Below are 144,179 nucleotides of genomic sequence, written 5' to 3' on the forward strand. Positions count from 1 at the left end.
GATCTTTTCTTATATGAATTATAATTTGGACGCGGCGAAACTTCAAAAATCGATTTTTTCGTTTTAATCGCTAGAACTATTGATATAACTGATAGAGAACTGTAGAACTATTGTAAAGCAAGCTAGAACTCCGAAAAAATTTGTGATTTTCGTGATTTCGTGCGCTGCGTGAACTTAGCGCACGATTTTTTAAAATTTGTTTTTTTTTAATTTAAACATCGGAACTATTTAAAATGATTATAAAGAACTCTAGAACTATTCAAAAGGATGTCAGAACTCTAAAAAAAAAAGTCGATTTTTGAATATCGTGTGCCAAGTTCACAGGACCCACTAGTCAATGTGTTAATTACCCAGCAGTCAACAATAGTACAGATCCTTTGCAGTCATTAAGAATAAAAATACCAATAAATTTCCTTGTGATCTTTCCGTAAGTAATAGTTACAATTTCCTAAATTGTAACTATTAGTTCATGTTAAAAATTGTTATCATTTCATTATGTAGTGTCGTATTTAAAATAAACTTCCAAAAAAATCTTCAATGAGTTTGATTTAAACACAAGATTTAAATAATTAAAATTATAATAGTAGATAGATAGATATAGACACTACATTATTGTATAAATCATTCCGCTGTAGCCATAAGATGCTTATGTACACATTCTTCCTTATTGATAAGATGCGTGGTTTTATTCACAAGTTGCATTAACGTGTTCAAATTGTTTGACCACTCATTAAGACGATCTGATGCATCCATATTAAGGCTGGAACAAAATGAATAATTTTTAATGTCATTTATCAAATTACTTCAAAAATATGTATGTATCAACTTCAATTTACATATATTTATCAGATCACATTGGCAGAACTGGTAAACACAGATAGGAAATGAACGACTCATTCATTAGCTGTTTCAATATCCCCGATACAAGCCCCCAAGTATAAAAACAATAACTGTTTGTATAACTACTTTAATATTGGTGTAGTTATTTTGGGAATTAAATATTTATATATGAAATATATATCAACTGTATATTTACCTAAAGTGAACAACTCCTGCAGGGCGGTCGATCTTCGCGCGCACCACACTGCTAACTACGAGTTGACTCAGAGCCTCTTCTGTCTCCAGTTCACTGAGTCCGAGCAATTCACTCATACGTTTGAGCGTAATGCGGGTGTAGTACATCGACATGATGCGAATATTCTATGACAATGATAAATTATTATAGAATTATAGAATAAATATTTTATTAATACTAACCTAAATTATTTTATAGAGTTCGACTTATTTTTACTATATCTGAATTAAAAATGGTCTGTGTGCCACAGATATATTTTCTAACATTAGGTATATAAAACGACAAATTATTCTCGGCACTAAACACGTCACATGCAATTCTGTGCATGACCATGCAGCAATGCATATGCAAATAGAACACGCGAACGCAGCAGACCAGTACTTAACATCCACGTCGTGATAATATTATATCATATGACTTGTTTGTATTTATTATTAAAAGGCTACGCGCAACATTGCAGTACGTGACACGGGTGATGAGTGAATTAATGGAATTTAAATCGCGTAAAATATTAAACTCATTTCTAGATTTAGAAAATATTTCTCTAATTTAAATTCGACACAAACTCATTGTTAAGAATTAATAAATAATAATTATTATAACATGTTGTCTGGCCAGCAAAAATGTAAAATTATGTTTATACGCATTTGGCTCTTTGTTTATGTACAGGCCAGATAGTAAAGTCTTCATAATCACAATCAGCCAATTCACCCATTTACGTATTATACCTTTGATGTATTAGGAGATTTACGCGTTGAAAAGCCATATTTTTTACTAATGACAAAAGTTTATTAAGATAACTAAAATATAACTGTATTTGAAATTTATTTTTTTACTTACATGTTCAACAACCCTGTTTTTCAAATCATTCCAACGCTCTTGGCCTTTCTCATCATTTGAATCAAAGTATGGAGTTAATCGTAACAACTTTTCGTATGTAGAACACAATGTGTTCCATCTTATGATTTCTGGGTTGATAAACAAACCCAACAGCTGTCTAGAAAAAAACAAAAACATAAATTTTAGTACACAAACATTATCAATAAATTATTATTACTGGAAGTTTATGTTTCTACTTACTTATATTCAGGCAGCTTGTCTAAATCCTTATCCTCGTTTAGCCTGTGTGTGAGATCTGCCTGCTCGTTATCATATGGAGCCAAAATGAGGAACACAACACTGCCAATGAGAGAATCAGAACCACCAGCTTGGCCTAGAGCCCGGAAGTGTCTGCACACGGCAAGATATTGTCCATTATGTTGATCAACAGCAATCATTAAACGATAGAATTTTTCTTTCAGCTCCTGAAATAAATCAATAATAACCAAAAGTATATGAATATACTATCTAATTAAGTGTTGCTTTGAATAACAGCATGGATATCATGGAAATTAAGGTGTACTAGGGTATTCATATTACTATTTAATTTGATTATTTTTTTGTAATTTCTTTAATTGTATGAGAATTTAAATATATTCTATTACTTTCACATGTTTCTTGTCATAAATCACAACTCTAGAATAGTATAATTAGGCAAAGTATTTGAAAATTTGTGTATGTATTACTATAAAATCATAACTCAAATAACAATATTAATAATTTTACACAAATAATATTTAGAGCATTTGCATTGTGGTTGAAGTTTGTTTCTTGATATCAGCCAAGGATGATTTGAAATAATTATATAAGAAATTATTTTAGAACATTTGCAGTAATCAGACCAGTCAGTTTTAGTCATAACTTAAATAACAAAATCATTGTACTGTTTTGAATATTCACCCACCAACTATAAGACCTTCCATAATTAAACTATTGTATAGAAATATGGAGTTAGTGATGCAGGACAACAGTGTGAGATTGATGATAATAATACTCCAGCGAAAACTATTTTGATAAGTACCTTGCATTGCATGTATACTTATATGTTGTTTCCATAACCATGCCAGTTAAATATGCTATGGATACTCTTATTTTGGTGCATATGCCATTTAATAATACAAATAACATCAGCAATGATTTGTAAATAAACAAACCTGAGTACTATCTTCTTCAAAAAACTTGGTGTTTATCTTTTTAGATATTATTTGTGTGCGAATGTAATCTTTGATGGCCAAACACAATCTCATTTGTTCCAGAATAAGCTCGACTTTTTCACGTTTGTCCATCGAGCCATATGTTTCTACTTGTAATTCTTGTATAATCTTCGCAGCCTCGGTAATGTTGCCTTCTTCTTCACGTATCTTTGCTAATATGTGTGTCAGTCTAGCACGCTCAACTTCAACATAAATCTTGCCTTCTGTTATGGATCTTAATGTTTCAATAAGTTTTATTTTAGTCTCTTTATCTGGAGTTTTATCAACATAGGTATAGCATTCTTGTACCATTTTAACAACAGCCTGTTTTAGTTGTGATCTGAAATTAATTAATTTAGTCATCAACCAATTGGAAAATATGTCATTGTTTAAATCAATTTTCTTATTTATGTAATTTACTTCTTCTACAAGATTAGTGCAGATGAAACTTACAATTACAATATATCACACATAATGAAATTCTTGTCTCGAATAGAAATATAGATATTTTCCATTCAACGCTGGTCCAGTTCCGGAGACAATTAAATTTCCACCGTGAAGAGACAAATTATATTTAACATTGTACCAATTTTCTTTTCTTTAATATAAATAAAATTCTGTTAACATGATAATTCATTGCATTATGTAGTTATATATAATTTTCTATTTAGTATACTTTTTACTATATAACCTTATCTAGCGTATATTGAATGCGTCTATATAATTTAGCTCTTAGGCATACATAGTGTTGGATTACAATCCAGTTCTGTACCGAACTACACGCTCCTAATTATATTATTATATTGACTGTAATCTGTTTTGTATGCTAATAAATAAATAAATAATTTTAAAAATAATGTATTAAGATGTTTTTGATAATTTCTTATTAATTACAAAACCAGTAAAGTTTAACTTTACTTTTAGGAATTGTTCTTAGACATTATCAAGCCAAACTATTAAAAGAATAATAACTAATTTATTACAATGTATACAATTTAATATTATTCACTAACCTTCTTTTAGAGAGAAGAGCAATATGATCATTCAGTGCAGACCAATTCTTGGCTTCAAAGCAAATCTGCACTATTGTTACGAGGATTCTTGCAGTGGAAGCCATGTCAGCACCCTAAAAATTATAATATTATACATACATTTGTATTACACATACATATGGTATTATACATACGAACAAACCAATTACCATGACATATAGGAGGTTTTATTGTTTGTCACCTATGTTTCAAATTAATAATTGGACAGAAAAAGAGAGAAAAATAGAAAAAAAATATTGCTAAATAAATTTTACTTTATAAGTGTATAGGAATAGTTAGTGTGGCTACCATCTATTTTGAATAAGCATAAAAAAAAAATTTAACAATTACGGTTCTTGTTTGTTTCTCCAGTGCCAGCAATTGATCTATTGCATCCTGAACTTTTCCTTTAGAAGCCCATGACTTCCAAATTGGAATCTTTTCATCGCATGTCGCACTATAGTCCACCTAAAAAGATGAAGTAGATTAAAATACATCAATTATTAGAAAATAGGTCTAGGAACAGTTTTTCAACCTAACCTACGTTTGAGATTATTTGTTAGAAATTTACACTTACTTCCATTTTTACAATTTTGCCACTGGCATCGAGACCGCCGATATCACCGTTAGTAGTCATTTTTAAGAAAAATTAAGTAAAACGGACTCTTCAAACCTGGAAAATTATTTTAAATATTTTAGTTGAATACGAAATTATTTTCAAATATCCAAAGGTGCATATATCACAAAGACATTAAATAACACAAAATTATATTTTGTAAATAAAACAGATACATACAAATAAATTTTATTTAATAATTTTAGAAGACAATGCACAATTTCAATTTGCTTCTTAAAAAGTAAATGCAAACTCATTTGAAATGACAGTGACAGCACAAACTATAGAGATGCTACCATATTGGCAGTCACAGGATCACAGAATACCAATATCCTAGATACTGGGCAGACAAACAGCCAAGCTCAGTGAGCATGCCAAAAGATACTAGTGTTGTCGAGGTACCTCCACCATACTATGTAATGAAATTCAATCAACTTTCTATTTAACAATAACATAACAATATATATTTTTATATTTAATATATACGAATATTAACTGTATATACCTAATTGCAATTAGATATATAAAAAAATCAATAATCGACAATAACTTTCGTACATACATAATAGAATCTGTATTTTCCATAGAGCTTATGATATTTAATTGTTGTTGTTGTTGTTATTGAAGTGCTTATGTACAAAAGTACTCTGTGGTCCTATGATAGATAAAACGTTAGTATCTGTGGTTTCATTGGTTTGCTTGAAATGTTCGTGGTTCGAGTCGAGTAGATTTGTAATTCAGAAATGGCGTAGAAAGTGTCTGATTCATTTTCTTTTACATTTTGTATATAATTGTTTTAATTTTGATGCAGATCTGTTACGATTGAAGTTGTTTGTGTATGACGTCGGTTTTACACTTCGTGTGTGTTTAATGTACTTTGGATATCAAGTGATACATTTCCCTTTGTTTTTTTTTTTAACATATGCTGTAACGTATTATATATTTTCACCTAATTTTATTTATGAATTAAAATGAGTCTATCAAGGAACCTTGAAGATTCTGGAACAACAAATATTAAGGGAACTAGAAGCCATTCGGCTCAAGGTCTCCCAAGCACTAATAGCCCAGCTATGAAAATACCATTTCCTCCCCGTTTATGGATAACAGGTAAATAGTAATTACAGTGGTAATTTGTATTTACCCGATTTATAAATGATTTCATTTTATAATTTATCTTAAAATTACATTAAATTCATTTCTTATCCTAAATGATTCTTGTATCTACCTATACTTTAATTGGACTATGCAACGTCAAGGTTTCTTTTAATATTTTACATGTGCATTTTAGATGTAGAAGATGAATCTTCAGATGATATGAGTGGGAGTGTTAGGGAGGAAGGTGTTTTAAGTGCTGAGCGTCCTCGTGTCAGGTCCAGATTTCGTCATCATAAACAGAGATCTCTTAGTGTACCTATTGGTATATTTTGGGATATAGAAAACTGTCAGGTGATTATTTTTTTTTACAACTTGTACTTCATTATAAATGATTGCTACGATGGTATGGTTAATTAAGTGAAAATTCTTTTCTGAGTCTAATTCTAATTATAATATAATAGGAAGAATAAACTTACATTCCTCTAATATTTTTTTATAATTTTCTACAATAGGTTCCACGAGGGTGTTCAGCGATAGATGTTGTGGCAGCTATTAGAAATAAATTCTTGCCCGGTAGACGGGAAGCAGACTTTGTGGTGGTATGTGATGTGAGGAAAGAAGCTCCAAGTAGGTTACAAGAACTTAATGATGCCCAGGTGAGTTACTTTTTATTATCAATGGTTGTTACAATTACAATTACAATTTAATTAATGAAATCAATGTAATATGAAGATGAAACTTAATAATATTGAAACTATGAAAGTGTTTTTATTTGTTCATCACATATTAATGTCTGAATTACTTTAACACACAACATAAAAAATGATGGTCTGAAGTCTATCTAATTTAATATATTTAGTCTACAAATATTGCAAGGAATATAATAAATATGTAGTCAGAATTGAAGAATAGAAGAGGAATCATATAATTTAAAATTGTATATTTATACTATTACTATGATTATTTTCTTTTTTCATTTATAAATTTCATTCTGTACTATGAACAATTACTCTCTCCATTATCCATGGTTGATGGGTTGAAAATGCCACATGATGTTATTTTCCTCAAATGTACTACTTTTGTATTGTGTACATAAAGTTAAATAAATAATTACTGTTATGTAACATCATATAGCACATCAATCTTTTTGATTTTGCAAAATATATTAACTAGGCAAAGTTACTTTTAGAGGAATGGGAATTTGTATTGTATGATTTAAATATTATTACTAATTACTAATAGGTGAGCCTAATCCATGTGTGTGGCACACAAAAAAATGCAGCTGACGAGAAGTTAAGACAGTGTATGCGAAGGTTTGGAGAGCTGCATTCAGCACCAGCAGCACTATTACTCATATCTGGGGACATAAATTTTGCTGCAGATTTGAGTGACTTCAGACATAGGTGTGTTTATTTTACTTACTACAAATTTTGTCTCACCAAAAACTATATATAAATTGGTACATATACTTGATATCTGAAATGTTGTCTGTATTGTTCTGTAAATAACAATGCTTAAAGAAGTCCTTTTTAAAAATATTTACATTATTCTAAATATTGAGTAGGTACTATTTTAATATACATATATATATATCTTATAAAAAAGTGTATGTAATATAGACACAGTGCTTTCTTTATCCAGAATAATATGATCACATTTCCATATAATATTACATTATTTCATATACCAAAATATTTATTTTTATTTATATGTAAGTTTATAATAATTATATAGGTAATATTATGTATTATTATTTACCTACAATAATTAAAAATTTATACATTTAATTAACATATGAAAATTTTATATCAGGAAAAATATGGAAGTTATATTGGTGCATAAACAGAATACATCGTCTGCCTTAATTACATGTGCCTCTTCTCATTATTGTTACAATGATCTGACTGCACTTCTACCACGGAATCCAAAGGTATATAATTATATTAATTTAATGATCAAAAAGAAAACTTCTTAAGAGAATTATTGAACATTTTGTATTCTTTTAGTATTTTTCTTGTATTTAAGTAAACATAAATAGTTAATTTTAATTTACTTCCTTTTAATGCAAATCAGATTAGTCAAACAGAAGAAGACGAAGAGCCGCCCACCTGTGAGATGGAAGTTACTAATTTACCTGTAGACCATCCTCCTGAAAGAGTGTCTCGAAGACTAAGGAGGTTGGCAGATAATTGTGGTGGAAAAGTATTGAGGGTCACTGCGAATACTGCTGTCCTGAGGTTTCCAACGCCAGACCATGCTTCCAGGTATGTTTGCTAATCTCTCTCCGCCATTTAATCTATCTTCCTCATTGGTGTTTTAATTTCAATATTTAAGTGATGGACACACTTCATGTTGAAATACTGTTGTGATAAGATAATAAAGTGAACTATATGTAATAGTAGACTGAAATTAACTGGAACCGTTTAGTCTCTCTTTAAAACTCTTTAAAATCATCCTGAGAATATTGAAGTTTTAAAATGATACCTTCTATTAATAGATTTGTGCTTATATGCTATAACTGGCCACTGGTCTGACTCTAATCTTTATTGATACTGCTATTATTTGATTTAAACTGTCCCTCGGTCGAGGAACCTAGACAGGAAGACTACAAAGAAGAAGTGTAGAAGAAGTGTTACAATTTCACAGGGTGAAATTGTAACACAGTATTGTGCTAATAGACACCTGAAGATTATTGATTTTATTATTATTTAGTAGAATTATAGTTTAAACTTTATTTAAAAAAATAGACTATAATATTTTATGACAAATAGAATTTGAGAGTAACAAAAGTTATGATGTGAGCTATCGTTCCGATTCATATATTTTTGTATGCAATTCGAATGGCAAACAAGCTCAAGGCCCACCTGATTGTAAATGGTAACCGTCGTCTATATTCTCATTCTTTATCGTCTACTTCTTGGGAACGATTCTTGAATAGGTAATTATATGGTACGACTTTTCGCAGTCTAGGAAAAACAAAATGTAACACAAAGCGAATATGAAGTCACAATGCTAGTGAGCGAATGCATTGCGATATTTCTTTATCTTAAGCAGTAGGTGAAATCATGTTGTAAGGCTAGTTAGCACTCAATCTTCAGATTATAGTATTGTGTATCATCGTTACATGGACTATATTTACCTATTAGTATATCATTGAATGGTTTGTATGCGTAGCAGTAACAGATAAGCATGCATTGACATTGAGGAAAAATATTGCGTACTTGTATAACTAGTCTCTATAAAATGTATATAGCCAAGATTATAATTTTCCATATTTAGGTTTTTCCATATTTTATTGCTAAAATTCTATAATTTCACTAATGAATACACATATTTCCTCAGGTATCCTCAGGGTACACGTATTTGACAGAGTTAGCCGTAAGGACTAGCCAAGCGAAAAACCAGATATATAGAATGGCTTTCAGCAAAAAGAAAAATTTTATACAAATAAATAAAATTTAAGTGTCTTTATCTAGTATATAGAGATTGGTATCATCATATAAACAGCTTATCACTAAAAACAAAAAAAAAATGTCTGTTTGTTTGATCTTGCTAATCTCTGCATTTCAGAGATTAGCAAGATCAAACAAATTTGGACCTATTTTGACGGGACTTTCACTTCCAGATAGCCAATGTCATGAGGAAGTTATGTTGGGCTACTTTATTAGATATATATTTATATGGGGTTAGTGGTAACGGGTTATATAGTAAACTTGGGTGAAACCACAGTGATCAATTTAACATTTTTTTTTATTATAAAATTGAATGATACACATTTTATAATTTTGCGTCACATCAAAAATTTTATTTATTGTGACTCATTTAGTATGGACAGGCTTTATACCTATCGATTAAAAATGATATGTTTAACGAGACTAAATGTTTAAAATTGGTGAAAATATGACGTAACTCACTGTAGCATTATCAATACAGAGCATTTTATATTTGAAAGTCGGAAAATTATGGTTGAAATATATCAAGTTTTAAAATTTACTCTTATTAAAAAAACCTAAAAAATTTTGGTATGTACTTATACGAAGTCAGATTTTTTTTCTTTATTACGAGTATACTGTAATAATGTTATATTTTCATAAAATTGACAATGTTACATTGTGTCATAAGTTAGAATATATAATTCTATTATATGTTATTTGTTTGACCTTTATAGTAATTTCCGAACGTAATAAAAAAAAAGTGGGTACATTTGATTATTTGTTCTATTCCGTTATTTAATTGTTAATAAATTACCCTATAAAAGTGCGATATCCTAAAAGATTATCAGTTACATTTTAAATGTTCATTGCACCAACGGGCAGGCAGGCAGACAGTAATTTTCAACAAATTGTCTATTATAGTTTAAATATTAGCAATATTAAGTGTAATTTTAAAGATTTAATGATAAACGTTGTGGCTTTAAGTATATTACAATGTTGCTTTCTGGGTAAGTATTTTGTTTTCGTTCAAGTTAATATTCCGTATATAATTATTTCTTACAATAAATTACAAACGATGAAATATTTATCAAATCAAAAAAAATACTGTAAAATACCGGTTATCTGTTGTAATTTTACCATATTAACATACATTGACTATTAATATTTGATATCAAATTTACTACGTCATTGTCGTCCGTTATTTCAATCGCTCTACCTAATGACCTAGTTTCGTAGAAATATTATAAACTCTTATTAAACTCCATAAAGTATTGCTAAAAATTAACTATATAGGTCAGTAATATTCGTTCGTTTTGTAGTCTTGAAGTGATATAAGCGATTATTGCTTTTATAGTATAATATAACTTTAAATAAATAAAATTTAAGATAAATTGCATATCTGAGTAATAGGAATTCTATATCTAAATACCATTAATTTGCCGAGTTATTAGGAATGAACTAAAAACCGTTAATTGATACTCCCTTCTTTAAAATATAAAAAATTAAATATGTAAGAAATATAATTATACTACTATATGTATAAGTGGGAATATATTTGAAACTGTATTTATAAAGTTAATAGTAGTTCTGATTTCGTTGAGAATATACGAATTCGACGTGGCAAAAAACCGGTGTACTATCGTATGATAACGGTGTTTACTATCGACGGTTGGTAATTTAAATTATAACAATGGTGTCATATCAGTCTGATTCAAAACATGAATTCCATGTTCGCTTTAAGCCGGAATATTACAAACATTTTCAACAACCATTTTCGATCTGTAATTTAAAATGTTCATTAAATATTTTTATTATAGATCTATTACCATTGTCTTAGATAACGATAACAGTTTAAATTAAAATACGCACATAAAAGTATAAATATATACTTTTATGTGCGTATTTTAATTTTAAAATTATTATCTATATGCATGTTTTGCCTTTTTTATTTGCTTATAGTTACAGTTAGATATCTAAGTATATGAATTACAAAACTTTTATGATAGTACTGTCATTAGTATAAATTAAATATAAAACATTTATCTGTAGTGTATTAGAGTGCCCACTGAACGGTTATGGCATTTTAAAAATAATGTGGGTAATATTATTTTTCAAATGTTATATTACCGTTAATAGTTACTATTTCGTTTCTAATATATATTCGGTAATATAAATTCAAATCATATTCCTAAATTACAATGGAAGTGATATATTTGATGTTCTGTAAACATGAATGAATCATTATAATAAGAATTTCGTATAGTTACAATTTCGTTTCGTATATTTTTTCTTTAATATAAATTCAAATCATATTATGTACTTAATATACAGGGTACGATATGTATTTGATGTTTTTAAACATGAATGAATAATTATAATATGAATTTCGTGTAGTGAAATTTAAACTTAGTATCTAATAACATGCTACAAAGGACAATTAATTGCTGCCTACTTTTATCAATGCATGATAACGATGGTACTGACTGACTTTTTTTTATTAATTTATGATGGAAAGAATAACATATTATTCCAAACAGGCATACTGATGCCTGCCGATATATTTATCACAGTTTTGTGAACTGATTTTATTGATTCATTTAAAATTATGTATCAGTTTCATTTTGCCATACAGTTATGGCACACACTTTTGTGAACTGATTTTATTGATTCATTTAAAATTAGCCTTTTATCAGTTTCATTTTGCCATACAGTTATGGCAAAATGAAACTGATTATAGGTTATATAGGTTATATATTAATAAAATACTGTTGTTTATTGTAGATTTGCATTAACAATTGGTTGAGAAATCTATACATTATTAGAAATACGAAAGTGTGTTTGTTTGTCCATTTATTTATTACGTTTTCATAACAAAAGAGTTGAATCGATCTTAATGAAAGCCATAAACATATGTTGTACCACAACGAACATAGGATATCTTGCATTTATCGAAAAAGCTGTAGTTGCGGGTAATTAATAATGTTTTATATGATTTCTGTGTTGTTTGAAACCCGGGATTGTTACAATTATTTTTATTATCTTTAAATTATGACGCCTATACACCCAGTTATCCTATATAACTGAAACACGAAAAGAAATATCAGCTTTCTATGATTAAGTCTATCTTTACATATTATGAACTAAGTTTCCCGTCGCATCTTCCAGTATGGTCTTGATATCTTAATATCTCAAAAACTACTAATCGGATATTAGTGCGGTTTTCATCCATAAGGATTGATTTCAGTGGAAGCTTGTGTGTATAATTAATTATTTTTCTGTGAATTGGTTTATATTTACTGGAATTTCGACATGTTTACAAAAAAGTCGCCAAGCAATTGGTGTTACTGATACATCCAAACCTGCCGTCACGACTGTATACCAGGTGGGATAGTCAGAGGGATTGATAACTGTCGATGTTGTGTTGAACGCAAAACTTCGTGCAACATTTCCCTTAGTATATTTCAATCTAACGTCGCAGGAGCCGTGCCCACCGTTATATAAATTAACTCGATATTTTTTTTTATTTTGTAGAGCACTAAAGCGCATGGATGGTGAAGATGTATTTGGTCGGAAAATAACTACCCGTTACGCACGAAGTGTGTTCCAGTCTGCGTATTCCAGTGATGAGGGATACGGTACTGCTCCCCCTACCCAGCCACCGCACAGAGCTGCATTCATGCCTCCAATTAATCAGGTTTGAAAAATAATTTAATATTAAATACCCATGTGACTCAAATCGACTTAGAATATTGGTAGCTGTAATGTTTTTTTATAATACATAGTATTATTATAAATGTGGAAATTTATGAAGCTGATTTTTTTTACTTTTACTACCACTAATAACCCCAGTTAGCCTCTTTTTCCTACTAGTTCTTTTATGTCAAATACGTAATAGCCTATCTTAAATCGTCAAATTATATTTGACGATTTAAGATAGGCTTATCCTAGGATGTTAGTATATTTTTTATTATTCATTCTATAAAAAAATTTATTTAGTCTACTACTTCACTTTTTATGTACCTAGTTTATTAGAAATAGAAATAATCTTATTCAAATAAACTTAACATAAGCACTTTTGAATAGCCACATTTTTTTTATTCTACCGCTCATTCGGAATGCAAACTCATCATGAGAATAATGAGCAAGAAACTTGTGTGTTGCTCTTTTAAATAAATTATGTTCTAATTAGATTTACGTTAACAAGGACTAGGCATGCGACAATCAACATAGAATTGACAAACAAACTGATGGCTTAACTTTAGGCATTCTAGACTACGTCATATTTTATTTATAATGTAGCTGGTAATTTTCTTTACATTAGCAATGTTATTCACCACGTGAGAAGCTTCCAAGCGTAAATTCCGTGGCCAACGATTGGGCATTGGCCTTACAACAACTGCCTGCGCCGACACCTCCGCCTCTCGACTTCTGCCCACCGCCTGCCCCCAAGCCCCGCAAAATCAGAGGCACCCATGGTTAGTCATTATTCAATCAGTTCCAAGATAGAAATTAGACCCATTTCATTCAACTGTATTTTACTTTATGTTATTACTAATTTCAATTAATCCTTCTGCAATATTTTATCGTTTTTTTTATTGCCTTATATAAATTTTGATATTTTAGTGAAAAATAGATTGCAAAATATTGCCATCGTTATTCCATAAACTCTATTAGTGTGTTACAACATTTTCTCAAATTAAGAAAGTTACTCGGACATTAAAGAACAGTACAATGAATAGATAGCAGTCACTGGAAAGCATATTATCGTAACGACACTAAAATGTGCTACCATATTAGTGCTTATCAAATTTTACACTTAAACTTACTTAATAAATAAATTGTTAATATCTCGTTCATATAACGTGTTAGAATTATATACGCAGTTTCAGTTGTAGGTATGTAAATTTTGATAAACTGTATTTCAATAACCCTCATTACCTATGTAACATTTTTTTTTAATTAAATTATGTCATAATTTATTTTACCTAAATCTCTGAAAGTGCTCCATTCGAGCAAATATAACACTTTGAGTGTGGTTAGATAATATTAATTTGTATTGCGCGCAGGTTCAACTAATTTAGACCGCTCAGGTTGCTCATCCAGTAATAGCTGTGATGAGAGTCGTCGTGACAACAGCCAGAGCCGAGCGATGTCGCCGTGGAACTCGTCTGCGAGTTTCAGTGAGCAGAGTGAGGGTGATAGTGACAATGCTGAGCTCACCGTCTCCAACCTGCCCCCATTCGACCCTACTGTTTTACAGGTTATTATATTTCTCTTATTATGATTGCAACTTTTACTTTAAAACAAAATATGAAAAATCTAACTAACCCAACACACAAATCGAATTTATACTTTTAAAAAATCGCAATTTTGTTGTATTTCTTATGTCTCGCTATATATTTCATTATAATTGAACTGGTATTAAGAATTCTTACTAAACTGAATAGAGGTTACTGTTGAACAACATAATTATTTTAAGACAAGTAGGATAAAAGATATAATTAAAATATATATACAAGGTTCGTATCATTTTAAAATGTAGATTTCTATTTTATTGCAGGAAATGTTGACAATTCTCTTCGACCAATATGTGCCTGTTGTCCGGGTGTCGATCTGGGCGGCCGGGGAAGGTCCACTGGCGACAGTGGTACTCCGGTCAGAGTGGGATGCTCGATTGGCAATCGCCCGCATCCATAAGCGACGTCTCGACAACCAATGGACAGGTCGTAGGCTCGAACTGTCCTTAGGAAGGCCATCTCCTGCACCAAATCTAGATGTATTGCGTGCTAGGTTGCGCGCCATTTTACTAGATCAAAAGAATTATACTCTACCTCTATTACGTTTACGTGATGCTTATGCAAGCCGACACTGCTGCGCTCTAACAACCTCTGATATAGCAAAGGTGAAAGACACGGTCATAATACATGAAGGTTTTGGGAGAATGGTTCAGTTAATAGATCTAAATCCAGTGTCTAGCTCGGAGATGGAAGCAGCGCCCTGGAAGTGTCACATTCACACATCGATGAACACTGGACATGAGGATGGAAGTCGTATATTGCAACCTGTGTACATAGAGGTTGCCGCCTTAGCAAAGAATGTGCAATTGTTGTTAGAAAACCATGGAGGCGTTTTACCACTTCTAACGTGAGTAATTTTATTTATATATTGTTTTTAATCTATCTAAGCTCTTATAATGTCAATATATTTTATACATGTCTATATTGATTTAACCGAGCATCGAACTTGATATTTATTTACACATCACATACTATTTTTTACATGATTGATATCTGTTTTTATTTGAAACCTCTTGTGATATCTTTTTTTATCTAGTTTGGATACTTAGGTCACGTGGAGCTCAAACTAACTTAAAACATTGCTAGTAATTGCACTAATTGTCTATTAATAGCAATTCACCCCCGCCCCCTCCCCCCAATATCTTTTATTAAAAAAAATTTATTGTACATTATGTATCATGTTGTACATATTCATGCTGTTTTCTCGTGTAACAAGTTTGATGACTTGTTTGCGTAGTTTCGTGGAGTGTTACGAGGCGACGTTTATGCCACTAATGGTGGACGTACAGCGCGGTGTGGCTCTGGAACTGCTTCTTCGCAGTGTTCCCGGCGTGGAGGTCAAAGACAGCCCCTCGCGGCATCTCACATGGCGCACCGATGGGACTGACACGCCCCCTTCACACAGTAAACGCTTTTTCTAAATTTACTTTCTTCTATACACACACATAGATTACTTTGTTACCTAGTAAAAATTTTTGTAATTCTAGTCTTAAGTTCAAACTATACGTGTTCTGGTATCTCATCATTTGACTTTATTGTGATCCTATTATGTATTATCTTTTTAGCAGTACTTACCACCGTTACCAGACATTCACATTGCTTCTCCAGTACTAGTTTTAGGATTAAAATATCATTGTAACTGCAACTTATTTAAAATTATAACGTATTATTTACACAGGCGAGAGTTCCCGGTCTAGCGAACGAGAGCGCGGCCGGACAGCACCTGCTTTAGAACCAATACTCGCGTTGTTCGAGCGTGAACTCATCGATCTACTGCGAACTGCACCGAGGTGCACCATTGCCTTTAGCAAGTATGTGTGACCACCACATTATACAAATTTTACCGTTTTTATTGTAAACATAAATCTCAGAGAACCTGCAGAAGATTATATGGAAGAAAGGTAGTAAAGTCTTTACAAAACTGGCCACATGCAATATTGCCCAAAAACTTTTACATTGTGCTTTCATTGATAGTATATTATTTTGCAACTATAAATCCTAATGTAATGGAGATCTATCAAAAAAAAGAAGATAAATCATAGTGTATGTTTTATCTTCTTTTTTTTGTCTCTCGTTCTCTCTCGTTTGCAAATATTTTTGTGTGACAAATTTACAACGAAGTCGGTATATCCAACATATATAGTTTTGTTTTTAGTAAAATTAACTTTACTTTTATAAATATATTTAATGACTGTTAAATTGTCCACAGACTAATCCCAGCATTCCATCACCACTTCGGTCGTCAATGCCGAGTGGCTGATTATGGATTCACAAAACTCCCAGATTTACTCGCGGCTCTAAGCAATACAATTGTTGTAAGTATTTTGAATTATTTTACTCAGCGCTACATTGTACGTAATTTTAAAGTTTTTGCTGTTTCTATACTAGAAACGTTTCCTTTAGTAATTTCGAAGTGTTAACGTTAAGATCCTCTTTAAAGGTACTCGGTTCGGGTTCGTCTCGAGTTATAACAATCTCGGCAGCGGCTCAGAGCCGTCGATGGACATCCGATCTGGTGAAGCTGTTGAAAGCTCAACCTGGCCGCGTTATACTGCCCATGGAGATCCCAGAGCTATATCAGTCGACATTTGGACGGCTATTTTCGCCGGTTGACTATGGCCTGTGTACGCTGAAGGAGTTGATGCAACGCGTTGCACCGCAAGCAGTTATTGTTGATATTGACGGCACGCTCTCGTTGCCACGCCGGACTCCAACGCCTGAAGAACGCGCGCGAACTGTACAATTTGCTGTGGAAGTGAGTATATATTTTCAATAAATATCCTATTTTTTTAAGGTGAAAAAAATTAAACATAACCTTTCTGTTCTTCTTGCGACTTCTTCCATTTCTTTATAGGAATGTTACACTATATGTATAATGCTAATAATATGAAATTGACCCAATGTTATTGAAAATAAAAAAAATATAGGAGTGCCAGAATGGAGACTATATTATTGTGTAGTATTCGACTGGAAGTGTTAAAAATGCCAGCATCCTCTCTTATTTCCAAAGATTTTTTCCGAAAAATCGGATATAATTTTACTTGATTTATAATTATTTGACATATATAAAGATTGTGATTTCTAATTTAAAAAAATTACAATAATAATATTTATTATCAATGCAGGCCGTCGAACTCCTCTGCTATACACCTAATCTACGTATGGAATTCTCGCGGTTTGTACCCGCTTACCATGCTCACTTCGGGCGGCAACTACGCGTCGCCCACTACGGATGCGTGAAGCTTGTGGAGCTACTGGAACTGATACCGGAAGCGGTGGTCATATGTAAGATAACATAAGTTATTTACGTCTTTGTAATAAGTTATTGATATATACAACAAACTATAAGAAAATTTCGAAATTTGTAGTATACAATATTTCAGATCTACTTGCTGTCATTCATGTCTATGTCAGCCATTTGATATATCATTAATGGATTAATTTTTTTTATGTGCATGAGAACGCACTATTTTAACCCGTGTTATATACACAGACATATCGTTTATAAACTCTGGATCAGTTTTGATATATTTTTTAAACCCAAAGTATTTTACTTTTTTTTATACATCTCTGCCTATGTTTTACTGACATATGTATAAGTCACTTTTGACTTCATATGATATTAACCTTGATTTAAACGATAAATTACATAAAAATATGGATAAAATAGTCAATTGGATGAACCTACATAATCTAGGTATTAACTTTTCAAAAACTAAAATCATCAGCTTTCATCCATATCAAAAACAACCCCTAAATATAAACTTTAAATTTAACAACGTCACAATAGAAACAGCTAATGAATTTACACTTCTAGGTTTAGTAATAGATACCCATATAAATTGGAAAGCACACATACAAAAGATAAAAACAAAAATGTCTAGTTTCGTTTATGTTCTTCGGGAAGTGAAAAGCACTACAGACGTCTCTACTGCCCTTTCCACCTATTATGCGTTTGCACATGCATGACTCAGTTATGGGGTGGTTATGTGGGGGAACAGCGTGGACGCATCTGTTCTTTTCACTCTCCAGAAGAAATTAATACGAATAATATTTAACATAAGAAGCCGAGATAGCTGTAAACCTTATTTTATAATAAATAAAATACTCACCCTGCCTTGCATCTATATTTTGGAAGTGTGTAAATTTGTAAAAAAATATCCGCAACGGACGTAGACCATACTTTTACGCGTTGCGTAATAATAAAAAAATACAATTACCCACCTCTCGTCTCAAATTACATTCTAGTGGCCCCTTGGTATCGTCTGTTAAAATATTTAACCAACTCCCAACTTCTATAAGAACTTTAAATAAGAATAGCCTATTTATAAAATACTTAAAGGATTTACTATGTAAAAAACAATATTATAATGTAAGTGATTATTTGAATGATGTATTTTAGTTTTTATGTAACATTTAATTAAGTTATATATTTAATTTACATCCAGTATTTAATTAAGTTACATCCAGTTATATATTATAGTATATAACTGGATGAATAATAATAAATTATATGTTATAACTAGTTATGATAATAGTAATAATAATGTTATGTTTGCGTGCCCTAACAGGGTCCATAATGATCGAAAACGAATTATAAACATCTTTCATTGTAATATTGTAGAATGCAATAAATATTGAGTATTGAACAAATACATATTTTTAGCTGAATTTTTAATGAGGTTTTGAATTAAACTGCATTTACTGTGTGTGTTAAATGATAACTTATATTTACATTGATTTTGGTAGGTCTTTTTTGTAATTGATGGTTTTAACTCCCAAAGTCTAGTCTTCAATAGATATAACTTGATTGTCAAATAGATTTCTAGGTTGTATAATTGTATACATTTTATTCCAGGTGTGGAGCCGAATGGCGACCGTACTGTAAGGCTGGGTGCTCGCGCTGCGCGAGCGGCGATGGCTCAACGACTCCGCGCCATCACACCGATTCCTCTTAGTGAACTTTCTACCCAGTATGCCGCCCAGTTTGGAGCTCTACCATTGGTAATTAACTATTTTTTAATAATGATTAATTATTTATACTACTTATATTCAATAGGTCATCTAAGGCATTTGCCTTAGTTGTCCGTACCGCTGATGCATTTGCATCAGCGATATAACTTGTATCCTCTATTTAAATTTTTTCAATAGCATATTTTGGAATTATATATGTATTTCGTAGGTTTTCATTTCATTTTCTATTGGGAGATATTGGAATTGCATAATCATTTAGGGACGGCATAATATGCCTGTGTCTATCATTTATCTCTCTTCGCAGTCATCTCATTATTCACTCACTTTCTTACCATATCATGCTTAACTATATATTTTTAGGTATTTCGTTGCCCTTGCAATATAAGGGCTAACAACTAATAATACTACTACCACACTAATATCCATATCTTGCAAACATAATAACAATTATTAAATTTTACTAAATCCTCATCACGAAAAATTTACAATAGTATATTTTATTTCAGCTCGATATGCTAGATGTTACGTCACTGGAATTGCTCGTCTACGCCGCTGGTGGATGCTTGCAGAATGGCATAGTAGTCGGTCCGGGAGCGGCACCATCTTGGGCAACAGCTATGCTCGCTGCTTGCGCCGTCCTCAGCGCTGATCGTAGCGTGGCACGAGGCTCCACCGACGAGTACTTTGCTTCCGCATTCCGTCGCATGCGCATCCCGGAGCCAGACGTCCGGCACTTGGCTGCAGCGGGCGTCGTGGAAACCTCCGACCGCCGCATTCGCCTCACGCCGACCTGGAGGACGGTATGGCGGCTCGCACAACTGTTGGCCGATTGCAACTCACCGACTACTGTCAACGACATTCTAGCGCAGTATATGCACCGTTATGAATCAGTTTTCCCCTGTGCAGATTTAGGTGAGTTTAAAAAATTTGCACTTAAAAATTTTAGTAATCCCCATTTTTTCGCTTTTATGTAACTGGCGTCCTGAATGATGAAAGTTGTAATCATAACAATACATTTAGATAGCGCTAGGTTATGTATTATGTTGTGATACACTCTCATTTGTTGTCTTTTCTGAGATGTATTATGTCACCATAGGCAATAATTTCATTTTTCACATCCTTGTTCTTCGGAACCCAACTTGCTTATGAAAGTTCATTAAAAATATACCCTTGTAAGAGCTCCATAGATTAATTAATACAGCAATGTATCTACAACAGGTGTATGGAGCTTAGAAGAATTTCTACGACAATACCAGGAAGTGTTCACGGAGACTAGCGGAATGGGGCGTTGGTCGCTGTGCGAGGGCGTGACAGTCTCCCGCTACAGAGATCTGGGGTCAGCGCCAACCCACGAGGATTACACACTGCACGATACGCCCCCCGGACAGAAGGTAAGCGCTTACAATTGTGCACGCATACTAGGTTTACATTAATAATTTATTGAACTCATTTTGTTCCACACAATTTACTACACTAGCTATAGACCCAGGACTCAATAAAATTGTGTATGTTTAAGAGAACAACCTGTAATTTGGATGTCTTATGAGCGCAGTCTATAATTTTGCCTGGAGGAACAATATAAGCTTGTTATCAAAGCTAATTCATATAATCTTAGGTTTGATTATGTTAATCTATTTCAAAATAAATTTGATAGTAACAGCGTTGTATAAATAAGCACCTGGAAATACGAATGGAGTGTGTAAATAATTTATTCAAATTTTATAGGGATCGCGTGTGTTCGAGTCTCCGAAAGTAAACATTTGGTGCTCTCCGCCGGCTAGTGCATTGCCAGCCCCGACTGCTTTACTCACTCAGGAAAAACGTAAGTTTATATTAGAATTCTTAACTTTATTAATTAGTTTTTTCAGAGACTAATTTTAAAATAATACAGAAAATGTATGTTCTAATTTTATACAAACATTTTATTATTTGAATGCATAAATTAATTAGTGATTTATTTTATTATCACAGTAGTTCACGTGGGTCTAATTTTATTGGCAAAAATGTTACTACGTCACTACGTTTTTTTTATGTATCTACTTGGAGACTCATTATGTAACAAGCGTCATATCTATAAGTCTCATATCTATCTTATAATTTCACTGCCTAATCTGCACCCCTTAACCCGAAATACAGCTTACAAAGGAAATTGTTTGGCGGTTGAAATAGGCGAATTTCATGAGCTCACTGAGACAACTTTACCCTTTTTTAGTGTACCTGAAAATACACATAAAGTATGATCTGTTGTATCTTTTGTAGGTCGCACGCGTCTGGCAGCTCACTTCGACGTGTCCTAATTACCATTCCTAATAGTATTGAAATCGCATTCCTTCCTTTCCAAAACCTCTTGTGTGTGAAGATTGCATGAGTTGAAATTGTGGCGATAGTGAACCAAAGCTGTCACGGTTCGTACCCAGGGTCGCAACGAATTTTATGAACTAGATTAATACAAGTGTCCTAATTAATGTGATGTCTATAACAATAATGTTTTAGATGGCGTATATTTTCGTGTGTTTATTTAGATTAAGAACAAAATTCATTCGGAAAATGTTACAACAAAGATTGCGCTTGTCTAACGTTCAGAATGCTGGACATTCACTTATCCAGACTATTTATATTTGTTTGTTTACCATGACAACAATATTATTATAGATTTGATAATTTTGTTCTCTATTTCTTCTTAATTCTTATTTATGTCTTAGTCTTTCCATGTTTTTATTTTTAGTTGGGTTGATTAGAATTTAAGAATAATGTTTCATAAAATTTAATCGACCTTTGATTTATTTTATTCATTGACATTATATTCCCTTAGGTAAGATATAGACGGACTGAAACATAACTTGGTAATATTTTTTATTCCAGAAATGATAGAATATAACGTTGATTTTAATTTATAATATTCATTTTTGGAGAAATAACATTAATTGTACATATCATTTTAAGATTTGAGGCTCAAGTTATGTTAGGAATAGACATAGTACATTAGGTTACTAAGTAACGAAAGCGTAACAAGCTTCAGTAACATTTTTCGAATGCATACTAGAGTACAATAAATCATACAATGTTGATTTTATCAAACGAATTTTATCCCTTTATAATGTGATCTCGATTGAATAATAAAATTGCATGTAATATGGCTTATGTATTTTAGTTTAAGAAATCTTAACTATTGATTGTTATTGTTGCACAAGAGTATTACGATTAGTCGAACATTAAATTTCGGCTTTATGTACTTTTGGACAAAATATACATTTTTTCAATTATAAATGGTTATGTATAATATTGTTAATCCAATTTTTTGCAAGCTGACTTCTATGACAACATAAATCAGAAATTTGAGTCAATTATAGACGTTCAAATCTTTTTAAATAGATCTGTAGTAATAGAAAATATTATTTGATTATTATATACGCTTCCGTCTTGTGCAATGACTTTATAGTTTTATGCCCTTGATAATGGTCTAAAATATCATTGTTCCACATTGGTAAAAATATGATATATATATAGGGACATATCGATTGATTAAAATCTGTACTGAAATCTCGATTTATTCTATTTTATTATATAAAAATCACTCGTTATTTATACTCTATTTACGTATTATAGAATATGCAAAATTAGTTGTTCGAATACATTAATTACATTGTATTCGAAGTTTATGATTATCATAAATTGCGATTGAATGCTATTTGGGCCAAAACTAAATACGCCATTACTTGTTTGGATCATGTAAATTTAATATTTATAGTTACATCAACACACAGATAAAAATAAAATTACCAGTCTAACATTTGTTGAAAAAGACTGCTAATTTATTGTGAACATAGTTATGTTTAGTTAGATGAGTATGTATATTTTATGACACAATAATAAGAAACTAAATTAAAATGCATAAAATATTATTACCAGTTTTTATACAAAAAAAAATATACTTTGTATTAAATTTATTTTTATTTGTAAAATAAGATATAGAAGAATATTTTTTAATTTTATTGATATAGTGATATAATTAATTAAAATTTGTAAAAAGGCATTTTCACTGTGATACTATGTAACAATTAATGCCAGTTATGTTTAGGGTGTAATATTAAAATAAGCACAGTTCATTATTCTAAGTAAACCTAATGCATTTATGTATATAGTGTACATAATTATTGTCTAATGATTAAGGGATTAGTACAAAAATGCTATTAGTGCATAAAAAAAATAAAATACATTCAATTTGATTTTTATGGATTTATAATAATGTGGAACTTCGATATTTTATCATTATACGATTATATTCTTTGTTACCTATTGTTCACTGTGTTGATGGTAACTGATCCTCAATATTTATTATTTGTATCAATATATTTTTTCTTACTAATCTACCAGTCCGCATTTTAAATAAACATAAGTTTGAATGGTCAAAACCATTACAAATATTAATATTGTAATGCAAAGTAAAAATAAATAAAGTGCAAATTTTTAAAGTAATCTATATTATGAGGCAGTAATGATGTTGTGTCAAGTGCCAATATTAATAATTGATTAAACAATATAAATTTGATATTTATAATAAATGTTCAATGTTAAAGATCAAAATTGAGTATAAAAATGTTGAAACTTGATATTAATTAACATGACCAGTTCTAATTAGATATAAATGTTTTCTGTATGTATGTTTATTATAAATTACTAATGTGTCCATTGTTTCAATTAGTATATGGTGATACTTAAGCTTATAAATGGATTCCTTAAGACTGTAGTGGATATATATGTATATATAAGAACTTTCTAATCTAAATCTGTTTTTATGTTTATGTGACCAATAACAATGTTTTAAAATTTTAACTTTTAGCTGTAAGTAGTTCAAGTACAGTAAGAGAGAAGATGATAGTATTATTTTATTCTACATCTTCATGATTCTGTGATCTTTAATTTTTTGTTGTAGTTCCAACTAGATAGTAATATATGTGTATTGGAGTAGTCTTGTCAGTATTTGCATGAAGAAAAAAATTAATGTTGGAATAAATGTTATTTTTTGAAAACTGTGTTTATATTTAAATGAAAGTACTATGAATAATTTATTTATTTATTGCATCAACAAATACACCTAATTATATTATGAAAGTATATAACCAGTTGGAAACTAATTTATTACTTGGTTAGGTCAGATAGATTGCCGTGGCGTCGTTCCCAAATCATGCGATGCTTTTGTTTCATATATGCTTTTCTAGCATCAGCATAAGCTCCAAGGTCACCATCTGTACATATAAAGAATTGGTCCATGTTTTACTATATCCTCTGGGTACTCCGGATACTTTGTTGGTGATGACTAACTACTAAAATATAAATTTGACTTGAGTGTAGAAACACTTGGTACTAACTGACAACATTTAGGTTCCCATTTGTTCCAATGTGCTAAAAAATAAGTATTTGTACAGAGTAATCATACCTTACTTTAAATACCTACCAACATTAAGTCACCATATTGAGTACTAATTAATTATCTGAATGAAATACAGCAAAAATACTTTATCCCAAAATCATATTAATGTATGTAATTTATTTATTTTTATTTATTCATTTATTTCAGGCAACTAGGCCCATATTATAAATACCTTATAGACTAACATACATATAATATAATATTTAAAAACTAATACAATAATATTGTCTGTGTGATCACGGCACTGAAGACGGCAATCTGCCACGGTAGCGCCGATACACCACACCTTTCGGCCCGTAGTCCTCTTTCATGAAGGTGGGCAGCAAGTCGGTGGGGACCAGTGGGCTAATTATGTAACACGATATGAAATTGTTTCTGTTGAAGTTGTGATGCAATATGAAATCATTTCAATTTAAAAAATGCGATCAAGTAAGGTCGAATACATTTTAATTTATTGGGTTGTTACACTAGTTGGTTGATTTGAAACAATTTTTATTGCGTTCAAAAATTACAAAATATACTGCAGCGTTCACTTGTTCTTTTATTTTAATTTTATTAATAGACATTTAATAAAATAAAATAAAGAAAGTCTATTCTATTCTAATGAAAAAATAAGGTCAATAATTTTGAATATTTTGCATATTTTATACAAACTATTTATAATCATTAATAATATTAATCTAACCTACAAATTAAATTTTCTTTTCTGCTATGGATACCTAGGTAAGTACGTAGGTATCCATATAAATTTAAAATGATATGGGCACATCTTTTTAAATTTGTACATAATTGTAAAAACTTTAAACAAATAAATTTATTTACTTTAAACAAATCACAGAGCATCATAAACGTTGTATTCCGTTCACAGAGCACCGTATTCATTGAAATAGTTTTTTAATTATATTAATATCATAATCAACCCTAATTTTATATTAAACATTTACTCTAGTTAATACAACATTCTATGTGATTTGGGACGAAAATAAAATGTCGAATTGGCAACACTGATGTCGTGTTGTGAGTCGTGACAATTTTCCCATTTTAATAAATTTAAAACCTTTTCACGACTTTCTACGTAATATTTAATATAATAAAAATATATGTAATACTGAAAATTACCAAAACAAGATAAATAATGCTGCTAATGCTGATATTTTAAAGATTGTAACCAAAAGAAACACCTTCTAAATTGTTTCTCATAATGTAAAAACCGTTTCAATTCCACGCTGTCATTTCGGCAAAATAGCGATTACGTGACGTTGCAACGAGGTTACTAAATCGACATTCGATAGAAATAATTTTTATCGATATGTAAAGTTGCGTTTACGTTGCAATGCTATTTGACAGCGTCAAATGGCGTCTATATGATCGCATTATTGACAGATGACGTCATTTTCACTACGTTACATACGAAAATCGTTGCGAACGAAGTTACGCCCACAGGGCCACAAACGCTTTGAAACTCGCGTTGTGACTCGACTTCAGCTGCGTCACCCTCAATGTCAGGTTACTCTTGGTACGAATAATATCGACAATGTCCTGCTCCTTAGTAGCGTAATGTAGACGGGACAGGTACATTGTCGTGGTCGGTGTAGCAGCACGCAGCAGAAAGTTGGGCCCAGTGAGTGCAGTGCCACAATGATTCCTATTGACCTTGTTTGTGCGCCTCTTCTTTTGTACCACGACGAAGCCATCATCGTCGCGGTTGCCAGTGGCAGCACACGTAGGGTCAATGTTCAGTGCCGTTTTTGGCACACGCCGCTGTACTGAAGCAGCCGGTTTGCTAGCGACGACGGCGGTAAAATCTCGACGCTGTGGTTGCACCGATGATTTTGTTAGCGCTGCTTCCACATGCAGCGGTAACGGCGCTCGCGAGCTGCGGGCGGGGAGCACGGGGGGCGCGGCGGCCGGCGGTGACACCACATCTGGTGACGTCAGTGTCCACGCCGAAACCGCTGACTCCGCCGTGAACGCATCGCGGCATGCCCCACGGCGCGTGTTGATGTTCGTACGTCAAGTGACCTAGTTTCTTTTCGCGAGTCGCGCAAACTGTCCACTTCCTTGCGCAACTCACTAATTATGTGCTCTGACGCATTGAAACGTAGCGTCACATCTGCCAAACTCTTTTTTAAGGACACGATATCCTCGAGTAGGCTGGTGACATCGACGTGATCGAATGTGACTGGAGGAAGTTTGTTTAAATCCTTCGCCACAAAAGTCGGCACGTCGTCTGGATCGGTCTCCTTCAGCAGTGTTATAATGTCCTGTACGCTTTTTTGTGTCCCGTCACGTCTACGAGACACCATCTGATCAGTCTTATTTAGGGACTCGAAGAGCAGAGCCTTCGCTCTCGCGATGTCGTCCTGGCTGAAGTTGGACACACAGATCTGGACTGCACTTACTTCGTCCATTACGTCCAGCTTCTGCTGCAGGAACGCAAGGAGTTCGTTGGCCACAAGTTTGTCACACATGGCTGGAACTTCGACTAGCACGGCTTATGCCGCGCTGAGCAATTACGATATTAAATAAAATAATTATAATACGTGCACATCGGATCGCGCTTACACTGAGACTGAAAACTGTGTACATAAAATATACAGTCATGTCTATGAAGCAAGGCCTGTAGCAAAAATATCTATTTATTGGCATAACAAAACTTTTGTCCAAACATATATTGTGTCTTGCTTTATTAATTCTGTGATATTACAATATTAACCTAAAGTGGGGGACGCAAGATCAGCTTGACATTGTACATTGCTAGTAATTTTTTTTTTGTGGATGTTAATGAAATAGTCTGCGCAAAATAAATCTCTGCAGTCTGCTAATCCGCCTGCGCAAACGGTATACGCTAGCGCCTGTAGGATGTCACTAGGAATTTATCACAATGGTTTCCAGGAGGAACCACATTGAGGTAGACCTAACATGGTACATTCCTAGCAATGGGGATTACTAACAATCCCCTTTGTGGGGTACGCCTGGTGTTTAGGCACAATACACTTATTTATTAATTAACAGAAGGAGGTCAACTATATGGAAAAATAAAAATTCCAGACTAATATGGTTTAAACACGGGCGCGTAAATAGAGAACAAGGAGTTCATTATCGATAGATGTGAGCTTCACGTAACCTCATTTGAAATCGAGTCGAGTTTCAAGTAACTGGCGAGCAGCACCGTGTGTATATTTACACGAACCATTTGGAGCCACTTTTGACCCCTCATAACTCAAAAACTCTTTCACATAAACCTGTCAAATTTGGTTCATATATTGAGACTTGCGAGATAAATATGTGTTCCAAAACATATCTCAAACGGTTATTTAGATATTAACGTCCAAATATCGTCATTTTTATCACTGATCAACAAGAGGGCCATTCGCTCCATTTATTGCATGGGTTCCAGGGAGTATTTGCGAGAGTGCTTTAAGGAATCAAATATCCTCACCGTTGCTTCTCAATATATTTATGAAAATATCATGTATGCCAGGAAGAATATAGACAGTTTCAAAAGAGTTAGTGATTGCACTAATAAAAGCTTACGTAACAATAACAAACTGATTTTACCTAAATGTCGTTTGGATAGTAATTCGTTTTATGGCAATTGCGTAAGGTTTTACAATAAAATACCAGAGTCTGTTATAAATCTGCCAGAAAAAAGATTTAAATGTCAAATAAAACACTTCCTTTGCAAAAAGGCTTACTATAAAATTGAAGAATTCGTTAACGATAATAATGTTTTTGTAGAAAAATTTTAAATACATAGCACTGACAATATTATCTGATTACACTAATAATGAGTGCGTAGCGATTTCTATGTTGATTGTCGCATGCCTCTTACTTGTTACACTGTAATTATTTATATAAAAAAAAAAAACATCTATTGAAAAGAGCAACACACAAGTTTCTTGCTCATTCTTCTTGTGATGAATCTGCATTCCGAATGAGTGGTAGAATCAAAATATGACTATTCAAAAGTGCTTGTAATGAGTTTATTTGAATAAAGATTATTTCTATTTCTATTTCTATTTCTATAGATCAAAATTATAACCCACTTCCAGATGACCTAGGAAGTTCAAATTTGGCATGCAGATAGGTAATTAGGTGTATATAAAGGAAAAAATTGTTGAAAAAACTGAAACTGGTAAATTGTTATCATTTTATTATAATTTTTCACTTTAATTGATTCTATTTCAACTTATATTGGACGAATACTAAAATTCTATGAAAACGTCGATAGCCACCAATGAACATTGATCCCTGGCAAAAATAGCTCATCTTGTACTGGACGGACAGCAATATTGTATGAAAACGTCGATCTTTACCAATTTACGTTAACCCCTTCACATCAGTGTGGATAACTAGCAAACTTCAAATATTGCATTGAGCGGTAAACACAAGTTGCTATAATTTAGATTCTGTATAAAATATACTCGTACTTATAACTAGGAGTATAGTCGAAATATCATATACCCCGAAAACATACGAAAATACAGTAGTTTATCAAAAATAATATGGTATTAATTTAGTTATAAATAAGTACCTCGTATAATTTGTGTACAAAAAGTAATGATATCCCATCAAAAACACAAATGTGAAATGATAGCCGAGTTTAATATTATGATATATGCCTTGATTGTTGACTTCTACGACAAAAGAGGTGAGATCTAAATGGGTGCGAAGTTCAATGGTATGTCCTGAAATGTATTTATAACAATATATAATATCATTTCTTCTTATAACTTAGGATAATATACTGTAGCCTAAGGTCTAACTTGGCTAGTTTTCATATACGAAATATACTGTAGCCTTCGCAAGTTCTAAACATTTACAACAGTTACTTGTCGGTTCCTATTTTATTATTAGTAGTAACTAGCAATCGAAAGTAATAATTGGTATATGAGAACTGGCCAAGTTAGACCTTAGGCTACAGTATATTATCCTAAGTTAGAAGAAGAAATGATATTATATATTGTTATAAATACATTTCAGGACATACCATTGAACTTGGCACCCATTTAGATCTCACCTCTTTTGTCGTAGAAGTCAACAATCAAGGTATATATCATAATATTAAACTCGGCTATCATTTCACATTTATGTTTTTGATGGGATTTGTATTGTTTACATTATTCTGCCTCAGGCGGCGGGACTCCAGCGCATTGCGCGCTAGAAAGCTATGCTATAAAATATATATATGTATGTATGTTATGGCAAACCTTAAAAATCAAGGAATAGAGAATAAATACATACGACTTATAAGGAACGTATATAAGAACAGCACAGCACGCGTCAAACTTGAATCACTAGGGGAAGTCTTTCCAATTAGCAGGGGCGTTCCTGGGTGATCCTTTATCTCCCAAGTAATTCACATGCGTTCTTGAAGAGGTCTTCAGAACTTTTGATTGGGATAATACAGGTATTGAAATAGATGGGAAAAAGCTCAATCATTTGCGATTCGCTGACGACTTGGTACTCATGACAGATAGCCCAGAAACTCTACAAAATGATGCTTGAAGAACTTATAAAAGCGAGTAAAGAAGTTGACTTAACAATAAATAAGACAAAAACTAAAATAATGACCAACAAAAATGAAGTACCAATCAAATTAGAAAAAGAACATATAGATTAGACCTTGGACAACTCATCTGAATAAAAGACCAAATGAAACAGGAAATAGAAAGATGAGTTACAAATTCATGGAAAAGATACTGGTCATTGAAAAGTATAATGAAAAGCAAACAATACCCCATTTACTTAAAAAAGAAATTTTTTAATACCTGTATCTTACCAATACTAACATAGGGATGTCAAACATGGGCAATGACCAAGAAAATATGCAAAAACTTGTAACATGCTAAAGGAGTATGGAGAGAAGCATGTTGGGTTATAACAGGGGGGATAAAAAGAGAGCAGCGGACATAAGAGCTATCACAGGTTGGGATGAAGTTACAACTAAAATAAAAAGATTGAAGTATAAGTGGACAGGTCACATGCTAAGGGGAAATATGAGATGGACAAAAACTGTAACTGAGTGGATTCCCCATTATAAAATGAAATGAAAATGAGGAAGACAGTACAAGAGATGGTCTGATGACCTTAGAAAAATTGCCGGCCCACTGTGGCTCTGATGAGCAAAAGATAGGAACACATAAAAACACTGGTGGAGGTCTTTGTGTATAAAGGACACATAGACTCAGAGACTGATGTGCAGAATTAGAAGTAACAAAACATATATATAACTAAAATTTTTTTTATTTTTTAAACTTTTAATTAAATATTATGTTAGATTGTATAATTTTGTGTCAATTACTAAAGGCTTTGAATTTGAATTTGAATATAACACCTAATTCCATTATTTGTGATAGTCCTGGCTTAGTGGTTTAATACTCTGAATTTAGGCCCAAGAGATTATGTTGTGTCAATTTATATTTGTAACTAATTCACTAGGGAAGAATCACTCATATACATTAAACCTTAATCTGAGAGTGAGTGATAGGCTTGCCATTGTCTCATTGTACTCAAAATGTAGTCTGTGTTACATTCACCATATATTGACAGTTGATAATTAATCTGTTATCCTATCCAGTCCTTCACAATTGAATCTATTAATACAAAAACCTTGACATTTCATAAGCAACTGAATGTCCTACATTAATAAATTATTTTTGATTTCATGTTTGTTTTGTTTTGTTTGTTTAACAGCTTTTTACTATCAGGTAATAACAATTCTAATACATTTCTAATCCATACTTACACTTAATAAACCAAGCTTCTTCACTATCCTTGTATCTGTCCCAAAGAGGTTTGCAGGTCAAATAATCAGGTGCCTCATACATCATGCAGTCTTCATATCGTTGACGCAGTATAGTAAGAATTTCAGTGTCAACGGCTCTGAAATATTTTATTTAAGTCTTATCAATGTTAAATATGGTACATATCATCTTAAATACTCAATATGGATGTTAACAAAAATTTTAATTGTATTATTAAAAAAGAAAACAATTTCTTTGCACAAAACAGAGAAAATTCATAAATGCGTAGTAGAAAAACTTTTCATAACATAAAGATTTCTTTACATATTTATGACACTAAAGACAAATGTTACTGAAAGTTTTACAATATTTTCCATTAGTGGTCATAATGAAATGACTTTCTTGTTGCACATATATTGTATTACGAACATGTGGTCAGTGGTGTGCCAGGGGAACATGATCAGATGGTGGTCAAGTCAGGTCAATTAGCACAGATGAAACTAACCTATCACGTTTGAATTGTACATTGGCTTCAAAATCGCAAACAGCATCGTCTTCATAGCATTGATCGATTGTAGGTACACGACGGAATTGCTGGTGATACCAAGGATACTTCTTCTGGTTTGGTTCTACAACTCTTTCTAAAATAATAGCAGAAAAATTAGTAATACGCACTTATATAACAACAAGTGCAGATCAAAATAAATATACCTCTGAACCAAGTCACCGGACTATCGATAGTGTTGTAAACAGCATTTATGAAAGCTCTAAATAAATTATCATCTGGTGGACCGCTTTGTACCATTATTATTTATATTTTTGTATTAATATATAGAAACAGAAGTGAAATTGGGAAGTGACTATAATACAAAATATGTGAACACAGACTACCTTACTATTTAGAGCATTAGAGAACCAGACAGTGTTGCCAGACGACCAACTAGCTTTAGTCCAAATGTTGCTCCGATTCCCACCCAAATTCCTAATTTTCAGGATAAATCCTACCCATAATGCTTGTATTGGTGTCTACTAGCATACCACAACATGACCATTACCCAGAATATTAATTATGTTTTATTTTGCAACTTCTCTATTACTTTTTGTTGTAGATAAAATTTTTGATTAGCCAAAACGTCGCCATAGAACGTTTTGTCGATATCGTCGGTGGCCTACAAATAACCTAATAAGCCAGAAATCTGATTGAAAATAATAAGAAATTCTGTAGTACTACACACTGACACTAATAGGTTGACAAAATTGACATAGACAGTATTGGAATTGATTAATATTGTAGTGGTGTTTGTAATATAATAGATTACTTCAGATTGCTTCAGATGATACAGATTTAGATAGATGTACCCAAAGAGCCGGAACAGATAAATCTGATCAATTTTCTCCAGGTTGAAAAATTCTATAATGGTTAACGCCTTATATTAACCAGTAGATAAGCTGTCTTGACCCCTATCAATTTGGGAATAATTGTATTGTGGACTAATGATCCCGTTGCCTGCAATGTACCATGTCAGATCGACCTCCACGCGGTTCCCTGTGAATTTGTCACGCTGGGCTAACTGATCTGACTTCATGTTCATCCTATCATCTTCCACTGATGCCCCACCAGCGTAAACCGTTAGCGCTGGCGGGAGCACCATTCCATTATCATCCTCTAAAAAAAACCTTTATTGATGTACGATACATCTGGTAAATAAAATTTTAAAGTTCTTGTGCTTAAGGTCTATTTTTATCAAAAAAAGTGTTATTTAAAGAGGACTCTCTTGGTCTCTTTGAGGTTTGTCAATCCACCCTTGGAACCGGAGCTGACTTTCACAATAGGCTTCATGTTTATATAAGAGAGTCCAGTATTTTCCGGGGAAGCACCGTGACCTCACGCGATTTTGGGAATAGATCTCTCGCTGCCGAATGAAGTTCGAATTATGGTGAGTAGCGAAAGATCGTGGCTGACGGTAAGCTCCTCAGAAGGAGGAAATTATATCGCGGAAGGAGGCGAAGGAGTCTGTTTGCCTAACTAATTGACCCCGGAGGCATATGCTATAATAGAGCAGGACGAAGTAGGTTGCCCTAACAACGAGATTGGGCCTGCTCTACACCTACATGTCGGACTAACGACTCCGGAGTCATGGTAGAATGCTTACGTGACTTCACGATTTCGGCAATGGCGCTTATGTGTACCTACACTGATTAGTTTTTAGTGGGTAAGAATCCCACGGACCGCCTCGTAGTATCTCTCTGACGGGAGGATGGTGCTTTGAAGATTTTTCACACTATGAAGAAAATGCTTCATAATACAACTATAAGAATTTCCGGGCGAGAATAAATGATTGACGAAATTATGGCTCATGGACTATAAGGAACCTAGCGATATCTAGGAGCTTGAAATGTGTTACGAGGTAGGATCGCTCAAAATATTAGCATTTAATTTTGGTGTGAGTTGCTCATATCGAGCCTTGTTAATATTATGTATTAGTTTCTGTACCTACACTCTTAGGTAATATAACTATGTAATATTATTATATCTGTGATGTAAAGCAACTATTCGCAATTTCGCTTTTTATGTATTATTATGATATGAGTATGATGCACCAGTTTTAGCGGATAATATTTACTAGTAGAGCACCGTTGTAGGATTATAGGATGAACTTGAATTCAAATTAGTTAGCTCATTGTGACGATTTCACTATGAATAAAGTGTATCGCAGGGGAACTGTCTGGAGGTCAACCTGATAGTTAATACAAATAATCAACCTGATAATATAGGGATGGATTTACCATTACGTAGTGTAGGCAAACGCCTGGGGGCCCAGTACAAATAATGTTATTACAAATGCTTCATATAGTGATAATTCCATTAAAAACTGATATAGTTTTTACGACGCAAATATAAAATGAGAGCCGAGAATTTTATTCGCTAGGGGTACCGCAACGGTCCTTATAAAGGAGGACGTTCTCCCTTTTTTGTTTGTATTTTTCAAAGTAGTACTGTACTACATTTGATAGCTCTTTCTGCAATTGTTAGAACTTACATCAATTAATTAACATTCGGTTACAAATGAAACTAATTTTTACAAATATGTTTTGCTTTTTGGCAATTAACTAGTGGATTATATATAACAACGAATCTTCATGCATAGCAGTTTCGAAGCCGATGGACCGATAAGGAGCTTTTTTATACAGTAGCAGAATATAAAGTAGTGAAATTCATAACTAATTTAAAATTTGTAGCGCGCACGTCCGCATATCTGTCTGTCCGAAGATATTCCAGTATCATACATTATAAAAAACTTCCTTCTTTTTAAAGTGCTTCAAAAATTAACAGGTCTTTTTTATATATTCTTTTTCCAAAATCAAATATAAAAATTTTAATATGGCAGAATTCGTACTATCAGTACTATAAAGAGGCACCAGAATTCTAAATAGAATTCGATTATTCTCTCTCCAATCTATCCTATATTAGTTAGGTACATATCTTTAAGTATAATTGAAACTTAATCAACATTTTCCCTTATACAGAGCTACATGCAATATAAATAGTAGCTACCTACAATTGCGCTTTATAATTAAAATAATATCATTTCTCATTAAGAGAGGCAAAACACCATTTAAGTCATTGAACGTAGGGCGGGCGGCGCGCATGCGTCCCATGTTAATAGGGTTGCTAGTTATTTTAAATACTACCGATTGGTAATATAATTTTATCACACACTGGACAGTATCAGACAGACAGAATCAGAATGCATAAGAAATCTTGTCGAAACTGGAATATATTTTATATTTCAGTTTGGACAAGATTTCTTATTAAAGAACTGATAAGCATTATAGATATAGATAGAAGCACACATATATATATATATATATACATATATGTGCTTCTTCTTTACTGTATGTTGCAAATGTCTAGATCTATCTACATAATTTTATTACTTTGTACCAAAAAACTGAATTAAATTATTTTTTTATATTAGCTTCCTAATATTCCCAGTTGTCACGCAATAGAATTACTGAAGTTCTACTGCTGTTATATTTGTTATAAAAAAGAATTATTATGGAACTACATGTGTTTATAAAAGTATCATCTGTGTTTTGGGTAGATAACATTCGCCTTCAACTTGTAACCCAGTGTGCGGTCTTGTCAATTGTTCATTGTGTTGTACGTCACGTTTGAGTGGAAAGGTGTCCCCTGGTGGGGCTGCGGAGCGCGAGGCAGTATGGCGCCGCGGCCCTGATGATTCGTATTAGTTTTGTGGCGCGCGTGTTAGCGGCAACTGTTTCTCGTGCTCATGCGAGTGCATAGTCGGTACGATGAGGTGGCGCGGCCGCGCGGCTCCGTACCGCGCCAAGGAGCGCGCCAACATCAGTTTCTTCATCTTTATTATGTTCTTTGCGGTGTTCGGTGTGATAATACTAACACAGCTTTTGTTACTGGAACGGCCCAATACCACCGGCTCCTCGAGATCTCGTTATGAAGACCTCCAGGTGAGTTATTAACCAGTTACTCGCTGACAATGTTTACAATCTGACATTCCAATATTTCCTTTGTTTGTATTTTATTTGTAAAGAGATCAATGAAATTAAAATTATTGTTAAAACATACCATTGATTTGAATGAAAAATTCGTGTTTCTCTAAACATAGTTTTATTAAAGCTTTTTGTATTAAGGTTCATTTTTAAATAACAATATTAAGTAGCTTGTACTTATTGAAAGTGATAATAAATAGTATACACGCGAATTTTACACTAAATGTGTACCTATATTGATCATCTTGATCAGATCAACAGTCTAAGGTCAATAACCACCCACATGCCTATATTGCTATTGGCCGGAGCTTCTTAGTGAATGAATCCGTACTTACAGACGGATGTGCGACTGCTGACTACTGAATGGATTATTTTATTTACTAGTTTTATAAGATTACGTGCCTAAAACAGGCACGACGTTACGAAACCACTAATATTGTAACTTTAAAATACAAATACATATGTGCGTAGTTTTATTTTAGACAATAAGAAAAGATTTTAATAGTTCCAGTTCTTCAGAATGTGAATTTGTAGTGTCAATGAATAAAGATTTTTTTTTCTGATAATAGATATCACAATTATGACAGAGGTTTATATGTACGAGTAGGTAGATTCTAAGACATTTTAGAATCTACCTACTCGTACATCATATGTCTCTTAAGAGATTTTTTTTTTTTTCTAGTGACGGAAAATGTAAACAAAAACATACCTGCTCCCTTCATATCGTTTGTAAAGAAACATCAGAAATATTTATATATTCAAATACTTATAGGTATCATCCGATTTTATTTTATATGCACATTTAATTTAATTCAACCAATTCAATATCAACAATATGCCCATTTAGGACTGTTGTTTAATGGCAATGTGCTTTCAGGTGGTCTGGGACCTTGACAACTATTGTGGTTAATTCCTGGTGAATTAGCCACGATTAACTATTAGAATTACCATTAGAATACTGCGCTACAAACACAGTAAAAAAGCGAGAGAAATATTCCATCGTAATGTATTTCAAAAATAAACTCAAGAATATCGTATTTAGATTAGTGTCGAGCGTCCATGTCCGTACCATCATTTCAAAAAAGAACGTTTGTCGTATATCGTCTCGTACCTTACTAGTTTTTTTAACTGTGTACGTGTTCCATGATTTTAGTAGTAGCGCCATACTCTGGTCGGCCAATCATACATTGGTCAGCTTCTCAAGATACGATAACCCCGTATTTTAATAAACCCATCTATTAACATTATCTACGGGCTCAATAGCGAAAATACAGTCTCGAACCAATTTATAAATGTCTTTTCCTACATTATCCTACATTGGAATAATATTTTGATATAATTCTTTATCATTTATGTGTTGAATTGTATTGTATACATGTATTGAAGCCAGGAATCCAGATATTTTGATTTACGCACTTAAAAAAAGGCATTATTTGCAAACCATAATATTTTCAAAAATACCAAAATAGAGTATCAACAAGTTGATTTTTGAATTCAATTATTTCGATACTGGGCCTTAAAAATAACGGCGATTAGTTCGAACTAATAAAAAATATATAGAAGTACTGATTTCTCAAGCAACTAAAGTATTAAATAAAAATTAATATACTGCTATAAATTTAGTGCTGTCGTTTCCAAAAAGTTGTCTAGGCTATTATTGAAATGTTCATATTTACTATTACCAAAATAGTTATGAATCAAACGTTACTCATATGTTATAATAATAGGTACAGTTAATAGATTAGGTACCTATAGTAACGTACTCCTCTTTATATTGTAAAAAGTTGTATTATCAAGTGTATATGAATTATTTAAGAGAATAAAGTGTCTTTTAAAATGTTACAAAGCAGCAATTTATGGAATAAGTCGGATAGAATAGGACCAAAGTAGTTCCCCTTAAAACTTGTGTTTTACGAGCAGCGTCAAAGACGCTCTTCGTAATAAAATTGATGGTAGACTGAAGACCACTAACTGCAGATAGTACCAGAATTTGTTGGAATATTCCACGATCTTTTGATATGTCCCATTAATTAAACACTGTTCAAATATATCTAATATTTGACGTTAGATACATAAATAAGTTCAATAATACGAGTAGGATATATTCATTGGCCACAATTGTTCCTAACTTGAGACTGCAATCCTGTCATATGTTTTCTAGAAACTAAATTGACAATAATAATTTTATTAAAATCACAGACATTAGTAATGACGCTTTAGAGGCGCTTGATATGTAGGACAGTACTGTCCCATTTGTTTTTAATAAATAATTGGGACGTTGAGCGAAACTGCACAACAAAGCCGAGAAAAATAGAGAAGGCTCGTGAACTAGGGTCGCTTAGTATGTAGTAATATGGTTGGGGCCGACATGGATGAATGGACAGGGAATAGGGATAAAGGGACAGAGAGTTTATAGAAATAAACACCAATACTGCTTGGTAGGTATTTAGTGAAATATAAAGAATCTTTATTTAAATAAACTTAATGGACTTTTGAATAGTATTTTTTTTATAAGCTACCCATTGGTATGCCTGCTGTTTCAGAAATGAAAAGGACGAAAGAAACATGTCTGTTGCTCTTTTAATGCAATTTTAACAAATAAAAAATACCCAATGGTACGAATTTATTATAATGAAAATGTTTAGTAATAAAATATATCATCATAGTGCATCAACGAGGGCATAATTCACCGATCACAAACAAAATAAAATCTGTCCGACTTTTTTATATAGTAGTTTTAACAAATAATATTTTGTATGATAATCATTGAACTATGTATTATTACTACAAAAATGGATGTGTGGTTGTATTTACTTAGTTTAAACCGAATATCGTTTATCAAGATTGATAAGAAGAAGACGTGCAGACTCGGGAACAAGTTACACCAGATTTTATAGTACAAAAAATATTGCAAACATATCGGGTGTCTATAGCACACTGACCGTAATATCAGACTTATAATATCAGACGTTTTGTGTGTTGTTTACCATCTTAGTGGTATAGAACTTATTCTCACATCACATTTAGTAGGCATATAATATTAGCATTTATATATTTGTTTGTATAGTTGTACAGTAATGCAAATTATCTTTGGACTATGGATGGATGCACATTATTTTAGATGGATTAAGTCACCTATTAAGAGAGAGAGGGTTTCAATAAAGTATGACATAGAGTGACAAGAGGTGAAAGAAAAAGAAATTTCGTGACATCTAATATCTATTTAAATTTAAACATTAATTTTAAACTCCTAACGAAAAGATTAAAAATTGTCCCCTATTCAGTAAAATTACAAACTTATAACGATTTTTGACTTCATAACCAGAACCATATTTATGGTTGTGATGCTGAAGGTATAGACTAGTTAATCTTTCCATTTGAAAATTCATCTATTTTATTTTCTCTAAGAGCTTGTTTATGAGCGATATGTTTTAGGAAAAAAAACTTTCTTTTCTAAAACACTTTTTAGCAAAATAGAAAAATTCTTCCAGTGCATAGAATTTTCAATGAACAAGAGTCCAATTATTATCTCCTCTATAGTATCATTATTTATTTCACAGTGATAGGTAAACACTCCGTAGTATAATCGCAGAGTCGAACTAATGCAGTTTAGTGCAGTTTTTTTTTTATTAAATCAAGAGTGAACCTAATCTATTAGAATGTAGCTCACTCAATGACCACAATATATGTATTGAATTAAAACGTTGTTAGCGTACAAACCGAAAAGATGCTATACGGTTTATTCCAATGTCAATCGATTACAATTGGTTGTAAAAGAACATCGGCTGCATCTGATACAAGCCTTCTGATACTTCGTATTGCTATAACTTTAAGCTTTATAAACTGATTGGAATGAAACAAACTATATTTGTTATTTTTTAAGCGAAGTTTGCCACAATACATTAGTGAAAATCACACTCATATGGGTTAAACCGTTTCTGATACTAGTAGTAACACAAACACACACAAAAATTGTAACAATTAAGTAAGTACAGTTTGAGTTTTATTTCGTTGTTAAGATTCTCAATAATAGTGTTTCTCATATACAATGCGACAGCGTTTAATTAATATTATTTATATATGTATATATTTATTAGGAACACATTTTGGCTACTAATGTCATATTATATCATTTACAATTTATTACCGCACGATATGTGAACGTGTTTATCATAAATTCGTTTCAATAAAATGCAGATATGATCATGAGATCATCTCTGCATGAAGTTACGTACGTATTTAGCTCTACATTTGCGTGAACGTTTAATTTTAATTAAATTGATTAGGTTGCTTTATTTTTATATACAAATGTACTAATTACTGTTTATAAATATTTTTATAGTTTACATCGGTATAATTAAACCGAGTGCCAAATATGATTGTTGCTTTCACACTAAAGTAATATCGCTCAAATTCAATTTCAAATAAAATTTCTATATTAAATCAGACAGTCAGAAAAATACATTGACACAAAGTTTAATTTTGGTGTCGACGAAATTTAACTCACGACCTCATTTTATAAGTCGGGGTTAATAAATCGCTAGGCCATGTAGCTCTTTGTTTATTATTATTGTTACATAATAGAAAATAATTTAATAAAATTTATTTCCATTTTTCTTTGGAACTTCAAGATAAATGGAATATAATAATGCACTTAGGTAAATTAAAACATTAATATTGCTGTTAAAAATAGGGATTGATAGTAGAAGGGTAAAAATTTAGTGGTTGTATGTGTTTTTAAGCCCGTTTCTTAATAAAATGACATTAATAAAATTGGACCGTAAAATAAAAAAAAACTATTACGGTGGACCACACCTTCACTTGAAGTATAAAAAATCCTATTCTCATACCTACATAAAATATATATATATTTTATTTTATTTGATTTTTGTTACGAACTCTGTGAGTCGACAAATTTATATATAATTACTACAGTTTTCAGTTGTTGGTTGCGATCCATATCATATTATCCGTTTATCTTAATCTTATCTATTTCCTTTTGACAAAATTGCATATGCTGGTGGTTACTTTATTCTACCAAATATTAATTTTAAAATGGATTTGTATTTTTGTATGCATGTGCAAACTCATGTGAAAAGAATAAGCTGAAGTTCTTGTGAATTCTTGTTAGCTCGAAAGCACTTCGAACTGATGGTAGATTTGACATATCATTGGAGTAATAAACCTACATAAATAAACACATTTTGATTTTTTATTTGGACTTATAGACCTAAGTGTAAGTAAGTAAATGTATACTATTCTGTAATATAGAAATCTAGGCAATTGTAAGCTTGCAGAAGCCTACATGTCATATTTTTCTACACATTTTTTCTACGACAAATTACAAGAGCAGAAAATAATTAAATAATATTTATTATTTTATTACGGTCTTTCTGAATGGTGAGATTTAACAGCAATGGAGATAAAACTAATCAAGCACCAACATCTGTTTTTAGATAATATTTAACAATAGGTTTAAAATACTGGGAAGTAAGTAACTACTACTTTTGTATGTTTGTACAGTTATTGTATATCGTAAAAGAAATTTTAATAATTGTTGTCATTCGTCTATGTTTTTTTATTATTTTATATTACTACATTACCATGTAAATCTAATTAAAACCAGTATTAATAGATAAACAGTTAGATGTTTAATGGCTGGTAAACGGCTATTACAATATATTAGTTGTATTTTTAAATACATACACATATTATAAAAAAAAAGTTAAAGCAATATAAACTAATGTTAAAATAAGGAATACCGTTCCGTTCCGTCAAAATATTTACGGTAGATAAAAAGAATATATAACAGGGAATTCGCGTAAGCTGGCAAAAGCGAGATAAAATTCAAGCGCATTTACAGTAAGCCGGCCATTCTAACAGCTGTGTGAAAAATCGTTGGGATCCCAAAGTCATGCTCAATAAGCCCCTCCCGCGAATAAAAATTCTAACCGCTGTGCCTTTCTATCAAAAGGGATGAACTACTCTACTAAATCTATTAACGTTGCGCTTGGAGCTAGTCATGTCTCTGCAATAACTTAAGAAATTTGCTTCGTGAAGTTTGATATAATGTTAGTAGCATCACAAGCAGTGAACCATTGATATAATATCTATATACTAAAAACATACGTATATAAAATGAAAATGTAACTGATCTGTCTCTACATGAAATATATTAGAGAAAAAATATTAATTTAGAATTTTATCGACGTAATAGAATCCAAAATAATTATTTTGTCTGTTTGTCTGTGTGTTTGTGCACGCTGATCTCAGAAACGATTTAAAGAGTTGTGTGCGGTTTTCACAAATGTGCTATGGTTAGTTTTAGTTAAAATTTCGTTTTATTTTAATTCAATTGGTTTTCAATAAAAAAAAGTTATACGGGTACGAAGTTGCTGGCTATTGAAAAACAAGCTAATAGTATGTAATTTTACCTTATTTGTGCTAATAGTAATTAATAGGTTTTTTATTGCAATGTTTGTATATGGAATGCCACTGGAGCCTGATAGAATGAGGAGCGAGTGATGGCAGGCAGAGCATGGTGGTGAAATCACTAGAAATTAACCACGGTCGTTTCAAGTATAGGTTTGATAATTCTAGAAATGGAACCACCCTGTTTATTACCAACAATTCCCTTCCCTAAATTCATATCTTATTAAAAATGTTTTTGCTTTATATTGAATTCTAACACACAGTCATAATAAATGGTAAAAATTTCCATAATGTAAATGGAATCTGCAATGAATTTTATTTCTTTCTTGTCCTTTTGTCTTTTCGTACGTGTATATGTTATTGTTACCGGAATATTATATCGCGACGCTCTGTGAGAGATTATTGTAAAGCTGAATAAAAAAATAATCCTTTTGTTTATACTCATTAATAAACTATTAGGTATTGGACTATTGCATTGACGTGTTTCATTTGTGCTATATTAGTATATATATAATATAATAGGTGTAAGATACCTTACACTTATTATATTATATATATACTCAACCTAATACATACGTATTAGGTTGCGATTGCTAGCAATTAGCCACTAGCCCCCAATACTAAATAATATTTCTACTCGTCATACACGCTATTATACGAGTATATTGTCATAAATACACTATGGTTTCAAATTATCAATAATATCACTACAGCAATTTGCTACAGCGCTTACATTCAGTGCTTGTGTATATCATGAATTATGTACTATTAATAATGTAATATAAATTATAAAGAGTGCCCCTAATTTATCAACTCTAGCAAACAAGCTGACAGCTTACCTAACAGTAAGTGTAACCGCCGCCTATATACAAGCTTTGGACGGATATACGCTCGTAGTATCATTCGTACGTTGCCATTTGTTGGTATTATGACTGCATATTCTGTAATTTTCTGCTGCTTATCTCACGGAATACGGCCTACAAAGCCAGATGCTGGCGATAGCGGTATCCAAGCAGACATTTATCCTAATTCTGGTAGATCTTATACATGTACTTATGATGACTATATATATTCTATAAATCCACCGTTTATTCTGAATGTAGTTCAAGCCGACAAGAACTACCTGAAACTTAGTTAACTCTTTTCAAATCAGATAACGTACATAATAATTGATCCATGTATCTTTCTACAATATTTAATTTTATGTAATTAGGATGGCAGAAAAGCTGTCAGCCAACCTGATGGTAAGCGGTAACGGTCGCCAATATACATGAACAGCACTATGGGCATCACGATATCATATGGCACCCGTGATGCCACTTAAACATTGCCATTCAAGAAGACTAAGAGGTCATGCCTCTTATGTTGTAATTTCAATACCTAATCTCAAGCTATAGCCGAAACACAGCTAACAATGCAAGCTGCTTTGTGAAATAGGTGAGAGTGAGGTACCATGCAGAAGACTTTTCACAGTCTATGCCTACATTTATGTTATTTTTTTTCTAGGGTTGGGAAGGCAGGACGGAGACAGGGAATGGGGATACGGGTGAACCGCCTCCACCTGCGCATGCGCCGCTCGACGCTGTTTGGCAGCCTGTGGCTGGTACTAAGTAAGTACCATTATTTTATACACTATAAATATATATAGATAGTCATCTTATTATAATGCATAAAAGAGTTAAAATATCTAACATACGAATGTTAAATTGTCTAGTATAATAAATGCCATTTAATTTAGATTTTAAATATTTTTAATGCTCAGAGCTTAATTATTTACTTAAATAACTCTATAAATTGTTTATTTGCGTGTGTGCAAGTCCTTTTATGAATTCCATATCAGTTTCTCTAATCTGAATATGATTATTTGAAAATTTCGTTGACAATGCATTACTATCATGATAATGAACTGGTTTGATGAGCTTGGTAGTCAGAAAGTAGTCATAGGAGCTATTACACTGGAACTCCATTAAATTTGTCTCATTTGCCCATGATTACATAGTTAACGAATGTTACTCGGTGCGGGATCGTGGAAACTATCATATAAAATTTGTTTCTAAAGAGTTTAAATGTATACTTTGTAATTATCTTATCTGTGTTTATACTAATATTATTAAGAAGAAAGATTACATTGTTTATGTTTGATTGTAACGGATAAACTCAGAATATTCTATTTAAAAAAAATAGACCAATGTGTGAATATATGAAATATTATGTTAGTCCATTAATATAATATTTCATATGTTTCACAAAGTTCAAAATTAAGGGAATCAATAGTCGGGGGTCTCTAGTTCTTCTATAATTATTTTATTCACTATTGCTAGCATAATATCTCAAAGTTAATGTTATAAAACTTTAGCAACTTCCTGGTGATTCGCTAATGTCCCTTAGTTTTTGTTCATAATATAATCAGAGACAATTGACCTTTTCTACTAATGATATATGATTATTTTTATGAATTTGTACATACAACTAAAATCGGACCAGCGATATCATATATCTCTAATAATTGGGTATTGTTGCCAAATATATTTTGTATTATTTATGAAACTGTATATATTCTTTAAAACAAATGTACTAGGTATTTCAAAAATATATTGTACTACACGGAATTTATCCGTGTACTATATCCGGATAAATTCCATACAGCTCGAAAGGGATAAAATTTAATTCAATACATTCTTCCTTTTATCGGGATATATTGAACCAATAAACTCTCTGAATGATTGGTATGGGTCTTATGTAATTTATGAGCCGAAATAGAATTTATTTTAACTATTCATATGGTCGTTGGCAAATCAAATTATTCTATGTTGTTTACTTATTAGATAATATTTATTTTGTCACATTTTAAATTTCATTACTAGAAGTCATCAAGTTGTAATAATATATTCACAATAGCAGTTGCCTTTGTTTGTATGGTATAATTAAATTTAAAGTTAAAAAATCCATTCATAGCGGATGCTTACATAATTTAATATAAACTTAATAGAAGTTATTTTTCTAATTCTTAATATAAACTATTATTCCAAATATTCCAAATTTGAGCTTTCTAGACTCAGTAGTTTTATCTGTGCGTTGATAGTCAATCATCAAAGGATTTTATAGGTAGGCATAGATACATAATTTAGGAAATACTATGAAATACTTACATTTATGTGTACGAATTCCTAAGAACATTAGAGTAAAAAAAAATATTTTATGCTTATTATATACTATTAGGTGGCGAAATTATTAGGTAGCGTGTATCCATAATATGCACGGTGTGAGTGGGTTATAAAAAATCGATCGTGCTCAAGCGACAAAATTATAGTATAACACTATACATAAATATAAAAAATGTTAATAATAACATTTTAGCATGTTGTATTGTAACAGATGCATGTTCATGTAATATATTTAGTCACATTACTTGCCTTTTTATGCGAATGTGGATTCGCATGTAGAGAAAGAAAAGGAGAAAGAGTGACCGCAGTTACAGACTGTTTATCTTTCTTGCATCTAGCTTGCATAAAGTCTCTCCATTACACACACGCTTTATATTATACGATCATTCTTGCAATGATATACGCGTCTGAAGTAACGAGACTTATACGCTGTTGGGGCACCAGGATACCAACCGAACTAGATTTTTAATCAACGATACGATATCTTTTCGTTCTTGTACATGCTCGTTGTCTGAAATTTTGACCTGCAGAACTCGCTCAAAATATGATGGTTTACGAGACTAGAAACCCAAATAGAGCCGATATACAAGATTATACTTTTTATAACATTATTAAATATATATTTTAAAATTGGTTAACCTCCATTACACGACCCGTTTTCCTCGTTAAATCAAAATACACGAACAATCGTGCAAAAGGAGTAAACACATAAAATATAGATAAAAACAATCACTCACATCACGATAGAGCCCGCACGCTTTCTCGCGTATCACGTCGAAGAACATATCGTGTATAGACAGTTATTCAAAATAAATGTGAAGACCACTAAACCACAGTGGTTTAGTGGTTCCATACTGCCTTACCATCCGACGGTTGCGGGTTTGGTTGTACGAGTACAGAAATTAACCACAATAGCTTTCAGGGGGCATGTGTGGACGTCTATTTAACAAGGTAAATTGCAAGCAATAGAGGAGAATTTTGTTCTCCGACAATACTCTTATAAACGTTTGAACTCTTTAATGTATTTCTTTATGTTAGAGCCTCTTTGTATGATATATAAAAAATATTTAATAGGTTATTAGTTGTCTTTAGTGTAAACTTTACATATTTTGTGAGATAACTACGGTAATTTGTTTAAATTATCATAATTGACAGTTTCCTCTAAAAATAGGTTTTATGGAATACTGTGAGCTTTTATATACTATTCGCGTTTTGGTGTTTTTGTATGTAGGTATTTTACACTATTATACGTATGTATGATAGAAATTAAAAAATAGTTTATACTGTGTTTTTTTGTGAAATACTGTATTCTCATAAAGAACCCTGAACATTTATTATCATGACACGACAGTCTATAGCCTGATATGACAGCAATTCAATAAATAATTTAAGCGCGTTGACTTTTATGACTAAAGTAGTAAACTTAGTTTACTGGTAGATATACTTTATTTTCGCATTAATACTAGTTTTAGAGTTTATGATTCGTTATCGCTTACTTGACACATTAAGTCCTATGAAGAAGTCGTATGTAAACCATCACAAATTTTCTCAGTCTATGCTAAAATATAAAGGTGTTAATTAGAAAATGTAACAGTTTAAGTTGAAGTGTTAAAATTCAATAAATGGGAATCAGGCAGTTATACACACTTATCAAAATATGTTTCGTGTGTAACAAGTTATGGTCTTTATTTCTTGTATTATTTATTTTTGACACATATACCTAATATGGTTCTCTAGCAATTAACCGTTGCAGTGCAGAGAGTATAAGACAATGAAATTTATATATTATTATAGCTTATGGTCTTACTTTCGCTGTAAAATTCACACAAATTATTATACAAAGTGGCCGTACAAATAATAATAACCCAGGATAAAACAGAATCATTTAGATCTTAGCTATACAGAGCAGAAATTCTTTTTTGTAAATATATTCATAATATACATAGAAAATATACAGACAGTACAAACAACCACTAGGTACAATAACTGGAATAAATCGCTCATACCTATATGAGCGATTTATTCCAGTTATTAAATTAAGAAAAAATTTAATACAATGGAGGACTTATCCTAATAAGTCCTCCATTGTATTAAATTTTTTCTTAAGATTGATTTACATTTTTTTATAATTAGTAATGTACAATAAAGAGAAAGTAATCATACTTATAAATATATATATTTATTTTGTGCAATAGTTGAATTCGCGACCATACCTATTGAATAAAAGCGGTCTACTAAACCGGTTTACCACCGAAACTATTAAATTCCAGAAAGAGAGAGAGAAAATAGTAAACACAATTATATTATTGTACATAGTTTTTTATAACATAAAAAAATCTGTTTGTACACGTATGTAAATAAGTTTGTTTCGATTCCAATAAAAAAAAACGCAGTTCCCAAATCAAAAAGGAAAGCCTATTTTAATTTCAAGAATTTATTCCTAGCGATAACGCATTTCAGTGTACCGGTCATAAATTATGTTGTTGAGCATGCTTATGAACTGAATAATAAACAGTTATTAATTAAAAAATGTTTATATGGGTATAAAAGCTGGTAAAGTGGGCATACGGTAAAGACTTTGAGAGTTCTGTTTTGCAACAAATTTGCGCCGTTTTAGAGACTCCTTGTTGAATCACTCTAGTAGCGCAAATCACGTTTAATATTCGTCACATGTATATATACTACAGAAGATCCTAGTGCTTCTAATTTTGATATATATCGCTTGTAATTTATGGAGGCATGCATAAATTACAAGTGATATATATCAAAATTAGAAGCACTATGCATTGTATTAAACGTACATATATAACATAGTATATTTTATAAAATGATCTCTAAAACACAAATTGACGTCGGCGATCTCAAGGGGAACATTGTGTGTGTTGATCTATATTAGTAGTCAATTAGATGTAATTGGATAAATATATGCTATAATAAATAAATTTTAACATTGAGAGTTAGGTATTTACCGAGTTTGGTTTTGGTTTTGCTAAAAGTTCTCTGTCTCACCAATTTTTGCAATCCAGCTGCTTGTTTTGTGAGTTGTGCTTCTATTGAAGGCTGAGATATGGCAGTGAAATTACAGGGTCACATGATAATGCTGTGCACTGTACTGTTTATATCTATAGGTGACGGTCACAGACTGTATGCTAGGTTTATTAGTAACCCCCTTACATAAAAAATCGCTTTCTGTGTCCCATGATTTTGTTGCCAAGCAATCGGCCTAATGGGCTAAAAAATAAATCATTATTATCCCTCACGGTCAATTTTATTTTCCTTGACCGTAGAATATAATACTGTTACTTTACAAACAGTATATATAAGCTACTGAAGCTATCAAGGACTTTACAAATTGTCTTGTATAACGTAATTATATGGTCTCACAGGCTATTATGTGTCTAAGTATATCAATTAGTTGACATAGTAGAGACGTTATAAATAAGTATAGTTATCTGGTATAATACGCGGCTTCTTACTCTTATTACAGATATTATGATTATTAACAAACACTATTATTTTCTTAATATACTTTTGCACCATTGTACTCTCTATGAGTAATTCTATGCCAAAATTTATTGTCGCCATAGCTCTAATTTCGGAATTTGAATTAACAAGTACGCATATCGTAAGTAAGGTCGGAAGTTCGAATTTCATGTAGTTGACTGTACAATCTATGATGTGTATAATAATATGCTATTCTTGTTATAGCCCGTATGTTTTGTGATTATCGCTAATTTTATAATGTACTAACCTATTTTTTACATATTTTTCATAGAGAGTGAATGAGGTCAGAATTAAGTACCCATTAAATATTTTTTCATGTGGTTGAGACGGATACGATTGCTCTCCACAAGTGAAGAGTCTACGATGAGTGTCATCTTGCCTTACAAAGAGTTCTCGATGAAGTATAAGACCCTATAAGACCCTTATCTTTGAACTGTAACATGCTTGATTGTGACGTGGAAACTTTCTTTATTATAACGTCTTGGTTTCCTCTAATATACGATGCATAATTGATTTTTATAAGAATTGCTAATATTAGTGACATGTCGAATAGTTATGAAAATAAAGGGACCAATAATTAAGAGATATAAGTGTTTGTTTCAATCTTAATCGAATTGATTCGTACAATTCGATTTTCTAAACAGTAATCAATTAATCAAACATCATGCAGATAGTATGAAATGAAAGCATTGAAAAAAATAAATAATATAATAATAATAATATACTTTTATTTTAAGCTAGGTAATGTTTAATATTCTAAGACATTATAATAAAAAAATATTGTGTTTCTTAAAAATATATTTTTTAAACTTTATTCATTATCAAGTCACAATGATACAAAGTTATACCATCGTCCTAGTTACTCCAACATCTCAGACCTCTTAATAAATCTGGAAGTCTGGGGGATTGTATCAAATAGTGAAGACTGCTAAAGAACTATTCGTAATTAACACGTCTACATAGTCTTTTTTTCTACGGTTTCTTTGATCACGCTATTCTGCTATGATTCAATAGTGTCACTAACATTCTATACTATTTTTGTTGTAGACACAAACTTTTATTGTTCGCTATAGGACTATTATCTTTTAAAACAGTATAGACCTACATCTTCATAGCTTACAACGATTTGTTATTGTTTAAATTTGAAGTCGTTATTTCTTTCCACTGTTTATGTCTTTTAATTACATATATATGTATTAACATACATTGGTAAAACGCGTGTCAGAAATTTCTCACATAATCACCGTGACTATAAAAACTTTTCCCATTTACTGACTTTATTTATAGGCATTAGAATTAGACTTAACAATACTAATAAACATTAGAACTACAATTACAACTTGGTATCTAAATCTAAATCAATATGGACTTACTGTTTCATTTATTTACATAAATAATTCCGTTATCATAGTTAATCTGATGTAGCTACCTAGGGAAATTTACATGCAATATTAGGTGTATATATGTTTACGTATTGATGTACCTCCGAAGAGTGAAAAATTAAAAAAAAAACTACTTTTATTTCAATATAACATTATAAAAATTTGAAAATATAGTTAAATAGTAGTAGGAATCGTTAACTCAGTGAAGCTTTAACAATTAATATCAATTCAGTGGATGATATAGGACTTCTAGGAATTAGGTTTAATTTTGTTACATACCTACATACTGTGACAGTGTAGTCATGTTTTATAATAAAATCGAATTACTTTGAGTAATTTAATTCATAATAAATTAATCATAATACCACCATACTCCGCTACCTCGGTCGAATATTATGGTTATTTTAGATAACAATATGTTTAATCATAAGGTGTATTATAAAATAAAATAATACAATCCAATTGTTGTTAAGAATTATCAACAACTAAAAAAAATATATCAAAGTACTAGATTCATTAACGCTATTGAATTGTAAAGCTGAAAGGAATTCAATTTGTATAAATTTTAGAACATTTTGAAGCGTTACAACGCTGAATGAATGAATTCGTGTACATATGGAATATATGTAATTGTATGCTGAATGAACAAATAATTAGCGACGCCGCATCACAGACGTTGTGACGATATAGGTATCGTATATCTCTTTTATCAATTACGGTTTTACAAAATCGCATTTCGAGATCGTAACACACAAATTATGTTATTGTATGTGTACAAGTATGAAGGTTCAGTTGATATCAGCTGTGTCTATCGATGGAGATATCTAAATTATCTATAAATATCAGTCTATCGTTTAATAAATTTGATTTTAGTATGAAATCAAAGTAATTTGCACATCAAAAGAGGGATTTATGTTTTATGAGAACACTAATTTCGTGTTTATAATATATTGAAAAAATACTTCAAAGCTAATAAAAAATTAATTTATCTTAATCTTTAAATATCTCAATTATTGCAAAAATTACAGACTTTTACCATAATTGCTTTATTTGCTTGTAAATTTTTTTATACAATTTATACACCTATTTTTGAGGAAGATTAAAGTACGATTTCGGGCACAAAAATTAGAATGATCTTAAGCGGAAAGAAGTGATAGTCGGAGTTAGGAATGCGTTGCGTCCGCCGTTAAATTATTTATTAACGTAACAGTTATTAACTAACTTAAAAAAAGTGGTTATCATTTTTACCGTATATTTATCTGTGTTACGCGAGATCTTTATCAAAATTATATTGTTTGTTTCAAACATATCTATGTAGATTATATGTTTGTAAGGTTTCATATGTTTTATAAGCAAGTGTTAAATTTACAGATATCTATACATATAAATAAAATTTGAGTGTCTATTTGTAATATTGAAATAACCGTTGTTTACTACATGCATATGAATTTAAGTACCGTACATACACCAAAATAACGTTTGTTCCCGCTAATCTCTAAAATGGCTGGACCGATTTTGACGGGACATTTTTTAGCAGGTAGCTGATGTAATAAGGATCCCATCAAAAACATAAATGTGAAATGATAGCCGAGTTTAATATTATGATATATGCTTTGATTGTTGACTTCTACGACAAAAGAGATGAGATCTAAATGGGTGCCAAGTTCAATGGTCTATCCTGAAATGTATTTATAACAATATAAAATATCATTTCTTCTTATAACTTAGGATAATATACTGTAGCCTAAGCTGTAACTTGGCCAGTTCTCATATACCAATTATTACTTTCGATTGCTAGTTACTACTAATATTAAAATAGGAACCGACAAGTAACATGTTTAGAACTTGCGAAGGCTACAGTATATTTCGTATATGAAAACTAGCCAAGTTAGACCTTAGGCTACAGTATATTATACGGACCAACCTACGGGTACACCTAGTATAATATATACCATGAAACATGTAAACAACCAGAAAATGGGATGGTTATTTTTAGGATCCTTTAACTTAATATATTTATTATAAGCTTTGTAATAGTCATTCTCAATTGATGCGTATTCTTCCTCCTTTAGTTGAAACAACTGTATATACAATAAAAATAAAATTTAATATTTTTTTTATTCGAAATACATGTTTATTATGTATATTTTAGTGGTCGAGTTTCCTTTATAGATATGTTTAAAGATTTCTCTTCGTGTATTAACCAAGTAACAAAGTTTTCAATGCGATTTTTGTGTAAATTTTTTAACATGGGATTGCTTCCAGACGATAACGATTGAAATTTCGTAGCAAAATTTACCGGATGGAGCTCTATATTTTTAAAGCTTTTAAGTCTGTTAACGAAACTTTGATTCATAAAATACAGTAAAACATGTAAATAAATGCTATGCTTTTATTTAGTAATGATACTATTAAATATATTATGGTTTGTTTTATTACAATTGTGAACTAACAACCTTCCTTCGGAACGGGGGGTAGGTTTGCAGGGTTTATTATTTTTATTTTGATTTTTTTTAATTATCACACCGCTTAAATCAATAGCTGATGAAGTTTTACATAGGCGATAGAATTTTGAAAGCGGTTATGTATTTTAGAGTCTTGTATTAGAAACTAGAAATCAGGTATTTTCTTTTTATAATAAGGGTCTAGATAATATTTTACATATATATTTTATAAAGTTTATACTTAAGAATAAAATTTGTGTTTCAAAGAAAATAGTATGATCTAGTAGTAAATGGAGAACTTCTAGGAAAATGAAGTATAATCGGAGATTTTGACTTCTTTTATCTGTAAAACCACTATAAATGAGAAAATACATTAGCGCACCGATATGGTTTCGCATGCATATTTAAGTTACTTTAAACAAAACTGTAAGAAAATACACATGTACATCACCTTTCTCAGAAATCACTCTTTTGACGTATGGAAAAGCATGAAAAAGAAGACAGACGCGGAGGGAGACTGCTTTATAATTTAGATGATTGTAATTTATTATTTATATTACAGTATATATTGCATGTACTTACTGTACATGTGATAATTTTCTTTAGTAGAGTATACATATTTGTCAAACAAAATTATTTTAGTTACGCACTCTATACAAACAGAGTGGTATAAAAAGAAAATTAATACGGAGTTTGAAAATCGAATATTGTAGAAAATTTGTTAGTTGTTTACAACTCAGTATGAAACAATAAATATTTGATTTATGGGTTTAAGTATAAATGAGCGACCTTTGTATTATTTAATTGATTTTATTGTAAGTTACACAAATTTTCAAAATTTAAAAAATTTATAGTGTTCAACAATGATATACATCAACTTTTTATGATGCTATATTATTAATTATTGTAAATGTGGAAGCTATAATATATACCTACTTAGCGTTGGTATGTATAGGGAATTATTGTTATATATCTAAATATATTCATCTGAAGACTGTAACTATACATATAAGTACTATTACAAGAACTCACAACAACAGTGTGTTATAATTGTTGATACCTGTAGTCATTTGTTAAAACAAGCAAAAGTACATACCTTGCCTTTTGAATCACGTTTGATTATTACACAAATCTATTAGAAGTAACTATAATAGTGTCTGTAAATCATTAGTAGTAGGTACCTAGTAACTGGACAAATTGTATTAAACGCCGCAATTAACTGTAAATCTTTAATTCTATAACTTAATAGAAAGCTAGTGACTCTGTTAATACTTTACAAATTAATGGTGAAGATTCAACCGCATCTGAAATACTGAGATTGAAAAGATTTCTGAGCACGTTGCTAAAATTTAATTAGTCTAGGAATGCGAAATAAACTCCTTGATGGAGGTAGCCTTACGTTAGGCGTTGGCGAGAAATTGCGTCTCTCGTTGTGCGCCTCTGAATTAATGTGGGCGCGCAAACTTTCTTGCTCCGTGCCATTACATTTTGTAAATTCATCACGTCACGTTCACGGATTGATGGTCGCGTCATACGGTTAGCGACATACGGTTTTATTAAAAATGGTGGTATAACTTTAAGGGTAATATTGATTTCACCAAGTAAACAAGGTTATCTGTGTTTGCTTGCTGAAATCAATATCACATACTAAAATACTACCTAAAAACTAAGTTATCTTTCAGACTTTCCGACATTAAATAGATTTCGCAACTGCATTTACTTTTGGCCTAACTACGAAAGCACTTCACAGAATTCTGACTAAGAGTTTGAGTGTGAAATTTATGTCCAACAAAAACGGTATTAAAAGTGAGAATTTGTGCAAAGATAATATTTCGGTCTTTTCGAAAAAACATAGTGTTAAAATGGGGTTGCAGTTTTTATAAAACTATACTCGTAATATATATAATCAATAAATTATATCATATTCTACTATATGATATAATTTTTTGATAGTTATCACCAATTGTTTTAAGGAAATTATATCATATAGGTAGTAAATTAAATTAAAAACTAGGTATAAATTTCAAGTTCTAAATAAAATCTTTCTATTAAAGCGAAAATATTTACTTTTTTACAATATATAGGTACCAACAATACTATACAGGGTTTTAATTCTGTACCTACCGTCATAAAATTTTCATCTTGGAATTGTCAAGTATTGTATCTGCGAATATTATTACCGCTTGAAGTCGTAGTCGTAAAATCATTGTAATGAAAAATTTTATGGTGTTTTATGTACGTTTAGTAAATGATCTGACAATGATATTTGAAATTTCGTAGATAAAACAATATATTCAAATATTTAATATTGAATAAATATTTTAATAAGGTTCCTTAGGAATGTATTTCTACTAGCAGCGAGTTCTGAAGAATTCCTAAACTTTAGTGATTGAGGTTTTTGGATTGTTACGGCTTTGTAATAAATTGATACATATAATTATAAATAAATAAACACAGTAATAACTAAATATATGTATACAACAAAAATAAAATGAAATGGATAAATATTATAACATGCCAGGGAGGTTGAGACGTTATAGGATGAATACGCAACAACCCCTTGCGACACCGCCTCGTGACGGAGTGCTATAATACATATTCTATAGTGACGAAGCTCATGAATAAGGACCCATATCGAGTCCGAATCTACTCAGGCAACCCTGAAGATGAAAACGTGAGTATATAGGTATAAATTCCAATTTCCATTACTGTCATGACTCACATGATAGTTCAATATTCAAAAGCACCTATGAGGACCTTGATAAAACAATAACTAACGTAATCTCTTACACATTTGTTACCTTTATGTCATTTATTATGCAATGATACAGTCTGTTCATAATTCTATAGTTACGAATACTATAGTACATATGTTAACAAATAATTTTTAAATGACTTAATTACAATGAATTGTTTCCAAGGAATTTCTTATTAATATATCTTCACAATATGTATTCGATACGTATAGTCAAAATTCAGCTGGCACTACCACAAAACAATATCTAAAGTGCTTTGGTTACTGTTCTTGAACAGAAATATTTTTAAAATTCTACTTAATGACTTTGACAGACATATCCTCTCACAGAACGTATAACAATTTGAGAAATGGTTGTAACAAACTTATTGATAGAATTAATAAAATTTAAATATACAATCTTGTGTGGACTGAGGCGTTTAAAATAATATGTTATACTAATGACTAATAATTGTGTATCAAGGATATTGTAACATGAAACTTGACATGAATGTAGTTAACTTCAGTACACTGAACTAAATTCCAGACACTATCATATAATTAATTGCTATTTTAATATTAATACTGCTATCTCTCCAATCTCCATTTTTTGACACATAATAACATATATAACACACATAAGTGCGAGCAGATTTCACATAAATTTAATCAGTTCATATACGAAAGCCTAATAGCGTAAATGTTTCACGTAAAATATTTTTCACATGCAGCTAAAACATAACAAAGTAACATCTTTATTCGCTCTTGTCATGCTCTTACCCACCCATTATGCATTATTATGGTACCTTAGAATACGTTTGCTACACAATATGAATAATATAACATAATGCTTTAGTAACCCCTTATACGCCATAATGGCAACGAAATTTTATCATCCGTGTTTGAAGCCTATCAGCCTTCCCAAGAGGAGCCCTACGGCAGTCTCCTTCGGCAATAACACGTCTTTGTACTTAGTAACAAGGCTGGTAGTCGACTTGGGTACGTTAGCCTGTGACCTACCTTGGAAACGATGGCAATATCATTACGATTATGAAAACGACATCTGGAGAGCTTATCCTAATAGATTTTGTACCTATCATATGAACAGACCAGTTACTACTTGAAATAGATAGGTTTATATTTTGTAATGTTTTTACGATTTAGTGTATTTTAGAGGTAAACTTTATGAAGGTTCACTTTATGAAGGGATTAGAAGCATTTGCTTGAGTGTTTTGTTGTTGATTACATGTAGTATATATATTTCTGTATCACAAGTTACATTGAAAATAATCTATATATTAACATATATCCAGAACATGAACTATTCGTGTTTTATTTAAAATCGTTTAGGCGTAATTGAGTAATAAATATCGAAATATCCAAACATCGTTAAAAATACTCACATTTATAATATTAGAAGGCTAAATATTAATCTCAATGCCATTATGAATGGGGAACATTCTGACGACCGACTAAATGAATTATAGTAACCGTCATCTATAAAAAGGAACAGCGTTACAGACGCCACAAATTGTATTATGACGAGTGTGTATGTATACATTTTTGTGCCACGTGTAGCAGTATGGACGACCTCAGGTTCAACTCTTGTATTAATTTGATTTGTTATTAGTTTTCTATTTAGCAGGCGAGATAATACACAAATAAATTGTCATAATTTTTTGGTGTATGTCTTATGTATGTAGATTTAATTTCAACTAAACTTTAGTGAAGCATAACAAAATGGTGAAAACTGCGTTGAAATCTTACTGATTCATTCATTTCAGTCATTTCTGTGAGTAGCACGACGCACAAGCGAATAAACAAATAAACATACAAATATGCTAAAATTTATTGATTTGGATTCTTATACATTGATAAAATACCTCAATCATAATAGTTTTCTTATATATCTTCTATGTATAGACACAATTCACTGATATATGTATAGAATAACTGCATGTATTCTGTACTATTATAACAGACATCGCGCTCGCGAAATCTGTTTTGCGATATGAACCTATCATATGTCGTAGTATTTTCATACTTATTAATAGACATTTCAAACCAATGTCTACCAGTGGCAATAATATTCCGATCGGATGTCGATTGGTTTCCAATTTATCCGCGGTCTCATCAGATGAATGAAATCGGGATCTCTATTGTTGTGTTTGTGTTAGCGTTTGTAGTTTCACTTAACAAAAGGGATTAAATTCAACAGTGATATATTCTTGAGTGCATGTTACACGGTGACATCAAAAATTTTGAAACAATTTCATTTTGATGTATCGGGAATAAAGATTATTGTCTATGTATTGGTGGGTGGTCACCGTAGTCTATAGACGTAGTTTTAAACAGTGAATCAATGTCTTATTCTAAAACAGCATTTTTAAAAACTAATATTATTTCCAAGTAATAACTTGGTCCAATTTCAACACACAACTTATTGTCTACACAAATATTATGACATAAAAAGCACCAAGGACATCCACATCACAAAATAAATTTGATATTCTTACGTACTCAAATGTGACCATTCCTAATATTGTTATTCCTTCGAACTCTCGGTGATCTAGCGGTTTACTTCCGATGTTCGCGGGTTCGATTCTTCGCACTGTATAAACATTTGTATTCGAAAATGATTGTTTGTATTGTTCTGGGTGTTTTCTATGTATGTATTCATAAAAATATGTAAACATTTATATCTGTTATCGAGTACCCATAACACCATCTCTGCTTACCTTGGGACTTACATGGCGTTGTGTGAATTGGCCAGGGGTATTATTATTATTACTCTGTAATTTAGCTATTATATTTTTTTATGTAATTGGAAAGTCAAACTGAGATGACCCTCCTGATGGTAAGCGGTTAGGGTCGCCTATTTACATGAATAAAATACACACGTTCAAACACGGACATCGCGTTGTCATTTGACACCTATATAGTATCAGACTATTCATATGTTGCAATTTTAGAGCAGCTAGATGTCATGCCTCTTATTCTGTAATTTCTTATCTCATCCATCTCTGAATTAGAACACAGCTATAGAAGCAAAAACTTAATTAAAAAGCTTCTTAGTCTTCATTCGTTTTGAAATGGGGTCGTGGAGATATGATCGAGAACGATATATGCAGCGATATTGCGAGTGGGTAAATATAATAGCATTAAGCTGTTTACCGCAGCTTTAACATCGTGGTACTTCTTATCACACTTTCCTGCGAAAATTTCAGCAAATCCTCTTACATTGGATGACTTCGTAACATAAATAAGTTAGTTAAATTCTTATTCTATAAGTCTTTACTTTTAACCATTTAAACAATGCCTTTATAGATTAGTCTGAGTTAATACAAGTTTTTTTCTTTATAAATATACAATTAGTTGGAGGCTAGACAGAATAGTTACGAAATTAAATGACTGGTAGAAATTTTAAATGAATAAACCTTCATACAAACTGTTCCGTTACGTGATCAATTTAGTGTAAATGTAATTTTCATTTTCATATTTCTACTTAGTTTCGTAGTTCTCATGACAAATCCTATTTTATAATTATTTACTGTAAATATGTGAGTGTTAAAGTGTTTAAACAGACGTTTAAATGTATACATAGACAAACAAAACCGGTGTGAGTATAATTGCGAAACAGCTAACAAAATGTATCAACATGTTAATAATTAATGAACCACAACGATTAGGCAAATTGATTAAGGGATGAATTCACTTGTGAACCCCATTTCATTTTGTGTAAGAATTATTCACTCGTGTACGATCGAGAGGTCTCTATTGGATTAACAGTAAACATTTACTCGGCTGTGAAATTCCAAGTATGAGACCAGAGCGAAGGGTATTAAATGGTCCAATACAATATCAGTAAAAGTGTAATATTTTCTATAGGATCTGTGTGTGTATCTAGAAACATAACAATATCACATTACATTAAATGAATGTTATTACGGCATTCATCTCATAGATATACTGTATTCAGATTTTTGTGGTGTATGATAATGAAATAGTAAACCCACTTGTGTAAAACCACCTATGTTTTCAATAGGTATGACGTATCTAATCTAATACTACTCGTATTATATAGATACAACAATGTCCTAAAAACAGTACATATTGGATGGATATCACCCAATATGTACTGTTTTTATATTATACTGTTTTTATATTCTCAATTCGAAAAAAGAAGACAAATACGAGAAATATTAAAGTATTTTGTACAGATATTTCATCATCATGCTATGATGATGAAATATTATTTTTATCTACCAGCTGTCATTTGTGTAATTAGGATTACCCCAACTACAGAAAGGACCACCGTAACGTGAACGGTAATATTATAAAAATATACTAATATTCCTTCTCGATATCACGTTTGTTGTATATTTTTTTTACTTTTAGCCTTCATAACTTCGATTGACCATTGATCTTCTAAATAATAAGATTTTTCCATAAATGATTAAATCAACGGTTACATGTCTCCTTTTATATTAAAACAAATCTTTTGTTCTCGTATATATTTTTATATAAATATAATTTTAATATATATACTTCTAAATCTTAAATAGTGTTTGTGTTAAAAGTATTAAATATGTTAATTTTAGGTATGATTCATATCTTAGGTATACCAAATATTAATAGAATTAGTCCAGTATTTTTGGTGAAAGAGCATTGGTAGGACTTATATCAGTTTTAATGTACATGTAATTAAAAAGAGATAATTATCACTACTCGCTTACAAAACCATATTATTACTATTTACAGTCGTGTTTGCGTGCGTGTTGTAAATGAAACATGGACTTTCCTACATTTTGTAGAGTACGTTGAAATCCAACAGGGAGAAGGCGAACTCACCGTAGTTTTGCTAATTAATTTTGTGTTCTTGTACTAAATTAACTACATAGATTGTAGTAATTATAATTCACCCATTTCAGTGTTGTGCATACACACCCTTCACTGATTTACAAATAGTCAATTTTCATTGACTATTACTCACACTGTGGAATAATGACGTAAATACCTAAGGATTGATGGGTGACTGGTCAGTTATAATATGGAATGTTCGGCACCATATGTAGATTAGACACTAACAGTTGTCATGATTTGTTATCGATATTTTTGTTTACGGTTCCATTTGAGTATTTTTATCCATTTCAAAATATATTTCTATCGGTGGCTGACTTCAAGCAACTCTTAAACAAAAACTGTAAGGTAAGAAAACCTGCTTTTACTCCAAAAGTAGAAAACGGGTGGAAACAACATGTTGATAAACATTTAATACTATATTTTGTTATAAATTGTTTTTTATTATTGTTAACTTTCATAAAAGTTCATAATAGTTTCATGTCAGTAGAGAGGGCAGCCTTAAAATTTTACGTGACAATCAGTCGAGTGTGTCGGAATTAGGTCAACTGGTTATATTTTGTGTGGGTTACCTGGCACCAAGGTGTATTTGAGATTGTGGGTACCTACCTACTTAAATATATATTTCAAATTACGAGCGATAGAGACCGATCGATCAGTAGGCAACAATGACAACACCTGTACATATGTGTATTGGTATAGAACTTATAATTCATCAATGTTAGACTTTAGGTACATTCTATTGCCAATTACGATTGTTATTTGTAGAAATCATAGTTTAACACAATTGATACGAATTTTTGAGTTGCATATTATAGTAGCTTTTCATGGATTCACCGTGCGGGAGCCGGGTTCATCGTGTGGTGAAGAGGGAAACTCCAAGCACGGTATTCTAGTTATGGGGTCCCTAACTTGTGACCCGGGTTTAGGTTTAAGAAACCCATTGACCTCTCACCTTCACCTCTCGTGGTTTTCTCCCTACCTAGCCAAAGTTGGTAGTGTAGCTTTAGATACACGTTATAGTATAGAACTGCAGTCCTAGACAGGACAAGAAATTTTACAAGATTGTAGACAGATTTCTGTAGTATAGTTCTCGCACCCACTTTGACTGCATATAAATTAAGCACATAATCATTTTTAGCTAAAACGTTTACTAGCTTATTCGTAATATTTACTTGCTTTTATTGCATGATCTATGCCTTGTACACATTACAATTGAACTTCCGAAAGTATTTACATATAGTGAGAATGTTTAGTTTTTTAGTTAGTGAATAGATCTTTGAAAAAGATATATAGCTATATAATCTATAGGTACGTACAATAAAAAGGTAATTAAACGCTGTATCTACGTGGAAAATATACGAGGAAAAGTATTACCAATTGAATAGATCCCAAACAAAAAAACTTTTATCTGTGCTTTTGTGTTCTATAATGTCAGAAACGGCTTAACTGATCTGAGTGCGGTTTTTACTAATGCATTGTGGTAAGTTTGTTATATTTCATTTGGTTAATAAATAAAAAAGTTATATGTGTACGATGTCGCAGGATCCACTAGTATTTTGATGTAGAAAAAAAATTAGACAACCGATACTAAATGAGTTTCAATCTTGTAAACTTCTTAAACAAGTTCCTAAAAAGGTACCAATTGACGAATACGAAGCATAAACTAGCCAACATTCCGATCAGCCATATATTAGGGTGCCCAATAAATAGCCTGGCCCACATCGCCGCCACCTGTTTGGACATTCTAGGACGCACGACTAGCCACTCGCTGACGTCATAAATGACGAATATTACTTTAAATTACTTAATACCATTTAGTTATAATCATAGTTACTATTAACATATATGCCTTATGGTTGTAATCGATAAACTATAAAATAAAGCCTAAAAATAAAGATAAACTATAAAATGAATTCGCACTTATATTTTGTCGATATAAAATATTTTCATTTTTTTTATTGTGACTAAAAAATACTTTTTTGCCTTATACTTATACCATTATACCCTTATACGTTTAAAGGCTCTGTTGGCTAGCGTAATTTATACGTATTTATTATTATTATTACAATTCGTATACTGGCAGTATATTAAAAAACATACACCTTTTAATTAAGTAAGTGTAATATCTCGTAAAAATATCCAGGCATGTGAGCTTTTTATTGTTATACATAATTCTATAACGAGTAACATACAGTAAGTCTAATTACTCGGTCCGTTAGTTTTCACTAATTTAGTTAGTTAAACTAATGTCTATTTGCCATTCGATGGTATTGTTAGATAATTTCTCGATAATTATGACATGGATATACGTTTATGGTTAATAATTTGTCGGTTCTGTTCACCGGAACTACACTAAATTAGATCGTAATAACGTATGATAATTTCTATTTATCGCGTTATGGGAACAATACTCAATTGTATGTAATTACAGTAATAAATTTTGTTGAAAATTTTACTCTGTATAAATAATTGGTGACTTTTGTCTATTTTTAATATTTTATGTCTTTTGTACAATTTCATATTTTCTATTAAATTCCATCTGACTTACGGTAAGAAATATGTAAAACATGCAAGCATATTTATGTTAGCCACGTTAATTTTTATGAAAATGAACTAAATATTCAATTCAAATTCTATTTTTATTTTAATGCTTTCCAAAATCTGTTAGAATTGGTATAATATAAATGTATATTTTAAGATTATGGTACATTCTTAAAAACACGGAATGTTTTAAATATACATTGTAATATTAATAGTTATATTAGCAATTAATTATAATATATAATATTACAATACAATCCACATGTTCGAAAACATTGAAAAAATAGTAAAAGATAATCTGTCTTACTTATTCCCATGGTGATGGATCAGCACAATGTGTCAACATTCATTTTTTAACCCTAGGAGGTAATAAAGAGCAGATCATAAATTTCAGACATGGAGAACGTAAAATCAAATATTATATTAAGCTAGAATCATGCTCAGAAATAGCACGATAATCGTTTGTTATGATTACATCTGTTTAGTATGTGTATTTAAAATTCGGTATATCGCATTAGTTGGACAGAATGTGGTCACGTGAATAATTGATTTGTCGTAATGAGACACACTTATTTTTGCATTCAGAACACGTTCTCGCAAAGTTGTCGGTTGAAATTCATTTACCATCCGCAACTCAATGATGAACTGGCGACTAATTTGGGAGGTTAGGTTATATAATTAGCTATTTTGGTACTAGGTCAGTGACACCGGTGCTTACATTTTATTTAGATTGTGTGAATAAATAAAAGCATATACTGTACCGTTGTTTAGACATATTACAAAATACGTTTTTTTTTTCAAAAATGTTGGGAAGCCATTTTTTTTCTTTTTATACAAATGTTTTAATGAGAGATAATTTCTTGGGTGTTTGCATATTTGGAGAGCAACTTTTCGCTTAATTCAATATAAATTTTATAGAATGAAATACCGTCTAGCGTCATCTTGAATGCGAGAGTCCGATAGAGTTACAGATGTGACAGATGTGATGCGACAGTGTAAAATAAACATGCCAACCACCGTATAAATAATAATTTTTTTTATAATATTTTTTTATCACATGAAATTTCTTAGATAACATATATTTATAAGACGAGAGTTATAATACTTCTATGTACAGAATACGATGTGATGATTTATTTCTCGTCATAATGGGTAACATATTGAGCAATTTCCTCGAGATATATGTACCTCAAACTCGTTGCGAATGAAGTGTTTTTCCATTTCCTGCTTTACTTCTAGCAAAGCGTTCTCATATCCGTACGTGTTTTCGTTACATGACGTAGGTAGGCCTACTTATTTCTGAATGCTGATAGCCTTGTCGTACGTATTCTCATGGGTTTATTAAAGACCTAAAACGTACTCAATTACTCTGGGGAAATTGCCAATCGTCTATAAAAAAAGGAATGTTTGTAAGAACGTATCACAAAGGTATACCAACGTTAGTAGCCATTGATTGTAAGTATTTATTGACCAAGTTTGACCAATCTAATATCATGATTTATGTGTGTTAAGCGACTTCGTATCCGTATAATTTTTTTATTTGTAAATCCACAGGAATAAAAAAATCACAAGTGAAAATCAAACACAATTTGGCTACGCGTTTGTGTATGTACACAAACGCGTAGCCAAATGTATATATTTTATTTTATAATATATAAGTACTTTTGATGCGTCTGTTCGTCGTCTTGTTTTTTAAGGTAACAGAAAATCTAGGCCTGTCCTCGGGATACAATCATCTATTCACGAATTTTTATTAGTATCCGTTCAGTCGTTAGTCATGATAAGGTAACACACACAAAGACACGTGCTCGCTTTTAAAATGGAATGATATACAGGAATGCCACGTCATTTTATTATAGTGAATTTCTATACCAATCCTTAAGCTATTATAAATTCAGCGACACTCTAGGTCGTTGGCAAATATTTGCATTTGCTTTCAGCTATGCGGGTCGGGATATACTCGGTTATTGCCTTCAGAATATTACATGCCTTTATGTTGTAAATTCACGCTGATTCCCAGCTACGTTCTATATTAAATTCAAAATGAGGCGCCTGTTGAGATTTTCTAAATATGTACGTGTTTATATAATTTGCTAATTTGTGTATTTTCTTGACGTACATAATAAAATCACGTATTTCATCCGTCGAGCAGTTTGAATTGTAACCCGTATTTCGGTTTGAAGGGTGTGATGTGATATGGTAGTGAAATATCACCCACCTTAGTACTATAATATTATCTTATCTGTGTTACTATGCAATAGATGTTATTCCATGAGAGGTACCACGAATATCCATGGTTCTCTCTTAAAGAAATATTTCGTATATATTCACATTAAATTTAAGTCTAAAGATTAGGTAACAGGGATGGATAAAAATATCTTCGGACTATATTAAAAAAAAAACTTACTAGACGATTGATAGAAATACTTAAGTACTGTTTTTGTAAATACACACGTATAAATAGAGCCCAAATCGTACCAGCTATTATTGAAAGTCATCCTTGTAGATGATTATACCTGTATGTATGTTGATCTCACGTGAGTTTAAACACAAAAAGCCTACAAAACATCCGACTGTGAACCGGAAAATGCAATGTCAGCGTCATCCATTGTTAATTATAAAAACCAGTCCTTTAGGCCCATATTTATAGCTAGGTACGCGACACTTTTTATGAATGATAATAGAATGGTACACTCGCCCGTGTTAACGGTGGTATACCTACGCTACTGGAGCATCAATGAAAGATTAACAAGTGAATCCACACATAAATTTACCGGGAAGTTTCTAGACTAGACTAGTTTCTAGACTTTCTAGGTCGACTTGAAGTACATTAACTAAAATTACATTACATATATGTATACATACATTACATTACACATTACATACTTCTTGCTCCTTCGGAATGGCAATGCGTAACGAGAGGTACAACGGGCGTCATATGATGACGTGATGTCCGTAGTACTGTTCATGTATATAGGCTACGGTTGCCACTTATTTTTAAGTGGACTGTCAGATTTGCCATTAAAGTTGCATATAACAAGCAAGCAAGGGATCCGCTGGACGTCGATTGTAACAATCCTCTTCTCGCCTTACACGATATTGCTTCCATTGTATGTACCATCTGTTATCTACGAGTACCTACGTGTTATTAGTTTATTTTTGCGACATTACGAGAATGTTTAGATAACCTTTAAATATTCTCGTAATGTCGCAAAAATAAACTAATAACACGTAGGTTTGTAATAAAAGGTATCGTTATTTTATGCAAAACCGAGAAGAGTGTTCGTTACAATGTTAGCTGAGAGTTTATATTTGTACCGTATGCGTAGTAACGCCTTGTTTCTGATTTGAATACATTCAATACTTGGCGTTTCCTTTTTGTTTTTTGTAATATATTTTGTGTTCAATAAATTTAAAAATAAATTTATTTTTAATGGTTTTTATTTGAAATATGTTATTCTGAAATATATGTAGTAGTTATAGTGTGAATTTTCATACGTCATATTGTTATCACTATCACTGTACAATTTATATAATTGTAAATCGTAATGTAGACTTCATTTGTATGTCCCGCATCTATTCAATAATATACATAACTATAAATCTTGTGATAACAGAAATCAACACTTAATGTACCTAACTGAGATTTATAAATCCTTACTTAGTAAAAAATGTAGATTTATAATAAAAAATTACATAACTATATCTTAGCTATCTATGTATGTATCTTTGCAACGTCCCATTAGGAGTCTGCTTTCCTTATCATAAGGTGCCAATGTCATCACTAATATTACAGACGTGCAAATTACTATTTTTTGGCCTCTTGTCGCTTTCAGTTAATTATGATGAAACTTGTATACTCGTAGTTTTGTCATACGAACGAAGTTATGGATGGTATATCACTAAGAAATATGGGTACATAATATACCCATCTATTTTAGCACCGGCTAATGGTTTTTATTTATCAAAAAAGATTGTTAAAATATATATTTATATATATATTGTCTCTTGTTACAGGTTTAAATTTTACGTGTACTCAGCGTTTGTGGAACGGCGGACGGTTGCAGCGGTGCGTATAATCGCCGCCACAAAAACTCGGAACGCAGATGCCGTCATATGCAGAATCTGGCTGCCAGACAACCGCACACTCACACTTAAAGCTAGAGTCAAGGTATTAAAATTATAATATTAACTACATCCGTTGCAATGCGTGCAGTGCAATAAAGGAGATATGAATATCTTTTCGTTGCATTTTTTAACAAAAGCAATTCCTAGCGTAATATTTGGTAAATTTTTTCATCTTTATCCTAGTCTTTTTGCGATACGCAGCATCGACTTTGCTGATCTTGAGGTGCATTGCATTTCGGGGGTAAGCATCGTCCTTTGACAGGTCCAAGCTTCATACCCCTATGGATACTAGTCAGCCATACAGTAGTAGTCATGGAAAAGACGACATGGTTTTCGGATCTTTGCAAAACAATATTAGGTACATTCGAGTAATAAAATATTAGTGTAAAAATTAATATTGTATACCTATAGATAATGCCGGCAGGGCACTAGTGGAAGATGATAGTGGAGTATGAGGTCAGATCAGTTAGCTTCGTGGCAAATTCACCAGAAAATTAACGTGATGTTTAAGTGGGCATCGCTTGGACATCAACCTGAAATGGGATTGGGGTTATTAATTCGCATTATTACCAATCCCTTTTCCCCCAATAATATTGTATTTGACAACAACACAATAATAAGTGTGTATAGCAGACAGACCAACATTTACACAATTTTTAAACAATTTATAACATTACAGTTGATTTTAGTTGAATGAACGAGGTCATGATAATTATAATCGGGAGAACAGTCATACTCCCTAGGTATGCATTATTATTCATACATTACTTAATACATGAATGATACAGTCATGTTCTACAAATGCGAACAGAATCCATTAATAAATTCTACTTTAATAAATATAGTATAGTAATAAATATATGCGGTAATGTTACTGTATCGCATATTAGATAATTTACGGTTTGTGTTTGCACTAATTTCTATATCAACTATGTTGGAACTATGTTTATTATCTGTATATATGTTGTAAAGAATGTTTTAAATAACAACTGATACCCATATCCATACATATCTATACTAATATTTTAAGTGTGAAACGATATCTATCTGTCTGTCTGTTTGGTACCTCTATCGACTAAACGGCTGAAAGTATCCTAATGGAATGTGACATAAATATTATAGATTGTATATATCATTTCTTGAGACGAAAGCACAAACTAAACACTAAAGCCGTGCGTCACATCTATACATATTTGTATATATATTTATGTCAGGTTCCCCACGTAACTCAATCTAGATAACTCGTCATTCAAAAGTTGGAGTAGTACTGATCATGGTATTGGTTTTTATTTATTTTGAATTTATTATCAACAATAATAGGCCTATAATAGGTAGTAACATCACTTATCAATCAGAACGGTTGCATGCCAGGTTGACAGACGAATTTTGTTGGTGGTCTTTTTAATTAAAAATATTATTTTTATTATCTTATACAAATCATATGGTACCGTATAATCGTTTGTCTGTATATGTACATTCAAAACCATGTTGTGTATGTCGTTTTGTTTGTTACTTTTTCACGATTAAGGACCTGACCGAATCTTAAAGAAAAATACCAAGAAGGTACATATATTTATATAAAAAAATATTTGGAAATTATCTGAAATAAGGTGAAATTTTGTGCATACAAAGTCACATAACAGCTAGTATACTATACATTTGGCTGATTAAGGTATACTTTGTTTTTCAGGCCATACGAGAGAATTGGAATTTAAAGTACAGTGCGACATACGTACTATGTTTGCTACGTGACTCGGGAGTAAAACCTCAGGAAACAGTTGGAGCGTCCATATCAGTTGTATCCAGCAGTTGGGCTGGTAGACCGCCCACTAATCTGCTTACAGTCCTGGACACCGAACCTAAGAGTGGTATTGAGGTAGGTTCAAAACTAGAATTGTAGAATATATACTTATTTTGTATTGATCTCGGATAGATAGGTTTAATACACTACCAATGCTTGCATGTCGAAATCTGGCAAAATACAAACTGCGCATTGGTGGGTGTGTATATACTTATATTACTTATTACAAAAGTTTGTCTGTCAGTTATTTAATATAATAGTACAAGTTCTGCTTAACGCTAAGCAGAACTTGTACTAAATAATTGACAGACAAACTTTTTGAAAAACATACAGTACCATTTAGTTCCACGCAGGACTAGATAGGTCTGTCTGTATGAATTGTTAAAGTTTATTTACTTTTTCTTATAGCTGTTTGAACTAATACCCAATTTGTTAATCTGACGCTACAACTGTATACAGATACCTCAGTGTCACCTACTACATGATTTGTAATATGGTTTCTGATAGATATAATTCTTGCTTGTAATTCATTCAATTTTAATGCTCCGTCTAGGTAGAACAGTAGGACTATATTACAGTATATCCCCGCTAACACTAGATTTTATCACGGTTATTTGTTACTTTTCTAAAATAAATTATCATCTTATGTAGTACAATTATGATGCAGAAACAGTCTTGCGTGTTAGCGTGGTACACTAAGTGTACTAATGAATGACGTCCCTAACGATAAAACGCCCTAAATTTTCCAAATGAGAAATTCGGGCGCCTGTTTTTACGACCTCTGTAAGGGAGTAACGGTTGCAATGGTTTGCACAAATGGACATTTATGATGAACATCAACCTACTCATTAAACGAGTACGCATGTTTATTCATTGAATTTACATTACGTACATAATGGTAACTGTAAGTGGTTAAGTTATGGTATGTGTGATAATATGTATGAATATATTCAAATGAGGGTTTTGTATACTATGACCAAAAATATACTTGGTATTTTATAATAATACTACAACAGATCGTGTTGTAAAATAGATACTACAGATATTTTTGAATTATTTAAAATTTTATTCATCATAAAGCTGATTTGCCCGTTCTGAACCCTTTTAGTTTCTTTTCTCATCGTAATTTCAGATATGTTTTGCCTGTCATCATAATCAATAATTTAATATACTTACAGTCTCTAGCTTCTAGCCTTAGGTGTTTAGTCTTTACCTATATTATTAATTTTTCTTTTACTTTGGTAGATAAATATTCCTCACATTGTTTAGTATGTACCTATATTATTTTAATCTATAAAATTAAATGGACAGATATTCCTTACGTTGACTATGAAAATTGATGCTGAATATTTTCTTTTAGGAAAATCTCCACATATGTGTTAAGCCGTTCCATTACTCATACGCCCGTGACGACTGGCTACTAGAATGGTTTGAACTAAACAGGCTACTGGGTGCGAGTCATTTCTACATGTACAACGAGTCACTGAGTGCGCCTGTAGGCTGCCTCATTGACCACTACAGGAAGCAAGGTCTAGTCACACTGCTGCCGTGGAAACTGCCTATAATATCTAAAGTTGAGATAAGGTGAGCTCGCTGTTTTCCATAATTAACTATTATAATGATAGCGGTGACCTCGATGGTTTTGCGGTTTAGCACACCACCATACTATCGATTGTCTCTTCCTCGCACGATACAAATTTTTGTATACATGTGTATGTATTATATTTATTATCCTTATTGTATTATTATTTCATTGTTTAATTGTTATTATTAGCCTTGGTATTTTCTATGTGTTTTAGAAAACAAAAATGTATTTAAGTAGATAGTTCAATTTTAGAAGTATTTAAGTGGAGATGAGGTGGTATAAGTTTGATGTGTAACTAGTGTAGTATTTGTTCGTTGCTTCGTAGGTCCTAAACGTATGGAGCGATTATAAAAGATTTTTTGTTTGAAAGCTGACTTGTCTAGATGATTTTTAGATACACTCTATGAAGAACTATTGAGGCGCTTCACAGACATTAGCTATATTTGTACGCTGCGGTGGAGATACTATACACATATTGCCTTTAGAGTTTTTTTTTGTGTCGGCGGAGACTTTTATATTTTGTATTATTTATTATGTATAGAACTGAGGGACAATTCGCTGCGTTCAATGATTGCCTATATCGGTCGATGTCAACGGCCGGTTGGTTGCTGGTAATCGATGTGGACGAACTGGTTATCCCGCGCCGCGAGAGGACGCTGCCCGCGTTGCTCACAGCACTGCGGGCCTCCTACAATCCACCATCGAAGTCACCAGCCGCCTTTCTGTTTAGAAACGCATTCTTTTATCTTCGATGGGAGGTATGTTGAGATAATAATATTCCTTTTATTATATTTTACTGTACATAAACTGATATTGATTAGGTTAGCTTAGAGTCTGTATTTTTCAGAGCTATTATGCACCGATATATTTACAAAAAAATGTAGTATTAAATATTTCAATCAGTGCAAACTCTGTCTTATTGTACCAGACTATTTATTGCTTCTATTAGAGGCAAAAAACGTGCTGATAATGGTAGCTGAATTAAACAAAATAATAAACATAAATTAAGTAATGAAATGGATTTTGTAAAAATTTCTACAAAATAAATCACAACTGTGACTATGCCTTATAATAAATAATTAAATTTCGTGTTTACAATATTTCGTATTTTTGTGTGAATTACTGTAGTCGCATCCTGCGGGCATACAAAAACCACAGATAACATAATATTACATACAAAAACCAAATGATTTTAACATACTACATTTTTAGTTACTCAAAATCAAAATCAAAATCAAAATATCTTTATTCATGTAGGTCTATTACAGACTCTTATGATATGTCAAATCTACCGTCAGTTCGGAATGATTTCGAGATGAGAAGAACTGACAAGAAACTCAGCTCGTATATATTTTTTTTAATGTTGTACATATTTATAATAATACTATTTCATTTAAATTCAAATTTGGGAGAATAGAGTGACCACCAGCATATGCTATATAAAAAAAAAATAAAAAAAATAAAAAAATCTAATCAGTATTCGCAACCTGAACAGACCAGTCCCCACAAGCAGCACCCGTTCACGAGTATGACGGATGACCCAGCCATCATTGTACTCAACCATATTAGAGGGAGCACATCGACCCGGCCCACCACGCCGCCATAAGTTTGAACTTTATAGCGAGCATGACTGTTTCAAGTTACTCCACTACGTCATTTATATTATTTACAACATAAACTGTACCAATCACAGTTTTCACCCATTACAATATTTAAATTACAATATGTCATTACTAAATTTAGAATAAGTTTCTTTAGTGTTTATTACATTATCTATGTCAATGGGAAAGTTATATACTTCATAACAAAAGTTAACATTATAATTAAGTCCACGCATTGTAGTCATTCAAGTAGTCGTTTATTTTATAATAAGCTTTAGCGCAAAGTGTATTTTTTACATGTATCTTAAATTTCCCTTCATTTAAATTCAAAACATTATCGGGCAATTTATTATAAAAACGTATACAATGTCCCATGAAAGATGTACTTACTTTTTTGAGACGATAACTAGGCATATTTAATTTATTTTTATTCCTTGTATTAAAACCGTGTAAGTGACTATTCTTTGTAAATAAATTTAAGTTTTTACGTACGTACATTATATTTTCATATATATATTGAGAGGGAACAGTAAGGATACCTGTTTCTTTAAAGCGTTCTCTAAGAGATTCGCGACACGGTAAATTATATATTGAAGAACTGCTCTTTTTGTAATATAAAAATTGATTCTACGTCAGCCTCCCTGCCCCACAATATAATACCATACGACATTATACTATGGAAGTAACTAAAATACACTAGCTTCGCTGTTGCAGTATCAGTTAATTGTCTAATTTTTCTGATAGCAAAAGCAGCCGAGCTAAGTCTTTTGGCCAGTGTGAATATATGTGGTCCCCACTGCAATTTATTGTCTATTACAATACCAAGAAAAGAAGTCTCATCAACAAAGTCCAAAACATGATCATTCAAACTAACATTTGTCATTACTTGTTTTACATTTGGTAAAGAGAATTTAACACACTTTGTTTTCATTGAATTAAGCGCTAGATTATTTGATGTAAACCAGTTAAGAATATCTTCAAGAGCATTATTTATATTACTAAAATCCTTATTATTTCTTTTCACTTTGAAAATAAGTGATGTGTCATCAGCAAACAATACAATGTCAAGGATGTTTTGAAACTGGTATGGTAAGTCGTTTATGTAAACAAGAAAAAGAAATGGGTCGAGGACAGAACCCTGGGGTACACCCATTTTTATATATGACCCCTTAGATTTGCTTCCTTTAATGTCTACTACTTGAATTCTATCGCACAGATATGATCCAATGAGTTCTAAGGACTTTTCTCTAATTCCGTAATGTTCTAGTTTAAGCAATAAAGTCCTATGGTCGACGCAATCAAACGCTTTTGAGAGATCACAGAAGACACCAATGGCATCCTGTGAATCTTCCCAGGCACCGAAAATACTTTGTACTAAGTTAATGCTTGCATCAGTGGTAGACCGTCCTCTCGTAAATCCAAATTGCTGTTTATGAAGTAAATCATGTGTATTAAAATGAGCTAACATTTGTGTAAGTAATATCTTTTCAAAAATCTTACTAAATACTGGCAAAATTGAAATAGGTCTAAAAATTTATATATTGTCTTTGTCACCAGATTTAAATAGCGGTATTATTTTACTCACTTTCATTAGATCTGGAAAGATACCTTGATCAATGCTCATATTAAATATTTCAGTTAAATGTGAAGCAACTTCGTTTATTACTGTTTTCATTACTGTAACTGACATACCCCAGATATCCTCAGTGCCCTTTAGATTGAGAGCGTTGAATGTTTTTATTATACAGGAGCAGCTGATATGGTGAAAATGAAAGTCATAAACGCATGGACTTACAGTATTTTTTAATAATGTTTCTGCTAGACTAGGTGACGAGTTTAACCTTTCTGTAGCTTTGAGAGGTATTGTGGAAAAGAAATTATCAAAAGTTTGAGCAACAAGTTCATTTTTATCAATAATGACACCATTTTCTGCTTTTACCTCATATTCTAACTGTCGCGACTTAGTGTTACCTGTTTCCGTATTTATTATATTTCAGGTAGTTTTTATTTTATTTTTAGAAGACTTTATTTTATTTTTCAAATTAAGTGCCTTTGCGGCCTTACATACTTTTTTGAATATCTTTAAATAGTTTTTAACATATTCGTCGAATATAGGATCACGCAAATAGGACCTAATATCATATAGTTGATACATATTTTTCCTACTTATATAAGTACCTTAGTACTTATTAAGTATTCAGCATACTTAGAATTATGGACTTTAAATTTCTTTACTGTAAATTTTTTATCAAAATGCGTTTTTATTATATTGAGAAAACGACTATATGATATATTTGGATCAATATTGTCAAATTTTAAAAACTGTAAACTTTCATTTAATTTGATTTTAAATTTCTGTAATTTAAATGCTGTTGTTGGTCTGTAGAACTTATATATAATCTCGTTTTTTTCATTACATGCGAATGGTGCTATTTGTCCGCAATGGTCTGACGGCAATGTATTTATTATAGATTTATTTAAAATACTAAAATTACAATATATATTATCAATACATGTTGCTGTAGTGGTCGTAATCCTTGTAGGTTTAGGTTTTAGAAGAAAATATGATCAAGATCAAAACTTTTAAAAAGGTTTCTAATTTTATTACTTATAGGACTATCAACAAGAAGATCTATATTGAAATCCCCACATACCAAAGTAAATTTGTTACTTTTGAATGGTAACTTCAGTACATCTTCCATGGTAGACTCAAATTTTTCATAGTCTGAGTTAGGAGGCAATTACTAACCAATTATAACCAAAAAACTAGTCATCGTTTTATGTTAGAACGAATGTGACCCTAGTCAGCGTATAGATTTAATATGAAAATAAAAATTTTCCAATTAATGTGCCCAACTACTGTATTGAAATTGTGAGATGGCGGTCTTCTTCATTTCTGTAGTTAGTAGCGCCTGTAAATTCTGCTCTTCAGCACTTTTGGATAAGGTTCTGCGTTGCATATGTAACATATCTGTAATTTGTGTTTGTACCTATGTATTAACATTGATTTATTAGGAATGAAGATAATATTTTAAGCAAGGTGATAATAATGAATATATATAAAGGCAGAGGAAGGTCGAAAAAGAGATGGATGGACTGTGTGAAAGATATAAATAGTAAATAACGAGATGACAGCGAACAACGATGGAAGAGAAAAACATATTACGCCAACCCCAAATAAATGGGATAAGAAAGAAGTAGATGATGCTTGATTAACATTAAATAAGACTATTTTTTGTTTTACTAACAAAATGGGCAGAAACCATGAAAATAAATAAATAATTATTCTAATTTAATTTCCAGGATGACGCAGAAGCGACGGCGTCATTGGTGACGGCTCGCAAAACACGGCGGTGGGCGACTCCCCACGCGCTCAAGAACCGCAGTAAGTACGCGCTGCGGCCGCGCGACACCGTCGAGCTCGGGAACCACTTTGTTTGGGAGCACGCGCCCGGCGCCAGTTCTGCTGGGGTACCCACCGATCGAGCTCTTCTACATCACTATCGGGTATATATTTTTGATGTAACTATAATTACTATAACTAGTGGTCGAAATTCGACCATAATTAATTTAAATTATTTATTTATTTAATTAAGACAATATAAACTTACAGCTAATTGCCAACACTTTATGGTTATGTTTCACATTCAGTAAGACTATAGATATACAATACACATAATATTGAAGACAAACAATATTTATCTATTATTATTTTGACATATGCTTGTGTAGCGTGTATGGCATACAGTAATAAATAGTGTGTGTAATATTTTTATTATTGAGTTAATGTATTTTTTTAAGCATAATTAAAAAAAAAACTTGGTTTACTGCACTTCTTCTCTTTTAGTGCTTTTCCTTCGAGTTTCGACCCACTATAATAATTGGTAAAGATACAAAAATACAGTTAAGAAAATCTTTAAGTAAATACGTCTCATGCTTTTTTCTGTGATATAAATGTGAATTTATATATAAATGTTAATAATAATCTATATTCAAACAACGCATTTCCAGGCTGCTTGTGAGTACGGTGGTATGAATTGCTTGACAGTCCCGTCAACAGTAGACCGCATGGCACACAGATGGACCGAGGAATTACAAAAGAAAGTTGCTGACGAGAACCAGATACTCGCCAGGGTTTGCCCGAAGTAAGCAGATCCCGTATTATTTCCGATATATATGATTAAATGGTAATGATTTGTTGATTAATGGTTGACTTTAATAAAACTATTGTGGTTGTAAATAAACAGAAAAAATCGCGTCCTTATCTCGCGCAATCTGTTATTGTACATATCTCAGTTCATATACAAGGGGATAGTTTACAAATGATATGTTTAAAATACACAAATTAATTTGCTCAAACCCACACGGATGTTTTTGCTAAAAGAATATCAAACATTTTTAAGCTTTTGATTTCATTGAATAGGAACATTTGATTTGCAGCTCAATGTCGACTTGAAAAAAATATTTTTTTTAAACATGTTGTTTATGAACCCCATAATTTAAATATGTTAATTTATATTGATACTAAAAAATAATTATAATAGATATGTGATTATTATTGTTTCGTTACCTATAACTTAATATCATTAGGTTAGAAATTAAAAAATGGCAACAAATTTTTTTATGCAATTGATTTTTAATTTAAGATTATAATTATGTATAAATGCCCCAAATATGCATAATATAACCATAATAAAGAGGACCATTATAGGGCTGACGATTCTCTCTCAAATTGTGAATTTGTATAGAGCAAGAAAACCAATGACAGTTTGTATGTTAAGGCCCAAAATTTTGTTCTGTGTTCAGATCAGTATGTAACTTATTGTAATGTAGCTAATGTAATGAATATATTTCGAGGTATGGATTAAGAGTCAGTAGATATATGTTGAGTATCTACATTTAATGTCACAGTTTTTGAATAAATTATTCAGAATGTTCATCTCATTTTCATGAAATTTCATACAAACATGTTTTTTTTTATTAGCAAAAGATCTCTGTTCTTTCGTTTAATTATTTGTCGATACCAATATATTTTTTATGAAATTAGTACATATATTTGTATATTTATTTACAGCTAATGTGAAGAAATTTCGCTTATCAGCTTATGTGAAATATGTATGTAAAAAATGTGCCATTTCGTGTTGTGTTATTGTATAACGTACCAATAGTTTGCTCAATAAATCAATTATACTATCAGTATTACTGTAACATTCGAAATTAACGATGTTAAATTTTAGAAGGTACTTGATATTTTATGTCAATGAACGTGTACGTGTATAAATGAATATTGGAACGGACTTTTCTAGAACATTCCGGAACGTGTACCTAATATCATGGTAGAAGGTAGATTCATTGTACTAGTACGTGCATCGATAACGAGTTGATAACCGCTATCGATGGGCATGAACGTATATTTTTAATAAAGAGAGCAGAACCACATATGACTAAAATAATTGTCGTTAGTTGAACTATTGTTATATCTGGTCAAAAAGGTATTTTATAATTATTTATTTTCTTGTAAGACTTAAATTAAATGGATTGTATCTTGTTTTATTAAATATGTATGTTTTTTATTTTTTTTAAAAAAGGAAAGTATTTTCTACGTATATTTTTATACGTACCGTTTCTGTTAGTGTATTACATATTTGAAAATCACATCTGATCTAAATAAATCTTCATAATTTCTAAATAATAAGTATCCATTTATTGGACATCATAAAAGTCATTGCAATAGTTACATAGTTATATTATTAATATATTTCTAATGAAAAAATGTCTAAGAGGCCAATGTCAGCTCATCGGTTAATTTGTAAATTTAATAATAAAAATGTACATACATATATAACAAATAATATATTTGTCTTGTAAATATTACATGTAAATACGTGCACACATTCATGATATAGGTACATACTTAAAGCTATGAAATGTTGTTTAGCGTCGTACCATTTGCCATTCTTGTCATAGTTGTTTTAATCTATTTCACTGTTTAATAACACAGAATTTTAATATTCGTGGTATGAATATTATATAATATAATTAATTATTTATATAAGGATCATACATAATATCCGTACTATAAAGTTCACAATTACAACACCATAACTCATAAGATTAAGTGGGCGTTTTATTATTAAATGGTCAAGACAAACGCAAACCCACACATTCAGACCAGGAAGAATCTGAACCCAAATGACAATCGTCTATATATAATCTAGAGCAAATCGCCTGATATGTCGAATTTACATAACTGTCTATAACTGGCATTCCATTGTGTTTAGGTCTGAATTTCAGGTCAGGTCATATCAGGTTCTGTACGTACGTATGATAGTCAGAAGAAGTATTGTACTTTTATTTAACAAACCTTCTAATTTAAATATACAAGCCGGTATCAAAAATGAAAACAGAAAATGTTGTTTAGCTAGTAATAATCTTGCGGTTGCTTAGTTGTCTTTGTTAAAAACTTTATTTGCCTTCTTATGTGGATAAAATCATCATCCATGATCTTCAATATGACACATACATAATTTAGATTGAAATATTGCATCGAATATAATATACAAATGAGACATGAAATGTTGTTTAAATCCGATAAGTAGTCAAAATACACAAATAGAGGTTTAAAACAGTTCGAGAACAAGAAATTTGTCATATATCTAGACACTCGCATCTCACGTACCTCATGAAATTTTAATCGTCATCATTTACTTTTGTAATATGCATACAATATCTTGAATCACATAAAGATGTTTAAGGCATTCCTATAGTTGTTAAATCTGTACGTATATTTAAATTAATATCAAAATTATAATAATATTGATCAACATTTACTGTCTTTGTCCTTTTCTGATAATTATATTCAGAAAAAAGACAGGGCTAGCAATATTATAGGTACCAAATAATTTATTACATTAGGAAATCTACTTTCCAAAAGTGTGTAAGGTAATCCTATATGTAATAAAATAATCTTTGTTCATGTTGTAACTACTTTTATACTATTATTTATGAATTTATATCATAATGACAGTTAACAGCAAAATTACGAGTAGAATCGAAATATGCTATTTATCAAATATTCAAATACAGACATAGTTCCCGGGTTAAATAAATACTTTATATACTCTACATACATATGTATGTATAGATACAGATATATATATATATATAACATTTTTCTATTTTTAATCTATCTATATATTCGCAAATAGGTATACATTAGTTATATAGACAAGCAGCCTCATATGGTTGCCATCCCTGACACGAAATTTTATTTTGTCATAACGTTATCTATAAATTATTCATACCGTTTTACTATTAGTACTTAATATTAAATTGCATAATATAGGATCTTAAATTTAAATTGTTAGATACTTTAAATTTGTACAGTACATATTGTTTAATGTGGTATGTACACAAATATAATGCATGAAAATATATCGTATTTACAATTATATAATTATGTGACAATTCGATATTGTACCATAGTACTTTTCTATAAAATATTGGTAGTTAGTTTTCCGTAAGTGCTTATAGATAAGTTATAGAACAAAAAACTCTGATACTACACAACATATCAGTAACTCACCAATTCAATAACGGTCCACAATTTATTAAATACAAAATGGACGAAAACATACAACACAGAGCAACAACTATTCAATTTTAGCTTGTACATGTACATAGTGACCAAAATAAAACTTATATTCTGTTTTTCTTTAGGTGATATATAGAGATGGTAAATAATTGTAGCATGTCATTTATACATAATCCAGACCTTAAAAAATACCTTACGTGACTATTTTTTTAAATTAATTGTTCACTTTATTTGTCTTTGTTATATAAGTAGACATGGTCAAATAATTTATTAATTATACTATGTATTTAAAGGAAAACAGAATAAAGAACATTACACAAATAGCATGACGTTTTAATTTTATTGCTTAGGCCTACGAAATAATTTTGTTCTCTATTTTTTTAAGAATATTTTTAAAATGAAATGACAATGTTAATTGTACAATATTGATATGATGCCTATATCTGTGTAATTTGTGAAAATAAAATAAATGTTAGTTTCTTTTCTGTTTATAGATATTTTTATAATTATGAATGTATCAATGTTTTGGTTAGTATAAAAATGACTTAAATGCTATTAGTATGCCATTCTTTATATTTGATATAATAATATAGATATTGTAATTCTTGTGTTAAATTAAATTATATATTGAAAAATATTTTCTCCTATTGAATATTTGTACCAAATTCATTTAAAGCAACTTATTGTGTTAGAATAGAATGCTAATGTATGTGTTCGTTTAGAATATTTCTATTGGTGCCATTGTGTTTTGATTATTTATATTCCATTGACTTTGGCTGAACTTATAGACTGCAAATTGTATTCGCCTAGGGTAGATGGGTTTTGTATCATTTAATATCATACAAAGCTAAACAGCGTTTGATAGGCGACCCGTAAAAAGTTTAGTGGCAAAATATATTTTGTGTCTATATTTTATCTGTGATGTCTATTTTAGAAGTGAAGGGTTGTATTGATTGAAGAGTTAAGGCGAACTGTTAGACGAATGTTGAAAAGGTCTTTTTTAAAATAAAACGATATTGACTTCATCTTTGTTTTATTGATTTATATAGATATTATGCCTATGTCCAGCAGTGGACGTCTTCCGGACTGCGATGAGGATGATGATGATGATATAGATATTATAGACAGAACAACTACCCTGGCAACATTGCCGCAGTGATGCACTAATGTTGTATTTTATTAATTTATAGGTACAACTGTACCTATATTTGTGGAAGAATTTATTAATAGTGTCACTCAATTATTAATGAATGGGAAAAACTTCAGAAGAAGAAAAGAAGGTGAAACCGGGAACTGCAGAAGGTAAATAATTTTTCTTTCGCCGAATATGCAGTCTATTTAATTATTTATGACGGCCTCGGTGGTCTAGCGGTCTAGCACATCGCTTTAGGACCTACTGACCTACTTACGATGGTCGCGGGTTCGATTTCTCACACAGCACAAACATTAGTATTCAAGAGTATGATTGTATCGGTCTGGGCGTTTTCTATGTATAATATGTATGTATTTACAAAAATATATATATCTATGTATATGTATCAGCTAGCTAGTACCCATAACATAAGCTTTAGCTAACTTAACTTGGGTCTAGATGGCGCTGTGTGAATTGTCCTGAGATTATTATTATTTCACCTTCTGACTGCATATTTAGTGATCTCCAATATGGGCGACACCTACCAAATTGTGAAAAGATATCTATACGACTGCAGCGCGCTCTACATCTCTGGTATAATGTTATAAGTTAACTTACCTTTACCTCTCCATTGTTGCGCCATCTTGTGTTGTAACAGTAAACTACGAAATGTGAGCTGGAAAGTAAGTTCACTCACATCAGATGGCAATACATGTACAAATTTTCTGAAAACAAGCCTTTAGTAATATAAAGTAAGTACTAACAAAATCGAATGAAAAACCGTACATAAAAAGTTCTTACTTAGAAAGATACTATTTTGATTAAGAAAAGAAAATCTAGTCGATTTGAAAAAATATATGAAAGCAGTATTTATGGCGAAAAATTTATATTATTAATTGATAAAGTTATCTTTATTCCTTACTAGCTGTGCTCGTTCGCCCCTTCGTCCGCGTATTAGTGACCTTGACCAAATAAAAAAAATAATCTAACCCAACAGAGGCAAATAAAATGTGTCATCTACTTTCAAAAATGATAATTTTCATTAAAAAAACATTCAGCCCCTATTTTATTTTCCCCTTTTAAGGGTCCCATTTTTGCAAATGTTGAATGTCATATTTATTTATGTTTAATCAACAACCAAAAATATAAATTTAAAGCTTTTAGCTTTAAAAATAACTATACTTCCATACAACCTTTACAAAGAGTTGTGTGCTTTCTCAGGGTCTAGACTATCTGTGTAGGTACCAAATTTTATTTAAATCGGTTCTGAAGTTTTGGCGTGAAAGGGAGATAGATATACAGTTTCTTTCGCATTTATAGATAATATTTGTAAGGATAGTCTTCATATTTTCGTTTAATTGTGTGTAAATTTGCAGCAAAAATTGACAAGCAAAAGAAATTATATTTTATATATAGTTGTATTTTCTATGTTTATCAATATTTGTACGTGCAACCCTCCTCCTTCTGTGTTTTAATTATTTGTATAATTGAATATACCGAACTTATTTAAATAAGCGTTTTTGAACCTTATTTATCAACAGTGTAAGTGTATAATATAATATAAAAATAAGAATTATAATAAAGACACTTTTCTGAATAAGAATTTACAGCGTGGTTTTATAATTTATATTTCAGTGGTATCACAAATCATATTAGATAAGGGACCGACGGCGCCGTAGCACATTGTAGCGACCCAACATATGACTAATGTGGCCAATTAACTGCGAGGAATCTGGTCGGCCGCCCTCCAACGACCATCCTTGTTTACTTTTTCACCAACTTGGATTATATACAAATATTTGCTACGCCGTACTAGGAGAATGTTTTCTTTACCCTAGTTTATAGGAAGGCATCGCGGCCCGAACTGTTAAAATATTTACGGAACTACTTAAACCGTTTTATCTAAAGTGGAACACGCGACTTCATATCATTATTGACTTTTGAAAGTAGGATTTTTTAATTCAGAAGTGGCTGTGATATTTTTTGTTATTCGCGTCTATTTAAAAATACCATAATTGCTTTGCTTAAGAGTCTCTTACTACGAAAGTGAAATGAAGAAATTTCCCGAAATTCATGCGAACGGGGAGAGAATAATGATGCGACCGATCCTACCGGAAATTAGCTAATCTCTATTAAAGACAAATTTATAGACCCTTCTGTCCATAGTTATACTATTATGTACATATCTATAGGGTTACACGTAAATGGTATAAGCCAAACCAAGCCAAAATCCTGGAATACTCGTAACTGAATCATTTTTCACTTTCACTATAGAGTTACAAAACACAATTTTGTTTCTCGGTGAGATATCCATATCAAAACAAATCTTTAACTCAAATACTACATTACCACGTAACCGCGCATTTTGAAGGACTATTAGCTGCTTTTACAGGTACGCTCTTTTACGTCCGAATAGGCTTTCACACAAGAAATAATGTGCAAGTAAATGTAGACAAAGAGGACGAGAAATATCGTGCGTCAGTTCATGTATTCTCGAGTTCTTCGACTGTGCGTAATTATCATTGCAAAATTGCGGACATCTGACTATGCAGCAAAAACATAATTATAGGGTTAATGTTAATTTATAAACCACAAACGTGTCTTTGGACTGAAAAATAAAACTTGAAAAGAAAGTGAAATGACATGAAACACATGCGCATTCATGCGCGTAAGTTTAATATTTCACAAACATATTAAAATGCCGTCACACATGATAGCGCTTAGCTTTCCCGCGCTAAATCGCTAGCGCTTCTGATCGCGCGTAAGTGAACGTGTCGTGTAAAGGCAGCTATTCAAGGAATAATTTCCCATTTTACACTTCACTTCTTTGATCGTGTCATGTTAGTTAACAATATTAAGATATCTTACTATGAGGATCTTGCCATCGCACAGTAATAACTAGGTAAGTACGAGGTGGAAGGTATTTGTTGGTAATAGGGATTAGTTACGCCTTTGCCATCAATGTACCATGTTAGACTGACCTCCACGTGGTCCTGGTAGGTAATCATTAAGGTAATTTTTTCACAAATTAGCCGCAATGGATTAACGGATCTGACACCGTCCTCATCCTCGCCAACGAACACATTCCTGTCTGCTTTTATATCCAAAGTTTATTTTAGTATTTATATCTATTTTTATATTTTCCCGATACATACAAACTGATAAACCACTTCGTGGATAATATATACGTTACTTGTATATTTTGAACCTCCCAAAATACACTGTGTTGTCCATTGTAGAGTCAATCAATCTTTGCTATCCCTGGCGATGACGTGATTATACCTGCGTATCTTCTCTATCATACCTGTTGTAATATATCGCAATATGCAAAAATTCTTTCTGGTGCCAGAAATAGATGAGATGAAGGTACAATATCCCTTTTGTAAATTGTGTAACTTAGACATCAACTAAGAAAGGTTTTCTATAATTACACGCCCGCACAGGGGGTCAACAGACCACAGAATATCAAAAGACTTTTTGCTACGGTATGTACCTACCTAACACACATAGGAGATAGACTTTGTAAAAAGTAAATTTTGTGGGCATCTCTGTCTATTTCAAGTTTCTGAGCTTGCTTTGTGAGCTGTATTATGGTTAAAGGGCGAGAGAAAGTCATTGAAAAAACAAACGAAGATCATTGATATTTTAGTCCTCCAAAACATTATAGTCATATGATAATGTGAAGTCATAGTTTTGTTCAAGTAGTCGTAGTTGTGTATCTAAGTATAATCTGTTGAATGAAATTTAAAAAACTAATACATTAAAAATACACATATTTTTTTAAATGGTGATAATGAAATGGTGCAACTGTTTGCAAATGGCTATAAGTATACCCTGCGAATGAAGTATGCGAATAATGTTAAGTCAGTTAACCCATTGAAATGAATTTACCAGGATATATAGTTTCTAGGCACTGTACCATGCCAGGCATGTTAGTCTACTCGATTTGGTACATTGCTAGCAACGCAAATACTAGTATTCACATCTCTCCAAGTATACATAACACTATGTTCCACATATTACTCTCGAAGTCGTATTTTTGGAATTTACATAAATAACTATAGCCTATACCTACGTATACCTTCATGGTGATACTATAAATAACTTTGACTACAGCCATTTGAAACTATTTCGTTCGGTGAAGAGCTTACTTCCGCACTCGTCGGAGTTATTTTAATAAATACAGTCTGTGACATAACTTCAGAATGAATGCTAAGACGTAGTTTGAAGTTTATAAAATTATAAGCAAAATAAGTAATATGGACATTGTTATCTAGTAACGTATGTTTGGCCTAAAATTTGTACTGTATTGCCAGAGGGAGACTTTGTGCAAAGTTCTCTGCGTAGGCAGACAGTTAGGCAAGTACCTCTGTCTTACCTATTTGTATTGTTAATTTGCTTGCTGTGCAAGTTGTCTTTGGTTTGAAAGGCGAGGTTAGAAATATACACGTATGCATAGGCAAATACATATATGATATAAAGCAGAATATAATATTATGTATTTTAAAATACTTATTTCATGTTCGTAGAGTTAGAAGAGAAGAGTTTAGAAGAAGCACATTCACATTACTAGCGCAACTGATACGGGTGCATTCAGCAACTTGTCCTGCCAAGGATATTACTTTAATCGTGAAAGCCTCCGTTATAGTCAAAGTTTTATAGCGCTACAGCCACAACGGCCGCTTATTGCTACACTTGGTTGTATAATTTCACCTCGTTCTGTCTTATGGTTTCTGTATTTATTTTCAACTAACTTCAAGAATAGACCATTCTTAATAGCACTGTCTTGTTATTTTCATATAGGTATTACGGAATCTTATGAGAGTACTGCACTAAATTATTTGTACCTTTTTCAATATAATATAAGTATGGTAATTTTATTTTGTTTGAAATACTATTTGGAAATATCATATAATATACTATTTGATGGTCTCATTGGTCTAGCGGTTTAGCAGACCGCCTGACCTCCAGTGGTCGAGGGTTCCATGCCTCGAATGTTGCAAACATATGTATTAATAAGCATGATTATTTATATTCGTCTGGTTGTTTACTAGGTTGTTAATTACTATGGTAAAGTAAAGTATGTTGAATCTTTTTGCGATAGAGCTAACTTTCGCGTCAGCAGAACACTAATAACTCATTTTGCGTCGGTCGTACACTGATAAGTTCAATAACCATTAATCGCTATGTCAACAAAATAAAAATGTCCAATTATCTGTTTCTCATTTAGAAAACACCTTACCGCATAATAATGATAAGAAATTTATTGTAAATAACGTAGCTAATAGCAGGTTCGAGCTCATAAAATGGCAACAAAAAATAAAATCCGCAAATTACATTGGATATCAGCTTTGAGCATGTAAATGAAGGTTATCTAGGCACCAGCTAAAATATCAGAGCAATTTGACAACGCAACCCGTTTCAGTGAAGCCCTCCACAATGCGGAACGAGTGAAATGTTGCCAATAAAAAAGGTCAAACGAATAGCCTGGGGCTCGGTTTTCAATATCTCACAGCAGTCGGCAGGTAGAGGGGTGTATTTAGAGGGGGGACCTGTCGAATACATCCTCATTTTGTCTGTCAATCGCATGTTTCTTCGGGGAGAATCAGAGTCGCACTATATTGACATTCCCAACGTCTATTACATTTTTGTGCACATCTTTACGGCCTATGTGGTATTAAATGGACAGAAAGACTATTGCGAAATAAAGAAAAGCTATTTCTCTTTTATTATGCTATTTACGACATATAATACTATTATTTTACATAATTCTTTTTCCTTTGTGTTCTGTTTTGTAACTAAGTAATATCGTGTCATGTCATCCAAAATACTTCAAAGCTTAAGGGCGCAAGCCTACGCGTGCCGTAGTATAATTCCAGAGGAGCGAAGTCGCTCAGTGATCGCTAGCATACTCCCATTCGGGAATGAAACTCCGAACATATATAGATGTTCGGAACTTAACTGTTTTATAGAATCTGATACAATGAAATGCCTAAAATAACTGAAGTAGTCCTAGTTAGTGAACAGAAGTTACAAAAGGCCGGGTACATACTACGACGACCCGGTAACAGCAAATGCTGTATAAGATATCCCTGCGAGATTGAATTACGGCCAGCCCATAGTTTGTAGAAAGTCAATAAATGCTAGAGGCTCAGGACCATCATTTGTTCAATAGTAGATGATAGATAGCTTATGATGAAAGTGACGATGAATACTTAAATAAACATAACATCACCGGTATTACTGTAAAGTGTAAAATTTCAATTTAAACAATAACAAGATTTTGATAATACTTTATATTTTTACGATTTTATGATTGTTTGTATTTTGTTATCTAAATTTAAGGCATGGTATTAATTAAATAAATAAACTATGCATGTTTTATAAAAAATATATAAAATACAATATATATTGGGAATTAAATATAGGTAGCTATAAGAAAACGAACAAAAATACGGAATCTATTCGAATGTCGAAGTCTAGTGCATGCATATAAGTTAGATTCGGCAATAACCGGTTTATTGCCGATCCAATGGTCTCTTCAGGCGGTAGATAGCTGTCAGTGGCATGTTCAATCGGTGCCAAGACTCGATTACAATTACAAATGTGCCTTCAATGTTGTAAATACTCCAGAATATTATCGTTTTCGATTACAACCTTATTAACTTCCAATAATAAGATTATTTTAAAATAAATAATGCTCATTTAATGTGTATAAATGATTAAATGAAGCATGTTAAGTGAAGTTCACTAACTACTAGGTATATACACAATTCTACCGAGGAGTCAATTTAGAATAGCTGTTAGGTACTATGTAATTATGTCTATCTATTGGTGTCCTTTAGGTCGTAAATCCGACAAAGCATGATATAAAGACAGCCAAATTACAATTCACTAATACTATAGGTAATAATATTATTTTATCTTTGCAAATTTTTAGTTCTACCACAGATAACATAATATTACATAGTTATACTAAATAAATAATACTAATTTTAGCACAATGTAACGCTGGGAAACAATAGATTGTGTGTAGTTTATTAAGTGCATATTATTAAGTAAATTACAATATATTGTTTCGCTATTAACGAAAATAACAATATATAAATTAACTTTATACAAAGATAGTATTTGAAAAATGAACAAAACCAATATTTATCTATGTTTTGTTGTACTATCAACTGTTATTAGAAACTAATCCAGTAAATACGGAATGAACTCAGCCAGATGTTGAAATTTATATATCGAAGTCTGCTGAATTCATCGGGTTCGGCCACTGGTTCGGGAATAGCCATTCCTATAGAATGCAACGTCTGCAGGAAATTGCCCTATACATTATATATATCTAAATATGTAGTTCTATAACCTATTGTGATACTTACGGCAGCAGTTATTTAGCAGATGACGAGACTAGTATCTATGAATTGTATATATATACACAGGGTGAAACCATTCTATTTTATATTATACTGTACATAGAAACAAAAAAAATGTACAAAAGAAATGAAGCACAATATAATGAGAATTAACGAGGCTACAACAATACGAACAAATGTTAACCTCCTAAATTAGGCAAATGAACAGACAGTTCAAAGAAAGGAAAGCCCTCGCGAATTGTAACTAAATATCTAGACAGTAGGCACGTACAGGAAAGCACTCTTTACACATATGAATAACACCCTCGTTTACCTGCAAAACGATATTGAAAATCGGGCCAGGCGATCCGTTTTACCTTTTTTTGTTATTGGAACGTTTCACTTGTTCCACATTGTTGACTCTCTGCGTTGACTCATTTTTATTTCTCCGAAATTGAATGACTTATTTATCAAAGTGAATTTTCATGAAAAAAATACTTTGTTATATTGTGGCTCGTTATGGACGCCCAATGAAGGCCGAGTTTTTGTGAAAGTGACAAAAGGAAGCCACGGCGCAATATTTATTCGCAAAACCAAAGTCCCGACATCGTTATTGTTCTCCTACATCGCATGTTTAATTTAAGTAACGTTAATTTGAACGGGATCAAACTCGACGGGTATGTTTCATGGGCAGGAAGAAACTACACCTCGTGAAAGCGAAGAAGGGACGCGCTTTGTCGGTGTGTATAAAAGAAGCAGGTGCGTAAGGGTAAATTTCCGCCAACGAGAAAAATTCCTTACGTGAGACGTGAAAGGGAAAGGTATTTTCTAATAAACACAAGCCTACTCCTTTTTTACTCTCTTGGAAACACTTAATGGAGAGTTTTTTCAGGCCATCTTTCATTACATTGTAAGTTGTACATATAATAAATATAAACAGTATATTAGCGAGTGCCTATTCAGTAAAGGTACGTTTTATAAATTAGCTCTACGAAAATAATCGTTAAGAGTCGTTAATCTGTGAATAATATTCACTGAATATGTTTATTTTAGATCTATCAAGTCTATTTATTATTTTAAATATACTTATATGAAATAAAAAAAGAAGAAAACAATATTTAAACTCGATAGAAAATCATTCATAATAAAAAGTATTTAATAGTAGTATTACGTAAACTATACTGTAATTGCGCAGTGTTAAAATAGTCGTTAACTATTCTAAGTTTTTCTATTTATCTAAGTAATTTTCTTATTTTTTTGTTCCGCTGGTACCTTCTACAGAGTAGAGAAAACAATAAAAAAATCAGTGAAATCGATTCTCCTGTTAAGCCGTGATTAAGGAAAATAGGGATTCAATTTTAAAATATGTAATAATAGGCCCTTAGGGGTAAAATTTATACAAACTTTGAATGACATGTTTATATAAAATCAACAGCCTAAAAAATATGTTTCAAGCTTCTAGCTCTAAAAATGACGATATGTCCATACAAACTTTCATCACCCCTTTCTACCCCTTACAAACCTTTTTTCCCATTATAATGTTGACCGGGTCTAGACTATCTATGTATCAAATTTCATTTAAATCGGTTCAGAAATTTTAGCGTTAAAGCAAGCAAGACAGAAAGAATAACTTTCGTATTTATAATATTAGTAAGGATTTCCACTAGCAACACTAGGTATATTTTAATAATATGAGAAATGTAATATAAAAAAATATGCTAGAAATCATATGACACAGGTCATATGATTTCTAGCATAAAGGTTATATTACTTCCTTCTATGGTTGAACTATTACACCTGCGTAAGTGTTGCTCGTTTATGTACAACTACCCGTTGCCTAGAGGTAGATACGGCAGCGGTAGGTGGTAGTAATTGCTCTGGCAGTGCAGCCGAGTGCGACATCAGTAATTGCTCGGGACCGTACTGTGACCGTCGCCTGATGAATGGAGTCAGTAGAAAAGTTACAACGAAAAAGTCTAGACAACTCTTTACATTAAAAGCGTACAGAGTAGATACTATTTTGTCATCAAATACATAATTCATATCAGGCACTAAGGTTAATCATTAATATTATAACTATTATACTATATATATTTGCAGTACTATATGATTCCAATTTCTTTGATGTTGTATTTATTATATATGAAGCTCCTAAATCTGATAATAAAAGCATAAATAGTTCTGTTTAACGGCAAATAAAATGAAGGATGAATACCCCATAAGCTCAGCACTTTGGGCATTTTCGTTCGTTTAAAATGAACTATTTCTTCTAATATCAGCATCTCAGGGTTTATATATTCTGCCACCTATATACTACAAATCTCACACTAATTTTGTTCCGATGTATATAAATGGAATATAAAGAAAATTTCCGAAAACATTTTTTTAATATCATCAACGCATATATCAACAGTTACGCTAATGTAGATCCTACTATATATTAAATATTACTATACTATTGACACAACCATAGCGATACCCTGATTGGACAAAAAAATTGAGTAAATAAAAACAACTTGCACTTGGTCGGTTTAACCTTTCTCGTACTATATAAGTAATTGCCTCAGGCGTTGTCTTATCAGAAAACAAGTGCGAGTGGAATAGACGGCCTGAGGGCTTTGTTTTGTATCATGCTGTGACGTTTATGTCAATCGACTATAATCTAAATCATATAGTGTTTTATTTCACTCGACCTTATTGTAATTCTATAACTTTAAACATTATTTCTAAAAATTCAGAATAAATCATTAAATAAGTTTTTGTTTCGTTAAATTGGTAATTTACGTATTATTGAATGACGTTTATCAAATCAAATTTATACAACAGAAACCAATAGGTTTGCTCTTATCGTGTTGATTTCAATTATTCTTAGCCTCGGCCTCGGTAGTCTAGCGGTTTAGTACACCAGTTCACTTGCAATGGTCGGGTTATATTCCTCGCACGGTGCGAGCAATTGTATTCTTGAATTTGTATTGGTTTGGGTAATTTCTACGCATATTATGTACATATTAACAAAAAAAATTGATATCAGTTGTTTTGTATCCCTAACACAACTTGCTTAACTTTGAACTAGATGGTGCCGTGATTATTTTAATGGTTATTTTTTTTTCTAATAATAATATTTGATCTGGTTTTATCGAAATCGACGAATCGACAACGACGATCGAAGTGACAAGTGATGAGTCGATATAGCCAAGGTAGAAGGTAAATTGTTGCCGCTGTCGTCATTTTGTATAGGCAGCATATTTGATATATGTTTATTTTCGTGATACATTTAAAAATCTATATCTGAGTTTTGGTGAAATATAATTTTCTTAAAATTGCATACAATAATACGCTTTAATAATTCATTGAACGAAAACATTTTATCTATTTTATATCTGGCCACGGTTCTCAAAGCACGCAAGGCGGACGTTGCCATGGTGTTGTGAGAAATAGCCCCTAAGGGACAGAACGACAGAAACGATACGAACGCCTGTTTGCATACATACTCTACTTTAGCTACTCCAGTTATAATTATATTTCGAAAAAATTGTACAACCAACCAACCTTTAACTTAGGTATATTTATTTAATTCCTATCTATACAAGCACCCCTATTGTACTGGAGGCTAACTAACTAAAACACAGTTACTTTAGGCCGAGAATTAACAAAAGGCAAAGATGTACTTGTATCGGGAGATTTACTACAAAGTATGTCCAATTTAGTAAGATCCCAGGGGAACAATACATTTCTGTATATCACTTTAGTTCACACGAGCGGTGCGCAGGGCAAGAGGGGTCAAGATGTGGTAGTTTAGTTGTGTAAAACAGAATAATGCCCCTCCCCTCCGCAGTCGATACATTAACGTCCAATACCTCGGAGCTTAACCACGCGAAGGGTCTACGAACCACGTGTAATAATTTATTATATGCCTGCTACGTACGGGTACTGTGCTGGTCTGAAATAGCAGTATTTATAGCATATTCTACCGAGGAACCATGAATGGTAAACTGGGTTCTATTCACAAACCGCATACACCTATATCTTGTCCGATATTCATGAAATTGGAGTAAGACAGAGCGGTTTGAGGTTATAAAACACATATATGTCTTTTATACTACGTCTAATCAAATTGAAGAAAGTAAAGTAAAGTAGATTCTACATATTAAATTTTGGTATATTTTAATAATTATATTTCAGATGTATCCATAATGAAGGGAATATTTACTCGTAGATATATATGTAGAGATTAAGGCGGTGAAGTTGATTACATAAAGACTGTGTGTATATCTTTAGCGAGTGCTAATTTATATATTTAATAAAATATGTTCTATTGCGTACTATCTAAATAGACTTGTATAAACATGAAATAGTACAGTAATAATTCAACATACAATGTAGCATGAAAAACGTTAAACATCGTCGGTATCTGTCAACAAACAACAATATAGGTGTTTATCACTGTATCAAATTATAAGATTTGTTATAATTCGTAGCAAGAGATAACTTCATACGATTTGATTAAAAGAACACTCGAAGAAGTATATCTATATTACATAGGTGTTGATGTAGAATCTGAAGATTGGGAAATAGGGTTTTTACGAGGCACCCTTTGCATTATGAACGACATTCGTATGACCCGGTTTTTTATTAAACGTGTCTTTAAGTTCACGTACTGAACAAATCCCCAGAGATGCAGCAGTTTATCTTGCGACACAAAAGGAGACATTTTAAAGGGACCGTTACATATCTGTACGCGGGTATCATTACGTTTTATTTATAGGATTTACTTTACCAAAATTATTTACAGTAAATCACGTGTGTTGCAATTTACAGTGTACGATTTATAATTAAGTATGTAACATTAATTGATGTATGCTGGAAGCACAACACGAAAAAGCACTTACCTAATTCAATTTTTATCCTGTGACATAGACGCATTGGTAGTGTGTGTATTTGCTAATATTCATTTTACAACCGATTGTTATTAAAGTAAATTTGAATTTTGGGCATATTCTAAAATATACAGACTTTGAAAAACTAATACAGTACTTAGGTATAGTGTTACTACCTATATGACTAATCAATAATAATATATACATAAAATTTATAATACGTCTTAAATCATCTTAGTGAGATTTAGTTTATTTCTTTCTTTCTTTATATTACTACTAGTACTAGTAGAACACAATAAATATAAATTTATTATTGTTTATATTAAAATTTTAAAAACAAGATTAAGTACCAAAGTATGTGGTTAATTTTTAAGATTTGTTTTCCTTATATTTTGGTAGAAATATTAATATAGGTTTTTTTTATTTTACATATTAATACATATATTTCAATATATGTACTATTCATGTGTAAATAAATTCGTACTAAACAAATTGTAATATACGAATAATTCTCGTATATTCTTATCTGTTTATTGCCGCAAATTTTAGTTTTATTGGTTACTTCCTATTTTATGTAGAGTCAAATAACCAATAGTATTGTATTGCAAAGAACATGGGATATAAACAGAGATTTTATTATTATTCATATGTAAAGTAACGGCATTTAGCAATGTGGCATCATGCTTAGCGGACGTAGTCAACTTTCACCGAAGCTTCTCATAATACTTATTTTACTCCATCGCCTTCAGGTAAGAATTTATTAATGACATAATTCTATTACATACTTAATAATATGTTGTAATAGCAATAGATTTTTTATTGCACATTTTTATATTATTACTTTTGTAGATACAATAAAAAAATGTACCATCGATTTAAATTTAATTTCACTTGATCTTACACATTTAGAAAGCAAGTATCTAATAATATTTTAAATTAATATAGAAATATTTCAATTACATTTCGTTTGAATAATTTTGGTAAGAAAATGGAACTTGTACAGAAAGTCTTTGCTTGGTAACAGCGGTTTTATTAACGATGTAATAAGAAAGTTATGTTAAAAGTAATTTTATACTTACCAACCTATTTCTATTAAATTTTTGATAAAATATTTTTGTAGGTACAGCTTTATTAATAATTAGGATTGCTTGGTTGCAGGGATTTCTCTTTTTTAATATTATAGAAAAGAGGTTAATGCCTGGGGCTCTTCTTTTGTGGCATGTATTGTAATTACAAAACAATAAGGTTTTTCTATACGCATAGCATAAAACTTTACCTTAATTAAATATATTTTTCACTCATTGTATTGTATAGTTGTCATTAGTAAAGAATTAATGAGAAACAATTTACTAATCATCATGAATCTTGTCCCAGTTACATTAGACAGAGACTTAGTCCACTGTCGATGCTGTGGTAAACCCAGCACATGACATGTCCACATTTCGTTGGGTATATTGAACCCACTCTAGTAGGAGGCGAGCTTACCGCCGTGTTTAAGATTTGTTTTGTTTATATATCAGTGTTTCCATTACCTAAGAAGTCAGTCAGAAATATAAATTGACATATTTTGTCGACTATAGTATTGAGTATAAACTACTAGGTCACGACCCTCTCATTGTATAATATTTAGCTAGTAATATTAATAACATCAGATTGTTGAACCAAAAGAAACTACTTCGCTTCCGCTTATCTAAAGGAAGGTCAGTACCGTCACGTCTTTTAAATATGAAACAGTATGTAATAAGGCCTTCTTGTTACTGCGAAGGCAGTCTACAATCTCTCATAGCTTTGAGGTACTATTTTTATAGTAAGGATATAAATCCCAAAACTTTGGCACAATAAAAATGTGAAATTAGGTAATGTTGCAGATGATAAAAGCTAACATATAGACAGATATAAATTCTAATATCAGTATTTATTCAAATGAAGATCTAAGAGTTTCAGAGTGAAGCAAGAGTTGTGGGTATATAAAAGGTTACAGTCCTTTTACTTGATTATTTTTATGTATCACGAAAGAATAATCTAAGGATGTATTGATAATTAAAGTAAATTATATTTTCTATACAAAACGACTATTCGGTAGGTACATTAGGCACATGTGAAATTTTATTACATGCAGTCATGTAGATATTTCTTTTTAAGTTTCTATATTCTTACCACTTCATTCAGACGTTACCTACTGAAACAAGAAGTTGTCAAGTAACTATGTATTTAATATATACCTAATATTATATAAATAAAGCAAGTAAAGCCTTTATAAATGACAAGCAAGCGCGGAGTAAAAACAGTTTTATTACACAGAATACAGACAGGTTGAGATTGAAGTTAAGTTGTAATAGATGTTAAAAATCTACAATGAACTTATAGAAAATCATTAAAGAAATAATTATGAAATATTTTTTAAACACAAAACAAAGCCGTAACCAACCAAGCACCAAATAAAAGCAGTTTTATTAGACAGAATACGGATATGGAGCCGTAGGCGGATATCCGACCAATCAATACTCGGTTTCATTGGCTATAAATAAGCAGAAAATTCATGCCGTAACAGAAATAAAACCCGTAATAATTATGCCAATAAAGCATTTTGTTGGGTTTTAATTATTTTTATATGGAGCCCTTTATACTTTTTTCTTTTGTTCTTCTATTTTCGTAGTCATTATCAATTTATTTAAGCTTTAATTACGCCTCGAGTATCTTAAGATATACTCACAAAAGAGTAACTGGATTTCAAGATAAAATTCTATTATAAATATATTTTTAGTGATACCGTAAATAATATATTAAGATTAGACTAAACTTTTATAAACAAAAGCTTATAAAGGACAAGGAAATTAAGCATCATGTAATGATGTCGGTTTTTTAAGAATGATTATATTACGTGAATATTTTTTTATAATAATGTCTATCTTTTTATATATTGGGATATCCGTGTAATATACATAACAGTATCATGCTTGATAAGCTGATATGCCTACATAACATTGCCGCCTTTACGATCCTATGAATTCGTTTGTTAATAGAATAGTCACATAATAATATGTTTAAATTGAAATCACTGTCGCCAATATTTGCGATGCATTTAGATATTGTCTATTGCATTTTTGTATAGGTTGATGCGACGACGGTGACATATAAACTGAATGATGGTCATGAAATACCAGTTGTGGCTCTCGGTACAAGTTTGGGACATTTACCTGACGTGAGTATTTCTTATTATTATCTATTAATTCGATAATGATACTTCATAATTAATAAATTAATTCCCCAATTGTAAATTCCATAATTATTATGTTTATTATATTAATGTATTTAAGAACATATTTTATATAATAAGCGATTGTGCGTTATTACATATTTGTGACATAATTATCGCAATAGAGTAATAATCCAGATGGCCTGAGATAATGTTTCATCAATACGGGACATATTATATTACAAACCAAATGCAACTAAAGGCATTACACACAGTTAAATCTAACAAAATATTTTAATAAAGAGAACCGTAAAATTATTTGTCTTCTATTTTAACTCGAAAATATATTGTGGTATAAAAATGTTCGAGATTTTACGGTAGAGTCCAAATATTTTCGATAGAGAATGCGTAAGTTAGATTAGATATTACACTAAGAAAAATATGTATAAATTAATAAGTAAATAAAAATATGTATCTTAGGAATAATCCAGCGAGATTATTTTTCGGCCTTATAGTTCCTATGATGGTTTATAAGGTTGATCAATATTTTATTTAAATATATTGTAAATAACGTCATAATAAAACGGGTAGACTGTTTTTATCTATTTTCTGTTGTTATAACCTATGTTGCCTCTATTTATAGATAAATAATTCTCAAACTGCCTGCCAAGCGTGGGAATTATGGTAATAAAATTAATTCTTCCTTCAGTGGGTTTAATATACAAAATGCTAAATAAGTATGGGTATATTGAAATCACGTTGAATATTAGTTTATATCGAATTTGCACTTCATTATTATGTTGCTTGTCAGTTAATATTTGATGGAAATTGTTCACAGTTTTCGAGCGAAATTGGTGCGACATAAAAGATTGGTAGAAAATTATATTTTGCGTCGCAATCATATTCTCGAGATCGCGTTGAGAATATTTACTGTATTTACGAGGACATGTAATTTTATATTGTATAATAGCACCATCTATATAGATTTCTCTATGAATTGTCTATAATTTATATTTATTATTTACATATAGTAGTATTTTCGTAACTTTTTATTAAAAAGTCTTTATATGTATTTTGTGAAAATATGTTTCATTGTTTAGATTTAAACTAAACACTGAAACTTTTTTCACAAATATTTACAGAAACCTATTGGAGGGTAGACCTCACAAAAATGTACTAAAAATAATCCACTGCAAATTTGAAAGAAGATTGATTTACAATACATCTCCTCAAATAAGGAAACGACATTTGTGAGTTTCAGAAAATGGAAAGATGCAACACGAATATAATATGACGTACCTAGGAGTAATTACCGAGTAATCTTTGCATTTATTATTTCACTAGTTGAGCATGCAACTTTGTACTTGAAATAAACTTATGTACTTGGTTTAAGTGAAGTTTACCACAATCCGTAATAAAAACCGCACCAACAGGGTAAAGCGTTTCTGAATTTTTAATTTTAGTGTACACAATACACACACGTCACGACACGACAATTAAATAAACAAAATTCAAATAATCATTGTCTTGGGCTATTCCATTTATAATAAGTTTTACTCGTATATTTTTAATGTACAAACAGCAATTACATTTTCATTACATTTATAGAAGAATAGATTGAAGGCTACAGAGTAGATTTGTAGATCGCGATTTTATCTAGTTGCTAGGCAAACAGCTACGTCTATTTTGGATTTTATAGATGCAAAGATGTTAACATGTCCGCGACAGGGTACAAGGGTGTTGTCTACTAACCATTCGCTAGCTCGAGCGGTACAATGGGCCCTGGAAGCCGGGTACAAACACATCGACACAGCGCCTCTATACCTCGTAGAAGACGACGTGGGTCTAGGCGTACGCAACTTTGTGAAGAACAATGCCGCACATAGAAAGGATGTCTATGTTACTACTAAAGTGAGTCAACGTGTATTTTAATAGTTTATATTTGAAGTAACATTGATTGTTAATATGTGGCTTTGAAACTCATTTTAATATATAATTAACAAGTTTAATTAATAGGTATACTAGCTGACCCGGAATACGTTGACATAGCATATAAATTATTTCTGGATATGGTCACTCTTATTGCTTAAATATAAACAATAGCATATTATTAGACATACAAAATATACACCAAAAATGTTTTTGATCCTAAATAAATAAATAAAATACAATAAAAATAAAAAAAATCAACATAATAATCCGTCAAACCGTATTGGAGGAGTTCGATAAGAAACACTGTGACAGATTTTTATATTATGTATTAGACTCAGAGGCATTTTTGTATTAAATAACAATAAATATATATATTTATAAACATAGTACATATAAAAGGTATAGGAATAAAATAAACAATTGTACATCATACATTATTTTTATTCCATATTGGTAATCGTAATACCATATGTCGATATCCACAAATTGGTACATGAGTAATAGTTCGTTTGGTTTTGGAGTGGGAATGGGGTTACACAATAACATCATAATCCCCATTAGACATATTGTCTCATGTCTAACGGGGATTGTGAGTTGTATCCGATCCGATGCGTATATATATGGATATCGTGCATAGGCGCTTTATTTAACAGGTTACTAACGAGTGTAATTGGCCGATTGTTATGTGCCTCTAACTGCTCCAGCAGGAAAACATTCGTGACTTTATTAATTAGTCAACAGCTCAATAATTATAGCTTTGCTAGAATACGAAAGTTACTGACTATTAAATAGTTGTAAGCAAGTAATAGTAATTAAATCTTATAATGGATTTCCGAAAGTTTATGTACTTATCAAATATTGCGGTGGACTAGTTGTTTAGCATACCGCTTTATTTGCAATGATAGTGGGTTGGTTTCCTCGCACGATGTAAACATTTCTCTTCATAAGTATGACTATTTGTATCCACCTGGGTGTTTTCTATGTATATTACGTAGGTATTTACAAAGAAAATCTAACAGTTGTCCAGTATTTACAACACAAGCTCTGATTATCTTTGAGACTAGATAGCGTCAATTGTCAATTTTCCGGGGTTATTATTATTACTTACTGTACGCGTAAATTTAATGACTTCTTGTAACATAAGTACATTCCATATCAAATTATTATAATTTAGTATACACACCTGACGTAACTCATGTATCTTGTAATTTAAGCTTTGGAACGATGCGCACGAAAGAGCCGAAGTAATACCGGCACTCAGGAAATCTCTTGAGGACTTGCAAATGGACTACGTGGATTTATACTTAGTGCATTATCCGATGGCGTACAAGGTACGATGTTTGTATAAGTAATTGGGCTCACAAAGCTTTGTGAACCGCTCACCTCTTGAATCCAACATTTCATAGCTGCAGTGATTCAAGTTCCTCTAAACTACGAGTAGATGCATGCAACTAAATGACTGTCTAAGTTATTACTTTCGTCTTGAGTTTAATTAAAATGTTGGCTGCAATGTTGGCAACTTAGTTGCTGCGGAGATAATAATTAAGCAAATTGTAAAATACAATTTTGTGATTAAAATGTAGAAATCAATAATAATTTGACTATTACATATTTTTACAATTTCATAGACTGATCGTTTTTTTCTAACGCTTGCAACATTAGCTTGTTTACCTTTCCATTCAAATAAGACTATATTAATATGAGGAAAACATCAGGAGAGTAGCTATTGTATTTCATTTAATGGATGATAGTGAAGTAGTGTGTGGACCCATCTGGTGGTACATTGTTAGCAATGTTGCCCCTTACTAACAATCCCCGCTCTCAGTTATCTACACATATTCACTAACTTATAACATATCAATCAATCAATGAATAATTTTTTTTATTACTTATACTATACGAGTAGGTATATATCTATAAGTATCTATTGACTTGATTACGGAGTTTACCGTATTTTTACCAAAAAAAACAAAATTTTTACAAACTGAAATTTGTAATGTTTATGATTCATGCATATATGTACTTTGTCAAAATTTGTTCTCATTTCTAGTCGTACAAATGTGGGTTTCATTTCATTATTCCCTTGCATTACAAGGGAATAATGTAGACTATATTTATCAAGTAAATTCCCACAAGAACTGGAGATAATGTATGGCATCGTACGGCCGAAACAGTGGACGACTATTATTAGTAACTACATAAAATAGCCAGATATTTATTTTATTTTTTATTTTTATAAAAACTACAGTATTTGGTTATTTATAATATTCTTCAATGTACTAATGTGACTAAACCTAAGTACGACTACACGTCTCCAATGACTGTTACATATATTTGATATGTAATACTATTTGTAGTACTGCCGAATTCAGCCTGTATTGAATGTGGTGTCTATTTGATACAGGTCTCTTGTAACAAAATATCACCACATTAGCTCTTTTAGATCTATATTAGACTGTAAGTAGTCGTCTGGGTCTCATCATCTTTATTACCTCTTCACCTTAGTCTCACCTATTTCAGACGCTTAGGTACCTTGCTTTGTAAACTATGTTTCGGTTGTAGTAGGGTCTTTTTGGTTAACGCATGACTGGTGTCAAAAGCATGCATAAGCCTTCTCGTATACAGGATATGGTTACGACTTACAAATTATAATCTGACGGCCTACCTGAGTAGGCCGTCAGATTATTTGCTATTCCAATAGTGTGTATTATTTGCTATTCCAATGTTGTAGCTGGCTAATCGGATATGTATTTATTATTAAACTTATAGTTCTTTTATAGTATATTCTAGTATATACTTAATATATTCTGTCTTGTCAATAGTTTCCTATTATATATTATCATTATTATCTATAACATATTGCATCAAAAAATAGCTCTACCGAACTTAAAACGTAGTATTTACAAAGTAATTAGCATTTAGTCACGAATAATTCATAAATAGGATAACAGAATTTAACCGTATAACGAAGCTATTTGGCTGACGAATAGTATGTTTTTTCTAATAAATTCGATGTATAAAGGGAGTGGATGGGAAGGAATTATAAATAATTTAAAAACATTTTGCAGTATTCACGCACAGTCAGTAAAAATGTACAGACCTCTTTTAGCTACAAAGATTTCTGCTGTGTTCCTCTTTGTAATAGTTGCACACTATTGCGACTTCTGCAAAATCTTTTCAACAGATAGAATCTAGTTTGGAAAGTCAAGATATTGCTGGATCTTTATTGCTATTGGCACAATGAAAGAGCATTATTCTGTTTTCATAATACTACAGAAGAATAATTATTTTATCAGATTCTATAAAATATACATTTTAGATTACATCAATAAAACTCATTATTCATGTAGGATATTTTAGCCGCTTATGAACGTCAAATTATATTATTGTATGTATTAATTTTTTTTCTCTACAATCTAGTTAGTATAGTATACAGATTTAATTGCGAGGTACTGGCAAGAATCTTAACTGAATTTCTTTTTTTTTTTTTAAAGTCAGCTTCTTTACATTTTAGGTATGCTTATATAGTTGCATGAACAACCATTGTCATGCACGTTTGTCATTTAAGTAATCGTTTAGTTATGATTTAATAGATGTTTAATATTTAAAGGTAACTCCAGTGTATCCTTTGGTATGTTATTGTAAAATTTTATACCCATTCCCACTTTTTCCAAACGATATTTAGAAACAAAAAGTTTGTCTTTAAATCTATTATTAATGTATGTAACGAGTTACTAATTTTCGTGTGCTATTAATTAAAATAAAGTATTTTTGCAGAAAAATGGTTCAATAAGTTCAACGGACTACTTAGAAACTTGGAAAGGAATGGAGGATGCAGTATTTCTGAACCTAACTAAGTCAATAGGAGTGTCAAATTTTAATTTAACTCAAATACAAAGACTGTGGAGTAATTCTATAATAAAACCAGCTGTTTTACAAACTGAGGTAAAGTATATTAAAATATGCTTGATTTATGAGAATGGTCAGTTTTCACGCATAATACAAGTTCAGTCTGTGACTAGATACCGTTACATGCTATGGATAGCCAAGTTTAATAATTATTTATATATTATTAAAGTAATATAAAAATAGCATCTATTTATACATACATGCAGAGTTTGTTATAAAATAAAACATGTTTTATTGACAATATCAAAAATAGTTCCAATGTATACTTATGAACAATACCTTCAATTATTTGGTCGAGTATATGTACTTGTTTATATGTATAAGAGACTTTTGTTTGGTTTCATAATATTATTTATAGATTGTTATCGGTGAACACAATAGGCACCTAGTGGGAGAATAATAGTCTATAAAAATGAGGAGGTTTTCAATTTCACTGTGTATTACATTTTTATGTATATTCGGGTATAGTCAAGTACATATTATATTAAATCCTTTCCTATAAAATTGCCGACACTAGTACTGGCTACTTTGATATTCGATATTTTAGAGATGCTATTCGAAATTCAAACTATGTATTGTAACAAAGAATGAACTTCTATGTGTAGGTACTATAAAAACTCGACAGAGTAATCAATATTACGTTTTTATAAAGATATTAGCTAACAATTGCTTGCAATTATGCCGTACTAAAAATAAAATTGTTATAGAGATACATAAAAAAAAACCTAGATTTTTTATCCTAGATAAAATAACTATAAATATTTATTGTTATAATACTGTATGGTAAAACTATAAATAGCCTGATGCATGGTACTATTTTCTCATGCTATATTTTAATAGACGATTTCTTTTAAAATATAGCATGAGAAAATAGTACCATGCATCAGGCTATTTATTGATTGGAAAAATGAATGTCACAATTCTTCTTAATCGTTCCCTCACTGCTGAGGATCGTGACTCTATACTATCTTGTCGACTAGCCGGCACCATCTGCTGCGCTCAGATGCCTGATGTATTGCGGCGCTGCCAGTAATATTATGTCACAATTAACTCCGTAAAATTATGTTTAATTTTTACTAATAATTAAATATTCTCTTATTACATTTAATAGGTAAATCCAACAATAACTGAAACAGAACTGATTAAATGGTGTAAAGAACATAGGGTGGTTGTAATGGCGTACAGTCCTTTTGGCGGTATACTTGGTCGCAAGACAAATGCGCCACCACCCCGCGCCGACGATCCACTATTAATAGGTTTAGCGGAGAAGTATAACAAGACAGTGCCACAGATTTTGCTACGGTATCTGGTATGTATGACAAATATAATATACTAGCTATTCGCCCCGGCTTCGCACGGGTGTACATGTATTATATATATAAACCTTCTTCTTGAATCACTCTATCTATTAAAAAATCGTTTAAAATCCGTTGCGTAGTTTTAAAGATTTAAGCATACTCGTACATAGGGACGAACAGACAGCGCCAGCGACTTTGTTTTATACTATGTAATAATAATGATAAGTACATATATCTAATTAGCCTGGCATTGCTTTACAAGTATTACAATTTTTCGGCTTTTCGTCTATTGCTGAAAACGGCATAAACAATTGGGTACTTTAAAAGATCTAAGACAGCGGGATCGTATTTTTTTATACTATGTGAATATAATTACTGTTGAATGACATAGGGAGACGCGTTATTGGACTCTATAAAATATTTATCCAACTGGTAACGTATGTTACTTGTAGTGTTTGATATCAAGCCACTACGACAGATTTATTATGTTATCTACTCTATTCATTTTTATGATATTATCGTGTTTATTTATTATATTCAGACAAAATCATACACAGGTTCATATAAAGTTTTATAACTTTTATTCAAACGAGCACCAGTGTCGTGCCCTATTCTTGTAGGTTAAAATAAGTTTTCAATTTTTATTTTTATTACAAATTTTATTTTAATAAATATTACTTATATTTCGCATTATATTATATTCTATACACTAATACGACTTAATGTATTTTAGGTGGATCGAAATGTATTGCCGATACCTCGATCTACTAACAAGGAACGGATCGAACAAAACATTGACATCTTCGACTTTCAGCTCACTTCTGAAGAGATTGCGGAATTATCGGCATTCAATAGAAACTATAGACTGAGGAATTTCGTAAACTGGTACGATCATCCGCAATTTCCGTTTGAAAGGAAGAGTCTCAGTCCGGGTGAAACACCGTATAAAGCTTAGTGACGACAAGCAATAGAGAAACGCTAACTGCTTTTAATTTGTATTTAGTTCCATTTCAGTAGACTTTGTATTTCAGATAACATCAAATTTACATGAAGATATTTAAATCATAATACATTATATACATTATTGTAATTACATAAATCCTTATTACACAAATATAATTACAGAATATATAAAATGTATGTATATAAAATAATACTACCTACCTGTATAGTAATAAGTAATTTTGTGACGACGACGAAGTAAGTATGAGTAAATTATTATTTTATCTATACCTATTATCTGTGTTTATTTATACATTACATAAAAAAATCATGTAGGTAATTTGAATAAAACTAGGGTTTACAATATTAATTATATACAAGTAAAACTGTCAGAACCTCATACACAATAACAATTTTAATTCTATTTACATATTGTATGTATTTTATAAAATCCAGACGAAGCTTCATAATTTCTCTGTTTATTCTATAAACAACAATGTAGAATAATAGGAAGTAATAAATGGTACAAAACACAAAAAGTAAATATTTTCAAAAATATTTTCTGTTGTTTTAATGGCTTAACTCGGTTCTTTCTGAATTTATTTCTATAATAAGTGTTCAATCAGGATACAATCTACAAAGAAACTTTTGCGAAATCGTATTATTCGCAACGATATTGGAGTTTGAACTGTTTTTGTTGTCTTAGTAAACCCACTTCAAAAATAAAAGCCAAGTATTCTCTGATAACCTTACTCGAATATACAAAGCGAAACACAATTTCTTTGGAACTGTCACTTGTTGTGTAAGGATTTTTGTAAATAGGCATACCTATATTGGTAATACAGAAATGATTATTTTTTGTTAGCAGCTAGCATTTATGAATTAGTATAGACTAGATGAGGCATTTAAATGATTCTACAGTTTCCGTTTATCATTTAAATATCTCAATACAATATATACACCAATATATTATTTCACATGTTCTATGCCTACGTAATATGAGAAATATTTGGAGAGTTAAAGAAATAGGATGTATCATTATTGTTTATTAATATAAAATAATTAATTTTTATTAAGATTATTCGTGCATATTTTGTGATAGTTAAAGTATGCACCCTAACAATCTCAAAAGTTTAGGATTTTGTTTAACATAATTTCTTATTGAATAGACTAAACTGTATTAGTAAATACTATTGCGAGGTGAAGAACGTTTCCAATAATTAAATAGCTACTATCTCTTCATCTCAAAGGAATCGTGTTAGCCTTTTTAATCTTCTTAGTATTATGTAATTGAATTCTTTTAACCGCGAGTATAAAGGAAAATACCGTCGCTTTTATCTGAGCCTTGAGGCTTTCGGATCACTTAATTGATTTGAGCGCAAGCTTTGTAGCTACTTCATGTAATAACGGAAAGCCAAGCAATTTATATATGACGTGGTCAGCTGCTCACTACGCTACTCACACAACTTTGAACTTTATGCATCAAATCATAACAATACAATTTGCTTAAACTCAGATTTATATTATTTTATTTCGTATCGATATTTATTAATGTCAGTTATTATATTATTAAAATGAATAAGTAATGAATTAATGAATAATATAATGATATAACACTTCACTGCTGAATATGTCTCCTACATAGATAGCCATAAAATAAGGTACTACGCCCTATGCATCAAATGGAAAGAATTGTAATCGACGTTTAAAGTTGTCGTTACTCTTAATTTTTGTGATAAACCGCCAATCTTTCCGGTTTTGAACTCATTTTTAATTATCTCTAATGTTATTGAAAGTGTAATAGCTCATAGACATAAATCGACTAAGCGTTTTTTGAGCAATGCATAAAGCATTACAAGTAAACAACTAAATATATAATATTAGTCCTCTGTGTAATATTAGTTTCAATTATTAATACACTCAATTCCCGATGAGGTATTAAATAAACAAAGACAGATTGAATAATTTTTGAATTCGTAGAATTTTCACTGAAACGAAGCCTTTGTGAATCTATTTCAATAAATTAAACTAGACAATTGCATGGTATAGTAATATTAAATAGGATAGTTTTAAGATATGGTATAACTATTTAGAGTAGTTGAACACCTGTAGATTTGTTTTTCAGTTCTCATATTTTTTAAGTCTAAGACCTAGCTGTACAAGCGACTATAGTTTTAATAATTATGTTATAATGTTCTCGTAAAAAATACGGATATCCGTATTTATCAGATTTTAATATTACTATTATTAAAGAATGAATTCTTTCTATTTTGTAAGCGGAGAATCAATTAATACGTTAGGTTTTTGGGAATTTTCATTTTAAATAGGTTATTAAGGAAATTCTATTCAAAATACATTTCATTGCCAAACCAAAAATATCAGCTGTGTCTGCCATGTTTTTAAGATAACTTAATGTCTTTACGTACTTAATATTTGGGTGAGTTTTACTAGTGTTTACTGTGAAAAACGTCTAATGTTATTTTATAAATTCTGAAACGCAATTATGTGACATTAGATGCAATTTATAATTTTTAAATATAGCAACCGAAACCAAAGTCAAAAGCATTTATTCATATAGGACATTTAAAACCATTTATTATACGAACATACATTATAATTCTATATTTCCGGAGTTCTATTATAGATCTACCACTGTAAAGTTCTGAAAAATTCACAAACCGTATACAGGGTTTTGTAATTAAAACTGTCAAAAGTCACATATAATACGTACCAATACATATTTGCAGACTGTCAAATACAGTCAGTTTCGAAAAGGAATTCTTACAATAGAGTTACAAAATCCTCGCGCTATTTATTACATTGTATAGTGACATCTCTGCTGCGAGCTAATGGCAAGCACAAAACTGGAAATACTCGCCGGTGTTTATTTTTGTTGACGTCAGTTCTGCCTACACGTACTGTATAACCACATTAGTTTAGAAATAAGTACACTAGCTAAAGATTGCTTAATGTTCGGATAGATGTTTGGACACTAGTCCATATACGATTAATTTGGAAATGATCTGTTTAAGTTCACTGTCTGGATTATATCCCAGTTACATATGCATTAAATACATATTTGCTTTGCAAATAGTTGTAGCGACACTTCATCACATAATATATAACGCTGCAGTGGTGAGGTCATAACCACTGCGTTACATAGTCATACAATAGTTATTTTGCACTAATCCTAAAGGACCTATAAGTTAGTCAGTATCCGCTGGCAGCGTACCATTAGTGAAAGTTGAAATATGGTCATGGTGGGAGTGGAGTGGAGTGCAAGTCGAAATTATATTATTTTATCTTCACAGCTAGCAAAGAAGTCAACAATCCTCTTCAAATAATAGTTTTCCTAATAATCGTCTTTCCTACAAGCCTTCGAGTTTTACACACTAAGTAATGGTACTTATTGCACTGACCATGTTATTATCAATAATTTCCATACTACCATGACAGTAATTTGAGAATAGAGACAGTATTCAGTTGTGTTTTAGATTTGTGTGTGTAGGTGTATTGTTTGTAATATAATTCGGGGTGTAGATATCCATTACATATGGAATGTAAATATAGTTAAGTAATTCAGGCCTTTATCATTGAAATCCATTGTTGTTGCTTGGATTTTTTGTAAGCGGTTTATTTATGAGAAAAGTTAAGGGGAGGTTTGTTTGTCCCAACATAAATTAGTCCGGCGACACAAACTAATTGACATCATTATGCGAGGATGGCCGCGACGCTTCCAACAGTTGTTTTAACTAAATACACTGTATTTAATATTTATTGGACATGAAACTTATTTTTAACACGGTTCCCTACCGGTAGCTATAATAATATCTCATATAATTTACTTTTCTTTTTACCAGGACATTAAGTGAATCAAAGGGCAAAACCAGCTCTAGTTATGTACGTATGTATACGTAATGTGATGTTATGTTAATTTGTGTATAAAAAAATATTGTTGAAACAAAATATTTAGTGTCAATTCGTTAATTTTTTTAAATCTTATTAATGTTATAAATGAATGGATGCATGTTTTTACTTTTCACGCAAAAACTAACGAACGGATTTGGATGAAACTTTACAGTAATATAGCTTGTACATCAGAATAACATATAGGCTATAAATTTTACAAGGGTGAAACTGTGGGCACAGCTAGTTATTAATATTTACATAGTATAACATAAAGCTGCTGTAGTTATTTTTACGCCTTTTAAATGTATGTCTTAAATTACGCAGCAGATTCTAATGCAATTTTTAGCACTATATATATATAGAGATTGAACAGGAAGGTTTATATATACAGTATATGCATATTCAAAGATTTATAATGTAACCAAATTAATTACGACCATGTGAAAGTATTTGTAGAAAAGCACACATTAGAAATATGAACAAAAATTACATATATACTTATCTCCTTTCATATATCTAGGTTGAGTTCCCCAGATTGCTATATATTTATAGAAAAATATCTAAATAAGGTGTCCAATCTGTACGAAATGATTATAATAAATTGTAATAACGAATCAGCTAAATATTTAACAACCATCTTGGCGGTCATTATAAACAACAGTGAGCCGAATTAATGGTGGCTGTTGTATATAAATGCACACGCTTTGTGCCCGCTGCCCGCTAAACGTATTGTGGTGCGATCCACACAGACAAATTACCAGCAGAATCAAAACTGGCGCGCTGAAAAAGCTTACAGATACCTACTGCGTTCACAGAGGAGTAAGTATATCATCTCTACAAAGTAATTGCGAATTCAAATTATGTTTATTCATGTAGGTCTATTATAGACTCTTATGATATACATTATTTGTTAAGACTCGGTTAATAATTTAAATAATGTATATTAAACACGAAAGTTTAAAAGTAACTCTTATGATATGTCAAATGTACCGTCACTTCGGAATGATTTAGTGATGAGAAGAACTGACAAGAACTCGACTGACAAGAGACTCGTATTCGAGCTGAGTTTCTTGTCAATTTATATTTACTTCACTTGTCAGTACAACATATATTTTTCAATTAAATATTGTACATGTTTACAATAATACAGTTTTTTTAAATAAAATATGGAAGAATGGAGTGAGTCCAGCATATGCTATTGCAAAAGAAAATAGTCTAATCGGTGTTCGCCCGAAACCGAACAGACCAGTCCCCACAAGCAGCACCCGGTAAAAAAACTATAATTGTCTCTTTACATACCACCATGTTTAAACCTACCTAAATGGTACTAAAACTAAACTACCTAAGAGGCAATTCTCGATATTTACCTAACATTATAAAAACAGAGTGACTGTGATTCATATTAGGGGGAATATTGGCTCCATTGCAAACAATGTGCCCTATCAAGTCAATTTCTGTGCTGTCTCCCTTGAAGCCAACGTGGTTAATACCTGAGGCTACCAACAATTTGGGCTTTGTCGCAATTACCAAAGTTTAAATTAAGCAACCTGATTTTATCCTCATCTTTTCATCTCTCGCCTACCATTATCATCGAAAAGATCACAATTCCATTATCAACGACGAAAGTAATCAAAAAAATTCGATACCTACTCAACGTATACAAACGAACACAAAGTTTCTGCTTCAATTGTACATAGTTGCTCCGATTAATGTAATCACAAAAGAGACAGCTTGTTACTTTTATTACGATTCTAGTACCTATATTTTTCCAGCCGTTGTCTTCACGTCAACTACTCAAAATTCAGGAAGTCTTCTGTTGTCGTAGTCTTCTATTCAACATTCACTAGACATGCCTTGACGTCAGATGGAATATTAACAAGGGAGTGCGTCCGATGTCCCAACTCGATTCGATAAACATGGCAACACTGTAAAGTGAATGAGTACTATTAGTCCTTCGACTGCCCGTCGACGCTTTGGCGTTGTCTCAATAGATATAATACGATAACTTCTTGAAAGGAACTATCCGTGGACAGCTGTCAAAGGAAATGCATGTATAATGGTGTACGATATTAATTCGTCACTAACAAAATCTGAGAAATTTGTACTTAGGTAATAATAATAATTATGTTGACTGATCCATTTGTAAAAAAGCTTGAATAAAGTAAGGTGTGTTGAAAATAAGTACCAATAAGAAATACAGGGAAATAAATTTTGAAACATTTCATTGTGAGTAAATATTTTGTTTTAATTTCATTACGCAACGGTGATTCACTGTACACGCAACACGTTATTTATGTAGATACTCCAGTTTCTAAATATCCTTTGTTTTATATTTCTGTTTATTGAACAAAGAAATCGATAACTAAAGGTACTATACATTGACTGCTTTATCAATTTACGAACTTAGGGTATTACAACATTCATCTTCTTTATCCTAAAAGACACATACTCGTAAATCGAACCGGTTCACTAGGGCCCCAAATTTACTAGAGTAACATAAATCCATCCTTTTAAGTTGGATCACGTTCAACAAATGTTTGCCAGTAGAACACATATAGAGACAAGCGCCTTAATAGAAATGTAAACGTATTGAAACTTTAACTTTCCCATTAATTTCAAACATTTACATATCAAAAAGGAATTCATTTTGCGTTTATTTTTTCCAATATATTTCTGGACCGTCTCTATGAGTGACTTTCACGTAGTGACTCTAAAGACGTAGCTTTGAAGCAAGTATAATAATAGTATCTATTGTAGTAATATTTATGAAGAGGATTACAGAGTAACAATGTATGCTTACGTGTGAAATAAAGTAATTACTATACCAAAGTCTTACTATGCCTGCTTTTAATTCTATCCAAATTAAATTGAAAATAAATTTATTTTGTAATGGCAAAGGAAGAATTAACGTATTAATAAGCAACATGAGTACAGGAACACAATAAAGGCATCCTCTCCAAAGTTTTTAATAACGTTTTCGTCTTTGGGCTAAGAATTTACATATTTATATGATAATGTCAAGTGCCTATCTCAATTCATTTAAAAGTTAGGCCTTTGACACATAATGCCACAATAATAGAATTTTGCTTTTTTTGCATAAAATATACAAAATGATTTGCAATATACATAGATAAAATAAACCTACTTGTATATATCAAACAATAACTACAATAGAACAGGTGATAGTTATCAACTAAAGTTTTAATAAATAACTCTAGTTGAGCTGAATGTAATTGGCACCTGTATGTTAGTATTATTTTTTTTTACATGAATAAATAGATTTTCTGATTTTTAATAAGTAATTTTATACCCCTGTAACCGAAACAGTCGTTAGACTGGTGTATCTATCCTATCATCATCGGATCAGAACAGTATAATAACACATCCGTGTTGTCAGGGATTGTGGAACACAATGTTGCCATTATACAAAAATAATTCAGTCCCTATGTTTATAGAGTTACTAATATCTACAATAAAATAAAAAATGTTTATTATATATATATATGTATGTGTATGTGTGAATTAAATACAGACTACATTACATGAAAACTTACAAACACATTACATAAAGGGCAACTAGAGAATGAAATCAATATGAGTAACACAGCTTTGTTGAACGAAATCTTGTTTCGTAAATAGAAATCCGGTTTGGACGTGGTGAGGCGTATACATTTTCGCAGAGGAGGCATAGTCAATCCGTTCTAGCTGTAGCGATTTTCAGCTTTTGAGCGCTCCAAGTGAAATGGAAATTTTTCTTCCCCGGTCACCCGTGGGATCATTGCATCTCCATACCTTAACAAATCAATATGTTCTCAACAAAAGAATTATATCTATTATAATATAACTACAATTCTTTTGTTGAGAACACATTCATTTTCGTAGAAGGTAAAAGTATATTTTATTCGAGGTTTAAGAATGTACCCGGATTGGAATATATATTATAGACTATATATTAATTATAAATAAAAGTATAATATACTGATGATAAATTCTGAAACGAATTAGGTACCAACTGCTTTTATTATTCCTACCGCATATCGAAAATAACGTGCTTTGAAATCTTATCTTTGTGAATTATTTATGCTTCATTGATCTAAAAGATTTGTGATGGAATAAAACGAAACACCTTTGAATTCGCACCAGAATGGAGAAATGTTTTAAAATAATAAGTAGCATTAGAGTAATAAATGATAAAAAGAGATAAGTTTTATGACGTTTACAATATACAAAACTGTCAGTGATTCTGATTGTTTGTTTAACAATTAGAATAACATTACAATATTGTAACCAAATATTGTGTTAAACGATTTAGACGTTAGAATTTACTTCTTGCAGTTATATTATTTAAAGGTAAGTTCAAATAAAGCCAATATCATAAAATATTTTGTTGATTTATATTTGTTGTAACTGGCTAATGAACGTTTTATATTCTCAATTTGTACTTAAAATTTATAGTTCCTTTTGTAGTTTGTTTGTTCTCTACTTTCATTCTATTCTGTTTATGTCAGTAGTCTATATTAATATATATATTTTCTCCTTATTCCAAGTCTTTTTTCTTATTACCTATACATGAATGAAATAAAACTACAACAATATTTCTGATCGTTTATTCAGTAATGGAAACACCGACACCAGTTCGAGTTAATGAGAAAGAGAGCTAATTAAATTTACCCTTGATCTTTGGATTCACATATATCTACCTAATTTTATGATCTTGTCAAATATTGAGTTTACCTTAATGACTAAAGTTAATAACACATATGTATATATTGCCTGTAATAACAGCCGTGAAGGTGTTTTTATAACTTATTTTTATTATAAATAAATGAATGAGAATTTCATTGTACCTGTATTTATTCATAAAAATAGTTAATAGCAATTAAAGTATTTCTATAATTATGTCTTTGAATTAAACATACGATATATTCAAACTGTTCTTGAAATGCATGTAAACAATAATAAATATACGTACATTCGAAACATGGGTAGTGGCAGTAACGTTTTATTGACGAACATTTTCTCGCCACGACATGCCAACGTCACAGCCAGCGTTCCGTTAGAATTCTGCATTGTTGAGTACAGAAAGGTAGATGCATTCTGCACGCTTGAGCTACTCCGTTTCAGACCTGTACTCAACATTTCTTCTCGTTTTGGTTGACTGGTTAATTTCTCGTCGGTTACCGTAATTTTGTGTGACTGTAGTTTTGTCGCCAAGCAGCTTACTTACTTTGTAAGTTGTGTTTCAGTTGAAGGGTGAGATTAAGCAACGAAATTACAGCATATGAGGCATGACGTCTTTGTCCTGCTGAATGCCAACGAATAAGTAGTATATCTCGGGGGTCGCAAGATAACGAGATGTTATAAAGAACGGTTACCACTGTGTGTCAGCTTATTTTTAGTAATAGAATATTATTATGTAATAATAAGTATAATTAAGTAATCTTCTTTAACGTATCTAAAGCGATACCTCTTTCGGAACTACATTTTTGCGTACCAATTTGGAAAAAATGTAAAATTTAAATATAACAAAGTAATAAACAATGCATGGCACCTATATTGTTAGGTACGCTATCACAGGTTTTTGAAAAGTCACCAAAACTGTTTCATATTAGAATTTGCTTTTTTAAGCACAGTATCATCTCAAACTATGAAAAATCCAATCGCAATAATATTATATCTATCAAAAAAATATAAAAGAATATCTAAAGATATTATTATGGTAGATGTAATGCTCGACATGCCTGCATTTTACCAAGCACTTTTGAGTCCAATGTGGCAGGAAGTAAGCCTACTAGGTAAATAATAAATGTAGAAGGTATATATGAACATTTCCCAAGCTACTTCATTAATTAGTAGCCTATTTTGTAAAGTAAATCTTGTAATAAGTAAGGGAATATTTTATATTCACTGATTTAAACATATACTTTATTTACGTAGTCCACATCAATTTTCTTTTTACAATTACAATGCTTAATTTAGGAAAATAATCAATATTTAACTGTGTTAATAGATTTATTACACAAACCAGAATTTCTGTTTTACTTTGCTTTGCAGTAATATTACATATTCTCAGAAATTGTATTAAAAGTCTGAAAAATGAGTAACAATAAGTGCAAATATATGTATTAAAAATAATCATCATCTGAAATTCCATGCCAGTACTGTTCAGCCAATAATCAATGCGCGTTCAACCGCCCTGTTAACAACTTCATTACATTAATCCTGGGTAATACGCCGCGAATGCTTAAATTTTCTAATGTCATCTTAATTCGTTAATCCTTCAAGGGATCATAATTTCATTATCTATCAAAAAAATCAAAGAGTATCATGATCATGGGGTGGCATCTCACATCACGGTACCTATGGCAGATATTACCTAAGTAATAAATGCCGTTCATCATCATTGCATAGCTTTCTTCCCATTATTTGGTGATGACGTTGTATGTCATCTCTTACTATAATCTCTAGTCTTTTTTTATTGCAATTAATTGCGGCTTATTCTAGCACCAATGAATTGAACTATAAATAAACTCCAAAACGTACATCTAAATAAATATTAAATGCAAAAGTTTGATAGGATGGTTAAATGGATTTTTCGTACAAAAACTTCCGGACGAATTCGAATGAAATTTGTGCACAAATAGATCATATGCCACATGAATATATGGGAAACTTTTTACTGTAAATTATCTAGACATATGTAATTGGTAATAAAATTTTAGAATTTATATCCGTTTTACTTTTGCTCTACAAAATAGATTACTCTTCTCATATCTCGCTGCTTGTGGTGCGATGCGGTATTTGCGGTAGTGAAATAAAGTAACCCATTCCACCGCAATAGACCCGCATGTTGCAAATTATGTTTTATGTATTACGAGCAAAAGAATTCAAAAAAGGTGGGCACATACTTCCTTGGATCTCCCTAACATATAGTCACGTAACTGCATTTCATGCATCGTTAGGATACTTGTAGTACTTTTTTATCAAATGTACTCAATGATTTACGATTGAGAAATGTACTGGTATTGTTAAGATTTTTTCATAGTAGTCGTACAGTATTTATTTTAAAATAGTATATATTATACGTGTATGAAATAAATAAATTAAAAAACTCTTACATGCACTACTTTAAAAAGATTTCTATTATATAGTTTTATTATAGTGTATCTACTGTGAACATAAATCTACCCTTGATATATGTTCACTGGATTTGCAATATTTCCAAGTACAATATTACTTATTAATAATAAGTTATTATTATATATCTAATGAGTATTTGAAAAATTTCATAATGCATTAAGCATTAATACTGTAATGATCAACATTTGTATGATGGGATGTGTCAGTTGGTTTCCTCTTGCGTGATTTACCTACTCCTGTCAAGCGGCGGGCATACAACATGAATTCACCATCGTATCAATTATTATTATAATGCGCCGGCTTACTACATTATACAAGTACAGTTAAGATCTCGCAACCATATTTTATTGAGATAAATTATAATAATTTATTTTATGCAAGTATTAAAATATTATGAATATAGTTGACTGGGTAACCAGTTTTAGAAATTCTAAACTATATAAATCTGTAACATCAGCGCTTATATAAACTTTTTATTTATAAAATATCTATAATAATGTCTATAATAATTGCATCCATTGAAAGCTGGGTTGGATAGCTAGTAGTAGTAGTAGACATAAGTTTGATTACGAATTCACGTAGTCAGTCACAGCCACAGATTGGAAAACATACCCGTAACAACAGATGTTGATTTCGTCTAAACATGCACGCTGTAAATTTATATTCTGTATATTCTGGTACATAAATGTGAATTTAAATTAACAAATGACTCGTTTCATCTCATGTCAGACAGTTACTTGCTGTAGCAAGCGTGTAAAACGAAACTCGCTTAGTTTAGAATATAAAATGACTGCTTTTATGTATTCCCATTTATACATGGCTATAATACGCAGCAAAGAATTCATTATGTGTGAATTTAAAATAAATTAGGTTTAAAGTTGTAAAATATATAAAACACATTTGGTAGTAAATATGCGATTTTGTTTTCAAATTAATTCAGTTTGCCTGTTATTTAATCAAGTAAAAACAAAGATAGCTTACATATTACTACTACTTTTGTCACGATTTAAAACTCGAAGAGACGAAATCAGATATAAAGTTTGTATGGTATTGTATATCTTTTTAATCAAATATATGTGGGGTCGGTAACAATAAATATACAAATAAAATAGACCCTCAACTAATAATTAGTATATTGAAAAGAATAATATGAACAATAGATTATCTTAAAGAAAAAATATATATATGGAACAGAGTTGTATAAGACGGATAGAGTGACGGATGACGTGAGAATATTTTATAGGTGAAATATGGAACGTGTCTGTCTTGTCTGTAAGCGGCCAGTTGTCACGAAAAGAGGTAATGATGCGAAATGATTATCATACAAATATATACAGTACACCATAACACTCCCTTGCCGAGACTGTGTCACGGGCGATAGTAGTCCGGGAAGTGAACTGTCCTGCCGCTGCGTATAGTACGTGATCTCTCAGGTGCGGGTTGTGATCGCTGTTGCGTTGACGTAGAGTGCTACTGGGGCGTTAGTGAGCTAACATTTTTAGGACATCACGTTTCCGTACACGGTACTCGCCCACTTCCAGAGAAGATCACGGCGATTCAGGGTTATCCACTACCCAAAACTGCTAAGGAATTGAGGAGATTCCTAGGAATGTTGAATTACTACAGGCGATTTATTTCCGCAGCATTATGCAGCACAAATACAAGGAGACCTCAATTCAAAACTCGCTGGAAACATCAAAGGTTCAACTCCTATCAATGTCACTGAAGACTACGAAGCCGCATTCAACAAATGAAAGTCCTGTCTTTCTCAGGCTACGCTCTTGTCACATCCAGATGTTCAAGCCGAATTAGCCTTATTTACTGATGCATCTGATGAAGCTATTGGCGCCGTTCTTCAGTAAATACAGAACGATGTATGGTCTCCATTGGGATTCTTTTCATGCAAACTGTCATTATCACAAAAGAAGTAACTTACGATCGTGAACTTCTAGCCATATATGAAGGAATAAAATACTTCAGATTCATGCTAGAGGCTCGAAATTTCGTCATATTCACTGATCATAAACCCATCACCTTTGCATTCAAAACAAAACGAGATAAATGCTCACCTCATCAATTCAGATATTTAGACTTCATATCCCAATTTACAACAGATTTACGTCACATTCCTTGTAGCGACAACGTTGTAGCCGATGCACTTTCTCGCATAGAAGAAATCGGGCATGAGATAAATTATGATGATCTCGCACGCGATCAGGCTCAAGATTCTGAACTGCAAGATCTTCTCAGAAAAGGATCAGCACTAGATTTAAAACAGTCCGATGGGAATGTATACTGTGACCACTCAACGGCATATTCTCGACCATACTTGACACCATCATTCCGTCGACAAGCATTCGAGAACATGCACAATTTAAGTCACGCCGGAGCAGCAGCAACAGCCAAACTAATTGCACAGAAATATGTATGGCCTGGTATACGACGTGACTGCAAATTATGGGCTCAACAATGCACAGATTGCCAACGCAGCAAAGTCACACGTCATTCATTCTCACCTTTCACTACATTTCCCATACCATCCGAACGATTTTCTCATGTTCATCTCGACATAATTGGCCCTTTGCCACACTCTTCTGGTTACAGGTATTGCCTCACCGCCATCGACAGGTTTACTCGTTGGCCTGAAGCTTACCCACTGGGGGACATCACCGCAGAATCATGTACAAGCGCCTTCATTTCCGGCTGGATTGCCCGCACTCTATAATCACGGACCGGGGGCAACAGCAACAGCGACTCGATTGTTACCGCTATTATTTATGTTTATGTGTTCTCTGTAGCAGCAGCAGGAAAGGAGATGAAGTGATAAGTCCAGTGATTGCTATTTACATTATGTATATTAACAAAATATTTACAATTGAGATATGTACAAGAAGGTGATTCGGTCTCGAATGACAAGATTGTTATTTCCTGCCCCATCGTAACTAGGCAACGGTGTTGCCGCACGATGATAGTAGATTCGCCACATACATATACCTCGAAGTGAGTAATCCGTTTTTTTAAATTGAAGCTTAGAGAGTTTTTTGTACTACTATAATGCTGTTGGGCGCAGCTGCCCTTTACAGTTTCACCTGACGATGGGGGTGAGTGCAGATGGCACTCCAAACCCGCGGAAGGAGTTGTGGAGCGGCTGAAGGCCAACACCCGCCTCACGGATACTACTGAGGAGGGCACTGCTAAGGGTTCGAACCTCGTCGTGATCTCGATTCCCGTTAGAATTGCATGGCACGGAGGGGAACTTAGAGAGAAAGACAAACTACTCGAAGTACTTATTACGTATATACACGAAGTGGATACACGTCAGACACTATTTCAATATATCAGTTTATGGTATATTATTATATCGTAATCGAAACTCCCGGTATTTCATGCTCTGGTTTGTTAACTAATAATAATAATTACATTCTAATATACTGTAATACGTATACAATTTTAATGGACAGAGAGTTGTATTATTCCAACTCTTGTTTAATACTAAACTAAATAACAAGATATAGGTTTATATATTTTGTTATTTAGTTAAGTATTAAATAAAGCTGTTAAATTAACTAAATATAATTCAGGATATATATTGATATATATATCATAGACTATATTTACATTATTGTACATTTATTACAAAACGATTACACGTGTTGATCATTACCTTGCAGCATATCAACTTTTCCCTTTACGAGGAATCACATCATGAATTATGTAATACGACGCGCATACACAGCATTCTTGGAAATCCATAATTAATAAGGATATCATACGAGATTCCCTTAGTTACTATGGAGTCATCATAACTGATTGCATATTATATAAATGTGGTTTATGTAACTATCCCGTGACTATGAAGATACCTATGTTTGAGATTATGTATTTTACTAACATTCATTTTTATCGCCGTTAAGTCTTAAATTAAGCGTAGCTCGGGCTATTAGTTCCTATATAACTGTGAAATATATTCCTTTTCCAAAATATCTATATAATAAAGCCCGAGTTACAGTAAATTGGCCTTGACCCAATAATTTAATACAAATTAATTCCTTAGGATTATTGTGTCAATTCCTAATTCTAGATGAACACTCTGGTTATGAAAATAACAAACCCAATTAATATGAAAAGGGAAGTAAAAAAACTGTAAACTGCACCTACTACTACTTTTGATTCCAATCTACCCAGCACAATTTGGGCACACCAAATATCATAGTTACGAAAATATACAACAGCGTAGAAGACATGTTATTTATTATCATTTATTAATTTTAATAAAAAATAAGTAAAATTCCATTAAAAGCTAAAATAATAAGTAAAATTCCACTAAAAATGAATATAGTCAAAAACACTCAAAGGATTTATTTTATTAAATTCATACACAAAATCTATTGATCTGAAACAATAAATGTTATATTCACGAATATAGATGTTATGTATTGCATTGCTTGGAGATTGAACTACAAATTATTCAGAATATTACTTTTTATAATTCAAATAATTACTAGGCACTCTGCTTGTTACCAAAGTTATTTGTTGTAATGTCTTTGTGTGCCTCAAAACTAAACTAATTAAACTGTTTGTTACATTTAATTAGGAACTATGTACGTGTACATGAAAGTTCAGTATGTAGGAAGCAAAACTGCACGCTTTGTTACTTGAGTATAATTTAACAAAGTAACTTATTTATTTATCTATGTTTCAAGTCTTTATGTGATTAAATACATATAATTCATATTTACAAAAACGTATGATTTGACAGACTTACATTGCCTGGCCAAAACAACAATTTTTACCAGAGGATGATTATATAAAAATCACCTACGTGGGTCCCATTTCAGTCAGTCGCATAATATACAGGTGTCTTAGCTTGTCGGAATGGTACCGCATGATGGGTACTACGCGTCTATAGGTGACCGTTCCCAGTTACTGCCGCTCAGCTATTTTTCTATTACAGATACACAGTATACATAAAAAAAATCACAGTAGTAAACTTGAAATTTGGATCATACCCGTAGATTTATTTTATAACGCAATCCGTTGCTAAGAAGCGTTTTCTGACAATGACGTTACGCGTTATACCGTAGGAAACAGCTGGTACATACGATGATAATATTATTAAACACTCAAATAAATAGTGGTGGCAACATGAATAATATAGATACTAATCAATAATCCTACTAAATACTGTGTGACAAAGCCTCTGTATGCGTGTGGGTGTGCTAAAACAAAATAAGACGAGAATAAGTTTGGCCATTTCGCTAGTTCGTTTCTTTCCTGTCAAAGGGAGGCAAAGGAAGGTAATTGTTGGTTGTGGGCCGTCGCGGTGCCGCCACAACTGTAATTACTGGAGCGGCATTGTATATGTACACCGCTAATTGCTTCTCAGAATGAAAATACTCATGGAGCTCGTTTAGCAGACCCCGTTTGTTAACTTACTAATCTTCCGCTTTTTCGTACCTTCACATAATGACGTTACTTTTCTGGACAAATTCAGTACCTTTGTAATTTTTTAATGAATGATAGTGAAATGGTACACCCGCCTACAGTAACAGTTTACGCTGGCGGGTACTAGTGAAGATAATGACGAGCAGATCAGGTAAGTTAAGTTATCCTGACAAATTCACTAGGAATTTATCATGTTGATTTCAAGGGGGAATCTCGTGAAGAATATGGTGCATTGCTAGCTACGGTATCATTAGTCCATATTACTAGCAATACTCTTACCCCAGTACCTATATATTTATATAACATATATCGTTAACCGCATCTCTACTTGGTAAAATTTAACAAAGTCTTGTTACAGAACTGCTTTGCATTTAATGTGATTAAACTCAAGGATAGAAATTACAAATTGAAATTACGGTTTCAATTTTCAACGGAACTGTGACTTATGATCTTCGTAATAAAGTTCCCTAGTATTAAAAGCGTTTACAGTATTTAATAGAATTTGATGGCCGCTTAAGATTAGATAGCTGTATGTTTGATTGAACTATATATCAGATTACTTCACTATCCAGCTAGGTAGATCCAATTTCGAGAAAGAGGTCAATCGTCGAATCCAACTCGGATGGGCAGCGTTCGGGAAGCTCCGATATATCTTTTCGTCCAAATTTCCGCAGTGTCTCAAGACGAAGGTTTACGACCAATGTGTGTTGCCAGTGATGACTTACGGAACAGAGACGTGGTCGCTAACTATGGGCCCCATCAACAATTCCCTCAGAGGGCAATAGGGCTATGCTCGGAGTTTCTCTGCGTGATCGAATCAGAAATGAGGAGATCCGCAGAAGAACCAGAGTGACCGACATAGCCCGAAGAATTGCGACTTTGAAGTGGCAATGGGCAGGGCACATAGCTCGTAGGACAGATGGCCGTTGGGGCAGTAAAGTCCTCGAGTGGCGACCACGGACCGGAAGACGCAGCGTGGGAAGGCCTCCAGCAAGGTGGACCGACGATCTGGTCAAGATCGCGGGAAGGCACTGGATGCGAACAGCGCAGGACCGATCGTCGTGGAGATCTTTGGGGGAGGCCTATGTCCAGCAGTGGACGTCTTCCGGGCTGCGATGATGATGATGATGATGATGATATATCAGATTTATAGCAACTGAAGTGGTCTGTTAGCGATCTTAATTGTAAAATTAATTTTTAGTTTGTGATCTACAATATTCTAAGTATATGTAGTTATAAGTAAATAGTGTTACGGTTAAACAACTGTTAAATCTGGTAGAAATAATACAAGTCTAAAAAAATTGGTAATAATATAAAAAGTATGGGTATTATATTACTGTACACAGGTAATATATTTCTTCTATAATTATATGGCGTACTTTTAAAAATAATAAGAATAAATCTGCATCGTCAACCTGCATCGTCTCTATGAAAATATTTATTTAATTGAATAAATACGTACATTTCATAAAAGCGTAGGGAAATATAAATGGCATATCGATTAATTATTTCAAGTATCTCAGGACTTATATTTCGTAGTAGGACAATGAACATCTACATTTTTATTAATTATTAAGTTTGGTTTTGTTAGACACATTCAAATGAATTAAAACGTTCTAACTATTCTAATAGTCGTTTCAATAAATGGCCAAGAAGAATGATCTAGAAACATAGCTGTTATTTTTTTTAACACAAGTTCAAACTTTATGTTATTTTATGATATACACTGAGACAAACATACTATGATGACTGATTATTATTATTGAAGTATCTTAAAATAATAATTTCGATACACTAATATTGTTTACTTTATTATAATGATAATAAATAAAATGACGAAAATGTTTTGAATTAGCATTGAAAACTTTATATTTTAATGGTAAATACATAGTAAGTGAGAAAAAACCGTGGGTTTTTTCTTAACTAGTACAAAATTATTATTATCGACAATGCGTTAACTGTTCCTCTGTAAGAGTTTGTATAGTAATGATATAGTTACCTATGTAAGAAAATCTTACAATAGGATTGAAAATTTGACTTTACACAAATTTTCTTATAGGGCATGGAATCAAAATGCACCGCAGTTTAGTATTTGAAAGGACATTTCTTTATTTATTAAAGATTGGTCCCCTGTTGCAACTAATATTAATTAATATAACCATATTAATTAATATTAGTTGCAACAGGGGAGCCACACCTCGTATCAAACTATCTACTCTCATCTGAACTGTTACAAAACTATGGTAACTTCCCACTTTCCGAAACGCAATTTCTCTTGAAGTTAAACTAAAAAGCCCACAAGAATAATGAATAACGAAACTACAAACCTTCGTGGTGGTATCATTGTTTTGTTGTTTCAAGTAGATTGTCTGTATTATTTATATTTCAATAGGTACCTACATATAACATTCAGTATTTACAAACACATTATTATAAGGAGTATTATTATCGAGATGCAGAATAGAATTTATACCTAAACAAAATACTCAATGGATAAGGTGTATTTTACGATATTTATTAGACTTATTCCATTACATCGATGATGAATTTCAAAGTATTAACACAATTAATAGCTTTTTACAAATAAGAAATATAAACAACATTAGACAAAATATATATAAAAATACGCAAACCTTATCAAATGAATTAATAAGAGGACCAATAAATTTCGATGAGATTAATATTATGGTAAGCAATTTTATTACAGACTAATATTGTGTGGGTGTGTTTGTTACATTTTAGTCAGAAAAATAGATATATAATACTTTTTTTACTATAATAATAATTACTATAATACTTTACCGACATATATTTTGTAAAAAATGTTTGCCTGGGTACTTGTGTCTTTTCAATTTTTGCCGCTAAACATATTGCTTCATTTAAATTTCAGACCACGAAGGGATTATATTTGTTCTTTGGAATGGCAAGGCATGAGGTATAAATAACAAGCATCACATGATGACGTGATGTATTTGTTGCCATTCTTGCCACTTATAATAAGTTATCACATAAGGCAACAAGCAGACGGCCTAGTCTGCTTATTTGTCAATTCAGTTAAGTGTATAATATGAAATGAAATAAAAAAGTAAAATATTCTATTGAAAAGTACTTGTAAAATTATAATTAAGTTTGTTATAATTTCCATTAGAATGGCTAATTCGCAAAATGTAAATATCCCCAAAAATGACGAATTATTTTTGCAAACATCATTTTGTAAGTAGGCTTTGCCTATCGTGGTCTCGTGAGAAATCTGCGGGTATGATTAACTACACCCAACAGTTTTACGAGCAAAGTTAGTAAAAAAATGAGAAAAATTTTATATGTTCTCGTCCCATTATAATTGGAGCAAACATTAATTACGCGAAGAGCTGTGGCCATTCGCGAAGTCCGCCGAACCGTGCCGAGCAGTACCTACTTTTTGCCAACGAAATTATATACTCATTAATTTCACATGCAACAAAATATACTCATGGTCTATAAATACATCCGATAAGTAGTATATATTTTCTAGTCAGGGATTACATAGAATAATAAGTAGATTGTGTTAATACAGGATATTCTCTATATTATCGGATTGGAATGAAAGTACGACTCATGACATCTTAACCCTCCGGAATGAGGCTGTTTATGGGTGCTTTGCCGGAAAATTTTAATGAGAAAAATAACATAACAGTATATTCTGATATAAATGCGATAGGATGCTTATAACACACGAGGTGGAATTTCAGCACGAGCCGTAGGCAAGGGCGTAATAGATCAGAGTGTGTTAAATACGTACGTATATTCTAAGACGTTTTTAATACTTAATTTTAAATAAACACAACCATAAAACTGTGATGCTTGCATTACCGCCGTTTTACTTTTTTAATAAGGCACACTGGCTGGTACTGCGCGGAGCCCTCACATCGAAATTTGATCAAAAATACCAGTTATGGAATATAACTTCACTATTTACGTTTATAACGCACTCGTGAATTATGAGCTGCTTTATATGAAATATGTGAAATTAGATCTACATCACTTTGTAAGCAAGTTTGGTGAAAATGCAATTATTTTATTTACTAGATTCATGTTTATGACAGTTAGGATAAATATATAAAATTAAAATTAATAGATATTTTAACAATTTCAACATTATAACGTTTCAATATTACAACTTTAAGAAATATAAGAATAAATATAATTCCTCTAAATAGGTGATATTAATTTAATAAGATAGTTACGTATGTGTGTATGTTCAATTTGTTAAGAAATATAGTCGTATAGTCTATGCAAAAGTTTATCTTAGATAGATAACGCAAAATTTCTACGCAGTGACGTCAAATAGTTTAATCCTGACTGAGAAATTAGAACAGAGTATCTGGGGAAGCAGTAGTTTAATGAAGAAGAGCCAAGGAGCACTAACTCAAGCAAAACAGCGCGGTTTAAAACTTGGACTTAGCCTTTACTAATCACAGAAATACATAGAAGCACGTCGCACTAAGGAATTTTTTATAATGGTATTAAATATACTACATTTTAGCATCACCAGAATATATAAATAACCAGTCATTTATGTTCAACAATTGTTAATACTGAAAATACCAGTACTGACTTTATACATGTACAATGTACATATATTCTGAACTCATACTTTCTGAACAGAGTAATCCCTTGCAATATTCGGCTATAAAAGAAAAAATTGGGTTATCCAATCCCCAATATTAATTCGATGTTTAAAGTTATTATTGTATATATCTATGTAGTAGTTATTGTACAGTATTGAGTAGTAGGATAAGCCCGGCTTTTTGGCTTTTATAAAAGTACCATCTCTAGTTGGGTACGTAAGTGACTACTTAAGCTAAATTCGGGACAGATAAAAAGCCCTCGTTATTATTTCATATAATACTAATGGGGAAGGATTACAGTAGACTAGAATTAATTTTCAAGTTGAATCAACATTAGCTGGAGTTAAATCACCTGTGGCGATGGCAACGGGTGTCGACGGCCATTATCAGGCAATCGCAGTTACGGAGAGGCGTTAAGTACGTAAGAACTGTTATTGTGGCTGCATACCGTGTCTCTACCGCTACTACAGGACTTCGAATTTGAAAATGGAATTGTTTTTAATCTAAAATATGTCTTGCTCGCGTACTGGCAGTATATATATATATATATATATTTGAGGTTGTAATTTTTGTTTTTAGAACATTAATTAAACATTGTTTTTTCCTATTATATATCTACATGTTTTTTTTATTAATACTAATCGTTTGCCAGAAAATAACATTTAAACTTACAAAAGTATATATTATTAAAATTATGCAATATTATTGACAACATGAATTGTATTGTATGTAATTAATTATTGTCTGTGCGAAAATATCTCACGATTATTTCATATTTAATTTATAAGTATTATTTATAATTAATAAAGTAATAAATTTGGCTACTTGTTATAAGTAGATACAATATCGGTACGGTAGCTAAAAATATGTTTCCATTATTTTTTTACAATATGTTTTCACATAAATTTTAAGATATCATGTTCATTTTTAACTGAAAATTTAACATACATAAACGAATGTCTGGAAAGTACAGGTCAAAATAAATATTGAAACGATTCTGCTATACAAATAAACACGATTTTTAGGATTCAATATTAACGCTTTAATATTATGATATGTAATAAAATAAGGGTAACAAATTTTATGACAAACATTACTCTTTAAGTTTTCTTTATAAATTTATTTGAATATAAAACTTTTTATTTGCATTTCTGAGCATAAAAATTGTACTTCGGATTTCATGAATATACAACTTCTATTCATTTTGTCATAGATACATAAAATAAAGAATTCTCTATAAAAATAAATAGAAGTGTAAATAAATTCAAGGTTTTGTTCCATATATTAAAAACCAACAATGACATTGAAAAAGCTAAGATATTGTGATATAATATACACAGTAAGTTGAATTATAGATCACTGAGTTTTTGAAGTTTGAGATTATTAACAATTAAATAATTAGATACAAGAAATAAGTTCCAGTCCTCAGCTCTAAGGCAAATATCAGTATACAAAATTCATTACTGCCGATTCGGTGCAGAGTTATTACTTGAGATCCAAGTTCTATGTATAATATTTTATACAGTAAAATTGTAAATAGCGAACCTCTTAGCTCTTCCCGCGGTTCAAATTAGTATATGCTACGCTGTTTTAATCAAATAACTATTCAGAATTACAAAAGCTTTAATATGTCATCTGTGAAGTTCATCAATTCTTTGTCAAACAAGATTTAATATCGCGGGAATTTTAATCATATTCTAATATCTTTGTTCTTGTATCATACAACATCCAACTTTTTATGTATCTAATCTGAAAAGAGTAAAATTTAAATTAATTAAAGTATATTTATCTTTGTAATTAATAAACTGTTCATTAATAAATAGCTACAATAATGGCAGCGATGTTAAGATTCTTACAATAATTAATTGACCTGCCTAATAGCTAGAAAGGTTGCTTGTATGTTATGTTCCTATAAACAATATGTTACTTTTCTAGACAGACCTTTCCAAAGCTACTTCTTCACTTTATACTGTGTGGTATTTTTTCTATAATATTTCTCAATCTCGCTGGGGACACCCCACAAGATATTTTCCCAGACGCGGCATCTCTTGCACCACTCTAGAACACTTTTGCATAAACTGTTATCTGTTCTACGATAAGTATAACCAACTCACTGCCACTTCAGCAATTTCGTTCTACAATATACTATGTCGATATAAGAAAATGTCGATGTAATGTTAGATTACGACTTTGACTCAAGCATGTGAAAAAAATATAACTTAAAGTGTATTGGTTATTACTTTTTAATATGTATACAATCATTTATCATTATTACATAGTATAAAACAAAGTCGCTGTCGCTGTCTTTACCTATGTATGCTTAAAACTTTAAAACTACGCAACGGATTTTGAAGCGGATTTTTTTTAATAGAGATAGAGTGATTCAAGAGGAAGGTTTATATATATAATACATGTACACCCGTCAAAAAACGAGGCGAGTAGCTAGTTATTATAATTGATTGACTTCTACTCTATTTAATTACATAAATATGTATTAACTGTGTACAGTTAGATGAACAAATGTGGACTAAGTTCTGATACCTCCATACGTTGTAATTTCATTGTCATGTGTCACCTTTCAATGGAAAGACAACTTAAAAAGTAAGTTGCTTGACGGTAAAATACTAGTTACGTAAGTGTTACCATGGATAACACATGGACACATCTGCTCACCCTAAATAATTTGGCTCGAAAATAAACTAATGATGATATTATTAATTCACTTTAATATTACACTATTCATAATAGGCGAGAAACCATGGTAGCAAATTTGCTAGTGCTTAACGACTACCTCGTTTTGCCGTCATGAATATTGAACAGTCGCAGGGTCTCGCTCGAAAGCTGGATATAGTTAATCTTCTTTTCGGCGATTTAACAGACGTTTTTAATTATAAAAGCCGTAATACTATTGTCCAGTTCGATACACACTATGCGAAAATGCTGTATTCCCGACTACAATTAAACTTGGTACAACAAGCTGTATTTACAGTACATTTCTGTGGATTATTTTTGCATGTAGATATTTTATTTATTTATATGCATTTCTATTATTACTAACTGTTACTTGCGACTTTGCAACTATCTTGAAGAAATAACAAACAGAGACACAGTCACTTTCCTATGTAAGCATGGATTAATAAATATAAAATAACTAATATTTTTCAACATTATGTTGCAGCAATAAATTACTCTTGTATTTTACAAAATAGTTGTCTCAGTAAAGATATATAACATGCATGCAAGATATATAACCTGATATATAACATTTTTCTGAAAATATGTCTTTTATGAAATAGCAATAAAATTTTGAACAGAACTACAGATAATCTTGTAGCTTATCGGGGCAATTTATCTCGACTAAATCTGAAATATCCACCTACTAAGTACTGCAATAAAATAAAAGTACCTATATATAAACTACTACTCTTTGTCTGAAATAATATGTTTTGGTCATTTTTCTCACACAAGTTTCAGCACAAGGCATAGTATTGTTTACATAATCCCCAAAGATGTACCGTGCATGTTTAGAATGTGTAGGTAGCTTGTGCGTAGAGACGTAATATAAATATACATTATTATATGTTATATGCTTCATTAGTATGCTAATGTAACATGCAGGGCATTAGCATAACTACATTTAGTAAATTACAATCGAATCTTACGTGACAAGAAGACGAGATTGCAATGCAGATGTTGTGCATGCATCGACGAGTCGACGATGTGTGCCCTCGGGAGCGGCGGCCGAACCTCCAACATTGTTACCGTAACTTATATTCGATTTCGTAATCGAATAAAGGAGGAAGATACAAACATCGAATGCTTTCAACTTTAATGTATTGTTGAACTGGAACGCGTTTCCGATTCAATGCTTTAGTGGTACAGGCATTAGCATATTGTATTGTGGAATGCATAATGTTTCTCATTCGTATTAAATTTATTACCTATCTTTTCTGTACTATTTCAATTATACAGACTTTGGCTATAAATTATCCATCGGGAAATTCGTATAATCATGTTGGGTTGACTGTAAAATGGATGTATTGGTATAAACTTGCCATTATACTCATTTATAAAATGAATAAAGAAACAATCTTAACAAACGTTTTATAAACACAAATTATTATATATATTTTAGAATGTTTTTATTTTTAACATCCATTATTAGGACTAAAATTAATTTGCAGTACCTATTCGTAAGTATCAATAGCTTTTAAATGATCTGTGAAAATATTATTTGTACAATATACTTCTTTCTTTTCTGTTTTTTTAGAATTAAACATGCTTCAGAAATGTAATTTCTTTTGCTACGAGATTACTTGAAATCTCGAAAATAGACTATTATTTTATATATGATATGAGTGTTGATATCTGTGTCTGTTCAAAACACTTACGTTTTCGGTACACAGATGAAATTTCAATTGAAGCTTTCTAGCTGCTTTATTCACAAAGCCTATTATTCAACTTTGATAACGCTTTAGCCTAGTTTCTTAGTAAAATTATTATTGAAGATAGACATCCAGGACATCAGAAGAAGTTTCATCATGTACAAATTGTATCGAACATCTCTTTAATCTAATGACTGTAGAAACGTACAAGAAATCTACTAAACCTTGATTAAACAATCATCTCCTCTTCTCCAAGAAGAGTATATACTCGAACAATCGGATTTAGTGTTACAGAGTTGTTGTTAATAGAATATTGACTGGTTAAATGTTTGTGGTAAAACGGTCGTAGGTAGACTTTCAATTAGAGACATAAATTATTTAGAGAGTAGGCGTAAGCTTTTAAGTATTTTAAAGTGTAACTCCATAATGTTTAATTAAAATACCCTGACACTCAATTTATAAAGAACGTAGATATACAAATATTATAATAATAATAGTAATAATATTTTATTCATAAATATACAATTTCATAGATGTATAATTCAATACTAAATGTATTGAATTATACATGCCCTGCCCTGGCTTTCGATATAGGTAAACTAATTGCATATTATTAACATAGTTTCTTGGGTAATTTTAAAATAATAATTATTAAAATAAAAATAATAATAATTTAAAACAACATAATTTATTATATATTATATTAAAGAGGTGCCTTATAAATAAATGTTGCTTATAAGTTTCTATTAATGTAAATTATTTACAAGTATTATTGGAAATAGGGATTTGAGAGTATCGGTGATGTTAGTGAGACATTTTGACACAATTATTCACCACGTTACATTAAATGTTGATAAATTGTGACAAATTAAAAGTTTGTTAAAATATTAGCTAACAAGCTGAAGTATTAATGCATTCCTATACAACTTGTTTACATTTATTAAAAAAGTTCTACTTGATACAATATAATATTATACTGTATATAATAAAATCAGATCATGTCGATAAGTAGGTAATTAACAACATTCATGAACATCTTACACATCCTTAGAGGAATTGCATTTGTTGCCATCTTTATTTAGTAGGTATGTGCTATTTTTTAATCGTATCGGACTGCACATTATTTTCATTATAACGTCACAACAGAAATATGTGATAAAAAATATTGAATAATAAGAAACAATATAGTCATTTCAAGATGACTAAAAACTATAATATTATCTTATTTATGCTAAAGACGAAACATTAATCATAGAGATCATATTGGCTAGCAAACTAATATAATTGGCTGGAACTCAGATTCAGTTAGTTGAGTTTCCGCGCGGTTTATTGTTAAATCGCGTGGTTGTTTCAGATAATTGACGTCGACAGTAATTACATGCTGCACAGCCCTTCCACACGGATTCTCTTGTTTTAAAAGCTATATACACAGACTATCCCTTTCGCTCTGCAAGTGTTTAAAAGTGATGGCATCACTATTATTGAGTTAAATAATGTTAACGGAAAGCGCAGGTTCCTAATACAGATACGGGTATATAAGTCAAGGCAAGCCTTAACGTAGGCAAATGAATACGGTAGGCGTAGCTGGATATCAAATTAGGGAAATGTGATCGCACAAATTGGATTCTCTGCAAGTGCTACACATTTTGAAATTATTAGCTATACGTCGGGAATTTCTATAGCTTTAGAAAGTAAATGAAATTTCCAATAACAACGTTTATAAACAATAAGGTTGTTTTTAATAATAAACAAAAAAGAGTTACTTACGTGTTGACTGTTATCACAGATAATAAATATGATGCATGTAGTAATATTTATTCTATCATATACGTATGTATATATAGTTTCAAAATATTAACTGATCTAACATTATTCTTATGATGCTACCTGTTGGTGTTACTAACTATTTATAGGTCAAATGTGCTGTTTTGTATAGTATTTTATGCACCTCACAACAACCTCTATTCTAAGTATTTACTTAGGTATGGTTTGAAATGTCAAATTTCTTACCATTTTCATATTTACTTATTCTTCCAAAACAATACAAATTCTGTAGGATGACGTAAAAGAAACATTACAATAAATTTTCGTCAACAACACAATAGCAATATATTATATATATATAATATGGGAATGGTAAAAAATCTGATTTGACTCTGACTAATGGAAAATGCATCAGTTGATCTATCGGTAAAAATAAGTAGTATATTACGAATCACGATACGTGATTTAATGTCTCATATGTAGTCATTTCTGTCTGTTCTATCATAGTAAGTTGTTATGCCTTTGTATCCAATAATTTCATTTCTATAGCTCACAGCTAGCTTCTATAGCTCTTGCAAAACAAGCATAATATAATATTACAGAATATTATACGTGAACAACTGAACAGTTTGTATATCTTTTGTTGGAAAATGGAATTAGTTTCAAATTCCACTAAAATAGAGAACTTCTAAATTTCTGCAGCAGTTACACTGCGGATTAGTAGCTGTATAGTATTTATGCAAAACACACAGTTTTCATTATAATAATAGTCGTTTTCAACGCCTGGTCCTATGGTTGGTAAGCGGTCAGGGTATGGCTCTGAATGAAGCGGACGTTGATGACTCTAAATAATAAAGATTCATAAATCCAAAGTCGTTAACTTTTTTATTGAAACTGCTGACCCACATAATATAACAGTAACAAAAAAATAGATGGCTTAACAATTAAGAAAAAGGATTTTATTAACCTAAAACAATTTGATTGCAAAATTCGTCCCTGAGTTTACGATTGCAAGAGACTTTACTGTTTCTGTGTTTAAAAATGAATACAGCACTTTCTGCGCAGAATGCAGAGGTATGTATTGTGAAACTGCTCGTCAACCGCTCGTTTCAAAGCCTGTACCTTAAAGTTGGTTCATGAATATTGAACATCGTAGACTGCCAGTCTCTGTTGGTACTGCTCTGACTTTACTGCATTAACACTATTATTTTCCGAATGGTTGACTGAAATCAATGTTACATTGAAAGTTTCAATGGATTCATCCCTAGAGGTCTCATCAGGTCATAATTATATTTCATCGTAATTTTCCTGAACGCCGACTTTACGAAAAATATAACTTTTGGTACTCAGAGATCAGTTGTATTATTTCTACTATATTTATCGTATTTTATAGAATCGTCTAGTAGAATAGGAGTTTTTAATATTTCATAAATATCGTCGTATATTTACGATGATATTTATGATACATTAAGTAAAGTAAGCGTTGTTTATATAATTTTAACTACTGATTATAGTTATACATCTTTTTATAATAACTACGTTAACGTGATATTAAAGAAATATATGTTCTAATGATAATATGAATGTTTGTAAGTATATATATCATATCATGCAGCCAATGTCGAGAGTACTACCGAGTGTGAAGTTTAAATATTGTATGGCTTCTGCGATAATAAATACAATAACAATTTAATTAATTATTATTCAATATAACAGTTGTATTAAAACAAATTTTAATGATTCATCGAATTTCTCTGAAACTTTAGAAAGGTTATTATGATATAGCTTTATAAATACATGTACTTTAATATTATTATTTTAGGATCGTAATTGAAACATGTTCAAGTAAAATCATGTTGACTGGATTATGAAAATATAATTTGATTGCACGTAGAAATTAAATTAAAAGTCAGACATTTTATTTATAGATACAATTTTATCCTATACATTTCTATAATAAGTAATTTAGGAGCAATGAAATGAATTGATTTTGTTTGAATTGAAATGAAATTTATTTGCTAGAGACATTGTCTACATATGTAGATATTACATTTATTTTATCCAATATATTTCGCCACGGAATGGCATGCAAATATTTTAGTTTCGAACAATTTACAATGTACTTCAAATATACCAGAGGGTGATACTGGCTACGTGGGTACCTCTATTTCGCCTAGTTCTACTAAACATTAACTTGTTTTGCAAGCTGTTTAGTTTGAAAATGGCTGTGATGTTACAGGAAAGTATAATATAATAATATAGTTTTTAGAAATTATAATACATGAGTAATACTAAGGTATGAAGTAGGTAGAAGCACGACACGATGCTTCCTTGTTTTGTAACCAATAAACAATAGACGGATCTTGTTTCATCTATCCTCTTTATTGTTATAATCATTAGACAAAGTTGTCATAAAATATAGATGATGATAACCACATTATATCCAATTGACAGTTAATTCGTATGGAATTCCAGTTAAAATATCAGTGCTCTGCAGTGTCTTCAAAATTCATCTATAAAGACAATCAATAATAATATAAATTTTGGGCAGCTTGTTATTGTCGCCACTAGTTTAAAAACATAGTTTCTTGCTCATTTTTCTTATGATTCTCTGCGTTCTGAATAAGTGTTAGAATAAAAAAATCATGATTATACAAAAGTGCTAATATTAAGTTTATTTGAAGAAAGAATAATCTTTATTGAAATAAACTTAATATCAGCACTTGTTGTATTTATAGATTAATACTTTGTATTTACTGTTATTATTTTGTTAGTATTGTAATATTGACAAATACGAATTAGTTCTCTATGTTTAATAATGTTTGTGAGAATATGTAACAAACGGAAAGACCGTAAGCATCACACTAAATATATATTTCTGTATTCACTTCCACTTTCATGTTAGTGCAGGTACATATTGGCACAATCTGACAACCTTGTTTGCAAATACATCACGCCCACAGCAATTATAAACAAAATTCATTTTCCTGGAATACAACGTAATTGTGATAGTTCTACCTTCCACGAACATACACCCACCTATGACTTATATTGGTATTATTATTATACGGATAATTATTTGTACTTTTCTCAAACATAATTTCATAACTGATTATATCGTTATATATATCATCTAATATATTATATATTATACAAATCCTTTAATTTTTCAGGAAAAGCATAAGTTTCTAAAATGTTGTCAGACATTTTAGGAACTCAGTGATGGAGAATTTGAATAAAAACGGTCGGTACGTTTCTTTCTTTCATTATATGTCAATCTGTTAGTCTAGTAGTACGTGTAGTATGTGTACATAATTGTAGGTATATTTTTTACAACTAGTCAGCAAAATGCCAACCACCAAGAGTTTTCCAATAGCTATTTCGGTCACGTTCAAATTTTGTTGACTGTTGCCACTACCTGCATTCTACATGAAAAGGGTCCAGATACTTCGATGATCAAAAATCTCTCAAGAGACAACGTTACTTTCTTACTCCAAAGATCAAAGTGTGAAATGTATAACGTATGTTTATGTTCGCTATATCCGTGTCTATATCATATAAATATAATAAGTTTACGATAAAATATGTTTGTTCTTAATACATTGTAAACGTGAAAACGAGTGTTTTGTATCCTAAGAAATATTATAGATAAAAGTGAATTAGGTACAGGTGCTTCTTGCACTAATGGTGTGCGCTGGCAAAGCTCCAGTAAAAGATGAAGATGAAATCAGGTCACTTAACAGATCGTGTTCAAGTCATGATGGAAGTAACTTTGTTGATGTCCAGTGGGACAATTTGGCGGTTACATTACTACCAATAGTATGAATAGTTGCCATTTGCAGTTGCCTGCTTGAGAAGTAGTAATAGCTGACGTGTAGCAGAAGTGCAGGTATTAAAACAATTTTAATACTAGTTTAGTTTAGTCATTTTAATACTTAGTTTTAGTGTCATAATAGTATTTGCTAACATTTACAAAGATCTTATAATTATGACATATTTTGGAGAGATTTTATATATGTTAGATTTTAAGTATGTACATTATAAATTATATTTAACATAAGTATATCAATAAGGTCAAAAATGTAAGTGTACTTAAATTGAAAACAGAATAACATTTATAAATTAAAATTATGTCAAGTAAATAAAACAAACGATTTTCATGAAATTGTTCTCTTCTATTAACATAATAATTATTTATTGTAATATTGACCTATTGTTAAGCTTCAACGTAATTTAACTATACGGTAATAATATTATGTAGACTTATGTATTTCGGATGTTTCATCTTTAATCCAATATTATGAAACATGTGTACTGTAATTGTTTGCTTTTGTTACGTGTAGCTATTATAAATATGCAAATTTTTCAGAATTTTCATGGCTTTAACAATACATTTGTATTATTGAGAATATAGTGTATTATTAACTAGAAATTTTATTATAACGATTAAAATATAAAAGATAATAATGTGTCGGTTTAACATAAGGGACCAGTATTATACAAAGACCACTGTATTTGTTAATCTGACCGTATAACATATGTAATTATCGACCGTAGACCTTACAGTTGCTATCAAAGCGACCCTAAAAGGAACGTCCTCGTCCTACCTAATCTTTTCATCTCTGCAATCCTCCAATTTTATTTTTAGTATTTTAATAAGGGGAAGCTTACAATGTTGGTTGGAAACTGTCTACTTAAGGGCAATTCAACGTCAAATTAACTCAGAAATAAATACGCTTTCAATTTGTATTCAACTGTAAGCACAATTTGTAATCAGCAAAGCTTGTTTCTCTTCTCCGACAATGGTTATTTGTCGAGCCATTAGGAGCTTTGAATAAGTATATTCATTACATTTTATTCAAAGTATGACATGAATGGAATTATGTTGATTATCAAGTGTCTTACTAGGTAGATATATACAGGCATTTTTACAACTGTTACTGTTGTGATACTGTTACTATTAAATGAAACGTAAGGGTTTGTATACATAGACGGACTATCAGTTTCAAGCAGCTAAAAAGTGTGTGAGAGTGCGTCTGTCTGCCTTTTATATATTATTTTTTTACGATTAAACTGTTAAACGGATCTTAATGAAATAATATCAATCAGTTATTTAAAAATATGATTTAGAAGGGACTGAAAGAGGGATGACACTTTGTACCATGGAAATTGAAGATAAGAGCCAGTTATTAATATAATTGAGATACATGCCACGAACATAGGCTTGATAAAACGTAATTCAGTGCATATTTGTCGTGTCGCGACTTGCGATATTATAATAACAAATATTTACGTGGTTAATGTAACATTGATCGATGCCCAACCATCCATCTCCCATTCGCCCGCTAGTTATAAACACAGCCGCTTTTAACCACCCGTCGACGGTAATTAGCTAAACTACCTTCAGTGAATGATTAATAGTTACATTCCGCTAAACCTGATAATCTCAGACGTACCGGTTATTTGATTATTTCATGCCACATTATTAAGGTATTTTACGGTAAAGTGTAGCAGTAACACTGTGTTGGTAGTTACAAATTCTTCGTTGTATTTAATTGTATATTCAGATATTTTATATTTATTAAAAAAATCTAAACGTCAATGAGTAAAGAGGTAATTGATTCATCTATAAATTTTGAATTGTCTTTCTATTTTTTCTTATATATTCAGGTTTAAACGGCTGTAAGGATCTTTATGAAATTTGACGTGTAGACAGAGACTATCTCTTGGACATACATATGTAGGCTATTTTGTATTTAAATAAGCAAATTTGCATTAACTAACAAACTGACAGAACTCATATTCATATATATATTATTAGTAAGAATTAAGAAAAACATTTAGGATAACAGTGGCTAGTCTTTTAATTTAAACTAATATTTATCATTATAGAAATAAAATTGAGTATATACTATTAGTTCAGGCAAACAAGATTTATCTAGCAATCAATTATTGTTTGTTAATAGTGAATACAAAATATACAGAAAATATGAGTGTTCCTCGTTTGCCCAGGCCCTTAATCTTCACAGTCGCTACCTATACAGTAATTTAAGTCTACAAAAGAATTGTTACTTAACTCCATCTAATCCTCTATAAAGTAGAAGGACTTTCTCTGTCGTGCACCATTAATTTTGGAATGAGATTATTGTCTTTATAGTTCTTTATAACCTACTTCAAAAAGATTCAACAGTATTTTTTGTACGTGTGTTTAGATTTGATAATGTAGCTTTTACTTGCAATAAATTTAAGTTTACCTGCGTTCACGAAACAGGATATTTTGATTAATTATATTTCCTAATTGCAAGGAATTGAAATAGCTGAAATAACTTGTTATAAATGTGAAACTGTGTCTCTTGGTCTATATGTTTGTTACTTTTTGAACCGGACAGACATTAATGAAGACTAGGATTGATATCATGAGAAGGGATACAAAAAGAGACAGACAAAGTAGCAGTTGAAACGATCCCTAAATACTATTTTGACAATGTATTAGGAGCTATTTGAATCCTAAAAATAAAAAAATATTGAATATCATACATCTACAACCCAATTCATTAACCTATATTTAAGCAAACATTAAATGTAATTACTTAACGCTATTACAATTTACAATTTAGTTTTCCCTAGTCATTAACGATAACGTTACCTTGGCAAATTCTGTTGTATCAAGACTACATGAGAATGTGTTTAAACGCTATTGTGCCACTAACAGGTATGTAATTAATCGGATTTCGGGACATACATCACGCACTTCCGCCCGTCGGAAGGATCTGTTGCACCCCATCTGTTCTATACAGTTATAATCTAATAATTCTGTATAATGTCTTAATAAATGATAAAGTAAATTGGACTTGTGAATAATTTTGAAAATTATAAAACCATATGACATTTGATGTTTAATAAATTCTTTAAAAAATTTCGTATTTTATATTGCTTTGTGTGCAATATAAAATACGAAATCTTTTAATTTTTAAAAGACAAAAACTGTAGTATTTACGTTATATAGTCCCTTACCCCTACTTCTCATGAATGTATATGTAGTGTATATGACTAAGGTCACATAAATAATACATGTACTGTTTACATAAAGCTTTCTGAAGAAAATATCTACATGATAGTAAAAACTGTATCTGTTAAATTCATAGAAATAGTAAGCGGAGAAAAAGACAAATGACAACAGCGAATACTATTAGAGATTAGAAGAAATTTTTTTCCAGAATTTATAGTGTATTTTTAAATATAAAATTCTAGATTCTAGATTAGCTTGAGATTATTTCATCTTCTATAGGTATATTGTACGTAAAAAATCTCATTGCAATAACTCATATATTTATTGTTTTTCATTAATTGACTTATATTCTTTAAAGAACTCCATAGTATTTATGCAACTTCTTTCGATATTATATCAACACATAATAAAAAACTGTTGAAAGTTTGAGTACATAAACATATTAGTATGTGCCCGTTAGTTTTAATTTAAATTCATATGTTAATAAACTAGAATGTTATTAAAGCTTCTATGGTTCGGTCATTTTATTAATTACATTCGTACATTTCCTGTTTAAATCTAACTGTGCCCGGTACAAACGAGTAATTATTGCAGAGTTACTAAAATAATTTATGTCATTTGTAAACAGTAATACAGTGGTGGTAGCATGAGCGCTAAAATACATTGTAGGTAGTGTACAGATACATTAATTTGAAACTACAAATAAAATTGTTATTGCATATGTATAAAATTTTCTCTGAATAATGGAATGGTATCTGAAAGCGCACTGTGAAGAATGATAGTATGTGAGACTTTATTCCAGGTCAATTTGTTTATTCACAACATCAGTTTACAGGAGTTACTGCGGAGGTCGCCCTGACATGGTAACATTGCTAGCAATGGGACTACTATTTCCTTATTATTAATAGTTCCCTCGCCCCGTACAATATTCAATAAATACTTGCTAAAAAACACGGAGTGATAAATTGAAATACAAATAAAAGAAATAATCCAATACGTACTGAGTAGGTACTGGTATCTGAAAGGGACACAATAATTTTATGATATGGTTATTTTGATCAATCGTACATGATTACTCGTAAGCATTGTTACTTTCCTCCTGAGCGGTAACAATTTTCAGCTCAATAAGTTCCGGAAGACGGGCCTAGGGATCTATAACAATACAATAAATTGCTTGTATTGGCCGCCGCCGGGTGTACATAATGTGCGTGAGACCACAACAAACTTTATATCAAGAGCGGGCCGAGGTGAAAAACGTCTCTCTCGTAACTCGAAACGCAATAAGCAGCTACTCGTAAAAACCTATGTCTCACGCCGTGTCGGTGTAGCGGGCCGTAACATTTTTTCCACTTAAAGGAATAGGACATCATACCCCACATGAAACACGCATTCAGTGTAATAGAGGCGATGTAATTATATTACAGATGATGAATGTACGATTCTTTCGGAATTGAGGAGAGTCAGAAATAACGGCGCAATTAAGCATAAGTAAGCATATTACTTTTTTTCATACTTGTAAATGACATCAATTAACAGTTTTAACATGTATTCTTATTTAAATTATTTATGGGTTGTTGCTACGATAGTGTCGTATACATATAAAGTATTCTGGAAATTAAGATATATGTGTACTTAACACATAAGGTATTTTAACCTAAAAGCAAGATTAACTTTGATTGAAGAATAACTATTTTTGGTAGTCGGCTAAAAATACTTTTATTACGTGTTCAGAGAATCTTCCTAGCACTGCGGCGTATCATCTAAGCATCTGTCGAAGTTATGCGGCGTCCACAAAAACGATACGATTTCCCAATATATCACACGAACACACCTGAACTGTAATAACGAAGAATAATAGCAATGTTTTGTGCCAGTTTTTATAGCCTCTTCATTGAAACCACTTTATGTTCCAATATACGTGGAGGTAATAGGTATTTATGTCACACATACAATGATTAATTGGTCTCTTTATGTGGAAAACATATGTAAGCAACAAGACGAATGATGCATATTGACCTAAAGTCTATATTCTTTTTTTATAACGAATATATGGTTTTGTTGTATATTATAACTGTCTATCGGAAGTTCATGGTAAAAACGTTGTGTTATGAAGTAAACCTTTTAGATTATATTACGATATTATTGCTATCCTAAATTGAAAGTTTTCAAAGAGTTTTTAAAAAGGAGTAAGTATGTTTAATTCAATTTCGTAAACCTTGAGTAGATTCTGATAATTGTATTATTACAAGTAATTTCAACAACGGTCGTTTTCAACAAGGTATATAGAAATTATTAGTGAACTAGCTGTGCACGCGACTTCATACGCATGGAATAGTGACCTTGGTTAGCATACAATATTTAATACTTACCCAAAAAAGTCAAAGAAAAAGGTAGCAGCGTTCTAGCTTAAAAAATGACGAGTTTCCATACAAACTTTCATCCCCTATTTTATTTTAACCCCTTAAGGATACAAATTTATACACATTTTGAATGTCATATTTCATCGACAGCCAAAAAAATAACTTCCAAGTATCTACCATTAAAATGACGGTAATTGCAAACCTTTCATCTTATCTTTACACTCCTTACAGTATGAATTAGAATGATCGAAATAATTTATTTACTAATTACACGAATACTTTCCTACCATTGGCCACTGTGTAACTAGTATACAATGTCAGTGACGCCTTCCGACGTTTAGATTGACATACGTCCGGAACTAGGTAACCCGGCCCCGAGTACGATGTTCTTTGTATCAAGTTCCAACAATATACTGCTCTATAAATTGGTCAAAATTAGATACAAAGACAAAATCTTTAACTATGTTTTTTGGTCTTTTTATTGTATAATACATATATAATATTAAGACTCTACTTCTAGTATTATAGAGTAGTAGAATGAATATACGTACGTACATATTAGCGTAGATTTACTGAACTGGATGTTAAGAATAAATGAATGAATGAATGAATCTATTTATACATTTATACATTTCTACCAATTATTACGTAGTTTTTTTAAAGTATTCGATATTCTTACGACATTATATTGTGATAAATTTTTGATGAATGTACTCACGTATTATTTATATATAAATGTTTGTATAGTGAAAGAATCGATCGATCATCGGAACTTAGATTTAGTAATAATTAGGTAAGTGGTTTTTTTTTAAGAATCCACTGATTGTAATATGTATGTTAATATAATATTTATATGTAAGGGTTTATAAAGTTATGAGTTATAAAGTTGAGTCTAACGAAGATTTTTTTGCCTATTGTATATATATTCAATATTTCATAATATTGTTGATAACATCACTGTTTATACGATTTCAAACGGAATTGTTTGTATAAGAAGAAGACATACTTAAGTGTACATCCCGTCGTATTTCCCACAGAATAGAGTATAAAAAGCCATACGATTTAATTCAACCCTTGTGTCGTTGCACGCGAAACACCGGTCCGCAAATAACAACTAATTTACATGTGCTAGCATTGCTCGTAGTGCTAGGTGTGCACTCATGTCCCACAGATTTATTCACTGGAAGTACAACTTGCATGTAAATAGGGATGCCAGATAATTAAAATTAAAATAATCCATATTTTCTATTTTCTGTTTTTAAAATTTAATTAAATCTGACATGTATAAGGCTAGAAGGTTATATAACTTCTAAGGTCTGAAGGTCCTTCAAATAATATAGCTTAATAGTGAAAAATTGACAAGACTGTGTTATAACTCTTGTGGAATTATAATTTATTTTAATTTTTATGACAATATAAATATCATGAATAAACGTTAAAACTATTAGCATTTTTTATTTATATACTAAAAATTTTATCAAAATCTGGCATCTTGTAATTAAGTAAAATAAATATCTATTAATACTTATAGACAAGAAATGAGGTTAATTTTATTTTCAATCCAATTTATTTTTAGGTATATATTATGATTAAGTCCAAGGAAAAAGAAATAAATCCCTACTTTCCTCTGATTTTCACTGAAACCTGTCACTCGTACTGAGCAAATGAACTTAACATATTTTAGTAGGTAATTTCTATGCTACATATTTGATAATTATTTAATGTACGTTTAGCTGTATTTTCAGAGAAAGCGGATTTTTGTATATGCCGTCGCATTACTTTCTTACGAACTCCATTTATTAATGTTGTGATTTTGTTTACATTTGTAAAAAGTAAAAAGGACTCTTGCGCAAAAATACAACTCTTTGTGACTTTTTATAGCTATTTGCTGTGTTTCTGTTAACAGAATATAATTAAGTTTTTTATCTTAGACGAGATAGTCCTAACCTGTTTGTTAACTGTTGCCGTTATACTTGTTAGAGTATCTGAATTAATAATATTTTAAAAATATCTTTGTTCGTATTTTGTCTCTGTTTTTATGTTAAGTATTGTTTATGTCAGTTCTTTTCGTTACCGGTTTTCGACCAAAAGGTAATCATTAATAGTCGTCTGCTTATAATTGAAGAATATTATATTTAGTCATCTACATCCAATAATAAACGTATACATATGAGGAAAAAAATAGTTAGTGATGGAGATTATTAGTCTATTAATATTCGCCATCAGATTATCTCCTATAAAGATATCCAAGTTCAACTAAATTTAAGCAAAATTTTGAAAGATCCATTCTATCATCGTTCTCAAAGAAAAAGTTCAAACAGTTTTTCTATTGTTATTTTGAACAGAACTGAGCAATAAAACGTTACAGTCATAGTAGTCATAATTCTAAACATGCATGTACGATAAATGAAAGAAATTAAATATCCTCTAATTTTGTTGAAATTTGAAGTTGAATTGTAAGTAGGCACTATTTTTTTTAGAGTACTTTCTATTTCCCGATGTTACATTAAAAAAACCTTATATTATGTATTTTTCCTAATAGATAATGATAATTGAAGTATGCTAGTGTTTGTCTCTATAGATGTTTGTCCTTCTTGGTTATATGTCGCAGAAGAAGAAAGAACATCACTTTATGTTTATTAAAATTTTAGTACATAATCTATAGAATCTGTATTTTAGTACGTGCATCACTTAGTTACATTTTGACAACCCTACATGTAAGTCACTATTTATTTATGCATGGAGATAATTCAGCTTCGTTTAAATGTATCTGGTAATTAGCAAGGCGTGATGATATTTTAAATATATCGAACAAACCCCAATTAAGTTGTGTTAGATT

The 144,179-nt window shown here is 31.4% G+C and overlaps 5 protein-coding genes across 9 annotated transcripts; 3 read left to right on the forward strand and 2 right to left on the reverse strand.

The window, feature by feature from the left end:
• Positions 1–577: 577 nt before the first annotated feature.
• LOC131841127 (26S proteasome non-ATPase regulatory subunit 12-like) lies at positions 578–5,080 on the reverse strand. The gene is made up of 9 exons (XM_059189375.1): positions 4,975–5,080; positions 4,756–4,851; positions 4,530–4,646; positions 4,161–4,273; positions 3,109–3,487; positions 2,156–2,379; positions 1,916–2,072; positions 1,037–1,200; positions 578–760 (listed from the first exon to the last, which is right to left on the reverse strand). The coding sequence occupies exons 2-9, from the start codon at positions 4,813–4,815 to the stop codon at positions 622–624; spliced, it is 1,353 nt and encodes a 450-aa protein (XP_059045358.1). The 5' UTR covers positions 4,816–4,851; positions 4,975–5,080; the 3' UTR covers positions 578–621.
• A 679-nt stretch (positions 5,081–5,759) lies between these two features.
• On the forward strand, positions 5,760–22,197 carry LOC131841080 (meiosis regulator and mRNA stability factor 1-like). The gene is made up of 20 exons (XM_059189317.1): positions 5,760–5,901; positions 6,083–6,240; positions 6,402–6,545; positions 7,132–7,292; positions 7,702–7,819; positions 7,963–8,153; positions 12,855–13,017; positions 13,645–13,798; positions 14,390–14,583; positions 14,884–15,467; positions 15,858–16,024; positions 16,299–16,431; positions 16,830–16,935; positions 17,061–17,375; positions 17,746–17,905; positions 19,479–19,624; positions 20,101–20,506; positions 20,813–20,985; positions 21,320–21,416; positions 21,854–22,197. The coding sequence occupies exons 1-20, from the start codon at positions 5,766–5,768 to the stop codon at positions 21,889–21,891; spliced, it is 3,744 nt and encodes a 1,247-aa protein (XP_059045300.1). The 5' UTR covers positions 5,760–5,765; the 3' UTR covers positions 21,892–22,197.
• Positions 22,198–24,697: 2,500 nt separating this feature from the next.
• On the reverse strand, positions 24,698–32,628 carry LOC131841124 (NADH dehydrogenase [ubiquinone] 1 beta subcomplex subunit 10-like). Its single transcript, XM_059189372.1, has 4 exons — positions 32,486–32,628; positions 32,280–32,415; positions 31,777–31,913; positions 24,698–24,840 (listed from the first exon to the last, which is right to left on the reverse strand). The coding sequence occupies exons 1-4, from the start codon at positions 32,577–32,579 to the stop codon at positions 24,734–24,736; spliced, it is 474 nt and encodes a 157-aa protein (XP_059045355.1). The 5' UTR covers positions 32,580–32,628; the 3' UTR covers positions 24,698–24,733.
• Positions 32,629–35,949: 3,321 nt separating this feature from the next.
• LOC131841113 (uncharacterized) lies at positions 35,950–77,352 on the forward strand. Its single transcript, XM_059189360.1, has 8 exons — positions 35,950–36,265; positions 44,246–44,349; positions 67,389–67,542; positions 69,190–69,375; positions 70,661–70,884; positions 71,427–71,643; positions 75,790–75,993; positions 76,498–77,352. The coding sequence occupies exons 1-8, from the start codon at positions 36,092–36,094 to the stop codon at positions 76,633–76,635; spliced, it is 1,401 nt and encodes a 466-aa protein (XP_059045343.1). The 5' UTR covers positions 35,950–36,091; the 3' UTR covers positions 76,636–77,352.
• A 13,823-nt stretch (positions 77,353–91,175) lies between these two features.
• LOC131841102 (aldo-keto reductase AKR2E4-like) lies at positions 91,176–105,250 on the forward strand. Of its 5 annotated transcripts, none has more exons than XM_059189346.1 (8): positions 91,176–91,342; positions 94,023–94,193; positions 96,557–96,646; positions 98,369–98,551; positions 99,787–99,903; positions 102,350–102,517; positions 103,593–103,790; positions 104,513–105,250. In XM_059189346.1, the coding sequence occupies exons 2-8, from the start codon at positions 94,125–94,127 to the stop codon at positions 104,732–104,734; spliced, it is 1,047 nt and encodes a 348-aa protein (XP_059045329.1). In that variant the 5' UTR covers positions 91,176–91,342; positions 94,023–94,124; the 3' UTR covers positions 104,735–105,250. The 5 variants fall into 5 exon arrangements, with proteins under 5 accessions (XP_059045329.1, XP_059045333.1, XP_059045331.1 ...); XM_059189348.1 differs by having other exon boundaries at positions 91,195–91,266; positions 94,055–94,193; XM_059189347.1 differs by having other exon boundaries at positions 91,237–91,266.
• Positions 105,251–144,179: the final 38,929 nt, after the last annotated feature.

This window comes from Achroia grisella, unplaced genomic scaffold (genome assembly GCF_030625045.1).
Source record: "Achroia grisella isolate CSIRO2021 unplaced genomic scaffold, CSIRO_AGI_Agris_v1 utg1573, whole genome shotgun sequence".
In the NCBI taxonomy this organism is placed as follows: Eukaryota; Metazoa; Arthropoda; class Insecta; order Lepidoptera; family Pyralidae; genus Achroia; species Achroia grisella.

Coding starts and splice junctions, on each gene's coding strand:
- LOC131841102 (XM_059189346.1), top strand. CDS start 94,125: ATGCTTAGCGGACGTAGTCAACTTTCACCGAAGCTTCTCATAATACTT. Junction 94,194..96,556: donor TTTTACTCCATCGCCTTCAG/GTAAGAATTTAT, acceptor ATTTTTGTATAG/GTTGATGCGACGACGGTGAC. Junction 99,904..102,349: donor ATTATCCGATGGCGTACAAG/GTACGATGTTTG, acceptor GTATTTTTGCAG/AAAAATGGTTCAATAAGTTC.
- LOC131841124 (XM_059189372.1), bottom strand. CDS start 32,579: ATGGTACAAAGCGGTCCACCAGATGATAATTTATTTAGAGCTTTCATA. Junction 32,416..32,485: donor TCCGGTGACTTGGTTCAGAG/GTATATTTATTT, acceptor CTATTATTTTAG/AAAGAGTTGTAGAACCAAAC. Junction 31,914..32,279: donor GTACAATTCAAACGTGATAG/GTTAGTTTCATC, acceptor AAAATATTTCAG/AGCCGTTGACACTGAAATTC.
- LOC131841127 (XM_059189375.1), bottom strand. CDS start 4,815: ATGACTACTAACGGTGATATCGGCGGTCTCGATGCCAGTGGCAAAATT. Junction 2,073..2,155: donor GACAAGCTGCCTGAATATAA/GTAAGTAGAAAC, acceptor GTTTTTTTCTAG/ACAGCTGTTGGGTTTGTTTA. Junction 761..1,036: donor GCAGGAGTTGTTCACTTTAG/GTAAATATACAG, acceptor ATTTTGTTCCAG/CCTTAATATGGATGCATCAG.
- LOC131841113 (XM_059189360.1), top strand. CDS start 36,092: ATGAGGTGGCGCGGCCGCGCGGCTCCGTACCGCGCCAAGGAGCGCGCC. Junction 69,376..70,660: donor AACCTAAGAGTGGTATTGAG/GTAGGTTCAAAA, acceptor ATTTTCTTTTAG/GAAAATCTCCACATATGTGT. Junction 71,644..75,789: donor TCTTTTATCTTCGATGGGAG/GTATGTTGAGAT, acceptor TTTAATTTCCAG/GATGACGCAGAAGCGACGGC.
- LOC131841080 (XM_059189317.1), top strand. CDS start 5,766: ATGAGTCTATCAAGGAACCTTGAAGATTCTGGAACAACAAATATTAAG. Junction 14,584..14,883: donor TCGACCCTACTGTTTTACAG/GTTATTATATTT, acceptor ATTTTATTGCAG/GAAATGTTGACAATTCTCTT. Junction 16,936..17,060: donor CTCTAAGCAATACAATTGTT/GTAAGTATTTTG, acceptor TCCTCTTTAAAG/GTACTCGGTTCGGGTTCGTC.